This window comes from Miniopterus schreibersii (assembly GCF_964146895.1).
Source record: "Miniopterus schreibersii genome assembly, chromosome: 9".
In the NCBI taxonomy this organism is placed as follows: domain Eukaryota; kingdom Metazoa; phylum Chordata; class Mammalia; order Chiroptera; family Miniopteridae; genus Miniopterus; species Miniopterus schreibersii.
The window spans coordinates 77,208,843-77,333,244 of NC_138118.1; the positions used below are offsets into that span (position 1 = coordinate 77,208,843).

At 53.9% G+C, this 124,402-nt stretch overlaps 2 protein-coding genes across 4 annotated transcripts; both read left to right on the forward strand.

Annotated features, from left to right (window-relative positions):
* Nucleotides 1–11,269: 11,269 nt before the first annotated feature.
* On the forward strand, nt 11,270–92,539 carry MINDY4 (MINDY lysine 48 deubiquitinase 4). Of its 3 annotated transcripts, XM_081147926.1 has the most exons (19): nt 11,270–11,394; nt 15,719–15,838; nt 18,743–18,978; nt 21,933–22,179; nt 24,096–24,526; nt 46,375–46,433; nt 50,661–50,767; nt 53,149–53,265; nt 53,796–53,884; nt 60,045–60,146; nt 61,649–61,712; nt 62,598–62,663; nt 66,154–66,221; nt 78,262–78,325; nt 80,268–80,429; nt 84,681–84,861; nt 85,443–85,515; nt 92,099–92,159; nt 92,301–92,537. In XM_081147926.1, exons 1-18 carry the CDS (start codon nt 11,332–11,334, stop codon nt 92,145–92,147), a joined length of 2,298 nt encoding a protein of 765 aa, XP_081004052.1. In that variant the 5' UTR covers nt 11,270–11,331; the 3' UTR covers nt 92,148–92,159; nt 92,301–92,537. The 3 variants fall into 3 exon arrangements, with proteins under 3 accessions (XP_081004052.1, XP_081004054.1, XP_081004053.1); XM_081147928.1 differs by having other exon boundaries at nt 11,289–11,394; nt 92,099–92,539; XM_081147927.1 differs by having other exon boundaries at nt 11,289–11,394; nt 46,375–46,409; nt 92,099–92,539.
* An 18,201-nt stretch (nt 92,540–110,740) lies between these two features.
* Nucleotides 110,741–123,599, forward strand: AQP1 (aquaporin 1 (Colton blood group)). Its single transcript, XM_081148018.1, has 4 exons — nt 110,741–111,534; nt 120,208–120,372; nt 120,704–120,784; nt 121,567–123,599. The coding sequence occupies exons 1-4, from the start codon at nt 111,145–111,147 to the stop codon at nt 121,744–121,746; spliced, it is 816 nt and encodes a 271-aa protein (XP_081004144.1). The 5' UTR covers nt 110,741–111,144; the 3' UTR covers nt 121,747–123,599.
* The last annotated feature ends 803 nt before the right edge of the window (nt 123,600–124,402 follow it).

Consider the following 124,402-nt stretch of genomic DNA (forward strand, 5'->3'; position numbering starts at 1 on the left):
GGGAAGTTCAGTGCGGATCCTGATTAAATAATCGCGCTGTATCAGTGTCCAACTCCCCATTTGGATAACTGCACTGTGGGTAAGTAAGAGAGCGTTGTTAGGAAACACGCACAGGGCTAAATGTGTACTGAGGGACACCAGGTTTCCAGCCTATTTTAAGTGGTTCAGAAATACAGACACGCAGGTGTGTCCACACATACATAGGGAGAGGACAACAGAGCAGACCGGTCAGCGTGTAAATAATCGGTGACTCACGGCTACGGCTGTGTGGGTATACTTTCATTCTTCCAGCTTCCCTGTAAATTTGAAATAAAATGCTAAAGAACATTTAAAAACTCCGAAACAACAAGGACAGCAAATGAAGCCATGCTGGGACCCACCTGGATGCAGATCCCGAGGGCACGGGCTGGGCCGGGGCAGGCATGGGTGAGTTTCAGGAGATGGCCCAGGGAGCCCAATGTCAGGCAGGGCTGAGCAGTGTTGGTCTCTGGTGGGGACAGGTCCAGCCTGGGGCTGGGTTGGGGCTCAGGAGGTAAGGCCTGTTCCCTGAGCCGCTGCAGCAGCCTCGGGACTGGTTCCAACAGGTGGGGCTGGTGCAGGGAGTTTAAAGGCTTAGTAGTCGTTAGGATCCGAGGGGAAAGCATCTGAGGAATGTAATTAGTGGGGCTCCAAGCTTTCCCAGGAGGGCGCACAGAAGGTGGGCACAGGCCCTGGAGAACTCAGCCTGAGTTCAAGAAACTGGGATACTGGGGGCGGGGGTGGGGGGCTCTGATGCACAGCTCGCTCCCTTCACCTTCCCCCCAATCCCCTTACTGCAAAATGAAATAATAACACCTCCTGTGGAGAACACAGTGAGCGTCAAGTGAGAACAGGTGTAGACGCCACTTCCCAGAAACATTGTGTTGTGTCTTCCTACTCAAAGTCAACAAGCACTGGGACCCACTATGTGCAAGACCCCGCACAAGGCACGACCATGGGTGTCTAGAACAGAGCAGGTTCTTAACAGAAGTTTGTCGAGTGACTGGGCAAATGGTGAAGACTTCAGGAGTCTCGGGGCAAGAGGCTTGGGGTGGTCGGGAACGGAGGGGTTTGAGAAGCCCCGGCACACAGGGCAGAAGCTGGGTGCTTCCACCTGCGTCTGTTCCCCTGAGCTCCCTCAGGGGCACTGTGCACGGTGGAATCCACTTCCTTTCTGTCGTCTCCTCTCCTCCACGGCCTGGGCTGTTTCTGGGACGAGATGACGCCCAGGATAGTACAAATGAGGGGGACGCTGAGGTTATGACAGCTCAAAACTAGCCTGTCCCCATTCCCTCCCCTCCCACCAACAGTGCTGAAGGCTAGAGAAGAGCCAGGGGCTAGGAGGCGTTGGCCTGTTCCAGGCTCCAAGGGGCCTGAAGCGGGACGTGGGCCTTCAGGCCAGCTTGCCGGGCCCACAGGGAGGAGAAAAGTCCCCTCCCAGGGTGTGAGGGCTGTTTTCTCCTCGGCTTCCCCATCCACCTCTCTGTCCCTGTGATGACAGCTGTCCTCTGAGATTTAACTCAAGTTGGTGTAAGCATGCGATCCTGCGTCCCAGGGGAGGTGCAGTGACCTCCGGGGCAAGGAGGTAGGGGGCCTTGCGTCGTGTAGGGAGCTCCTGTTCTCCCGGTCACCTCTAGCCAGAGGCCCGCCTTCCGCTCGCCTCTTCAACCTGCTCTTGTGTCATCTTTTGGGCTTGCACAGACCCACCCATGGGTCCCCCGGCCCCCCACCATGGAGCAGGGTGCAGCCACTCTGGCTCCATGGAAGCTCTGTGGCCAGACCCTCCCCCACCAGCCGAGCCCCTGCTGCTCCTGGGTGTGCCGCCTCTAACCCCACGCAGGGGTTCCCGGTGGCAGTCTTGAGGCCAGACTCCTTCTCTGGGAAAACCTCAGTCTGTGTTCTTAAGGCCTTCAACTGATTGGAGGAGGCCCACCTACACTACAGAGGATTATCGGCTCTACTCTAAATCTACTGATTTAAATGTTAATCACATCTTTAAAAAATACCTTCAAGGTAGCATCCCCATAAGTGTTTGACCAAACAATTGGGCACCATAGCCCAGCCAAATAGACATGTAACATTAGCCTATTTATCTCGTGGACCTGGCCCGTGTGTCTGACCCCAAGGTGAGCTTGACTTGAATCTTTCTGGGAATCTCCTAGACCACATGCAAACACCCAGTGGTACTAGTTGGGGGGGGGGGCGCGGGGCACCCAACCCTTTTACTAAGTATCGCTGAAGCTCACATGTCTAACATGTTTATTAGGAGAGGACAGAAGCACGTGGTTAGACACAGAAAACTGGGTCATGGGAGTGTCAGTGATTTACTTTTTCCTTTGTGCTTTTCAGTAGTTTCCAAAAATTTTAAGACCATGTGTATATACAGGGTGTCCCCAAAAAATCCATGCACACTTTAACACCTGATAGCTCAATTTTGAAAATGAAAAGTATTTAATAAACAAACACTGCCTTTATAATTATTCAATGTTTTGTATACATTTTCGGGGAGACACCCTATATAATCCTCACGAACCCTTACTGCTGTCTGTGTTTGAGGAATGAAGAGACTGAAGCATAGAGAGATTAGGTTATGGGCCCAAGATCACAGCGTCAATAACTGGTGGACCCAGGCAGTCTGAGTCTTAACCACCATGCTGGGGTGTCTTGCTGCAGGAAGGGCCACTGGAGGTCTGCAGGTCCTTAGAAACACCCCTCTTCTTTTCCCAGGGTTTGCCGTGAAATGAGAATGTTAGCTCTCCCCCCATCCAGCCCTCCCACAGAATTTCGGAGCCCACCTGGGCATCCACCATCCACCCCTTTGGCCAGTCTTGCGGGGCGGCTGTTTGTGAAGGGAGAGTTGGAATTTCACACAAAAGCTTCCTTTCCCTTGAGAAAGGTGGGGCTATCAAACCGTGCACCAGGGCCATTGATTCCGTGATAATAGGAGGTATTTGTGCGGAGAAATGCTTCGCTTCGCACAATCTGCCAATGCTCCCTTTGGCAGGTGTGTAGAGGATTGACAAAGGAAATTCAAACGGCCCTGTGTTTATTTCTCCTGGCTGCTCGGGAAAAGGGAGATTGGGTTTTGAACAGAGCATAAGTACCATCACAGGTGCCCTCAAATATTTGTTCTGTGCGTCGTCCTCTATCCTATGCACATAGTGGGGGCGCAGATTGAAGCCGGACTGCCTGGTTAGCATTGTGTCTGCTGCATTCTAGCTGCCTGGCCCTGGGCGAGTGACTTCAGCTCTCTGGATGACAATTCCCTCTGTAAAGTGTTTTTTTATGAGGCTGTTTATACAAATATCATACCATACAGATGCTCTTTCTCTCTCTCTTTTTTTTGTTGTTAATCTTCACCGAGGCTATTTTTTTCCATTGCTTTTCAGAGAGAGTAGAAAGGAGGGAGGGAGGAGACAGAGAGAGAAAGAAAGATTGATGTGAGAGAGACACATCGACTGGTTGCCTCCTGAATGCGCCCCTGACCAGGGGCAGGGAGTGAACCCGAAACCAAGGTATGTGCCCTTGGCCGGGAATTGAACCCACCACCCTTCGGTGCTCAGGCCGAGGCTCTAACCACTGAGCAACACTGGCCAGGGCCAAATGCTCTTTCTCTTAACAATATGTCTTAGATACCTTTCCGTGTTTGCATTTTCGTGCTATGTATGCTGTCTATGTGTGTCATCCGTGCTGAGGCATGAAATACCACATATGGTGACGGCGGCCCATGTGCAGAGCAGGACGTGCTGCTCTGGCTAATGGAGAGGAGGTAGGTCTCCAGGGCTCACAGTCACTGACAATGCCTCTTAATGCAACATGTGCAGCTATTTCCCTGGTACACACTCAGAAGTGGGGTTGCTGAACTGGGGGGGAACAGACATGTTGTATTTTCATAGATGCTGCTAAACTGCCCTCTAGATCGCTCACCTCCCGGCACCTGAGACCCCCAGTATGTCCTTCCTCTGTCGCCAGCAGTTAGGATCCATCTTCATTTGGACAATCTGATCAACAGGAAGGTGAGTCGCACCCTGGCTTTCGTTTGCAGTCCCCCGATTACTCACGAGGCCGAGCACATTTCCACAGACCCTGCTGAAGAAGGGCAGTGCCGCGGCTCAGGGAACATGGTTCCTGGGCTGCTCCAGGAGTGATGCTCACGGGCCCTGCCCGGGAGGGCTGCAGGATGGGGAAGGCACCTCTGACACCGAGAACAACAGCATCACACAGCCAACCAGAGACAAGGCTGGGGCCTGAACCCAAGGCCGCCTCAGCGCATGGGGTCTTGCCCTGACTGGGTGTCCCTCACGATCGGAACGGTCACTATCTGAACTCAGGAACTGGGGTGGCAAGGAGTGAAGTCTTTCAGCTGCAATTTGTTTCAGTTGTCTAGTATTGCGTAACAAACTACCCCAAGTGTAATGGTTAAGACGACAATCATTTATTGGCTCATGTTTCTGTGGTTTGGGGAAGGCTCAATGGCCAGATCCATGAGTTGTCTGCTGGGGCTGGAGCCTTCAAGAAGACTTCATTCACAGACCTGGAGCCTGGGCTGGGGTGGCTGAACCAGCTGGGGCCTGGGGGGGGTGGGTGGATATCTCGCTGGGGCCCCTCCAAGTGGCTTAGCTCAGGCTTCCAAACAGCATGGCTCAGCCCTGCCCAGGGCCCATGTGGGCATGAGGCTGTCCACCTAGACAGAGATGGGATCTGGGAGCAACTAGGGGTTTCCCCTAGCCAAAGTAGGAGTCTCACCTACTGGGAAAAGTGGTGGATTTGGGGAGAAGGAAGAGATATCGCCCTAACCTCACAGCCCAGCTCACTGACCTGCTTTGCCTTTCAAAGCCCTGCTCACATTTTGGCTCCTTGGAGAAGTCCAATGAGACAGCCAGAGGGTAAGGAAGCATTGCACACATATTGTTATGGACTGAATATTTGTGTCCCCCCAAATTCACATGTCAAAGCCCTAACCCCTGATGTGATGGTATTAGGAGATGGGGCCTTTGGGAGCTGCTTAGATTTAGGTGAGGTCACCAGGAGGAAGCCCTCATCATGGGACTTCTGTCCTATGTATCTACCCATATCTACTCCCAGCACTGTGATGCTTCAATGAGATACACACATAGACACCGAAGAATCCCCAGGGAGCCCTTGGTGAAGGTTGCTCTGTTTATTTTCCAGTTGGCAATCTTTAGTGATTTGTGGAAATTTTCCTTGGAAAGGCTTTCCTGGTGCAGTTTGTTGACATGGAGCCCACACCACAGCTACTCAGCAAAAGTCAGCTGGGAAAGGCCATGTGCTTTCCAGAAAGCTCCTCTTTTCCAGGCTCAATGTCCAGGAGAAGGGCCTGACCAGGCAAGCCACAGGCAGCCACCTCGGCCACAGTCAACTGGGTGCTCCTCTGCCCTCACCAAGGCCCAGGATTGGCAGCAGCTCCCAGCTGCCTGGAGACTAAGTACAAACTCCTCCTCTGTTCATGCCCGGGGGTCAGGCTGGCTGGGGAAAGTCCCTCTTGGCAGAGGGCACGGCATGTGCAAAAGCATGGCAGTGTGAGCTGGGGTGGCCGACTGTGGTTACGAAGTGAAGATGGGGGCACAGACCTTCCCAAGTAATTCAGAACTTTCTGTATCTCCTGCCCTGACCACTAAATGCAGCGAGCACTCCCTGGGCATTCCAGTGATGAAAATACCCCCTTGGAGTGGGCAGTGCTCGTCCAGGTTGAGGACCACTGATGGGGAATGTAACTGGCAGCCCAAGGAAATGAATACCTGGAGGTCCCATTGTAGTAATGACGATGGAGGGGGAGGATTATATTCCAACGTGGGCAAGTTGCTCGACACTGTGAGTTTCAGCAAATTTCTTGATTTCACCAACTTTTAGTTGCCTTGTCTATAAAATCAAATAATGGCACCCAGCTTAAATGGAACGAATAGGACAGAAATTTAGTGCCTTTCACATAGTAGGTGCTTCATAATTAATGGCTGTTACTATTACAGCCCTCTATTGCCTGCCAACAGGAACTTGAAAGCAACGTTTGCCCAGATAATCCTCCCTGGGCAGGTAGCGGGGAGCAGCTCCATCTGATCAAATTCCAGCTCCCTGGCGGGGCACAGAGTTCTAGAGGGTTCTGCCCCTTCAAGCAGGTGAGAAGGTGATAAACCTGCCTCTATGGCCCAGCTCAGAGCACTTAGACCAGCTCCCTTCCCAGGCAGGCCTCAGGGCTCCTGTGCCCCACCTGTGAGTCCATTGTCTAGGAAGAGTTGATAACTGGGTACCAGTAATTGGTTTTGGCTGCTGGATAGGGGAGGTCACAGCCTGTGGAAAGAGTGCTCTGTGTGTAGGTCACTCGTGGCAAGCTGGCCGGAGCCCTGGGCCTTTGCCAGGACAATACGGGGTGCCCTAGTTCTCAGCATGGTGAGGCCGCCGCCCAGAGAGCCTGCAAATGGGTGGGACCTGTCCTCATGACAGTGAGGACATGGCCTTCTAGGTCCCAGGAGTCCCCCGGCTTCTTTCATGTACAAGATGTCCTGGCCTGGGGCAGCCAGCAATTGGGCCAGAGCCATTGCCACTGGCTAGCCTTGGGCAGAGGCCACTGTGGAGGCCTGGACCCCACAGCCTCCCACAGGCCCTCCTGGAGTGAGGACTCCTGTTCGTACTCGCCGAGGCTGCGGCTCCCAAGGGGCCACAAATTCGGGACTTCAGATGATGGCTTAGCTCCGCAGAGGCAGGGCTCAGGCTGGTATCTGTTTATATTTCAAGACTGTATAATATAATTCCACCTTGAATTTGCATGGCCTTGTTATTTCTTTGTGAAGTCCTGTCACATCAACCCATTCAATGCCAGCACCTCTTTCTGCCGCGTGGATCAGCCGGAGCCTTTTCATTCTCAGACGTAAACGGGGGCTTCTGGAGGCCACCCCAAACCCACCAGTGAGCAGTTCACACAGCCCCCCCCCAACAGAAAGATGAATGGGAGCCTCTTTAACCTCATGGTCCCCCAATCACCTCATCTGTGTGGATAAAGCAGAGGAGACGCCCCAGCAGGGATGTGCCAGGAGCGCCTTATTAGCATAACCACGGTCCATAGGCATCTTGAAGGGAGCTGGCGGCATCCGCCAGCCTGAGAGCTGGAGTCATGCAAATTGCTGAATTTGGTTTTAATTTATTTGCAGATGAACATCCCTTCCCAGAGGCAGGAGGAGGGGGAGTGCACAATCTCTTTTTAATTATTTGTGGCATTATTTACAGAGTGCTCTGAACTGTGCCCGGGCATAGGGTGACTCTGATCGCCACTGAGTCCCTCTTCCTTCCTGACTGACTGCTCTTTCACAGTTACAGGCACAAGACATCGTCCAGGGCCCGGGCTGAGCCCACCGCCTCCTGTCCCCTCTACTGCAGGCCCCTCCCCCGTCTTTGCACCCCTCTGCCTCCTGCCTCCTGAACAGGCCTTTGGTGAGCACCACTGAGCCCAGACCCACCCATGAGTGGGGGTGGCAGCAGGGCAGCAGCCACATGCCCATGCAGAGGTGTGAGGTCCCCCCAGGAGCCCCTTCCACACTTACCTCCCTCACTGGACTTGAGGTAAGTCTGACGATGTCACCCCTCCTCTCAAGTGCCTGCAATGACTCCCACCTCAGGGGAAGAGCTGGGCCTCACAGCGGCCCACAGGTTCTCCATGCACATGGCCTGCGTGTACACATGCACACACAGTCCTACACGAACAACACACTTGCCACTCACACGCATACCTACAGGCACACATGTCCCCCCGTGCACACACACACAAACCCTCGCACAAACAGCACACATGCAGACATGCGCAGGCACTCACATCCTGCGTGCACACGTACACATACCTTCATGAACAGCTCACGCACACACAGTCCCTGGAATTTGCCAGGCACGTTCCCATCTCAGGACCCTCTTCCTAGAAGGCACTTGCGCAGATACCTGCTTGGCTCACTCTCTCAACTCTCGCCTGAAAGGTCACTTCATAGAGGCCCTCGCTAGCCACACTGCAGTGGACACTGGTGTGCCCCCACCCTCAGTACCTGGCCTTCCTGCCATCTTTGCACTTACCCACCTGTCCGGTCCAGAGCAGAGACTTGCTGCATGTGAGAGAAATGCTGAGATAAAGAGGAGAAGGCATTGGACCCCCTCCTTTTACTACCTGCATGTTGAGGAGGGTGTGGCCCACCCAAGGTCACACAGCTGATCGGAGGTCCAGCTGGGCCAGGAATCCAGGGCTCCCAACTGCTGGCTGAAACTCTGCTGTACATGGTTACCACTGAGTTTCTAGCCCTCGAACAGCTCCCCCTCTTGGAGTCTGTTTTCCCATCCATGAACTGGGCGGTTGACTCCATGGTCTTCAAGGGTCCTGCCTGCACGGGGATCCCCTGCCAGCTTTTGGGAAGGGTGGACAGTGGGTGGGTTCCGGCTATGGCACCTGTCTCCCAACAGCTTTGGGATTCCATCACATCTTTCCACTCCCCACTACCACGGCAATGCGGCGTGAGGGGGTGTATTTGGCCATCTGAGAGCCAAATGCAGGGCTCTCTTAATGGGTTTCCAGGAGCTGCCTGCCTTTGCTGCCACTGTAGAAAAGACCTCCTTCCTCTGTGGTATTGAAGGAAAAACAAGCAGGTATGCCTTTTGAGGTCTACAATGAGCACCAAAACTCCAGGGGAGAGGTGGAGCGGGTGTTTTGCTGTCGAGTGGAATTGATAGCCAACATCTTTCTCAGATCCAGAAGTTATGATTACAAAGAAAAATGCGTTGCTTTCTTTTCAGGTATTGGGTAGTCTAACAATGGCGGGAAATGGATTTCTCACTTAATTACAGACATGTGTGTGCTCTGTCTGCAGCCACATGGGCCCAGGGTGGGTCTCAGCTGGGTTGACCTCTCTGGCAGAAACATCTGACTGAATAGTGAGTATTTCCAGGCCATGTTCCAAACACGCCCCTCCCTCCTCCACAGAGAAGCAGCTCAGCCTCCTTTCCTTCCCTCCTGGTCTTCCCCTTCCCAAAGAAGAGGCATCCGGCCCTGGTACGTGATACCCTGTTTATTGGGACCCATCCTGCTTCTCAAGCAGGGGTCTGGCTTCACAGAAGCCTTACCTGTCCAAGGGTTTCCAGGCTCCTCTGGATGTGTCATCTCACAGCTTCTCTGCTGGGTGAGGCTTGGTGCTCTATGGGCCAAAAAGTGGCCTGAGCCCGGAGATTTCTTTCCTAAGGAGGCCTCAGACACAGGCTCGCTTTGCACCTCTCGAGGCAGCTTTCTCCCTTGCACTGCCCTCTGATGGCCACGAGGAGACATTGCCATCTCACACAGCCCCGTCTCTGCAGTGGGGACCCGGATACCCAGCTGACGGTGGTGCTTCCTCCTGCTGACTGTGTGCTCCGCCTGCTGGCCACGGAGTGTGCCTGCTGTGGCCTGGATGCCGACCACGCAGTGCTGTGCAATCCTGCCTCACTGCTCAAGCCAAGCGGCCACTTGACCACAGTCATGCTTCGGCTCTTGTCCTGCATCGGCTCTTGTCCTGCATGGTGGGGAAGCGTGAGTTCTCCTGCATGGCCCTGGAGAGGAAAGAGGTGGAGCAGGCTGTCCTGGACGCTGGCTTTGACATCAAGCAGCTCCTGCTGACCTCTATCACCAGTGCTGCCAACACAGGGGTCTGCTTCATTGTTGTCCACAAGAGGCCTGGGCCCTAGCCAGCAGGGCCATCCAGAGGTCTGGCTAGGCTTGGAGGCCTCAGCCCATCTGTCTGCTAGAGAGGAGTTAGGAACGGGTAGTGTCTAACAGCCCCTGCTTTCAACACTTACATTCCATCTTCTGAAATTCTGAGATTTAAACATCCCTGTTTTAGAATTCTAAGTTTCCAACATACCTAGCTCTAGGGCCATAGGAGTGGACTATTCCATTTTCTACTCCACTAAGCCTGACTCCTGTCCGCAGATGCGGACTCCCATGTGACTGTTGAATACTCAGGGACATGGTTTCAGTCTTTACTCAGTATGTTTAAGACAAGGAAACCTTTAGACAGTGGAGTACTGGTAAATGTTTCACAACCAGCGCTAAAAAGAAAAAAGCAAAAAGGTAAAATAAGTAGATGGATAGATGATTTATGACGATTGCCTTTCCATGGTGTAAATACTCCCACCATAGTTGATTACAAGCTCCCAGGGGTTTAACAACTGGCCCACAGAATTCCTAAAAATTTAACAATTGGCTGAGTGCAGCACTGCCTCCGAACAAGGGTTGGCAGATTTAGTAAATAAAGATACAGAATTCCCAGTTAATTGAACTTCAGATAAAATAAATTTTTTTCAGCATGTGTCCCCAATGTTGCATGGGACATACTTATCCAAAACAAGTATTATTTATCTGAAATTCAACTTTAACTGGGTGTCCTTATTGTTACACATCCGTTAGAGAGTATTTGTAGCTGGAACACCAGGTGCTCTGGTCAGAGGATCACATGGCCTCCTGCAGCTCTGCCTTCCTCTCTCTACACTCATGTGCTCTCACCCAGCACTTAGTGCCCCAAGGAGGCTTCTCAAAGAACCATTGCACGGTAGAGGGGGAAGATGCCTAGAAACTGCTCTGTGTCTTGTTTTGAAGAAGGGAGCAGCTACCTCGCCTGGAAGTTGTAGGATCAAAGGTGTGATAATATATGTAAAATGCTTGGTGCTCCTTCACTAACAGTCTCCTTATGGGAGAGCAGGCACCAAGTGGAGGAGGGACTTGTCCTTTCATTTCAGTGCTGAGTAGGCAGAGCCCTGGCTGGGCTCCTCGCAGTCCAGGCCTCAGGTGACCCCAGCTGCGGTGCAGCCAGGGGACCTCAAGGGGGCCCTGGGCTGTGGCTTTACTCCCCCAGGATCAAGGAGGCAGGCATCCTCCCCATTTCTCGTCTTGGAAAATGGAGACTCAGACTGGAGCCGTGACTTGTTCCAGGCCCCCCGGATGGACAGGGCCGGGCCCGGGGCCCCAGCTGGGAGCCCGCGGCTGGCCCTTGGGCTTCTGCGGGTGGGCAACGCTTCGCGCTCGCGGCGGCGGGTTTGGAGGACGCCCCGCCCCTCCCCGCCGCCCCGCCCCTCCCCGCCGCCCCGCCCCTCCCCGCCGCCCCGCCCCTCCCCGCCGCCCCGCCCCTCCCCGCCGCCCCGCCCCTCCCCGTCGCCCCGCCCCTTCCCGTCGCCCCGCCCCCGCCGGCTCCGGAAAAGGGGCGGGGCTTCCCGGCGCCGCCGACACGTCGCCACGGCAACGCGGCCATAGTGGCCAACCGACCGCCTGGGGCTGCGCGCGGCCTCGCGGGCAGAGCGGGCATGGACAGCCTCTTCGTGGAGGAGGTGGCCGCCTCCCTGGTCCGGGAGTTTCTCAGCAGAAAGGTACGTGGCGCCGCCTCCGCAGCCCTGACTTGGGGGCGCACGGGGGGCTCCCCGGTGACCTCTGCCCCTACGGGGAGGGAGACTTCCCCCGCGCGCTGCCTGCCCCGGAGATGCCCGCCCGAAGCGCCCCGTCCCGGCCGGGCGGGGACTACACTTCCCAGGAGCCCGTCGGCCCCGCGCAGGGCCCGCGGGGGGCAGGACCGCGGCCGCCCGCAGGCTGGTCCCGCCCGCGGGCGACGGCCCAGGGCCGGTCTCCAGGACGCACCGGGTCCCAGGACTCGGTCCCGCCGGGGACATCTGCCCCCAGACGGGAGCCCAAAGGGCCCCAAAGCTCTGCGAGTCGCGCCGTCCGGCCACGTCCAGCGGCAGTTCAGTCGCCGCAGTCGGTGCGGTTTTGAAGCTCAGTTGCCCGGTCCCCAGGAGAGTTTTTGGAGAGCTGGGAGGTCGGGAGGCCTCAGCTCCCCTCTGCCCGGTCAGGACTTGCTGGAAGGTGCTGCTGATGCCTCGAGTGCTGCTCTCCCAGGGGTCTGAGGAAGGTCTAGGAAATGAGGCTCCCGGAGCCCCAGATGGGTGCTGCCTCTGCCCTCAGCCTGGGGGCGGGAGGGGCGCACAGCTGCTCCCCTCACGTCCGTCTTTGGCATTTGGTATTTAAATAGCTGTATGTACGTTTCATGTCCTGACAGTTTACATATAACAGTTTACATATAACACAGCTGCACAGACAACATGTTCTAAGGGCATGGTTTCTAAGTGGAAAATAGCAAATGTTTATATTCAATAAAATCAAACGCCTCCTGGGGCAGTACCCAGTGGAGGTGAGGGCACCCTGGAAAGGGGGGGCAGGGGGTCATGGCCAATGAGAGCATAGGGACAGCACCCATTACAGCTTCTGCACAAAGCCACCGAAGGCTGGCCACCTGCCCTGTGTCTGGGGCCTTCCTGGTGTCCTGTTAGGCGGGCGATGGGTGCTTGATTGGGACTCACACACACACACACACACACACAGACAAAATAGACAGTGTTTTGGGTGGTGGAAAGTGGCGGGTCTTTGGAGTCAGAGCAGTTCAGATGTCCGCTACTAGGTAGCCGTGTGAGCTGGGGTGCGTTGCTCACTGCCTGGATTTCCTTACCTGGAAAACAGGAATAAGAAGACTTACCCTTGGCAGATTTATAATGAGGATTGATAATAATATATGGGCAGCCCCCAAGCATTGTAGGGGGCACCTAGTAAGTATTCAACATTGCCTCCTTTCTATCTCTGATGTGCACCTGGTTTGAATGTCTTTGTGTGCTTTTTAAACGTGTATTTTTATTTAGAAAAGCTTTAAAGGCAGGTAGCTTCATTGTATCTGCTCAGTTTTTATGGCTAATTGACTTTTCATTACCGAGTCCTGGCCAGACATTGGATATCGGTGACACACCCAGGAGGCTGGCCACTGCCATCATTTTTAAAAAGTCTGGCCACCAAGCAAAGCTCTCAGAGTTTTTCTCATGCCTTTCCTTTCTTGAGTACAAATTCCAAAGTCCTCACCTGATGTCCAGCGCTCCCCTTGACCTCAGCTTACCATCCCAGTCTTATTTCTAGCTTCTTCCACATGCTCTTCCCTATTCCACCCAAGTCCCATTTCCCTCAAGAGGTCTTCTCAGGTAACTCCAATTGGAAGGACTGGCGCGTCTTGTCTGGTTCGCTCATTGATGCTCGTGTTATAGTTTATGCATCTGCCTTTCTCACCTGCCAGGTAGGTCCACAGAGCGAGCGCCGGAACTGGGTGGAGCCTTGACAGTCGTCTGGCTCAGCTGGCCCCTTCACCCTCCTATTTTTTATCTGGGCACCGAAGGCCCTGAGAGAAGAAAAGAGTTGCTCACAGTCACTCAGAAAGTCATTGAGAGCTGGGACTGCAGCCCAGGTTGACTGCTTTTCTCCTCGTCTTCTGCCCTGGGGCAGAGACTGCGTACTCCCCACAGGGCTTGGCACAAGGCAGACGCCAGCAGTTATAACCAAGAGAGTTCCCATCACAGTTTGAGGTATCTTCTAGGTGCCTGTTTGTTTTCTCAAATCCTCATGACAGTCCTGAAAGGCAGGTATAATTACTCCCTTTCCTGTAAGACTATCGTGAGAGCAGGAGATGAAGAAGCTTGCCTAGGGTGAGCAGGTCAGAGTATGTTTCTCCTCTGCTCAAAACCCTCCATGAGCTTCTTGTTACAATTAGAATGAAATCCAAGCGAAGGTCTCACCAGGGCCTTCAGGGCTGTCTGTGACCTGGCTCTCTGCTCCCCCTCTGACCTCATTCCCGGACCCTGCATTGTACCTGGCTACACTGGCCTCCTTGAACTCACCAAGTGTGACCTCCTCTCAGGGAGAGTCATGATAGCCTCCTGGTGATGTCATGATCCACCGAGGTGACTCTCCTGGTGGCCCCAGCAGGTCCGTGGTCCCTCTCCTGCAGCGACGAGCTCCATCCCACCTCTGCCACCCTTTCCATGGCCCTGGCCTAGGTTTGTCATTACGAGTACTGCACCCTTTCCATAATTTCAGTTCCAAGTACCCCACCATCCTCATTTCCAGCTCCCCTTCCTGCCCCCACCCCCCAGTAGTCCTACATAAACTGTTCTTCAACCTCACTCACGTCTCCATCCCTATTCCTGCTGCCTTGTCTCAGTCCCTCAGCCCTACTGAATGTGAGCCCCAGGACTCTGATCTGTTTACTCTGCCTTCAGCAGCTGAACTAGTGGACTAGTGGTCCGTTCCCTTCATTGCATAGATGGGACACCGGAAGATAGGCGTGAGCACATCTCAGCTGACTACCTAAAATTGTGTCCTTCATCTTTGCCTCCGCGCTCTCTGTTTTGTCTCCATAGTAACACACATATTAGCAGCTTCCACACTGTAAATTTATCCCTTGTTTGTGGCCTGCTTCCTCATCAGAATGTCAGCTGCATGGGAGGCGGGGGGGGGGGGGGAACTTTGTCTTTTTCCTTCTGTATTTCCTGCATTTACAACAGCCTGGCACATAGTAGGTGCATGACAAATGTTTGTTGAGTGAATGAAGATTAAGAGGGCTGGATGGGACTGAGGACTGGCTGGTTGCCGAGGGTGTTCTTGTCCACCACTCCAGTGGTTTTTAAACACCAGTGGCCAGAGTGCCTCACAGTCCTGGAGAAGTCGGTAAATGCGCTGAGACTTGCTGACCTGAACTGTTGACCAGCTGTTATCTGGCAGAGCAGGGCCCTCATTGTAGAGGTTTCCTTCTCACTTTGATGGGTGGCAAAGCCCAGAGGAATGCTGGGGCTTCTCTCAAGGCTCACCTCTTCTTCCAGTTGACTCTCCCTGATGCTCTCAGGCATGTCCCTACGTTTTCCCAGCACATGCACCCTTTTCTCTGTTCCCCCCTCCCTAACGCTCTCTGTTTGTTCTCTTTAGTTCAAGGCTGTGCTCTTACCTCTTGTTTCACAAATTCTTCTTGCCTCAGTTCATGGCTGACAGCACGTTTGTCTGGTTTTCCCAGCAGTGAGCGCCTCTGCAGAATTCTGAACACAAAGGCTAAGGGAGGAGTTGAGGCCTGTCTAGCACTGAGGTCTGGCTCCTTCTAGAGCAAAGGGCTCCCTTTACGCCAGGATGAGCTATTCGGGAGGCATTTTTGCCTGGTCCTCGCCATTTGAGGATCACCATGGCCGGGCGAGGTGGACAGCCAAAGTTGCTGTGGTGGTTTTTACATGCAGAAGCCGGGCTCTAGGGGGAGCAGGCCTTCCCATTGCCAGAGTGCATCTTAGCTGGGCCTCCTGGGAATGCAGGTCTGGATGGTGGAAAGTGGCTTCCTATGGTCCTGGGTCCCAGCATTGGGGACTCTCAGGCTAGGTGGCTCCACTGTGTTGCCTGGGAGTATCAACCCTGGCTCCCCATCTGAGAAAAGAGGGGAATGAATACTGGCCTTTTGTTTGTTTTTCCTTCTGTTTGCTTTTAAAGCTTCATATTCTGTGGCCCCAAAACTAGGGCCAAACCCAGGGCTCCTGAGCCAGCCGCAGTGAGTCAGTTACCAGAATTTCCCTTCCCTTTTCTATAGAATGGCCCGACAACGCCAGCCTTCCTTTGCGCAGCCCACGATGTCCTTGCAAGATTCAGAGGAGTAGCTGCGAAGGGGCTGTGACGCGTGAAGGTTGTATAAAAACAAATTCTTAGGCCAGGTTTTGGTCTTTGCAGCATCCTTGTGAGGAAGGCAGGATAGGAAGGCACATAATAAAGACCAGCAGCTGCCGTTTGCTCCGTGTCAGGGACTGGAGGGGAGGGCTAACAGGCGGTGCCCAGGATCCCGCTTTCTTCCCGCAGGGCCTGAGGAAGACGTGCGTGACCATGGACCAGGAACGCCCGCGCTCTGATCTCAGCATCAACAGCCGGAACAGCCTCCGCAAGGTTTTGCACCTGGAATTTCTCTACAGGGAGAACAAGGCACGTGCTGTCCCGCGAGGTGGATGCTGGGGAACCGATGTGGGGCCTCAGAGCATGGGGCTGCGGGAGGTGGGTCACACCTGTGGCCAGGGGACACAGCCCCACCCGGCCGGCCAGGGCGCACTGTGCAGGCCCAGCCGGAGGCTCCTCATTCCCGGGGCTCCCTCCTCCCGCGGGCGGCTATTTTTAGGCAGACTTTACTCAAGACTGTAGTGTTCAGTTTTACTAAAATTTTCCATTCCCCGCCTGCCTAAGATTTTCCTTCTTCAGTTTTGAGTAATACCCTACTCCTTAATTCAGGGGGAAGCCAGGCTTGGGTTCAGCTCCCCCAGGTGCACTGGAGTTGCCAATGGGTGGGTGTGGGTGTGTCTTGTCAAGGTTATAATAGAATATGTGTGTGGGTGTTTAATTAGTATATGCCTCCCCTACGGCTTTGAATGCAGCAGGAGGCCAGAGGTGGTGTCTATTTTGTTCATTGTTGTAGCCCACACTTGCCCTGTTGCCTGATGACAGAGTAAATAGTATGTATTTCCCGATCATGTGACTGACTGACTGAATGAATGTGTGGATGAATGAAGCTACCATTCTGACTTAATTGCTCTTTCTGTTATGAAGACAGAATTTTCTAATGGGACTTGAGAATGGCCTCTCCAGCCGATGTTGCCTTGTGGTGGGGCACAGTATCGGAGTTGGAAAGAATCTAATGATCATGCAGTTTAGCATTTATCACAGTTTTTTTTAAAGTCAATAAAATGAACCCTGCTGGGCATGGCTCAGCTGTTGAGTGTAGACCTAGGATCCGGGTTAGATTACCTGTCAGGGCTCATGCTCTGGTTGCGGGCTCGATCCCCAGTCAGGGGCATGCAGGAGGCAGCCGATCAATGACTCTCTCATCATTGATGTTTCTATCTCTCTCTCTCCCTCCCCTTTCCTCTCTCTGAAATCAATAAAGATATATTTAAAAGAAATAATAATAATAAAAAATAAAGTCAATAAAATGAGCCTGGCAGGTGTTCTCAGTGGTTGAGCACCAACCCAGGAACCAAGAAGTCACCGGTTCAATTCCTGGTTGGTGCACATGCCCAGGTTTCAGGCTTGATCCCCAGTAGGGGGCGTACAGGAGTCAGCTGATCCATGAAGTTTCTCTCTCATTGATATTTCTCTCTATCCCTCTCTCTTCCTTTCTCTCTAATAATCAATAAAAACATATTTAAAAAAACAAAAAAACCCAAAAGGCAATAAAATGATATCTTCTGCAGAAGTTCAATATGAAAAACAAAGAACAGAAGCAGTCCTGTTTGAAGTGGAGATGAAGAGACCCTGCCTTCTTGGCCTCCTGGGGCTGCCCTTCAGGGCTGAGCTAAGCAGCTTTTAACCCACTGATAGAGAGGGCACCCTACCCAGGAAGCAAGGAGCCAGACAAAAGCAGCTCGTCAAGGTCTCACAGTCAGTGACTGGTAGGAGCAAGGCTAGAACCAGATCTTCTGATTCCCAGTCCTATCCTAGTAATGGCCGCCAAGCTCCCTTTAACTCTAACCCTTTTCTCTATTGAGATCTTAGCAGATTGAGTTGGTGTGGTGCTGGGACACCCCTCAGCCCTCCGAGGCTGTTTCTGAGACACCTGGAGGAACCTCCAAACAGCTTGAAAATCACCCTTGTGCACATACGTCACAGCCCAGGGAGGATCTTAGGCCAGGCTTCCCTCCATAAAGTGAAGGAATTTCAAGCAAACCTATAAACTGCAGCCAACTGGTATCAACCCACAGGAACGTTCAGGTGGCTGGAAGGTCCTGTGCTCCACTCGGAGGAGAAATGGCCACGGCAGCCAGGGGAGTCCTGTCAGAGGCTCAGTAAAGATATCACTAGATGCCTGTCATCCTCTGGGTCCCAGGGTGACACTCAGGCCCCTCCAACTCCTGTATGCAGCCAGCTGAAGTCCTGCAGAGAGAAGACTCTTGACCTAGGCAGCAGATATCCAGAGACCCTCCATTTGCTGCATTTTGGGGCAGGAGAGTGGACTGTACATTTTAGAAAGATTTTTCCACCAAGAGTGAGACAGTTAACCAGAAAATTCAATTAACCATTTCGGTGCAGTGAGATTTTTTGCATGTAAATGCCTCTTTACCCAATTTTCTAGAAGAATCTTTGCCATTCAAGTTATTTTTATTTCTCCACTATAATATAGTCTCCCTAAGGTAACTATTATTTTAAGATACTTAAGATATTTTCATTAGATCTTGATAAGTACCCTGATTATTTGATTTATACAGTAGTTATTAGCTCTTATACAATGAATTGGAGCTTATATTTTACAGAAAAAATACTTATTATACTTATTAATCTGTCCATTGCATAATGACTTTGACATTCATACAAAGCTAATGTGATTCTAAGGAGGCCCTGCAATTTCATGTTAATTCCAGTAACTTGTCTTTAAGATTGGGGTGTAAACCAAGTCAATCCTGACTGCCTCTCTGTGTTCTTTGCAGTATAACCTGCTGCTGCATTTCCCAGTGTCCAGTGTCAGATGCAGAGTATATGAACTAAGAGAATATTTAGGTCCTAAATGTTGACAAACTTTGGAGTGAGCAATCCCTAAAGGCTTATTTTTTAAAATGAGGATATATATTTTATGAAGTTATTCATAGGAGAAACAAATGAGGAAATTTGAATTGAAATTGAATTGCTTGACTTATGCAATGGATGCTAGTTCTTTTAGGGTAGAGATTTTTGTCTTCATCTCTGTCATAACCCAGTCATTTACATGCAATAACAGGCAGTCGTGAAAGAATGTATGACTGAGAAGTTGATAAACTTATGTGAAAGAATTAGAATAGCCATCTTTTTCACCATTTTTCTGAAGCTGTACATGCAATTAATGATATATTCTTTTTTCACTGATAGGCAAAGGAAAATCCTCTAAAAACAAACCTTGAACTCATTACCAGATACTTTCTGGATCACTTTGAAAATACTGCTAACAATTTCACTCAAGAAACGCCAATGCCTGCACTTTCACTTCCAAAGAAAAGTAACAAATTACCGTTGAGATGCTCAGAGACCACGCTGGTAAATATATATGACCTTGCAGATGAAGATGGGGCATGGAGAACATCACTGTCAGAAACGAGCAAAGCCAGGTATCTCTCCTATTTACTCTGTGGATTAGTTTCCTCTTGCTGCTGGAACAAGTTACTATAAACTCAGTAGCTGTAACAGAGTTCTCTAGAGAAACCAGTCGGAAGAGCCAAGAGGGTGTGTGTGTGTGTGTGTGTGTGTGTGTGTGTGTGTGTAAAGAGATTTATTTTTAGCTCATATGATTGTGGGGGCTGGCAAGTCTGAAATCTGTAGGGCAGACTGGCATGCTGGCAACTTAGGCAGGATTTCTGTGTTATAGTCTTGTGGCATAATTACTTCTTCTCTGAGGAACCTCGGTTTTTGCTTTTAAGGTCTTCAACTGATTGAGTGAGGCCCACCCATATTATCTAGGTCAGTCTCCTTTACACCAACTGATTGTGGATGTTAATTATGTCTTAAAAATACCTTCATGGCAATACATAGGCTAGTATGTGACCAAACAACTGGGCACCATAGCCTAGCCAAGTTGACATATGAAATTTGACCATGGTGGTCTCTTAAATCAACATGAATTTGTTAATCTTGTAGTTCTGGAGGTCAGAAGTCCAGAATCAGTCTCACTGAGTTAATGGCAAGGTGTTAGTAGGGCTTGTTCCTTCTAGAGATTTTGAGGGGAGACTCTGTTTGCTCTCCCTTTTTCAGCTTCTAGTGGCCACTTCCTCTGACTTTTGGGCATATTGCCCCAGCCTCTGCTTCTGTCATCACACCACTCACTGCTGACTCTGATCCTCCTGTCTCCCTCTAATGAGGACTCTTGTGATTCCATTGGGCCCGCCCAGATAATCTAGACAATCTCCCCGCCTTAAGATCTTTAACTTAATCACACCTTCGAAGTCCCTTTTTCATGTAAGGAATGTAATCATAGATTCCGGGGTCAGGATCCATTTTTGTGGGGCCATCGCCCAGCCTCCACACTCTGTGCTTTCAAAATCCCTGTGGTGGAGAACTGGTGCTTTCCTCCAGAGGCCTTGGGAATGGACCACTTTTTGATGGAGGATGCTTATGATTTAAAAGTTTAATTCAAATTCAGGATTCATAAGGGTCAGGGGCTTGTTTAGTTAACAATTTCTTAAATGGCAACAAAATACTGGAGAGATGGAGAAATCTGAAAAATAAGGCCTTTAGGAACTCTTAGGAAGAAAATGGATTGGCATTCTTTTAAAATTTATTTTATAATCCTCACCCGAGGATATGCTTTTATTGATTTGAGAGAGAGAGGAAGGGAGGGAGGGAAGGGGAGAGAGAGGGAGATAAACATCGAATGGTTGCCTTCTGTACATGCTCTGACCAGGGATCCAACCCGCAATCTGTTTGTGCCCTGATGGGGAACTGAACCTGCAGCCTTTGTGGTGCACAGGACGATGCTGCAACCAGCTGAGCCACCCGCCAGGGTGACCTGGCATTCTTGATCCAACCTCTGTTATGTGGAAAACTGTCCTGTTACATTGCAGCCTTAACACTCTGCATGTAGTCTCCGAGAGTGAGTCTCACTCCCTGGGAATGGGTGTTTTCTTCCAGGGCTGTGGAAAAACATTTCCTTTCTAGAGGGGAGCCAAAGCCGAGGGTGTGGGTGTCAAAAGATCAGGAACATTAAAAAAATTAACTCAGGGCTTAAACGTGAAAGTTAATGAGGGCGGCACGGAGAAGGTGGTTCCTCCTCCACAGACGCTCGCTGTCTGGCTGGGAAATGAAATATTTCTGAAATGATAAAATTCTGCAGCGCAGTAGCTGAAGCTCCAGAGGTCCACCCAGTTGCCCAAGCGCAGAAGGGGGTGCTCTGCTCGACTCCTCCTTTCCTATTAGCTTTGCATCTTTGGGTCCTTAATGAGGGTACACTCTCTCCTGCTTTCCCTGGATGACGGGGCTCTTCCCTGGTCCCAGGACTCCAGTGATCTCCTTGAATCCACCCCTGGCCTACGACAGTGTGGGCTTTTCCACGAAGCAAGTCTGCCTGCTGCTCTGCTGCTGAAAGGCCTCCAGACATTCCTGTAGCTTTCAGGATAAAATCCAAGCTCCTTAGGACAACTTGTAAAACCCTTTCTCCGGTCAGTCCCCACGGCTCACCTGGGCAGGTGCTGCTTTTACAGGTCTCTGGCTGGTACCTGGGGCCCTCTCCTGTTACCTCCCGCCTACCGTTCTTTCAGACTCAGCTGCTGCCTTCTCTGGAAGCCCTTCTGGATTTCCCCAGGCTGGTTCCAAATCCTTGTTCTGCCTGACATACCCCCATCATAGCACACGTGGCTGCCTCCCTCATGCGTGACCCAGTGCCTGGGAGGCGGCTTGGCATAGTAGGTGTCAGTGCCCCTTTGTGCCAGAGTCAAGTGGTAGCAAATAGCCTAGCCTGTGTCAGGAGTGCTGGCTCTGAGGTCATAGGCCAGATTCCTCCTCACCTGGGCCTCTGTCTCCTTGTCACTCCTGTTCCTTGTTACTCCTTGCTGCCCTCACTGTCTCTCAAGAACCCTCTTGTTCTCTCTTGTTCTCTTTTTCTCTCTCTTTCAATGCCAGGCAACCCAGGAAAGGAAGCCGTTGGCATGCCTAACCTTACTGAGCCATAGCTGCCCTGCTGGGGGAGGCCAGGTTTGCTGCAGTCTCTTCACCACTCTCCGTGGCTCCACATGTCCCATGACCGTACTGAAGGGCTGCAGTTTTCCTTAATCACTTGGGTCTAGAATAAGGATGCTCTTTAGAGGATTTAAAATAGTTGAGGACTCCTGTTGTGGATCATCAACTCTGATTTTGCTGCTTGTTTCCTGGTCTCATTTTGTAGGTCAGACTTGCCCTGATACGAGAGTAGTTTCTGTCCCTTACCTTTAAGGGTAAAGCACTGGCGGGCTAGAGATCACTGCGGATTTGTGAGTGGGTTTGCTGCGAGTGCCTGTTGAATGTGGAACTTATTATTGTGGTTAGTGATTCCTTTTGGAGAATATGTTTTAATGGAAATATTCCTCTTTTGCAGGCACGACCACCTTGATGGGGATATACTTGGTAATTTTGTATCATCCAAAAGGCCCCCCCACAGAAGTAAGCCGGCGCAGACTGTCCCGGCCGAAAGCCCGCCTGTGGCCCCTGCGTGGGAGAAGACGGACAAGGTCCAGTCGTCAGAGCCGCACTTGGACACGAAGAGGGTGGGAGAGAAGATCAGGTGCAAGTCTGGCCTGATTGTCCGGGGCATGATGGCCGGGCCCACCGCCAGCTCCCCACAGGTTGTTGCTCCTTCCTGTTTTATGAGAGTGGAAAGTGGGAACCTGCCAGGGTGTGGGGGCTGACTGCCTGGGTTTATTGGGTGGGGATGGAAGAGCACCTCCATGTGTTCTCTCGGGCTCTGCTGTCCACTCTGTGGGAGCATGGGCAGTCTGCACCTCCTTCCCTGCCCTGTTTCCCATCGCGCAGTGAGGTGGATGCCGTGGCTTTGTATTGCTTTGCCGAGTGAGAACACATCTACCCAGCTTTATCTCGCAGTTCAGGAGTCAGGGGACTCATCCAAGTCTAGGGAACTTAGAATTGGTGGACCCTGGCGTTCTAATCCTCCAGTGTGTGCAGTTGAGACACCTTCCTATCAGGGGTGAAGGTGACAACTTTGATCTCCTTTACCACCAATGGATTGCCCCGAACTTCTTCTTACAGTGGTCATTTTGTGTGCTTTCCCTCTGGGGTATCTGAGTCCTGTGAAGGACATTGAAAGGTGGGTTGTTGCAGAATTTCCCCAGGTTTTCTGGAAGGCGTTTTGTGGGCCTTTGAGTCCCTTTGCCATACTTATCAGTTGCCCAAGAGAAAAGAGCAAGATTTGCTATTTATTTCATCAGTTTTCACAGTTACTAGGTCACTCTGCACTTACGAAGGATGAGTGAGAGGCTGGGTTCCCCGCCCCTGGCCAGAGTGCGGGTCTCCTTGGGAATGGTGACTGATGTTTTCCTTACTCTGTGGCAGGGGGTGCCCTGGGTGGCGTTTGGAGGAGGTTTACAGTGCCTAGTGATTTCCACTAGGTGAGAACACTGCAGAATTAGCTGCTCCTATTCCAGCGCAGGCTTTGTCATTTGGCTCAGGATTATTTCTGGAAATGCTGAGAGGTCTAGGAAAAGCCTGGAAGGTATATTTTTGTCCCCTAGATGGGTAACAACATGACTTAACCATTTCATCAGTTAATCGTGGATAGTGAGAAAGGACACGTCAGTTGACTTCTTTGGAATTCCTTCATTTCAAAAACTAAGCAAATCTTGGTGCCTACTAGGTGTAAGTCACTGAGTGGGAGCTGTGGACACGAGAGCTGAACGAAGAGTGACCTCTGCCACTCCTGGTCTACAGGCAGGAGGGAGATGGCCATAAGTAAGGCTGCAGACAGTAGCTAACATTGGTGAACCACAGTGATGGTTTGGCTCTGTGCTGGTGCCTTCGGCGGGCTCTCCTTCAGTCCTCACCATGATACTGTGGGAGGCAGGCACTCCAGGTCCCCAGTCCCTCCTCCACAACCTTGGTGCCTGGTGTGTTTTGGAATTTAGAATTGTTTTCCAGAAAAGAGATACAGTGCGTAAACCTTACACCATGTGACTCCTGTAGTTATGTGGTATGTGGTGTCTGCAGAGCAAAAACATTAACATGTCTGTAACTAAACATGAACAGTCACACTTAAAAAAGACTGAGCAACCTCAGGGCACTCAAAAAACATTTGTTACAGGATTCCAAAAGAAATTTTTGTTTTGGGATTTAGAAGTGACAGATAGTGGATTGTGGACAGGTTATATTACAGGGGAGGGAAGTGAGGCACTTGCCCCAGGGGACACAGCTGGTGGGTGGTGACACAGGAATGAGAACCCAGGCCTGACCCTGGAGCCATGTGTTTACCCTCCCCCCCCCCCCCCCCGAACCTGCTCCCTGTAAGGGGGGTGGGAGCAGGGCTGTGGCCTTCTCTGGGGTTTGTGCAGGTGGGGTGCAGTGAATGCATTAAGGAAGCAGTGACCTTTGGGTATCTTATGAAGTAGCAGGTGGGACTTCAAGGGGAGGACTTGGGGATGGGGAGTGGCTTTATGGGGGAGGGAATGTCATGGGCAAATGCTCGAAGTGGGATAAAGTATTTTCCCCCTTCCTGGGAGGGACCTCACTGCCTTGTCCCTGTCCGTTTCAGGAGTCCCTCCGCAAGCGCTCCCTGAGGCGGCCCCTGGCCCTGAGCAGTGTGACCCAGCCCCACCAGGAGGAGGAGGGCCGGAAAGCCCCCGAGCTGCCCACCTGCCCCCTGGCCTGTCCCGCCCCGCCGGAGGGCCTGGCTTCCAGCGCTGGCTCCATCTCTAGGGGCCCCCTGGGCCAGCTCAGCGAGCCCCCCGCAGAAAAGCACAGGCCCACGGCCAGCAGCCCTCCCCGCTTGCCCAGCCCAGGGCTGCTGCAGAGGGGGGGCGGCAGGTGGAGAGGCCTTTCGGAGGACAGCCCAGCCGTGGACGGTGGCCCAGAGGCCGACAGGACACCTCTGAAATTCTCCTTGCCAGGGGGGAACGCCAGGACGACCCAGGAGAGGCTGGAGAGAGCGTTCAAAAGGCAGGGAAACCAGCCTCTGCCCGTAAGGTGAGCTTACTACGCCCAGGTGATGCCACTGTCTCGGAGAAAACAGCCCAGAGAGCACACACGAGGGAACCTGCGGGGAGGTTTGTTGGGCCCTTCTTACTTCTCCAAATGAAGAAGCCTTCAGCAGAGGGCCCCCCACACCCGCAGCAACGCGGTCAGGCTGACGTGGCATGAGACGCTTCTTGTGGGAGGCCGAGGTAGGGTAGTGAATCAGCTCCTGTGGGCCATTTCAAAACCCTGTTCTTATTCTCACACAGACCTGGGTGGTTCCTACAGTGGTTCATTTCAACCGTTAAACCATCCTACATTCCTGGAACCAACCCACTCAGTTGTGATATATGATCTTTATATGTATCATTGGGCTTAATTCATTAATATTTTGTGCAGGGTTTTGTGAAGGAGAATTTGGTGAATTTCCTTTATGGCAATTCATTCTGGTGCCTAGAATAAGCTAGAAGCGATCCCTCTTTTCCCGTTCTCTTGAAGAGTTAGTGTAAGGTAGACGTTGTTTCTTCCTTAAATATTTAGGAGAATTTACCAGTGAAGCCTTCTGAGCATTGAGTTTAAATTATGCATGCAATTGAAAAAAATTTTAAGTTCAGATATTCTATCTTTTCATGCATCAGTTTTGCAAGCTGTATTTTTCCAAGGAATTTTCTTGGACTTTAAATTTATTGGTATAAAACTATGTAAGTATGATATCCTCTTATCATTTAAAGCCTGTGCGATCTGCAGGGCTATTCCTGTTTTCACCCCCGATACTGGTAATTTGGGGTTTCCCTATTTTTGACTTGTCTTACTTGGGGTTTATCGATTGTCTAGTATTTCAGAGAGCTAACTTTTGGTTTTGTATGTTTGTTTTCTATTTCATTGATTTCCACTCTTATTGTTATTCTCTCTTTCATTCTACTTTAGTGGAGTTTAACTTGCTATTTTCTGTTTTATCAAATGGGTCTTAAATAATTCTTTTGTAATATCTTTTAAGGGTACAATTTCCCTCTAAGTGATGCTTTGTTTATATCCCATGTGCTAATAGGTTATATATTCATATAATTTAGTTAAAATATTTTCTAATTTCCATTGTGATTTCTTCTTTTGATCCATGGGTTATTTTGACATGTATTGATGAATTCAAAACATTGGGGTATTTTTCTGGTTATCTCTTTGGTTGATTGCTAACTTTTCCACTTTGGTCATATCTACTCAGTGTGATTTCAATCCTTTTGATGTTTGTTGAGATTTTTTAATAGTTTAGTACATATGTAAAGCTTATCTCTTATAAGCAACATATATTTGGAGTTTTAATCCAGTGTGATACTTTTTTATTTTAATTGGAATAAATATTACATTTACATTTCCCTTTTGCTTGAAAAATGCCCTTTAGTATTTCTTTAGCAGGAGTGTTACAATAACTATTTTTCAGTTTTTATTTGGAAATATCTTTATTTTGCCTTTATTTTTGAAGGCTGTTTTCAATGGGTATAGAAGTCTAGATTGGTACTTTATTTTTTTTAGCACTTTTAAATGTGTCATTTCATTGCCTTAGGCTGTCATCATCTCTTTTGATAAGTCAGTTGACATTTTTATTGTTATTCCTTTGGAAGTAATATGTCTTTTTTAAAAAACCTCTGGCTGCTTTTTTCCTCCTGGCTTTTTTTAAGATTCTCTCCTTTGATTTTCAACAGTGTTACTATGATGTGCCTAGCTGTGGTTTTCTTTGACGATTCTGCTTGATATAACGAGCTTCCAGAAGTTGTGGATTAGCACCTTACATTAGTTTTAAAATGATTTGTCTGTTATTGTTTCAAAGTTGCTTTTTGTCCCATTCTCTCTTTTCTTTCCTGGCGCTGTCATGTAGGAATAATTAGACATATTGGGTAAACAACAATAAAGGCCAGTAGAAAGACTAAAGATCTGTATATAGCTATGTCAACCCTAAAAGAAATACTATTATTATCCCCACTTTACAGATAAGGACACTCGCTCAGAGGAGTTGCTTTACTCACCCAAGTTTATTTATCTAGTAAGAGGCAGAGCAGGGGTTTGAACCCAGGAAGCTAGCCCCAGAGCCTAGTAAATACATGAATGAATGGTGTTACTTCTATCCCTGAGTAGAAATGCTTTCCACAGCCTTAAATGCTGCCTGGCTTCAGCTTGAACACCTCAGTGGTGGGGAACTCCCTGCTTCCCACAGCACTTCTGCCTGATTCTATTAGAAAAGTCTTCTCTGCAGTAAGTTGAAACCTGCTTCCCTATAGTCTGACTCAGAGGGCCTTGTTTTGCTCTCCCATGCCCTGGAAAAGGAAATAGTGTTTCAAACCTATTGGTTGGGAGCATTCTCAGGCTGCAGTGATCTGCAAGAGAAGGTGGGTTGAGCAGAAAGAGGAGTGGATGGAGTGTCTGGAGCCTGGGTTCTAGTCCTCACTTTGTCCTGGTTGACCTGGATTGGTCATTGTGTCTCTGGTCTTTAGTGTCCCTGACTGTAAGGTGTGGCCACCGGGTAGGTGATTTCCAAGTGTCCTTCCAGCTCATGCATTTTGCTGGCCTATGATTCTTACTCCCAGAGTTACTCTTGAGTAGCTACTGTTTATAGGGCACTTAGGACATATGGCACATGAGCTCTGGAGCCTAACAACCTGGACTGGCGAACCACCTCTGTCCTTTATAACCGCTGTGGCCCTGGACCAGTTATTACACCCTTGAAAGATGGTATGGACTTTGCCTTAGAGGAAGTGGGTAGCAGGTGGAAATGCTCCCACAGCTCCTCCCCGCAATACCAGGTGAAGTATAACCAGGGGTGTTTAACATATGCTTAATAGTGTTGACCTTTATAGTGGTCAGTCAACAAACATTTTGGGGGCCTTGGTTTTTACCTAACGCATTCCCTTTTCGCTGTGCACCATGCTAAGCACTTGTGTATATTATCTTATTTGTTCTTTATAATAATCTGTGAGGTGGGTATTATTGTTGGGTATTTTTTTTGAGTTTTCATTAAATAGTATTCTCTTCCTACTCCTGAGTTGTAAACACACTGACAAAGAAAACAAAGGGTATCAGATGGGAGTAAAATGAATATCATTTCTGTGAGATCCTTAGAATTCAATCCCTCCAGTTGGCAGTTGGGGAACAGGGGAAGTGACTCATCTGAGCCCTTGCAGGTGTCATAAAGTCCTTTCCTAAGCTCTGTTTTCACTGTCCAGCTAATGTTTAGAACTTTTGCTTTAAATACATGTGGTCCTTTCTGTATTCAACGTCAGCCTCCAGCACAGTTGTCACCAATCAACATATGAGGTCCTTTTCTTTAGCAGTAACTCCCTTGGTTTTGGAGAAACTTGATTTCAGACCCAAGTTCCTAGAGTTACGTCCTCAAAAAGACCCTGTCAATTCACAGAAATAACCATTTATTCAATTAATTTATTCGACAACTCTTTAGTGCGTGTTGTAGTGTGTTAGAGTGGCTTGTACTGGCTCAGAAAGCTGATTGTTAGCATCTCTTCCTGACTCTGTGTTCAGTGACATCTAGGTAGTAGCTTGAGATTAGTCATGGTAGGAATGTTTACACCATGGAAATTGGCAAATGCTGCCAGTGTCCCCCTCCCTGGAGAGCCAGTTCATGTCTATCAGCATCCCATCTGTGATGGCCTCCTGTGTGCCAGCCACAACCCTAGCCACTGGGGATTCATGTGAACAGAGCAGACTGAGACCCTGCCCTCTGGAAGCTTGCACTTCTAATGGGGAGAGGCAGCCCAGAACAATAGCCACAGTGGGGTAGTGTCCTGTTGTATCAGTTAGATAGGAGGTATCTCTTGACACCCTTCTCAGAGCCCAGATCTGGCACTGGGTATGGACAGGACAGCTCCCTGACTCTGAGGCCCAGGGCCCACATGAGGCTCTTTGTAATTGGGTGCTAAATTTTGGCCCTCACAGAGGATGGAAGATTGGGGAGCAGTTAAGGGGGTGCTATTGAGGGCCAAGCAGGAGGGCCCTGGGCTTGCAGAGGCCGTGTTTAGCGCAAAGACTTCGTGGTCGACCAGTGACAGCTGGTGAGGAATGGCTGTGATAATCTGCATTGTTCTGCGTGGCTCTCTGCAGCCTGGACATACTAGGGCCCCAATGCTTTGTGTCCCTGCCTCTGTTGGAGCCAGTGGTCAGTTCCAGGGATTTAGCGACTCTGTTGTTGTCAGAGTTTTGCAGGAAATGGACAGCAGGTGGCAGCAGATCGTCACCAATCTGCAGGACCCCAGATTGGCCTTGCTGCCTGATTTCACTCCACAGGCACTCACCAGGCCCCTACCAAGGAGGACGCTTGCTCTGATGGGAGAGAGACCAGTGAATCCCATCCCTCCTGGGTCCCCAGCCCCTTCTGGGCTCCAAATCCGGAGCAGAGACCAGCAGGCTGGCACATGCCTGGCTGTGTCCTGAGGGACAGTGAACAATGCTGCCTGGGGCTTGCCCGGGGCCTAGCAGAGGATGTGGCCTTTGCATTTATTGACTGTTTCCCCATACCCAAGCACCCCCAGGCTGACAACAGATGCACTGTGTGGGATGAGTAATGGGGAGAATTTCCATTTTAATTGGACACTGCACATTATTTGGACTTTATGTCAGACTGTAGAGGTTCGAAATTAGCTGACTTTTGAAACAAACACAGCACACTGTTGCTTTCCTGTGTGCCAGAGGCCCTGAGTAGACAGGTGGCCTGCCTGGGGCTCCCGGGCTGGTGCAGCCTCGCTTCCGTAACTGATTCCTGGGACTTCTCTTCTCTGGTGGGCATCTTGCCCCCCACTCCATCTGCCATCGGTGCTCTGTGTTCAGCTGGTCTCCTTCCCACCTCTTACCCACATCTCTCCTGTGAGTGCCCATCCACAGAGGAATACCAGTTCTCTCCCCGTCCGAAGGCTGGCCTCTCCCTAGCACACACAGGAGATTGAGCACAAGAAATGGCCCCAGTGTGTATTATAGGCCGCCCAGCGCCCTCCAGGAATGGGCTCTTTGCCCCTGCCATGTGCTGTACTTACCGCTGCCAGGTACCTTCAGTTCCAGGGCTTCCGAGGCTTTGATCCAGTGTTTCTCCAGGGGAAAGAGACTTCCCATGACTCAGATTTCCTTTGAGATCAAGAAAGTGTGTCCACACCTCTCCTTGGAAGGGTGAGTGATCTCATTTTGTCCATCTTGGGACATCAGAGTGGGGGAAGCTTGAGATCCTCTTCTGCTCTAGGCACAAGTCCGTGGCTCGCAAGCCACAAAAATGATCCAGGGGCAGCCGCTGCTGCTAGATGGAAGCAGGCCATTAAAACTGAGATGAGTGTCAGAGAGCAGGGGAGGTGTGTGGAGATTCTTCTTTCCTGGGAGCTTTTTTTTCCTCCAAGATGCTCATCTGCAGGTCTTCCAGGAGCTTCCAGCAGACCTTGGGTACCAGAACCCCAGACAGGACCATGTAGATGTCAGCAATAGTGCCAGGATGAGATGAAGCAAGTGAGGCATCCGGGGTGCAAAGTTTAAGGAGGCACCCACTCTCAAGGTGGTTCAGCTGTAGTGTAGGCGCCTGCATGAGCCAGAGAGTGAGTGCCTCCTTAAATTTTGTACCCTGGGCACCAAGTATGTCTCACCCTAATCCTGGTCTGGTCCACAGGGTCTGGCAGCTTCTCTTCTGCTTCTCACGGTATCATAGATAACCCTCAATACAGCATAATGATTTGATAACTCATCTTTACTTCCATGAACTCCTTGAGGACTGGAGTGGGCCTTCCCCCTGCCCCCCAGAAGCTATATCCTTGGACCTGCCAATAAATATTGATCAAATGACAGAATGAACATAGTAAGAAGACTGGAAGGAAAATTTATGTTCATCTGTTTGGGGCAGTGTCATGAAAATTAAACTGATCATCTTTATTAGAATTGGAACAATCCAAACTTTATCTTCAAGTTCACTTGTTGGCATTCATTCATTTACTTGTTCATTTTTTTATTTGTACATTCATTTACCCAATTAATCATCCAACCAACCACCTGTTCAACCAACCAAACCAACCCATCACAGCTGCAGTGTCCCGTGGTTAAGTCATCTTGAATGTTCCTTCTTTAGGAAGCCTTTCCCAGTCTCTTCTCTGCTCCTGTACCTGGGCACAGTCCCCTTCTCATACCTCTCAGAGCCCATGTCACACTGTGGGGAGAGATGACAGACTGCCTTGCTTCTCCTGCTGGACTGTCAGCTGAGTGTGGGGTGAGTTGTCTGTAACCCTGCCTCCCTCAGTTCAGAATTGTTCCAAAGTTGCTAGATGGAGCTGAATTATTAGCTTTGCCTTGAGGGAGGGGGAAGTGAAGTGTGAGGTCTTCTCTTGACTCAAGGGGCACATAAGAGCCTGGCCGGCGTGGCTCAGCGGTTGAGCATCGACCTAGGATTCTGGAGATCGCGGTTTGATTCCTGGTCAGGGCCAATGCCCCAGTTGTGGGCTTGATCCCCAGTGGGGGGCGTGCAGGAGGCAGCCGATCAATGACTCTCTCATCATTGATGTTTCTCTCTCTCTTTCTCCCCCCCCCTCTGAAATCAATAAAGGTATATTTAAAAAAAAGGGGGGGCACATAAGAGAGTGGGTTAGTGATTCAGCAAATAGGAAGCCACCTAAAAATAGCATCTGTGCCAGAGCCAGATGGATGATGCCCGTTGAGGTGCCATAGGACCTTAGAGGAGGGGGCTGTTGCTGGGCTGGGCCTGGAAGAATGGGCAGAGTTGGAGTAGCCCAGATGGGGGCAGCCAAGGGCGTCATGGCTGTGCCTGGACATGCTCATCACTCTCTCCACCTTCCTTTAAGCCTGAGATTGTTTGGGAACAAATGCGCTGGTATCCCTGGGGTCTCGTCCCTAAAGACTAACGCAGCTCTCTTACTGTCCCTCAGCCCTTTTTTCTGGGCCTGCCTTGGGTTCTGCTGCATTTGCAGACACTTTTGGACAATGTGCACTTACGGTTGGTGGCTTGAGGAGAAAGAGCCTAAGCCCAGAGCTTCCCTAAGGATTGGAGAGGGCTTTGCTTGAGGGAAAAGAGGGCCATCCTTGCTCCCACCCTGAGTGTGACTGAAAGGCTGGCTACCTTTGGGCTGGGCAGGGAGAGTAGAAGTCCTTCCACTGCCAACTCCCAACCGTGCTGCTGGAGTGGGCCTTCCCTCGTGATGCATGATTCCTGCCTGGTTTTCCCCGTGGAGGCCATGGGCAGGGTGCTGCCGTGACTCAGGCAGGCTGGTGCCGCCACCTTGGAAAGACGTCCTTTGATGCTGAGTTCTGTCGGGCACTCTGGGCAGCGTTCTTCAAATCACAAAGATGACCTGCCAGGGCGGTTTCCTGTATAGCTGGATTCCATGTGTGCGCCTCATTCCAGAAAATTCGACTTTGTTTTCTCTGCTCATTCCGCGAGCCGTACTAAAGCCATGGGATTCCTTCCATATCCTGTTGGGGCCAGGTTCATGGCCACGGGTAGCTCAGAAGTGGGGCCTTTTCCTGATGGAGTAAACAGTTTTTGATCTCACTCTAAATACATGTTATTCAGTTTTATTCAACTCAACAAAGTGTTTATGGAATGCCTCCTGTTTCTTGGATAGTGTTGGGGAGAGGGATGGGAAGGTGAGGTTCCTACCCCAAAGAGACTGAGGCAGCCATACAAGTAACTGTTCTATAGGATCAAAAGAAGTGATCAGGGGATAAGGGCGGAGCTGGGGTCGGGGTCATTTCAGGGACAATTAAGCTGTGGATATTTATTGCGTGCTCACTATTTGGCAGGTCCTGTTGCAGGAGCATTAGACGTATTATTTCATCCTGACAGCAACACTGGGCGGGTTACTGGCCTCTATTTTATAGATGGGGAAACTGAGGCACAGAACACCCGGCCAGTCTGAATTCTGAATTCACACAGGCAGTCTGGTCTAGAGGCACAGAGGACGTGGAGGTTTTTTAAGGAAATGTGAGGTGAAGGGAAGCCTAGGGACAGGACAGGATGGCAGCTCAGGAGGGTAGAGGGTTAGGGATCAGGGTCATTTTTTTCCAGGATTGGAGAGATGCGAGCGCGTTTGAAAGCCAAGGGCTAGGCGCCAGCAGATGGAGGAAGAGCTGCCCATTCAGACTCCCGAGGAGGCAGGAAGCGTGCGCCTGGGTGGGCCCGGAGGCAGCGCTGGCAGGGCCGGACTCGCTGCCGCGCTCCGCAGTGGCACCTGATGCCCGGACTGAGGGGCCCAGGGCATCGAAGGTTTCCAGAGTACCTTTTAGATCGCCAGTGAAAGCCAGCTCTGCTCCCCAGCGTTTCTGAGTTGTTTGAAATTTATTCCCCTTAAGCAAAGCTTTGCTAAGTTATCGAGGGCCGCTGTTTGGGAAACACTGCCTCTTACCGTGTTCTGAGACTTCCAAAGGTGGCTCTCAGCCTGGCGAGGTTGAAAAGTCCTGAGATTTAGCCCTGGACAGATCTGCCCCTTACTAACAGGGTGACCTTGGGCACAATCTTTTTTATGTTTTTTAACCCCTTTGTGACTTAGTTTCTTTCATCTAAAAGATTGCATGACATACCCAGCTTTACAGGATTGTTATGAAGAATAAGTGAAATAATGTGTATAAGATATTTGACCTACAAAAGTTGCTTTAATTAATACTAGCTTTCTAGCTCTCTCTCCTGCTATTTAGTTAGCTAAAACACCTCCTTTTTTTTTCTTTCATCCTCACTGGAGGATATTTTTTTCATTGCTTTTCAGAGGAAGTGGAAGGGAGAGAGAGAGAGACAGAGAGAAACATTGGTGTGAAAGAGATACATCGACTGGTTGCCTCCCACACTTGGGATTGAACCTGCAACCCAGGAACGTGCCCTTGATCGGGAATTGAACCCAAGACCCTTCAGTGCGCAGGACAATGCTCTAGCCACAGAGCCACACGGGCTAGGGCCCCTCTCAGCTTCTTAACTAATCTTAAGTCACTACTTTGCCTAGGTGTGGACATTCAGGTCTTCCTAAAATTCAGTACACTGCTAGGAGTACATTAAAAGAAGGAAAGAGATGTTGAGAGGATTCATTTTAGATAAAAACCAAAAGCGATCCTGGCCCATTTAACATTTCATAAAGACATTACGACTCATGGATTTCTTCTCTTTAAAGAAAATAACTTCATAAGGGTACACTTAGCCACATGCAGTGACCTGGGAAAGCTTGAACAAGGATCCTGGTTTAAAAAGGGTTGTCACACAAATAAACCCCACATGGACTTGGCAGGAGATGGCCTTGTTCTTAGGAGATTCAGGCTCAGATGGTTCGGGAAAAACTGTGTGTGTGTGTGTGTGTGTGTGTGTGTGTGTAGAGAGAGAGAGGGAAAGCACTATGGCAAAGTGTTAGCAATTTGTCAGGGTGAATGAAGGGTAGACTGGTTTTCATTGTGTCTGTCTTTTAATTTTCCCGTAGGTTTAACATTTTTCAAAATAAAGAAGGGAAAATAAAACCCGCATGGAACAGAGAGGAAAAAGGAGTGAATGGTCAGTAGGCTCCGTCCTTGTTTCTCAATGAGCATCGTAAATATGCGTCACGAGGTCGTAGTATGTCTATAAATGTTGGAATCTGGGTGAGGTAAAACACAGGCCAGCCCAAAAAACACCCAGGACGCCTGGTGAGTGGGGCGTGGCAGCCCCTTCCTGCTATATATGGATGTAAGAGGGAAGCCCTTGACCTCCAAGGAACCAGTGGCTGTTCCCGAAACAATAGCTTACACGTATTTTCCAGATGCGCAGAAAGCAGCCTCCTTCAGTGTCATCCTGATGGGCATTACAAGGCTGATTCCTACCCTTCCTCGCAGACCCATCCTCCCCCCACCCCCTGCGTTGCTGGGCCTGGAATCTGCACACCCACAGCCCCGCAGTACTAGCTGGCCGTGGCTTCCCTCCGCTGACCCTCTGCATGTTTTCTCGAAACCCCCAATCCTTTCATTACACGCGCATCGTCAGGCTCAATGTGACATTTGCAACAGGCGGCCACCCGACGTGCGTCCAGCTGCTTCACATGGTTTTTATATTTGTTCTGGAAAAAGCTCCAGATACCTTTGGTCAGAGCTCTTCCTGTTGGCACGTTGCTGGGGCCATTTCCCGCCCACACGATCCCGAAGGGGCTGCAGTCTGTAGGCCCCAGCACGTCTGCCCCAGGGAGGACTGGAGACGGTGGGGCAGCGTGAGGGTGCAGCCTGGAAAGCCAGGCTCTGGGGGTGCTGGGGGCGTGTGCCTCCCGCCTCTGCCTGTGTTATTTGGATTCGGATCCCTAGAAACCAGGGAAGTCAGAGCCTGGCCAAAGGGCCTCATTCCGCTTCTGCTGAAGTTCCACTATTAAGGAGAAGAGGTTGAGCTGCTTTGATTTTTCTCTCTCTCTCTTATAAACATAAAATATTGTTACCTCTTAAAGAGTGAACACTGGCCCTGTGCTAATTCTGAGTCCCCACTTCCTGAGTTCTATGTGAGGCGGGCCCTGTGCTCCTCTGCTTTGGGGATCACGGGAGGTTCCAGCACAGATGCTCTATCTTTGTGGGGCTGTTCTCAGCCACACGCCAGCTCCCCACTGAACACCCCCACCTGCCGGGCCCCCCACCCGTGAGTGTTGAATAGCTGGGAACCCTCATCAGAAGCCTGGATGGTAATCCCAGAGGGGTACAGAGGGAGGAGCCCCATAGTCTGGTTGGTACCCAAGGACTCTCACACCCCATTGCAAGTGAAAACAGCTGCCAGGAGAGGCACCGGGTGGCCGCCTAGTTGGCTCGGGGACACGGCTAATTTTAGCGCAGGGTGTGCTCGTCCCGAGCTGGGGCTGGCTCTCCCGTGGACATTCCACAGCCCTCTGGTTTTGTGTGTATGACTGGCGCAGCGCTCAACGTCTGCAAAGCTCACTTGGGTTTCAAGCTGAGTGTTTCTCCTTTTTCTAAGAAACGCCCAGAAAACAATCAGTCCTCTGTGCTTTCAGAGTAGGTCAGAATTTCCTGGAGATCCTTTCTTCATGGTGGGTCATGTGGGGTGGAAAAAAGAGAAGCTCTTGGCTGTGTCTTTCCTGATACAGACGAGGGGAAGGCAGCTATATGGCCTTAGGGCCAGAGGGGACTCTGAGTCATCGATCTGGTGCAGCGGGTCACTGGGTGCTCATGGGTCGGCAAAACAACCACAGAGACCGGAACCAGACACCTGGAGGACCAGCTTCAGGTGGGCCTGAAACTAACACAGTTTGGGTGGCTTAGGACAAAGAATATCAAAGTATTTAATTTTTCCCAATTTTACAAAAACAGAAGACTGTAGGCACACATTGCTAGGGCCTCTTGGAAGGGACCTGTGCAAGGAGGGTCCCTGGAACTTTACCCCATGAACTCCATGGTAAATCAGGTTGTTGTTATTATTTATCTCTCTGGCTAAGTATAACTATGAAAACAATTTTATAAAATTTAAATATAGATATAATTTTGAACTAAAAGTCTAATCTCTAAAAGGATGAACAAAGTAATTAAGCCTTGTGAAAGGGTCACCGAATTGTCGCTGATTTTCCTCATATCATCATCAGCCACTGTGTCACTGACTTGTGTTCCAATTTTCTGACCCTCAGTGTCCTCATTCATGAAAACAGGGCTAAAAAGTCTCTGTGCCTCCACCCACAAAAGCTGTGCTTCTCAAGTGCTTGGTAAAGTAGAAACAACCCCCGGATAAACAACTATTATTTGTAAGGACAAAACTATAGGAGCTTTAAACCCTTAGAATGTCACAGAAAGGAAAATGAGAGCCCTTGGCCACTTGGGGAAAGACATGAGCTCCAAAAAGAAGTGTCATTTAAGTATAAGCCTCCTTACCTTTTCTAAAGGCAAACAAACCCACATGTCTTTATTTTCAAGTGGTAGGAAGTGAACCTGGGACCCAGACAGTGTCATTTCAAAGCCACTGCTCACAGCTCTTTCATTAATACTTGTGCAGGGGAACGTTTTATGAGTTCAAGCGGAACATATTTCATCCCAGAAGTTGTTTTAAGCCACCTTTTGGCATATTTAACCAAACAGAACCCAAGTGGATTTGATGTTTAATGGGACTCGGAGAAAGTCGGCCTCTTCCTGTTGGGGCAGCTCCTTTCCTGGATATACTGGCCTTTATTAGGACAGTGAAGGTGCCAGAAAGCAGCTTCTCCTAGCAGCCAAGTCAACATCTCCACACAGCTTTCCAGGCCACTATGGAAACCGGCAGCAACTCTTGTGTAATGTCTTTTAGGCTGTGCATTAGACCCTTCCTTTTTGTAACACCAAGTGGGACTTCAGACGCCCTGGGACAGGGCCAAGGTGTAGAGGCAGTCCTTCCATCCCAGCTTCTCATACCAGCCTCGGGGAGGGCAGGGCAGGGCTGGGCAGGGGGAACCTTCGTCTCTGGTAGAGCACCTCGTTGGGTCCTTGATCTACTGTCAGGAGCCCTAACCAAGGCAGCCTCAGTGGCCCTGCCCACTGGGTGTGCAGTCTAGCGCTCACAGGGGTGGGGGTGGGGGCTATGACCTGGGCTAGGCACCATATCACATCTCTAGCTTTGGCCCTGGTCACTTGGCTCATCCAGCATCTCACGATGGGTGGGCTTGGCCGAACCAGGCAGCCAGGTGTTGGTGGACAGAGAGGAGGGTCACGACCAAGAACAGAGCTCACCGGCTGGCCACCTTCTGCTTGGTGAGCTGCATATCTCAGGAGAGATTGGTTACTCCGTGCATCTGGCCATGTTCCCAAGATGTACTCCCCAGAAACCACTCTTCCCTCCAGGGGATGTTTCTCTTTCCCTGGAGCAACGTCATCTCTACCCTCCTTTTTCCTGCCTGCTGAGCAGCACCGGCCTCTCAGTCTCCTCGTGGAACTGATCTTAGCTACACCCAGGAACCTGCAGCCTGAGTGCAGGGCAGGGAGATGGGAACTGTGAGAGCCACGAAGCCCTGCTGGCTTATGTCCCTTAAGGGAAGAGCCCCCAACCTGTCCTAATGCATGTTGCGTCTTAAGAAAATGGAGTCAGTGCCGCTAACATCTAGCAGGGGATAGATGAAAATCAACCACGGTGAACCCGGAGCCTAAAATTCTGTTTCTGGCTTTGCCCACTACCCAGGGGGCCTTGGCAAAAGCTCTGACCCTCACCCCTACCCCTGCCAGGGCCACAGGATTAAACTGGGAGGTCGGGTTGGTCTTCTAGCCCTTTCAGATGGATGGCCGTATCCAGGGAACTGAGTACTTGGCTTCCAGAGGGAGCATCCATTAAACACCAGTTGTATGCCAAGGCCTTGTGCCAAATTGGGAGAATGGGAGAATATGAGAATATGAGGGGAGGTCACATCTGGCTGTTTTGTTTGCCAGTGGTGTGCCCTTGAGGGAACCCGCCCAGCCTGATGCCTTGGTGACCGCACTAGATTTCTTTTCTGTTCCTGTAATGTGCCCAAGTCCGGCCTGACTCAAGGCAAGAGCCATGTTGGGCTTGGTCTCGGGTCTCTGGCTCTTCGACTTCTCGTCCAGGGCGTGTGCCGGAGCCCGCGGGAGGGGCCATACGGAAAGATAATTAGGCTGAGGAATCTTCACCCCCAAAGAACAATGGGCCAGGCGGCAGGACAATGTGTCTTCTCTCCCGCTCGACCGGCTGAGCCGATGGCTTTTCCAGGAGGACACAGGGCCATCAGTGTCCCCCACCCCAATCTGTCCTCACCCGACAGTCCCTATTTTTGTCCAACCTTCGTCATCATGGACCCGGATGAGAGAGACTTGGGTATGCAGCCCAATTCCCAATGAAAGTCGTTCACCAGCTTCAGGAAGATCATTTATTTGGGTTGAATTGTTAAGGCAGATTGCTTTCACAGTATTCCAAACAGAGCTTTCTCACAGGAAATGGCAGCGCAGGCTACTCCAGTCAGGTTTTCCACATCCTTCAGAGCAAAGAACAGAGAGAGGAAAAAAAAAGATTCTTTTTTTTATGTTGAAGGTCAACAGAACTGGCAAGTGCTGGGTATGAGAGAGATCTGTTAAAGTCACTACACATTGTGATGGTCAGTGCACTCGATGACTTCTCGATAACCCAACCCTTAATGAGGGTTCTTTAGGGCTTAACTTGAAAACCGCCTGCTGAGTCAGAGGCCCAGGGTGTGGAGCCCTTCCCGACCCCCTCAGGCTGACTCCTGGGACTGAAGACACGGGAGGTGCCCTTTCCTCTCTGCAGAGCTCAGCGTCCTCATCTGAAAACCAAGGCTCTGCCAGGTGGTCCCCACACCACCTCCCAAGTCTAACTCACCACGACTCCGTACCTCGTCCTTTCTGGGGCAGCTTGGCTGAGCTTCTGTAGGAAGCCGAAGGGAAATGGAGAGAAGGAAAGTGAAAAAAAAACCTGCTCTTCTGTGAACTTCAATTAAACAAAAAGTCCTTTTTAAATCAGCTTGCCCTCAGGGACGTGCCTCTCTTAGCCTTACTCCTCCCGAAGTTCAGTGTTTGATGAGAGCCTTTAAGCAGCAGAAGGGCTGGGCAAAGTCATTGTTGGGACAGCAGAAAACAGCAAACAGCCCCTCCTCAGTGCTTGCTGTGGGCACACGTGGCCAAGAAGGGGCTGTGGTTGGGGATGGAGTGGGTCTGGAGGGATGAAGCCCGAATCTAGATGTTGTGGTCTTTGCAGCCTCCCCAGGAAGAGTGTGGTCAAACGGAGGTCGAGACTCAAGGCAATTAGTTTATTGCTAGGTGATGCCAATCTTCTCTGGCACGAGCTGGTCCTATGGCAGGTCTGTCCAATTCCTATGTGCCCACGGAGAATTGAACAACTTGCTGCTTCGTTACCATCTTACCCTCTGGGTTCATTCCAAAAGGATGTTCTGTTTGAAGCCCATGGTAGCAAGAGTGCTGAACCGGTGTCAGGAAACCTGGACTCCAGCGCTGTGCCAGATTCACTTGTCTTGCCTCTAGTGTATCTCTAATGTGATTTTAAATCTTGTGGGATGTGCACTTCTCATCTGGCCACAGCCCACAGTGGGGAGGCCTCTGGTGCTTCAGTGTTAGAAAGTTCTTTAGGGCCCAGATACATGAGCAAAACCCTTTTCTTCCCATGAGCTTGCTAAGTTCTTATTTTTAAAATATATATGAGTATTTATTTTTTAAAAATACTTTTTCTGCTTCTGTTGGGCTTTTACATTTTCCCCTCTAACCTGTTGATATGAAGTGCATTACTCAATTTTTTAATGTTATGATTGTTACAATATTCTTGCACCCCCACTTGTTCACACTTTTCTTCAAACTCATGGCTGATGTAATTGTCTGTTATTTTATTTCATATTTTGCACTTATAAGTTAGGTTTTAGAATCAAGGTTGTAGGTAGCCTCATTAACCAATACCACCATCATCATCATCTCAGCTACTTACGTAGCAATTATTGTGTGTGGGTACTATTCTTAGTACTTGCTACATTAACTTGTTTAATACCAGCATCTTTGGAGGCAGGACTCTATTATTAACCTCATTTTATGGAGGTTCGTGATGGCTAAAATTTCCTGTTGAATTGTTCTCTGTTATTCTGTAACAAACAGGTTTTCTCGAATAATGCTTTTTATCCCAAAGCCTATTTTTATCTGATAGTACTTAGCTACTTTCACTTCTAAATGGTTGGCATACCAGTGATGCCTTTTTCCCAGTGCTTTCCTCTTCACCTCTGTGTCCCATATCTTGTGAAACAGAGTATTGCTGATTTAAAACATCAATCTTACTGACAAAGTTAATTTGTTTGCTATCTTATAATTACTGATATACATGAAATAATTTGTCCTGTTATATTTTATACTTTAATTTTTCACACTTTTTCTTTATTTCTTTTTTCTTCCTTTTTCCTTTTTTCTTTTTAACCATTTTAAAGCGAACAATTCAGTGGCATTTGGTACATTCACAATGTTGTGGGTTCCATTTCCTTCTTCCTGGAGCAAATCCTGCAGTAGTTCATTTGGTGAAGGTCTATGGTCGTAAACTGTTTTAGTCAGTGTCTGAAAATGTCTTCATTTTGTTCTTACCTTTAATTTTTTGAATATTAAAGATACCTCTTGTTTAAGTAATGCTGACAATGGATAATCTTTCTTTTCTCCAAGATTTGTCTCATTGTCGTTGGTATTTCGGTAGCTTCAATAGGACACATCTGGGTGTAGTAGGTGCTCATTTATTGTCACAAGTACCATTTGAGGCTTATTTTGCTTTTGTGAGGATTTCTGTCTGGTCAGTTCTTAGCAGTTATCTTTTCAATAATTTCCTTTCTTACATTCTCTTTATTCTTTTCTTCTGGAACTCCTTTTAGGTGTATATGGACTTTGAGTAATGTCATCTGATAGCTCCTAGTCATTTATTGCTTCTTCACTGTATCTGTTCTCCTTGTTTAAGCTTACCAGGAGTTTATTCCCAACTTTTAAAAAGTTCTAACCTGTAGAAAAGTTGAAAGAATAGTACAACGAACACTTATATAACCTTCACCTACATTCAGCAATTCTAAGATTTTGTCTCATTTGTCTTTTTCTCTCTTCTTTCCTCTCTAGAAATTATGTGTATTTATAACACACACACCTATTTGAAAGTAAAATTCAGATATCAGGGCATTGTACCCCTAAATATTTCAGCAAGGACAAGAACATTCTCCTTCACAACTACAGTTCCATGATCAGGAATTTCACATTGATTCAATAACACCAGCTAACATGAAGCCTATAATCAAATTTCTCCCCAGTGGCTCCAAAATATCCTTCAAGGCTTTAGTTTAGTTTAGTTGTGTCTTTCTAGTCTCTTTTAATCTCAAACATTTTCCCCTCATTTTTTAGTTTCTCATGATGAGTGTAGTCTCGTTGTCTTATAGAATGACCACATTCTAGATATGTCTTTTTTATTATCAGATTTGTGTTAAACACTGTTGGCAAGGACAGTACATTTATGATGCTGTGCATTTCCCATTACATCACATTGCAAGGTCAGTTTGTTTTATTTTTGGTGATGCTAAGTTGGATTGCTCCATTAAGGTGGTTTCTCCATCATTATAATTATAAAGGTAACTTTGCCTTTTGCAATTAATAAGGAATCTGTGATTTTTAGACCATGTGACTATCCTGTTCCTCAAAAACCTTTCAACCAGTGGTTTTAGCATCCGTCAGTGACCTTTTCCTGTATCAGGAGTTTACAAAATTGTGATTTGCTAATTTTTATCACTCTTTTTAATTCATTAGTTGATGGTTTTCTATAGAGAAGAACTTTCCGTGACCTGTCCCTCCCTCCCTTCCTCCTCAAAGCAGACTCATAGATTTAAAAAATATATTAGATATGTTATTATCTATCACCATTATTATTATGCCCGTAAGTTCTTTTTATAACTCTATTTACTTTTCACAGCTGCCCATTTTTTCTCTCATAGTCTTTTTCTTATAATTTTCATTTCTTTTTTAAAAAAACTTTCTCTAATATGTCAAATTACAAGTCCTTTAGATTGTTGTTGTGCTCTCTTGGGTTCTTGGGAGTCCTGGTTGGTTTAACCGGTTTTCACTTTTGGTGCATCATTTTCTGATGCACCCTCTGTGGACCCTCTGTGGAAGTGCCCCCAGGTAATTTCACATTGCTTTGGTTACGTGTGAGGGGATGTCACTGGCCTGGGAAGTCTTATGTTAATTTCTTATATTCTGGATTCTTGTGTTCCATGAGTGGGGTCAATTTGGACTCCATTCATACTGGGTTCTGTTTTCATCAAGTAGGACATACAATAAGTGATCAGCATCTTTATTCTCACGGGACACCTTTTTGGAATCCATAAGTAATTTAGTCAAGTATCCAGTACCAAACATAAAGGGCAGAGCATTTCCTCATGAGCTCTGTTTTTGTGTCAAGAGCTGGTGAAATTTTCTGACTGTTGGGATACATACATAGTAGGGCATCTTCAAGAATAGTATGGGCACAACCTCTCGTAGCCCCTGAACCTGATCATGTCCCACAGTGAGTGGGCATGCTCAGTCTTCCCCCAAGGCACAGGTGAGGCAACTGGATGCCCACAGAGGGTAAGTGACTTGCCCATGGTCATGGAGTGAGGGGGAGCAGGGACAATAACTCAGGCCTCCGAGTGGCTCTTTCCACCCGCCAAGATTCAGTTACCCGGGGATTGATTCCTGGCCCCAGGTAGCTCCAAACACCCGCAGTGACCTGACCCTTGCCTCTCCCTCAGGGGCACAGAGAGGAATTCGAATGGGAAGTAGAGGCCCAGACACAGCAGGCGAGCTGGCTGCCTGTGGCCTGCCTCCCGTGGATTTATTAGATGCACATTTTGACACATACCTCTGGGTTATCTGCGCAATCAAATTTTGAAAAAGTGTTTTGAATCCTTGATTTATCTTTTTGTCATTGTTTTTTTCATAATAGTTTTCATTTAAAGGGAAGAACATGCTTTTGAACTGACCTTTTAAACTTTGTAATGCTCATGCCACAAAGGGAGACATAAAAGGAACAAAAGGCACATTCCCTGGGTGTGAGCATACTTGAAGTCTCCTCTGGTGATGAGATCTATGGGAAATGGGCACAAAGCATCTGAGCTGGGCTCCTGCGGCTGATGGATGGCGCTCTGGGTGGAAGTCCCATGACCGGGAGAGGCCCAGCTGTACCCTGCTCAGCAGGAATATCACCCCCACCCTCTCACCACAACTCAGGGCCACCCTCATGCCTCGTGGCTTTGCCCTCAGGAGCCAGGGGGGCCACTTGAGAGGTTTGGACTTTGTCCCACGGTCCACAGGGATCCACGGAGGATTCTGGGCTGGGAAGGAAGTGTAAAACAGAAGAAAGAGCCAAACAGAGCATTTAGAGCCAGCTGCCTGGGTTTGAGTCCTGGCTCTGGCACATCTAAGTTGTGTTACCTTATGTGAGTCGCCAGCTCCTAGGAGGGTCACTTGATCCTTGGCGTCCATTTGGGAGCACTGCCTAGGTGCTGGGCACAAGGGATACAGAGGTGGCCAGGAGAATCCTCCGTCCTTTGTTCCTCCTTGGTTATTTCTCTTACCACATGTATTGGTTTCCCATGGCTGCTGTAGTGAATCACGACAGACTTTGTGGCTTAAAACATGTTGACTTTATTATCTCACTGTTCTGGAGGACTGAAGTCTGAGACCAGTTCCACTGGGCTACAGTCAAGATGTTGGCAGGGCTAGTTCTTTCTGGAGGTTCTAGGGAGACTCTTTTCCTTGCCCTTTGTAGCTTCTATGGCCACCGCATTCCTTGGCTTGTGGCCCATTCCTCCGACTTCATAGTGTATCACTCCAGCCTCTGCTTTCGTCGTCACATCAGCTCTCCTCTGTCAAATCTTCTGCTTCCCTCTTACAAGGTCTCACCTGGGTAATCCAGGATATCCTCCTGCATCTCAAGATACTTAACTTAATCTTATTTACAAAGTCCTTATACCATATAAGGTACCATTCCCAGGTTCTAGGGTGTGGATTTCACTGGGGGCCGTTGTTCAGCCTACCACACCACCTCATATTGCAGTTATGTGTGTCCATTCTACAAGGCTGGGTCTCCCTTGGCAGGGAGACAGGCCTGCCAGATAACTGCCGCATGTTTGCTGGGCGAGTGAGTGAAGACATGAATGAGTGCATGCTTTGGAGTTGAGAAGGAGGCAACAACCCAGTTGGGCTGTAGAAGATGAGTGTGGGTTGCCAACGGATATTCTAGGCAAAGCGAACAGCTTATAAAAAGGTTTAGAGTCTTGGGCTGAGAAGTTGGGCATGAAGGGAATGCAGGGTCTCGGAGTGTGAGGGTGCAGAGGGGGATGAGCTGGGGTGGTGGGTGGCCTGGTCATAGACAGCCCACAAGGCACCCAAGTGGGCCTGGATTTTACTTTATAAGGAAGCAGTATATGTGGGGGTCTTTGGAGCCATTGCCTGCGCTCAAATTCCTGTGCTGCCACTTCCTTGCTGTGTAACTCCGGGAAAGTTACCGGACCTCTCTGAGACTCAGTGCAGTAACTACTGTTTTGAGACGCAGAGGACTTTTGATACTTGCAAAACATTCAGCGTGGTGCCTGCAACAGTCAGAGGAGTCAGATAGCAGTATTTGCTGTTGCATTGCTGTCATTTTAATGAATATTATTATTGATAATGATGATGATGATGGGGAACCTTTGAAGAAGCCCAGCCAGGCAGCAGTATGGTCCGATGTTCTCTTTAAGAAAGATGCCTTTGCTCAGCCGGGCGTGGCTCAGCGGTTGAGCATCGACCTAGGATCCAGGCGATCAGGGTTCGATTTCCGGTCAGGGCACATGCCAGGGTTGCGGGCTGCAGCCGATCAATGACTCTCTCATCACTGATGTTTCTATCTCTACCTCTCCGTCTCCTTTCCTCTCTCTGAAATCAATAAAGATATATTTTAAAAAAAAAAAAAAGAGATGCCTTTGACACCCATGTGAAGATGTAGGGGGCCGGCACAGGGTGGGGTGTTCCACTCGGGGGTCCAGAAACCAGCTAGGAGGCTGTAGCAACGATCTGGGTAAGAGATGAAGAGGCAGAGAGCAGAGATGGGTCCCTGAGAGACATTACCACCCTCGGGATGCTCCAGAGGTGTCTCACACCTGTCTCAGTTACTGCTTTTCAGAGGGGGGTGCTGATGTGCAGCAAGGGAAGGACACCTTGTCTTAATCTCTGGATGGAACAGTGATAGACGGTTTAGACAGAAGTGGGACTCAGGTCCTCAGCCCTCAGTGGAGGAGCTGGTCGGGGTGGGAGGGCAGGTGGAGGCTTCTGATGTGAGTGCCGGGGGCTGTCACATCCTGTGCTGCCCACCCATGCCTTTGCACCTCTTTGCAGCACCTTCTGGGCCATTCCCCAGGAGGATGGTCACAGAATCCTGGCAGCTGGGGCACAGAGCGGGGCGGTTTTGAATGGAGCAAAATGGCTGGATGAGTGGGGGGGCCAGGGGAGGAGTGTGGCCGCCTGGGGGGAGGGGGAAGCGCTCCGTGTTCCAGCACCAGCGTAGGAAACCCGAGCGCTCGGATTTGGCACTGCATGTCCTCGGCGGTCTTCCACTCACGCCCCTTCATACATCTTCGGGAGGAAGCCAATTCAATAGAACCTCCCGTGGCAAGATTACAATTGTTACTTCAATCATATCTTACCCCGCAGGGATGTTGGAGGAAAATATATCTCAATGCCACCATCAAAAGAGCTGTCATTTTGAACATAGTGAATGGGTTTTCAGAGAGTTATGTCACATTGTTATTTTTAATACATTCTTTTTAGAAAATGATTTTACTTTAGTTCAGATGGATGCCTGCTGCGGTGGGGGATCCTAAAGAGAGTTAAATACAGGTAGATTGTTTTAGGAAAGTTCCTCATGCAAACACCTAGTTTACAAATCAGAAGTGCAGCAGTTTCTGAGGTAAGAGAGAAGGGTACAGGACAGGCTCTGGGGCGTTGAGGTGGCTGCTGATAGCTTTACAGGAAAGCTGGGAGAAAGGAGGCAAACTAGAGATGAGGTGGAAGTAATCTGCCTAATGATACAAGAACTTGTGTGTGTTTCCCAGCAGTATCATGGTGACATCAGCAAATTAACTTGCATTAGGTTCTTGGCAGGTGTCAAACTATATTGTGGGGGTGTGTGTCTGTCTGTAAGAACATTCACAGCATTGAGAGGCACCTTGGCGAGGATTTGGTCCAATCCAATATGGAACCCGTGGCTCAGAGAGGGAGAGCGACCAGTGCGGGGCGCACACAGCGCGATAGGGCCAGGGCTGGAGAGAACCTGTCTCTTGAACCCCGTCCAGTGGCCTCCCATTCTCCCCTGCTGTTTGCATCTCTGCCATTCTCCTCGGATACATTGACATTTTTTTTCTTTCTAGGAAAACTCAGTTGCCAGTGTCCAGCACAGCTGACGGTGAGCTGGGTGCCCTGCAGCTTGGTAGGTGTGACTGAGGCCTCTGTGCTGTGCCTGCCGGGGCTCAGGAGTCGCCCTGTCCTCCTTCTGGGAGGTGACGGGGGGTGGGCTCTGTACTGGCCAGTGGGGGCTCCTTTCCTCCCCCTGACCTCAGGAAGGAGGGGCTGGCAGCACGCAGAGCACGCTTCTCTCTCCTTGCACCACTGTCTTTCCCTCCTGGAGAAATCTCATGAGGATTCTGTGCTTCTCCGCATCCACACTGGGGGCCAGAGGAGCCTTTTCTGCATTTGGGGGTTCTCTTAGGGCCATTCAGAATCTGCAGAGGTCTCCAGAAAGCTGTTCTCAGTCAAAATATTAGTTCAGCTGTGCCTGGGGATGCCCCTTCTTCTAAAAAATGTATCAACGCGTGATTGAGGAGTAAAATAGGACCAGTGAGGTGGTGAGGGCGCAAGCCCTCAGTGCTCAGCTCGGTGCATGCTCGCGTATGTAGACAGGCCTCGCTCCTCGTGCACGCCTTAGTTTTGAAGCAGCCTTTCCCCCTCTTTCCGTAATTCCCTAATCCCCAAAGACGGGTGTGTCTGCGGGCTTGGCAAAGGCGGCAGTGGATGGAGGGTGATGAGCACCCACCAGACAGGACCAGATGGGCCGAGGGCCTTTTATATTCCCTGTTCTTCTGGGAGCCAGTGATTTGCCTGTTGATGAGAGCTGTGCACACACTTTCCCTCTCCTTTTAAGCCTCACTCCGTTTTAAACTGAAGGCGGGAAGCAGCGGCCCCTCAGAAGGGCCTGGGAGACGTGCTGTGCCGGCTGATGGTTCCCGTTGATGGAGCTGAAAGGTGGGGCAGCCTGGGTGGTGAGGCAGAGCCTTGTCCGTCCTGCTTAGCTCACTTCAGAGGCAGCAGGTCCTCAGGGTTTGACTCATCGGAGATGGCTGCTGGGGGTCGCCTGGCCCCCGGGAAGGGGCCGCTCTCTGCCCCCGGCCGTGCAGAGTGAGTACGGAGCCAGGAAGAGCTGGTGTGGGCCGTGCTGGGGGAGCCTCACTTGAGGATTTCCCACCGAAAGCACTCTCGTTTGGCCATGAAGTAAAGCTGTCCCCGGCCTTCAGAGCCCAGCGGGCTTCTAGTGGAAGGAAGGCTTTTAGCAGACCCCTCGGAACCTGGCTCTTTGAAGCACGCGTGTGTTTTCTAGAAGACGCAGCCCCTCTTTGCCAGCGGGTCAGCTCGGGATTTCATAGAGGAGGAGACAAAAGGCCCATGGAACCCAGTCGCCAGAGGAAGGGAGCGAGGTTTTGGGGCGGGGGCGGGAGCAAGGGGTAGGATTTGGTCAGAGGAGCAGCACTCTCTCCCCACCCCAATTCCTTTCTCCTTGGCTCAGTTCAGCAGACTTGCTGGCAGTTCTGCGCCAGGGCGCATGCAGGACCGCCGCGAGGAGACGGAGGCAAATCAACTGCTTTCCCCCTCAGAGCGCAGGGCTGGGTGGCAGCGCAGGCTTCTGGAAGTTTCCATGGTGAGGTGGGATTTAGACGGGGCTTCAAAGGATGGGCAAAGTCTTGCCAAGTGGAGGTATGAAGCAAGCCTCATAGGCCAAGGCCCAGTGTGAGAGAGAGAGGTCGGCTTGCGGTGACCTGCCTGGAGGGGGAGCTGTGGGGTGCAGGCAGATGAGGCCAGGAAGGAGGGCTGGGGCAGGCAAGGATGGTCTTGAGCGCTGTGCTAAAGAAAGGGACTGTGAACCATTAGCCAGCAGGCAGGCGTCTGTGCTGGCTAGTAACACGTCCCTGGCTGTGTGTTTGGGGCCATCTCTGGATGTGTGTGGGGGATGGGTGTTAGGAGGAAGAGCCTGGACCTTGGGAGACTGGTGAGGGGGCTCTTGGAATAGTCCCAAGAAGAGTGGTTGGCCCCCTGTTCTCTATGGGGAAGAGCTATGGGTATTTCAAGACCCTGCTCAAATATTTACCTTTTATGGGATGTTTCCCTGACCTTTTAAGGAAGACTGACTTGCCTCTTCCCCTCTGCTCTTAAACCCTTTGCACACTCCTCTGTTTCAGCACTTACCTCATGTTATCAGTTTGGGGCTCTGTCTCCCCCTCTAGTCGGGGATCTGTCTCCCTGAAGGCAGGGTGATGTTTCAGTCATCACCTCTTCTCTCCCACACAACCCCTGGCACATTACGAGTAAAATGCTTGGTGGGCAAATGGAAAAATAATGACATGTTCCTGTAGCAGTGAGAGAAAGGGCAGGGCAAGGTAGGAGACATTCTGGAGGCAGAATGACTTGGAGGCTGGTGCAGCGTGGAGTGTGGAAGAGGGTCCCTGGTGGAGGGCTGGGGAGATGGAGTCTGCTTTCAAAGCCAAGGCCTGAGGGGTGCTGTGCTGAGACTCTCAGGGGTGCTGGGTACTTCAGGAAAAAGATACCTTGCAATCAGTAAGAAATACCCACAGGCACCTGGGAAAAGACATATCAGGGGCCTCTATTCTGTGTTAGAATCTACATATGTTTTCCTCCAAGGGGTAAATGAAATGGGGTGGGAAACAAAATCTCTGCTTCTTTTCAACCAGATATTTATGCCAGGGCCTTAAAAATAGCATTCTCCAACCACCGGCATTTGCAGCCGGTTTTGTCTGCTTGGCTAACGTGTCATTCAGCAGTGCTTTGTTTTTCCCTCCCATGGCGGTCCCGCCACATCTGGGCCCCGAGGCCTGCCATGTGGTGCTGAACCAACTGCCTGAACAGGGGCCAGCATCCTCCTGGTGGAAGCCAAGGCAGGCTGTCTCCTGCGCCTCCACCCGCTCTGCTTTCCCTGGGCCTTCAACCTGCATCCCTAGACTCACTCGATGGGGCCCAAGCAGAGCACGGTTCAGCCCGGCTCCCTCCTGGACAACCTCAGGTTAAACAGCAGCCTCCAAATAGGCTTAGATGTTGCCCCTTCTGTTTCTCCAGGAAAGAGTCTGGCCTGAGGCATTGCAAGGAGCCCTCAGGGCCTTGGGGAACCACTCAGGTTACTCTCTCCCTCTGTTGTGGGCCTCTGGTTCTGTGGTTGAATTATTTCTATTCCAGCAGCCAAAATTCTTGTATTGATCTTTGCAAAGCCTTCCCTCCTCCTTTGTGGTGGACTGAGCCCCCAGGCGTAGGCCTCTTGCTGTGCCTGGTCCTCCCCCAGGGCAGAAAAGGAGGCCCTAGAGTAAGATATAAGGTTAAGACATGTGTCCCAGCATTATTGGCCTTTGGGTACCATCTCCAGAAGATGTGGGGCAGGAAGAGTGACAAGTCTGTAGTCCAGATGCACAGAATTATGGGAAAGAATGTTGATACCTATCCAGTGTAGTGCGCTTTTTATAATTACCATTTAATCTTGGGAAAATGGGAAGAAAACGGGAGGCTCCAGAGGCCCTCTGGAGACCGGCCTGCTCAGCTCTGCCAGCTTAATTGCCTTGGGTGGTTCTCACTTGGGTCCTTCCTCTGAGTGTTCTGGGAAACGCTGCCGTGGTGGGTGGATGGTGAGAGGGAGCCTCGGCTGCCAGGAAGGCACAGGCTGGTGCTGCCAGACTCACGTGGGACCCTGTCTGGGCCTCAGTCGCCCCAGCTGTAAGGAGACTGTAATCCGGAATGTGACCAAGTGTCTCTTCTGGCTGGAGGTCCAGGGACGTAGGGCTGGCCAGAAGGCAGACCAGTGAGGAGAAGGCCTGCGTTTTTGCCTCGTGTCTGCCACTTCCCATCTCCGTGACTTTGGGTCAGTTATTTACCTTCTCTAAGCCTCAGTTTTCTCATCTGTAAAGGGGAGGTATGATAATTACTCCCTTAGGGGCTTAGGTGATAAAACACGAGTGGTTAATAAGTGAAAAAGGTAATAGTGCTAATCTGTTATTTTATCAGGAATGGCGATATTTCCTGTGCTAATTCTGCCCTCTTCATGTTTGTCCTCAGGGGACAGACTTGTGCATCCTGCCCATCTTTCATAAGAAATGTGTCTGGGCGAGGCTTTCTTGGCCCCACTTGAGGGCTCAGGCCCCTGGCACTTGTTCCTCTGCGTGCCCTTGAGCAGAACTTGCAGGGGACCAGTAGCCCAGTGTCACCCGCCAGCAGCCTTGTGGCCTGGGCCAGCGTGGCGTTTGGACAAGGGCAAGGGTTGGTGTTGGTGGAGGAGCCCGCCTGTCATTCAGAGCCTCTCAGAACTCATCCTGCCGTTGGGGTTAAGCGGCGTGGCGGTCCAGCTCCGCGGGTCAGAAGGAGGAGCTCATGCTGCGCTCTCTTTCAGAGGATGTGGAAGATGAATCGATGCGTGAGGAAGCCATTCTCTCTCCGGTCCCATCAGCACTCAAGCTGCAAACAGTGTCAATGCCAATCGACCTCTCAGTGGCAAAGGTAGGTGTCAACCTAGAAGCGCGAGTTGATACATCTCGATCTGAATGGGTGTGAACTGGGGCGGTGTGAATTGGAGGCAGTTTGATCTGAATTGGTGTGAATGAGGGGGTTTTGATCCTTCTGGCCCCATCCATGCAGTATAACTGCGCCTCAGTTGTCGTCCAAATGGAAATGTGGGTGGGATGTAGAAGGAAACCTGACCTGAGAGTCAGGAAAATGGCCTAGTCCTGGCGGCTCCCAGCCCTCCCCAAGGTGAAAGGTCTCAGCCTCCTCCCATTCAGACTTTGCAGGCTCCTGTTCTTTCTTCCCGAGGCAGCTCCAGAGCTGGGACGGCCGTGGGATAATTGTCCTCACTAGACTGGCTCTGCTCCTGCTCTCCTCTCTGGGCTCAGGCTGGGTTGCAGTGAGGAAGGACAGGGAGGTGTTAACAGTTCTTCAGCACCCTCTGGGCTCACACCTATGGTCTCCCAGGAGGATGTCTGGGACCTAGGGAGCAGATTCCTGGCCTTAGCAGCCTCGTCTGCAGGGGTGTCCAGGATTCTGCACCCCATCTCAGCTACCAGATGGCCGCACCCCTACCCTTTGCCAGTGGAATGAATTCTGCTCCTGTTGTCCATCACTGGCTCTTCAGCCAGGACCCAGGAGGAAAAAATAAAACTCCTGGGGACACAGCTGACCCCTTCTCTTCCTACTTACCAGGTATGTACTCAGTACATAGATCAAAAGTCAAAGATTTTTCTAGCGTTTTTCACTCCCTCCCCTCCCTTTTCCTTCCTTCTTTGAAACCACAAAGGGTCAGGTATGTGTTAGTGGCCCTGAACCTTGGAGGAAGTACTCTGGTGACCTGTTGCCACAGGGCTGTGGTTCTCTGCAGTGGCGACCCACATCTTGGGAAGGGTCCTTAGAGGCCTGTAGAGACCAATCAGCAGTAGCATCTCCTAAAGCAGCTGGAAAACCTGAGGCCCATACAGAAAAGGAGGGCCCAGGGCTCCTGGCTCTAGCCCTGTGACCTGGCAACCATGCTGGGCCTAGCTGGGAGCTGTCATTCTGTGATTAAGAGAACAGATGGGTTTCAGCCAGGACATTCAGGTCCCGCTAGGTTCTGGGCTCTCGGGAAACTCAGTTCAAGTACATGGATGATGGTAGTTGGTGCAAGGAGCCAAGCCCTGCAGATGAGCTCACCCACCCCCCTTTCCTGTGCCACCAGCCCACCTTTGATGGCATGTGGACAAATGCTTTGTCACAGAGATTTCCCTTGTACTCCATGAAAAGAAAAAAGCAATTTTAGAGGGAAATATGAGCTTGTGAGAAATATCTCAGCCAGGGTAGGGCTCTGCAGAGGTGGCATCAGAATCCACATGCTGGCATCTTCAGAGATCCCTGGATGTAAAATTATGGCGGAGAGAGAGGAGGTAGTCAGTACGGGGAGTGGGCATCCGGAGAGAGGCTCTGCCTTCCTGTCCAAGGGCAGTCAGTGGGTAGGGGTTGGCTCTTTCTGGGGCTCTGGAGCATGGGGCTTGGGTTGATGGGAGATTAACCGTGAGCTCAATGTGAGCCAGAAGTTTAGAGAAGACAGAGCCTTGGAAGATGGTGGGAACTCCTTCACTGGATGGTAGCTGTGTTCCAGCCAAGGTCTTGGGGGACCACTCTTAGGTGATGTTGAAGAGGAGATTCTTACATGTAGTAAGGGGTTATACTAGAACAGGGGTTGGCAGACTTTTTCTCTAAAGGGCCAGATAGTATATTTTTGGCTCTCTGTTGCAACCACTAAACTCTGCCATTGCAATGTAAAAGCAAACATAGATAATATATGAACAAATGGACATTGATTACTGTGTTTCAACAAGACTTTATAAAACAAGTAGGGGGCCAGATGTGGCCTGTAGGTTTGCTAAGCCTAGCCTAGAGCACCAGTTCTCAAACTTGGCTGCACACTGGAATCACCTGGGAGCTTTTAAAAATATAGGCACCGGAGTCTGAAGCCCAGGGTTTCTGATTTCGTGGGCCTGGCATGTGGCCTGGGCATCAGGATTGTTAAGAGCTTAGTAGGTGATTACAATGTGCAGTCAATAACTTCCAAGTTCCCTTGTAAAACTAAAATTTTGTGTTTCACGTTTCCTCTAAGGAACCTGAAAAGGTTTTGGCCTGGGTCAGCACAGGCTGGTTTGGTTTACAGATGTTCTGGAGGTAAGACCCTCAGGGTTGATTTTATTACTCCCAATATGAGAAGAATGGGTTTTCAAATAAAAGGAAAATAGGTATTCTTCTGGAGAATGGACGGCCCTGCAGGATTCAACACCAGCTCCTGTGGGAACACACCTACCGAGTAGTGTGCTGTTTACTCTTAAAACAGCCAGTGAAATGCTCTCTTCCTTTGACAGGACATAAAGACCCTTCTGTTCGGTTCCAGTTTTTGCTGTTTCAATGAAGAATGGAAACTTCAGAGTTTTTCGTTTAATGACACAGCCTCGTTGAAATATGGCATTGTGCAGAACAAGGCAGGTAGCTCTTATGTTTCCCCAGGACCTTTCCATGGGCCTCTCATGGACAGGGGTGGCGTGTACCCCAGTGGGATAAGCCCTAAACCCTACAAACATTACTTGGGCTACCCATGCTGGCCAGCCCCCCATTTGCTGGTTGTCACCAGTGTAGGAACTTCGCCTGAGGCCTTCAGGATAGGCCTTCAAGGCTGGGGAGACAGGTGACACCCTCAGCCTGTGGACACAGAAGCATTTCCCTGGGTGACTGGAAACCGATGGTGATGTCCTGACTTTACATCTGGCTGGTTGTGAAGTCACTTTCCTTCCATCAGACATTGCAGACTCACTCCTTCTAGTCATGGCTGCATGGGCTTTGGTCATCTCCTTTCCATGACTGGGGGTCAGCATGTCAGAGACCCCTGTCTCCGAGGCCGTGGATTAGAGGGGCCCTGTGTTCTGTCACCTGTGGGCAGAGCTGATTCTGCAGGAACAGACGGCTCTGCCCTGGGTCACTTCACACTGGCACTAACACGTGTCCTTCTCTGCAGGGTGGTCCCTGTGGGGTTCTGGCGGTTGTCCAAGCCTGTGTCCTACAGAAGCTCCTGTTTGAAGGAGACAGCGGAGCTGACTGCGCTCTGTAAGTCGGCACTCATTCCTGCAGTCACCTTCTTTTCCCGAGGCTTCCCCTAAGTGGTCAGGAAAATAAGGAAGCGCATGACACTTCTGTCTCCTGGAAAGGGGAACGGTGGCTGCCTAACGGGGCCTGCCCTGCCCCGTGAAATGGGTTGCATGCACGTGTCTAAAGGCAGGGAGGGTTGCTCCGTGCTGTCCATGTGGTCATTGGCTGCCAGGATGGCATCGGAACTGAGACCACCCCCCTCCAAAGTCAAGTGCAGCAGCCGTCCACACCCACGCCTGCTGACCCTTCCCCTGAGCCTGGGTCTCACCTCCCTCCCCATTACCTCACCTCTGCCAGCAGCCGCTGCCGCATTCCAGCCAGCCCCACGGGACCAGCAGCCACGCCCTCCTGCCATCTGTTTCCCAGCTCTCACATCGAGTGTTTGCTCATGGGCACCTCAGTCTCACTCTCTCTCACTCAGCAGACATTTCTGGAACATTCCTGTGCTGGCATAAGATATGGAGCCTCTATTCTCCAGAAATGCTCTGTCCAGCTGGTGGGTGGATAGAGATCCGTACTCCTGCACCACGGGTAGTGCAGACAGGAGCTGGATGGCGCGCTGGCTGGGGCCAGGCCCGCAGGGCCTCAGTGGGCAGGCTGCCTTCTTCCCTTTTCCTCGCTGCAGGCCAGTTGCTAGCTTGTTGTTTTAGTTGAAATAGAGCACACATACAGAAAAGTGCACAATCCAAAACTACACAACTCACAGTGTTCTGCTTAATGAATTATGCCAAAGCACACCCGTAATTACATCATCCAGTGCCCAGAAGAATCCTGTCCAGGAGATACGTCCATTCTCCTCCCCAAAGCTGTCATTAACAGACCCTAAAGTCACACTTTAGTTTAGCCAGTTCCTGACCTAGAATTGAAAGCCATTGTTTTTTGAACTAAGCATTTCATTCCCTTTTTTTTTTTCCTTTTTTAAAAATATGTCTGTATTGATTTCAGAGAGAGGAAGGGAGAGGGAGAGAGAGAGGTAGAAACACCAATGATGAGAGCGTCATTGACTGGCTGCCTCCTGCACACCCCCAACTGGGGATTGAGCCCGCAGCCCGGGCATGTGCCCTGACTGGGAATCGAACCGCGATCTCCTGGATCATAATTTGATGCTCAACCACTGAGCCATGCTGGCTGGGCTCATCACCTTTTTTTTAAGCTCAGGTGTTATAAAGCAACAATGCCCATTCCCCATTCACTTGGGTTCAGATTCCCCAGATGATCAGACAAGCTTGGTGCAAATGAAACACGCTACCAGCTTCGATGACCTTGTCTTAGACAGGGTCCAAGTGAAGGTGGCTTGTCATGCTTGGCATTTTATCATTTGTCTAATAGTTGCTTTACAAAGTAATAAGGTGTTTTTCTCAAGTCAAGAGATGCTAACTGTAAGCACAGCATCACCCTAATCAGAAGCACAGTGACAACTCACTTGTCCTTGTTTTCTAGACCCCCTCCCCGTCCCACCCTGCTCCTCCCATCCCCCAGGTCCATCCCTTGCTGTTTCCATCTGTCAGGACCACTCCCATGGTCTGCTCTGGACGCCCAGGCCCAGCCGAGTGCAGGCAGCTTGTTGACCCTCCTGAGAGACCAGCACGATGCGGGATGTTCAGGAACGCTCCTGACTGGGTGGTGGGCTCTGCTCAGTGAGGGGCCCTGGCTGCCCTCGAGAGTGCAGGGGCCCCTCTGAGCACACCGTGCCCACCTGCCTCTTCCCTCCCCGCACTGGAAGGAAGCGTGCAGGGAGGGCTTAGCAGGTGCTTAGAGGGAAGACGGGGCTCAGTGTGACAGCTGTGGCCTTGCCCTCATGACACCTCCAGTTGACCTCGAGAGCCAGACAAGTAGGGGGTTACAGGGGACATGCAGGATGCTAAGGATTGGCCTGGATGTGAGGGTCGGCAGGCTGCGGGAGGAGTGACGGGAGTGACAGTTCATCTTGCCGCAGGCTGGAGGATGAGCACGACTGCTGATTCCTCTGCACACACAGCCTCTCATGCGCTTATTCCTCCCTCAGTGTCCCCTTCCCCGCAGACCCCTCCCACTCCTTCCCTGCTCTTTAGGCCTCGTGTGCTGGCTTCTCACTGCACAGGGTCCCTGACTTCAGGGAGGCCTTCCCGGACCTCCCCACTTGAGACAAACCCGGGCCTGCCTCCAAGCCCTCCCCCCTAATTAGTGCCCTGTTCATCCACATCGCTGCCTGTCATTGTCTGTCCACAGGCCCCACCCAGACACAAGCCCTAGGAGAACAGGGGCCTTCCTGGGCTGCCTGGTTCACAGCCCGTCTCTGGCCTCCCGCCCAGGCCTAGTCCTCAGAAGAGGCCCTCAGAATTGTTGCTGAATGAATGCATGGACAAATGCATGAGTAATCCAGACTGAAGGGAGGGGCGGGGAATGGTGTTCCAGTCAGGAGAGCGACATCCGGAGGGGCCCGAGGGGAGGGGCAGCAGGGCTGGGAGAAGAGCTGAGGGTGGCCTGGGGTGGCCAGGGCAGAGTTTGGAGGGGCAGGGGGAGACCAGGGCAGGATGAGACCAGGGCAGGACAAGACCGGGACAATGGATGGGTCAGGGCCAGGCTGCCAGAGGGGCCTTGGTGCCTGGCCACCTGCTCGGGTCAAGCGTTGGCTCTGGTCCTCATGGGAGATGTCTTACAACTCATTGCAGCCCCATGCCCCTTCGGAGCTGCTTTTGAACTTGGACTCTGGACTTCTGAGGAAGTTGTGGATTGTGTTTCGATAGTCGAGGCAAGGATTTTAAGTTGGTTCCAGGAATGGCTGTGTCTGCCCAGGGCTTTGGGCAGGCTTGGTTCCTTATTGCCCACCCTGCATGCCCACTAATGGGACATGAGATCCCCTGGGTCCCCAGGCACATCGTTGGGACTGAGCCCTGCTCTGCACACCAGAGACAAGAGCCAGGGCTCGGGAGACAGAAAACCATCCAGGTTGGGGACCCAAGGTGGGTTGTGGGAGGAAAGAAAACTGTGCCAGCTGTGGGAAGTAAGGTTCTACCTCTCACTGCCTGCCAGTCAGCCACTGGCCAAGCACAGACTCAGGCCCAGTATATATGGACAGATGTCTGTCTGTTAAAGCAGCGATTAGATGGAGAATTCTGCCAAGGCTCTGCTGGGGAGGAGGGAATGCAGCCTTGTATCCCCCACCCCACCCCTGGGATCCCCGTCTGCTCTGTGTTTTATGAAGGGCTTCTCAGCAGAACCTCCCCCTTTCCCCTAATTTGGAAAAAATCAATACAGAAGTGTACAAAAACCAAGACAGCAAATACCTGGGAACCTGCTGCCTCACATGAAAAAAGGGTGACACCTGGCATCTCTATGGGGGCCTCTCTTAGTCCCCAGCCCCTCTGGTTCATGATTTATTTCTTTAATTTTGATATTGACTGACTGGACCATTGATGATCTGGCACTGGCCATGTGTGCTGGATTGAGCTTGAGGCTTTAGTGCTGCCTTCTGACTCTGAAATTCCAGGATCTCAGAAATGATCCAGTTTAAAAAAAAGCAGGCACACGCCTGTCTCTTCAGGAACACCTGGCACAGCCCACCTGGGCAGCGCCTGCAGCTGGCGAGCTCTAGGGAGGGGGCTCCAGGACCTGTGGCCCCAGAGGGGCTCCACACTTGCCTTCCTGGCCGGGTCTGCAGAGAGGGGGTGGAGACCCTCCTTGCTCTCCCCTCTGGACCATTGGAGAAATGGTTCTGTGAAAGCCAGGAGGATGTGACTGCGCCCTCCAGGGAAGTCATGCTGAAATAAAGGTTTCTTGGCAGGGGTGGTGTTTTTTCTACGGGACCGTCTGGCTTCATTAAGACTCACTCCATCAGGCCGGCAGCTGGCCTCTTTTCCATGCGGGAGGACAGCGCCGGGCGGCAGTGCTCAGTGTTTTTCCACTCGAGGAGGGGGTGTGCCAGCCGCTTAGCTGGTGGGAAAAGACGATGAGCCCTCATTGCCCCGCAGGCCTGGACAGAGCTGCGGAGTGAACAGGGTCCTCTCACCTTCACTTTCCTTCTGAAATTGGGGAGTTTGAGGCCTAGAAGGGGGGCACTTGCCCGAGACCCCTCCAGACACTGGGAGCAAAGCCAGGCTTGGGACCCAGGTCCAGGGGCCCCCAGGGCAGCCTTCTTCCCAGCCCTCCAGCAGCTTTGGACCATGTGAGAGGGAGCAGATGGACTAACTGACCCCCACTCTTTGGCCAGCTTTCCTCTGATTTTCCTATGAGCTCAGACTGGTGGGCCTGTAGGAGTGGGCAGTTCAGGCTGTTTTAAGATATTAGGGTCGAAACATCTCCGAAACTTGGGTAATTTAGGCAAACGCAGAATGGACCCTTTCCCCACTCCCACCCCATCCCCAGACAAGTGTGTTCATCCTGCACTCTTCCTGTGCGAAGTAGAGTCTTAAACTTCTTGGTTTAAGAGCCCGGCCAGGTGCGAGATGCTTGGTAGGACTTTGATAGATGTGTGTCTGACTGATCAAGGCAACTCAGAACCGTCCTGGTCACCAAGATGTGGCCAGTGAAGCAGACACCACTTATCTGGTGGCAGTGGAGCCTGGGTGATTGAGCGCATCACCCCTTCCTGATTTTCACACCAGCACGCACACCCAGTCTTCCCTGGGGCTGGTTAAATGGCAGGGTGGCAAGACTGGAATGATACCCAGTGCTCCATTTATAGGTGGGGAGGCAAAAGTCAGCAAGGGTAAGGGGCTTCCCAAGGCCTGGGAGCCAGGAGTGGAACCCAGGCCCGACTGCTGCACTTGCCCGACTCCACGGTGCTCTCCGGAACGCTGTGTCTCATGAGCAGGCCGGGGAGGCTCAGGGAAGGACAGAGACACTGAGAAGTGACTAAGTGGAAGCCCGGAAAAGAGCGAGGCCTTTTGTGTAGAAACAGGTTCTGAGGGTCTGTAACCAGGAGCATGGGGCTGGAAAGGGGCTGGAAAGACAGCTCGAAGGCAGAGGGAGGCTGGTTCTCAAAGCCAAGTGCGCCAGACGGTCCGTTCCATTTCCCAAGTCCTTGAGACTTCCTCTCTGAATGCTGTTTTAAGGTGTCTAATTTTTACTGTGTGATTTAGGGTGAATTTTTTGGTCTCTGTGCCTCAGTTTTCCCATTTTGAAAAGGGGGTTATAGTACCTACCTCCTTCACAGGGTGGTTTTAATGGCTAATGAAAGTACAGCTGTCCAGAGCCCTGGAAAAGGGAAACCGAAGGAAGCGTCTGCGTTTGGCTGTTGGCCCTCCTCCCTGTCATTCACCTCACCCCCCAGGGGCCTCTAGTTACAGGGTTTCTTCATAAGAGATCTCTGCCATTTTGGGCACTGCTGACTGCCTTTTGTTCTTAGGGTTGTGGGAAGGCACCGCCTCCCAAGTCTGCCTCCTCTGCCTCCCCCATATGCTGGAGTTCCCCGGGGTTCCCTCCTTGGCCACCCCCTCTGCCCTTCTTCGTCTTCTGGGCAAGCTTAGCCACTCACAGTGCCAAAGAACCCTCAGGTGCTGGTGGCTCTGAGACCTGTACTGGGCCCTGGCCGCCCTCCTGGGCTTTAGGTGTGTTCTACAGATTCACCACGGGCACCTCCAGCTGCTCCCTCAGCCCCGATCCCGCCCTGTGATCTTCATCTCAAGTTCTTCCTCTCCCGCATCCCCATGCCCCCCAACTTCGAAGTCACCAGCAAGCCAGGCTGCTCTCTGCCCCCCCCCCCCCCGCCTGACCCAGTGACCTCATTTCCATACGGCTGGTGGGGGTGGAGACCACTGCTTGCCCCAGCCAAGGTCTCTGGGGGGGGGGGGGAGCAGTGTCAGGCTGGGCATGGCTGGCACAGGGCAGTGCCTTGCCTGTGCCCTGGATGGCTTTCCTTCCTCCAATGGCAGTAGGCCTGGGGCACGTCTGCTTGGCCTCCTGGGCTATCAGAACTCACCAATCTTTGTCCCCGCCCAGGCTCCAGCCCCCTTGCTGCTCCACCAGCCCCTCCCGGCCCCTCCCTCTAGACTCTTCCCTTGGTCCGCATCTGAGGAGGTGTCTCCCAGGCTCTGCAGGGAGCCCCTCTGGGTGGCATAGGAAAGGATGGGTCATCTGCTACAAGGCTGTACTGTCTCTGGTTTCTGTGACATAAACACATTCCTCTTTTCGTCCTCAGGCAGCTGCAACCCTCGAGCGCCCACAGGACCCACTGCCTGGGCCTGGCCATCGCGGACATTTTGTGGCGGGCTGGGGGCCACGAGAGAGCCGTGGTCGCACTGTAAGTGCTCCCCAGGGCTATGTTACTACCACTTAACCTCGGGCTGGCACAGCTGTGGGCAACTTGGCTGTGTGGCGTCCCAGACAAGGACAGAGTCTGTGTGACCTCCCAGCCTCCAGCCCTGTGCCCCATGCTGGGACCAGCCCAGGGAGTTGGCCTGAGGTACTGGGCAGCCCAGCCCGGGGAGGGGGCTCGTTCTCATCTCAGGGTGGTCAGATCTGCTCCCCTTCCCCCCCGGGGAGCTCTGGGAGGTGGAACCTCCCTGAGGAAACCTCTCACCCAGGTAGCCTCCCCTCTATAATTTCCTAATCTGGAAGCATCAGAAAATAGCCCCTCGATTCACCCAATCACCCCCCCATTTGTACCTTCTTCCCAATCCCCAAAGCACATTCTGTTTGCTTTGTCACTTGGGTCCCCATTCCTCTGAGGAGGGGACTCAGGTGTGTGGTTGGTGGTGGAGCCCACAGTGTTCTCCCTGCTACCTCCTTCCTACCCCAGATAGAGGTGCCACACGATGGATGGATGGCTTTCTGGCCTGATCCTTCAGAATGGCCAGGCTTTAGTAAAGGGGGTGCCTCTTTCCAACACTGTCGCTTATCGGCAGTGTGACCTTGGACAACCGACTCAACCTCTCTGTGCTTCATCTGTTTACTCATCTGGCAAATGGGGGTGATGATGATGACATAATTGGGTGATTATGAGGGAATTAAATGAGTCAATGAAAATAAAATGTATAATAACTGATATTTATCGGTTTAAATCATAAATTCATATAAATGATAAATAATAACAAATGTGGCGTGCTCGGGACAATGTCTGACACATACAAGTGCCACGTCAGTGTAGGTGTAATCACTGTTTTCTCATGTTCTTATAGAGTGCTCGTCCTTGGTACCCATGTTCCAGTGAACTCACTAACCCTGGTCCTTAGGACCTGCCTGGCAGCCCTGAGAGCAGATGGGGCAAAAATTCAATTTCTTATAGACTAGGAAAAAGAAGCCCAGAGAGGGGCAGTGGCTGGCCCAAGGCTACACAGCAGGCTAATGGCACAGGGGGCCCCAAACCCAAGCCCAGCTTCTAGTCCAGTCTCCCTGGGCAGCACACACAGGATGCTGTGGAAACATGCTGATGGGGTCGGTGGGAGCCTCAGAGGCTGGGATTCCTGCGGTCCCTGACCCCTGAAAACGAAGGGCAAGTCAGCACCCCTTAGTCTGCAAATGTGTGTGTCAGCTGTGGGTGACAGGCCGACCTCCTGCCAGGACTTGGGCTTGGTCATCCGAAGCTCTCCTTCTGTCTCCATTCCTTTTTCCCTTTCTTCTGTAAGTGGCGCTCTCGGGACCCAGCCTAGTGGGGAGAGCTGAGAGCACCTTGGCTCCCGTCTCCCCCGCCCCCCAGCCACCCTCTCCTCCTACCTCATTTCATGGCGCATGTGGTTTCGCCCTGGCTCAAGGTCATGTCTCCTTTCCACGCGTAGGACTCATGTGTCTCCATTTCCTTTTTAGGGCTTCGGGAACACAGCAGTTCATTCCAACAGGGAAATACAAAGCAGATGGAGTCTTAGAAACAGTACGGCTTTCTGGAAAATTATCACGCAACCCTTGGCTTTGTTTGGGCACGGTCTCCTTTCATATAAGTAAATCCTTCCGCAGCTGGGAGTGGCCAGCTTGCCCTGTGGCCCCGCCGGCAGAACCCTCCACCTGGGACCGGGGTGGGCAGAGGTGGGGGCTCTGGGGATGGGCTCTTACAGACCAGCTATGGCCAGAAAAGGCTGACGGGCGGCCCGTGATTTCGAGGTTGTGCCAAGCCCAAAGTCCCCCAGCTGTCCCACATAACCCAGCCTCTCCATGCCCCGCGTCACGTCTTCAGCGACCTCCCTGGGATTGCTTTGAGAGGAGTGTGTGTGTGTGTGTGTGTGTGTGTGTGTGTGTGCGCGCGCGTGTGCTCGGGGAGAGGAAGTTAGAAGGTGCAGAAGAGCGTTGGTAGGATGAAGCATCCGCCATAAATCCAGACCTAAGGAAGACAAAGGAAGGGACACAGCAAGAGACATGCGACGATGCAGAAACGACCTCCTCACTGAGGACTTACTAACAGCGAATAAATCAACTCTCCTCTTCACGGAGAACTTTTGCTTTACCTCGTGGGTTTCATGTGACCTGGGTCTGGGTGCCTGTGGTCTTGGGAGCCTAAGGAAGGATTTCACTTTATTGAATGTTTTCTCTAGAAGTGATTTTTCCTGACATGCCTGAGAAAGCAAAAGAAACTAGTATCTGCTGCTTTCCGCTTGACTCAGGACTCTGCCTGCTGGATTTAGAACTGGCCTGGGTGGTGATTTGGATAGGACACCTGTCCCATAGTCGTCTGCCCCCCCGGGCCCCCTCCTCCCTCCCCTCCATGTGCTCCTGAGATTCCCCGGGCTCCGGCAGTTCACCCTGTGTGTTTGTGTCTTCTCAGCTCATACTCCACAGTTTGACCTGCTATGAGGAGCTGGTGACTTTCCTTCAACAAAACATCCATCAGGTATGCACTGTGGTTTAGTTTGTGGGCGTGCAGCGTTAAGCCTTCCACTTGGTTTGTGGATGAGATGCTGGTGAACTGGAGTTGTCCTCCCTCACCCCTACCCTGGGAGGTGGGGGCAGAGGCTAGGAAGGAGCTGGTGCTGGCCCTGGGCGCTGTGACTGAGGGCAGTGGGGGATTTAGGTTGGAGAAGAGTGGGCCTGGGGATCAGGGATCTGTCCACTGTCATTACCTTCTTGGGGGCTCGTCATGGCTGCCACCGTGGGGGCTGTAGCGGGGGACGGAGTGGGGTGCAAATGAAGGGAAGAAGCTTCTAGACCATAGTTATGAGAGCTTTCTCCCTGTCTGAGGGGAAGCAGCCACCTCCAGAGCAAAGAACCCTTTGTCACTGCCCACTGATGGCCCCTGGGTGACCCCTCAGGACCAAGGTCCTTGGTATAAGATGGGGCCTGTACCCCCAGGTGTCCATGAAGCCCCAGCAAGACAGAGACTGTGAATGAGGTTCAGAGCGTGGGGCCTGTGCCAGGGGAGGGCGCGCCTTCCTTCTGTCGGCCTCTGGGCTCAGCAACCCCCCTCCTTGCCCCACTCTGGTCCCTGGGTACAAGCGGTCGATAGCTGGCCCTCTTTTCTCTGGAAGGCCATGTTTTCCCCTGCAGTTTAATTTGTGTTTTTGCTGGAAGCTATGGAGCTGCCTCAGCACAACCCTCACCAAATTCATTTTTCATGGCCTGGGCCTAAGAGGGCTTCCTCGTGCCAGGCCTGGAAATAAACACCGAGCCATCTCTGCCCAAAATAAATAGCCTCCTTGCTGTGTTTTCATTACCGCTCGCCCTCGGGGCGTGATGTCTGGCTGGCCTGTGAGCTGGTGATGCCTGCGCCCCTGCCTCCGATTGGGGTTACTGATGGGGTCTGGTCTCTGTAGGCCCCAGAAGCGCGGGGAATGGCCCTCCTTCCCCAGGGGACAGACATTTTCCTGCCCCTAACGATGGTTTCTGGCCTTTCAGCATAGGCGCCTAGCCCTGTGGTCTCCCATGTCTTGGCAGCTTGAATTTGATGAGATAATTTTAATAAATGTGGTTTTTTTTTATAAAAACAAAATGGGATATGGGTGCCATTCAGTCATATTCTGGCAAGGGCCAGAAGCCCAGGCGGGGGTCACTTCCTCACCGTCTGTAGTCTCGCCTAATCGGGGCTCGTACTCAGGTCCCCTCGGGGTGTTCCAGCAACTGTGGAAAAGGCTGGCCCCAGTAGCAATAACAGTTCTTTACGTTCATGGAGAGTGAGGGCTGACAGCGGGCTCTGTGCCCCCACTCCATCGCAGTCCTGTGAGTAGGCGGGCGTTGCAGGCCTGGCGAAGGGGAGGCAGATCCAGAAAGTGTCATGGCTTCCTCAAGACAGTGTGCAAGCCCAAGGCAGAAGTAGGCAGGCATTCCAGAAGGGGAGACTGAGGCTAGCAGAGCTTTGTCACTCCCTAAGGCGACATGCAAATCTGTTGTAGAGCTGTGACAAGGATGCAGGTGGCCCAAGCTCTCTAGGCCTCTGTCCCCTGCTGCAGGGACATCAGGACTACTCTTTGCAATTGTCACAACATGTCCACAGACATGGTCTTGTCCCGTGTGCACCGCAGCCCACAGAAACATGTGGAGTAGGTATTCACTATCCTCATTCTGCAAATGGGGACACTATGGACAACAGAAGGGAAGTGACTGCCTGATACTGCTGTTGATTCATTCATTTCGTTTCTACTTCCAAAAAAAGATGGAAAGTTACTTATTGAAAAATGGCGTCCTCAGGCTTCTCTGTGTTTTAACTAGAGTAAACCTGCCTTCTCTTGCCTCTGGGCCTTTGCACGAGCTTTCCCTTTTGAGTGGAACTGCTTTCCCTCTGATTCCTCCCTGTCCCTTGGGTTTCTGTTCAGACATCACTTCCTCCAGAAAGCCTTTCTTGATGCCCCCTCCTTCCCTAAACCCTGCGTCTGTACTGAGGGCCCTGCCTGTGCGTTTCCAGAGGACCTTGTATTTCCCTCAGAGCAGAGCCCCTTCCCCGCCCTTTCAGCTGCTGATTATCCTTTCTTCCCTGACTGACTTCTCACGAGAGCAGCTCTGTGTCCACCTGTACAACTTTAGCAGGGAGCATTCTCTTGGCACAGAGATATCATGTGGCACTTTTTTAAAATGACTAATTGAGTTATTGGATGAAAGTAAAGACATATTTTGAGAAAAAGAACAGTTAATTTTATCAGAAGCTTGAACTAAAATAGTTACCGCAGTTGAGCACCATATTTGGCTCTGAGCTTCCTGGCAGCCAAGGCAAAAATGAAAATATGATAAATTCTATAATTCTTATTGTTCCAGGAAAAAAAGCTTTTTTCTAGTTATAACTGATCACATGTAAAGAACTATTTTAACAGGCAGCATCTTAGATAACAGTTCATGGAAGTGGGATGAGTAAGATTTTCACACTGATTTGTAGCTGGGGGATAGCATTTCTCTAGGGAACCAAAGTGACATAGTCCAGCCCAGTAGACTGTGGCCTGTGGGGCTCACTGGACAGGTGGGCAGTGGGGAACCAGCATTCCACTAACAGCTAACACAGGTGCTAGGCCCTGTTCCAAGTGCTTTACAAAGGTGATCTCACTTTGACCGGTGACAGAGAAGTTAAGAAATGTCCCTGTGGTCACCTAGCTAGGAGTGGCAGAGCCGAGATTTAAACCAGGCAGCCCGGCTCTAAGCTGTGAGCTCCAAACCAGGGCCAGGACTAGGGGAAGACAAGTAAGGTGCTTACCTTGGGTGCCAAATTTAAGGGGGTACCCCAAACCTCAGTAATCAGCATAAATAACATTGTAATGCAATATCTAAAAAATAACAAAGTTAATCCAAATAATCCATGAGGAAGGAAATACAAAAATTTTTAAAAGGCCAGATCTGCCCTTGCTCTTGCCCATCTCATCTCACTGCCCCTCCTGACCCAACTCTGCTCCAGACCTGCTCTCTGCTACTCTCTCCATGGCACAGTTCTTTGGAGTAAGGAATTTGGAATCAGATGCAGCCCCCTGCAAGCCCACCGGTCTGCTTATCAGCTGCATGTTCTGGGCCACTTGCTCAGTTTCTGAGCCCCAATTTCCTTATCCTGCACAGGGCATAATAGCCCTTACGGAACAGCTCTGCCATAGTTCAAATGTGATGATGGGCATGACACGTGCATTGGTTACGGAGGCTGCTCCTGCCGCTGCTCCCTCTTGAGCCTCCAGGGCTTGGAGGTGGAGTGTGTGCTCCTTGGTGAGCACTGTGCCTGCTCCCATTGTCACTCAGGCTGGAGTGCTCCTCATCCCTTAGGGGGTCTGCCTTGGGGCCACCCAGCTACCTCTGGGGCCAGGCTGGAGGCAGCTGGCTCAGGGTCAGGCTTTTCCCTGGGCTGTGGCCCCCAAGGAAGTGAGAGGAGGAAGGTGCAGACCTGACGGGTGCTCATTCCTTTCTCCTCTCCTTTCTCCCAGTTTGAAGTAGGCCCCTTTGGATGCATCCTGCTCACCCTGTCTGCCATCCTGTCCCGGTCCACAGAGCTGTGAGTATCTTTGTCCCTCACCTCCTGGGCGTCTTGTCTTGTTCACTGTGCCTCCCCAGAGCCCAGGTGGTGCTTGGCACACAGTGGGTGCTTACCTAGTGAGCCTGGTTGGAAGGATGAATGAAGGCTGGGGAAGAGAGGGCAGTTACATTCTACATACCCATGTGTTCAGTGCCACCTTCTCTTTGGTCTCTCTGCATGTGCTCGGGAGTCTGGGGGAAGATCTGCGAGTTTGCTGGGCATACTTCAGCACTCATGCTGACTCCCCTGGGACATGTGTGAGGATAGGCAATTGAGTCTGAGACCTGGGAGGCAACCGAGGGCCCCTAAGAGTTCAGAGAAAGGGTGACTCACCCTAGGCCAAGGCAGTCTGCTAGCTGCAAGACTCTTGTCTATGGGCAGCCCTGAGAGATGACTGGGCAGGTGCTTGGGGGCTGTGGATGCAGAGGGAACAGAAGGCTGGTCCCCATCTCCAGGCATCCTTATCAAATGTGGCCTCAGAGCTGGAGTTCCTCCATTGCGCTCATTCCCTAGAAGCTCTCTAGACTTCTTATCCAGATCCATACCTGGGCCTACGTCACCAGGGAGAGTTCAGATTAATGGCACATTAATAATCTTGTGGAGTACAATCTATTGCCATATTCACTTCCAGTCAGAGAGCAAGCCCTGGGAGCGTGGAGACCTGGGGGAATGCATTTCCACTTTGGGGTGCTTGGTGTGGGGAAGATTTGGAATAACCCTAAGCAGGTGGGCCTTGGGAAGTGAGGAGGCAGAAAGTGTCACCATGGGGTGCCCAGGCTGGGGAGGCCCAGGAAGAAGGAGACACCTGCTCCTGTGTCTGTGCCTGGGCCGGCCAGTCATGCTCCCTGTGGCCTCCTGTGCCGGTGGGAGGACGGCAGGGTCTGAGGCCTGGTGCTGCCCGCCTGCCTGCTGGCTGCTGCTGCTGACCTTATTCAACACGTGTGCACAGGGCTTTCTAATGACATTTTCTTCTAATCCTGCCACAATGATATGATTCATTCCTGGCCTGGGCTCACGTGCATGGAGACCATAAGCTGCGCTGCCTTCTTCCCAGGCCTGGGTTTGCTAATCCCTGGGCTGACTGGGTGCTGGTGGTTGGGGGGGTGTCTCCAGCTGTGGGTGAGACCCCGACCTCAATGAAAGGAAGCTGAGCTTTCAGAAGAGACAGGCCTGGTGACGTCTGGCTGCGTGATTCACTCAGCCTCAGTTTCCCTACCTGTACAGCGGCCCCTTTTGCTCTGGGGGTCTAGGCCCTGGTTCCCCAGATTGGGAGCGGGCACCCTGTTTACATGTCTACTCCTGCAGGAAGCATCTCTGGCAGTCTGTCCAGCTGCAGGGACTTCAGGCCCCGCGTCCAGGCTGCTCTTCACGCTCTCCAGAGCTGGATGATGGGCTGCTTCTGTCCCCTTCCTGACCCATTTGCCTACGTCAGGCAGGGGTCAGTCCCTGCCCAGCCATGGCACCTGTGGGGCATGTGTGTGGGGAAGGCTGCCTTGTTGGACCTACCAAGCCTCATGCCAATGGGCCTGAAGTTACAATCCTACCAAACCCCTTCCCATTCACTACAGGCACACACACACATGCAGAGAGACACACATACAGGCAGACACACACACAGACACCCATGTACAATCCAGTTGTAGTCACCTCCTCCCCTCGTTCCCAGGGCAGGGGAGAGAGAGCATTATGACTGACAGTCCCCTTCCCTTCACGGCCTCTCAGGACCTTCCTGGGTCCTGGAGGCCTATGGTTTTGAGGCCTCCCCTGGCAGCTTTGCCCAGCCTGATGGAGACATGGCTACAGGTGATGGGTCCTCCTGCAGCTGTGCTCACCCTTGGCTGGTACATCCCGAGTGGCCCAAGGCTCCCTGGGCACCATGTGCTGTTCCTCAGATGGGGCAGGAGAAGACAGCGGAGGACCCTTCCCTGCCTGTGAGTGCGCTGCCCAGAGGTGTGCTGGAGGCGACACCAGCTCGCTCTTGTGTTTAAGTTGAAGATGACTTTCAGTTAGGCTACCTGAGGGCGTCATGTGGGGCATAGGGCAGGCCTTGAGCTGCCACCTCTGGGGTCTTCTCTAAGCTATGTTCCCTCCCTCCCAGGCAGTCCCAGGATGGCTGCCTGACCACTCCATGCCCCAGGGCTGCCAGAGACAATGGCATCCTTAGGGGGTGACAGCTGAGGAGGAAAGACAGGACTGGCAGGGAGGACAGGACTAGCCTGAGCAGGCGTGATGCTGCCCAGATCTGTGAGAGGATCATGCTGAAGTTACTTAAAATAGCACTGAGCATTCCTGGCATTTCTGAGGGGCCCTCTGAAGAAGCCGTTTGCACCTTGGCCTTCGGGGAAGGGAGCTCCTGGAGTTGGCCAAGCCCCTTGTGGGCCGGTCACATTGCAGGCCCCACAGGGCTTCCTCCGCTTCTGAGAGCCTCTGGTCTCCCACCTCGGGAGGGATGCCAGGCCTGGCTCAGGGTTTGTTGTGATCCGCTTGGCAGTGGTAATGGTCCCGGGACAATGGAAACCCATCTCATCCTGGCCTGCCTCGGGTTAGCTGCTTGCAAAGGCCTCTCTTCATAGACATTTGGGCTCTCAGGGGAAACGTCCCCCAGCACAGGCACCATTTGTCAGACAGAGCTGAGGGCTTGTCCAAGGCAGCCCGGTGGGTGACAAGTCACACAAGAGAAAGTATCCCCTTCATTGGCTATGATGTAGCTGCAGGACTTCTGGTCCCCATCTTCACCCTGCTGCTCACAAGCCGTGAGGCTGATACCACCTGCACCTCAGCTTTCACATCTCCAACAGGAGGGATTGGATTAGTGCCTCTTAACGTCTTTTTGTAGTGAAAAGAAATCAGATTTTTCTAAAGAAACCATATCCCAAAGCTCACTGAGGCAAAACTGCTTTGAGGGGAGCAGAGGGAGTGTGGAGGCAGAGACTCCTCTTATGGAGAAGCCCCCACTTTGAAAACCATTGGGCCAGACGTTAGCCAAGGGTCTTCCTGCTCTGGGTTCAGATTCAGCTGTGCCAAAGCCTTCGAGGCCGTTGCAGGGGGATCTGTTACCATCTGTGCAGTTGACGACATCTCCTGGTGGCCCAGAGAGAGAGCAGAGTGTCTCAGACCACAGGCTCTTCAGCCAGAGCGAAGTGGAGTGGGGGGCTGGGAAGCCCACCCAGTTCTTTACAAACACTGTGTGTATGTGTGTGTGGACACGCGTGTGCTTGTGGTGGTGTGTGCGTGGATGAGAGATAGGTGAGGCTTCAGGGCTGGGTGTGAGGCAATATGGTGTTGGTGGTGGTTGTGTTTGATTGTGGGAAGGGTGACTTGATTGTGTGTATGTGTGAGTGTATGTGTATGTAAATGTATATGTGTGTGTGAGTGTATGTGTATGTATGTGAGTATATGTGCGTGTGTGTGTGAGTGTATGGATGTGTGTCTGTGTATGAGCGAGAGTGTGTGTACGCCTGTGTGTGTGTATGAGACTGAAGGTATGGCTATCCCTCCCTCCTAGCAAGGCTCTCGGACTCATACCTGAGGCCCAGGAGCCGCCCTCACACCACAGTCAACATCTCCTGTCCCCCTGATGTCCCCACCGCTGGGTGGAGCCAGGGCAAGGGCGTGTGGCTTGGCCACTTCACCCTCAAGGCTAAAGAGCAGGAGCAAAACTGGCCTTTGAGTGTTGTTTACCCTGGGCCCACTGTGTAGCCGTATGAAGGTTTTGTTTTTTTCCACTTGATTTCAAGCCCTCTATTTTCTTTCCTCAGATCTCGAGTTGCTCACAGTAAATCTCATACAGGCTCTCGTGTTCCCCTAGCTCCCAGCTTTCCAAACCACACAGCCTAGAACTTTCCAGCACGCTCTCACAAGCCCAAGGATGCTCCGGGCCCTGGGGTGAGGGCCACTCCAAGCCAGGCCTGCGCAGGGCGGGGGCTCAGCGCCTCGGGGAGCCAGCGGTGACGTGGCCTGGCATCGGGGGGCTTGGGCGGTTCCCCTTCTGATGGCTCAGGCCTGGGGGTGGGGGAGACAGCTTGTAAAGAGAACCTTTTCATGAAGCAGACCCTTGGCATTCGTTATAGTGGCTACTCAGTTGCCCAAGGCCATCCTGAAAGTCCCGAATAGGAGGTGGTTTGTCATGTGCGGAAGTAGTTTTTGGACAGCCCAGCCAGGCAGTGGGGGTTAGGGGCGGTGTGTGCACCATGGTGCTCTGTTGCTCTCAGTTCTGTCCAAGCATGAAAACAACAACAGCAGCACAGTTTACGTCTTTGTGGAAACAGCCCCCAAATGAAAGCCAACCGTGAGTTTTGGTTGTGCAGAGGCAAGAGACAGAAACTCAGTTTTTAGCCAGTGTCAGCTCGAGACTACACTATTGATCGGCTCATATCAAAGGCTTAGGGCTTTAGGAGGGCCTGGACCTGGAGCCCAGACAGTGTCTCGGGGACCTGATGTTCTTTCTTTTGTCTCTTTAGTCTCCTTTCCTCTGTCTCAGCCGTGTTCTCAGGGGCTGCTGGGGGACTCCTTTCTCTAGCACCCCTGTGCCTGCTGGGAGCCATGCCCCCATTCCTGATGCCTCATGGGGCATGTGAACACAGGGGCTAGGAAACCACAGAGGCCTACCACACTGGCCAGGAAGAGATGGGATAGCAGGTCGGGAATGGGGAGTTTGGGCTGTATCAGGAGAGCAGATGTGAGTGTGGGGCTGGGTCAGATCTGGGCCGTAGTGGAGGCCCACACAGGCTCCAGGCCAGGGTTTGAGCAGGGGCTATTCTTGTTGAGAATCCCAGGTTCTTGGTGGTCCCACGTGTCTGTGCTGATGGGAGAGGACAGATAGGATATGTGTCTGCTTTCTCCACCCTCTGTCACCCCACCTGAACTCTTCCATCCCGGAATAGCGAGGCCTCTCTCACCTGGGTCTCCCACGTGTAACATGAAAGGCGGGACAGGATGGTGAGGAGCCCTTCCTACCCTACATGCCAAGGTCTTTTGACTACAGCGGGGAACGGAAGGGGAGGAACTTCCTCAATGAACTCCAAATCACCTTCGACTTTGATTCAGATTCGGGGGAGGCCATGATCACTTCAGCAAATGTGTCTCAAAGGCCCAAGGTGCTGGGTGGGAGATAGACCCAAACTGTGCCGTTGGAAATAGCAGATGCCACCCCCTGTCCCCACTTTCCTTGACTAGCCCTCCTTCCTCCCCTGGTCCCTTCCCTGGGAGCTGCCAGCTCCTATGCAGTGACCAGAGCGCTGTTCTGTGGATCTCTGGCTGGCTCCCTCTGGGCGTCCCAGTGAGGTTCCTCACCCTGTGGAGGGAAAAGGAAGGGGCCCTCACTGCCACCTAAAGCTTTTGGGGCTTGTGGGAACCCCAGGGGCAGGCCCACCGGCCTAGGGCCATTATCTCATTTTACAGCTGTGGGGACCAAGGCTCCCAGGATTTAAGGGCAGGTTGGCAAACAGCATCACTCCCAGTCTCAGACCTGTACTGCCCTTCCTGTGCTGGGGGAGGAGTGGCAGGTGCTGTTCTGCTGTGTCTGCCACTGAGAAGGAGAAATGGGAAACAGGACCCTCGTTCGGCCCCTACGGACCAGATGCTTGTCCCCGTACTTCACTCTCCATTTAATCTTTGCCCTTGTGGTCTGGGCAAAAGCAAGCCTGGTCCCGGGCTGCTGAGATGGCAGGTCATGGCCAGTGAGTGGCAGCTGGTGTGACTGACATAGTAGGTCTGCCCATGGACACTGAGACTAAAGGCTGAATGTTGGGCTCACCTCCCACGACAACAAAGGGTGACCAAGCCTGGGACACACTGGAGTTAGTGACAGTGCGGGGGGGTCCCCTGATCCTCAGTGCATCCAACACTCCTATCTACTCACCCAAGGGCTATATACCTCTTTGTTCCATGAAGGGTTTGGGTGGCCAGACAAAGAGGACAGGCCTTGGGAGGAGGGAGAGGTGAGGACCCTTCTGGAAGACTCTTCTGCTCAGACCAGCCTCTGCTGCATGGGTAGGAAGCCTCCTTCCACCTGCCTCTGTATACCTCTCAGGACCTAGCTCCCGGAGGCCATTTCACTGTGGCCTTCCCTGCAGCTGCTCCCAGGATGGGTGTGGCCAGGCTCACAGGAGTTAGAGCTGGTCTGTGCACCTGAAGGTTTAGGGCCCAGTTCTGGGCACCAGGGGCCAGATGGAGACATCGTGACCTGCCCTCACAGTCCCTGCTCCTGGAGCGTCAAGGCAGACGGGAAGAGCAGCTTCCTAGGTGGGTGCTTCTAGGAAGGGGACGTCCAAGGGGAGATGGGGCACATCTGTCCTGGGGCGAGGGAGGTGTCTCCTTATGGAGGAGTGACATTTTACAGGGCCCCGAGGGATGTGTGGGAAGGGTTTTGGCTGACAGTGGGAGTGGAGCAGGCAGAGACCAGTGGTGGTCTTGTACAAGGTCTGGTTGGGGAGGAAGGGGCCGGCATGTGGGAGGACGGGTGGGTGGTGAGGAGGAAGGCCGCTTGGGAGGGGCTTGGGCATCTCTACTTTCCCTTCTCTCCTTCCATACCCCTTGCCCTGCCTCTTGGACCCTACCTAGCCCCTCCTCCCCAGCCCCTGTGGAGCAGTCTGCAGCTTGCCAGGCCTTTCTATGGCCTCAGACTTATTGCAACAACACTCTGAGGCCGTTACATAGGGTGTCCCCCCAAAATGTATGCACACTTTGAATGATTATAAAATCAGTGTTTATTAACATACAGTTCATTTTCAAAATTTAAAAGAATCTACAGAAGTAAATACTTTTTTTGGCCAATGCCTGTTTTCAAATTGATGACTGTTCTGGTCCAGGCACTGCTGATGACGCGAAGCAATGGAATTGCAAACATCAAGAATCACTTCTTTCAGGATTTGTGTGCCCTCAATTTGTCAGCTGTGCTAGTTTTGAGCAGTAAACTTTATCTTTTATGTATCCCGTAAAAAAGTCTAGTGGATAAGTTTTCTTGTTCAAGCATAGTCTGGCTTCACCCATTATTTCAAATCAGTTAAATCTGAAAAGGAATGAAAATTAAATGAGTTATCAGTTGTTAAAGTCTGTATACATTTTTTTGGTACACCGTGTGAATAATTATAAAGGCAGTGTTTGTACTTCAACTGCATTTTCAAACTTCCAGTAGCATTTTAGGATGAATTTCCTTTGTTCAGAGCTTAGTCTGGCTGAGAAGAAAGAAACATCAAGCGAGCTCTCAGCTGTTAAAGTGTGTATACATGTTTTTGGGACACCCTGTATATTATTGTCCCCGTCAGGGGTGATATACCCAAGGCTCAGGGATGGAAAGCATTTCGCCAAAGGCCACACAGTGCAGGTGGCAGAGGGGGCCTGACACCCAGGTGTTCTGACTCTGCCCACTTCCTCTCAGCCTTCCTGGGAAAACACAGTATCCGCCCAACCGAAATCCCTTCTCAGAGGCTCGTGGCTGCATTTTGACCGCTCGAAGTCCTCTGTTTATTCTGGGTTCTTGGCCGTGGTATGAAAGGCTGAGGTTGCAGGAATCATGACCTCTCATTGTTTTGGGTTTGTTGTTATCATTGCTGTTATTGTAGGAAAAAGGAAGCGATATTTACCAAATGCCAAGTGCTTTGTACAGTTTATCTCACTCAGTTCTCACAGCAACCTGTAATAGAAGGAGACGTCATCATACCCGTGTCGCAAGTAGGGAAACTGAGGCTCAGAGAGGGGAGCAGCTGGTAAGCAGCTGGATTTGAATCCAGGGCTCCCTGACTTCCAAGCCCAGGTTCTCTTAGTGGTTCCACAGCTGCCCTCTGCACTAGTGATGTTGTCCTCAAAAGTCAACAGAAGTCCCACTACACGAAGGGGGCTGTGTCTGGAGGTTGTTGCAGGGGCTGGGGAGTACAGTGGATAGTGCAGTCTCTGGGGGAGGATCTGTTGGGAGGACAGGCAGGAGCTGGCCCTGAGGGGTGTGGCAGTGCCCCTGGGGCCTGGTGCCCTAGAGCTCAGGTGGAGGGGAGGTAGCTGGTTGGGTCCTCCCAGGTTAATTACTGCCTATTTTAAGCAAGATATTTTAAATATCAGTCATGGGCCAGGCATACTCACTCACATCCCAGAAGGTCCCCGAAGACCCCTTGCTCCAGCCCTCTGGCTTTATAAATGAGGACACAGGTGACAGAGAGGCAGGGACTTGCCTGAGGCCACTCAGCCAGTCCAACGCCTTGTGGACTTGATTTTAGGTTGAATGGCAAGTCCACCATAGGCTGGAACCATGTCTCTAGGCCACTTGGACAGATTCATTGTTCAAAGGAATTGCTCAGGTTAATTCATTCACTTATTCATTCATTCATTCACTTGTTCAGACACATGTGAGTTGGCTTTAGGGTTAGGGGACAAACTGCACCCCATCAGGAGTGGAGTTTCAGGGCTCCCAGCTGCCTGACCATCACAGGTTTCAGGCCACAGCAGACACTGTGATGTTGATACTGAGGACACAGTGCTGGCCCACTGACTCTGTGTGACCACAAGTCCCTTCCGCTTTCTGGGCCTCAGTTTACCATCAGTAACACAGATGGTAGTTCTTGCCCTCCTGGCCCCACAGGCTTTAGAGGGGATAGTGTATGTGAAAGGGGGTGAGATTGTGCAGATTCAAGGCTTGGGTGTCCTGAGCTGCTCAGTGGCAGAGCCTCTGCCCCCAAAACATGTGATGGGGGTGGAGTTGAGAGAGGCAGGGGAGCACTGGGCCTGGCTCCCGGCGCTGGATCTGGGCTGGTCTCTGTCACGGGGCTGGTTTTGTTCTTTCCCTGGGCACCCTTGTCCGTCTGAATGCTGAGCCCTGGAGGGTTCCGCCACCCCTGACACCCTCTTAGTTCTGCTCCTTGGTCAGCGGTGTCTGTGGGGCCCTCCTGTGGGAGAGGCAGTCCCTGCTGGCATCCTGGGCACAGCTCTCTGTTCCCCTCCTTTGTCAAGGAGTGAGCTGGACACCCTGTGGCTGTGCCGTCAACCAGACCATGGGGCCTGGTGCTGGCACTTTGTTCCCAGAATGCTGCGGAAAGTTACAGCAGGTGGCCAGGGCCAAGCTCCTCCTCGTCAGTGTCCGTACCCTGGGCAAGTCCATGCAGGCTCCCCTCACTCTGCTTCCTGGAATCCCAGACCCGGCCAGCTCCTGGTCGTGGCCCCTCCTGGCTCCTCCTGGCTCCTGTCACCAGCCTGGTGTTGGGGTCTTGGGCTGTGCAGAATTCTCCTGGGGCCCAGCGTTGTCCAGCCCCCAGATGGACAGCCTTCTCATAGAGTGGAATAGTCATCAGTCCCAGGGAAGGGCTTGTCACAGCTTGTTGCTCAGAAGCCCAGAAAGTGTAGGAACCTCTGAGCTCAGGCAATCCCTCTAGGACCTGCTCCTGCTCCCAGGACCTTAGAGACTAGGGTTTCAGCAGAGGGGCGGCAGGGGCTGCTAGCAAGGAGGAAGGGGGGAGTAGTCTGCACAGCCTCGGCCAGAGCAGCTCTGCCTCGAGTTTTCTACTTGGGGCTTCTGCATGTAGATGTCCATTGAAGAAAGGCTCTGAGTCTAAAGAGATGTTGGAGGCCCTCGTATTAGCTCCACAGGCGGCCATAACAAAGTCCCACAGACTGGGCGGCCTGAACCAGTGAAGTTTATTCTCACAGCTCTGGATGCTGGAAATCCAAGATCAAGGTGTGGGCAGAGTTGGTTTCCTCTGAGGACAGCCGCCTTCTCTCTGATCTCACATGGTCTTTCCTCTGTGCACACAGCCCTGGTGTCCCTCTGTGTGTCCAAATGCCCTCTTCCTAAAAGGACACCGGTCAGATTGGGTTAGAGCCTATCCTAACGAGCCTACTTAACTTAATTACCCCTTAAAGCTTCAGACTCCAAATACAGTCACATTCTGAGGTCCTGGGGGCTAGGGTTTCAACCTATGAATTCTGGGGGGCATGATCCAGCCCATAACACCACTTGTCTTGTGTGAGCCCCTCAAAAGGGGAGCCTGAGCCCTAGAGAGGGGAGGTTTTTGGCCACACAGCTAACTGGGGCTAGAGCTCAGGCCCCGTGCAGCCCTGCCATGTGAACCACCTCCTCTCTCTGCTGGCCGACCGGAGGCCATTGTTCCTTCGCTCAAGGATTCCTCTACACTCAGTCCTCCAGGGAATTCCCCTGGAGGGAGGTCTGGGCATCTAGATTTGCCAAAGTTGTAAATCTCTTAAGCCATAAGCTGCTCCTTGGCGTCCTCCGAACGCCCTAACGTGAAATACAGATGTTCCTCCCTTTTAAGATCCAAGCCCACTTCTGAATTTCCCATCGTGTTTGCACCTAAGGATGCAATTACCATTTCCTCCCATTGTCCTTTCTGCCTGTCCCTCTGCTCTCAGCTGACGCAGGCTCTCAGTCCCGCTGGGTGAACACGAGGCTGGGAGATTACAGAGATCAGACTGCTTCTGCGAGCTCCTGGTGGCTCAGGGCCAGCGATGCTTATCAGCCTACCCTGCGCCGCTCTGAGGTTATTTTCTTCTCTCCAGAAGATGCCCGTATACACCACGGAGAACGTTTCCATCAGTTCTCCAGCCTGAGCTCGTGCCAGCCGAGCGCAACCCTCGGCCATTTGTCCCCCCCAGTGGGCTCCTTCCCAGGCCTTCTGGGCCCTTCCTGAGGCCCCAGGCCTCTGTGGTTCTCAGCTGGGACTCATAGTTCCAACCCCAGCCTGTCTTCTCATATGGACTACGACCGGCCCTGTTTGGCCATGGTTATTAGAAACCACAGGACAGCGTTTCTCCTGCAGAGGTCACGGAGCTCGAGTTTCTAACCTCAGTCGGGAAGGACGCAGGGTCCAGGGTGTGTGTGTTAGGGTTTTGGACTGATCTTAGATTTAAAGCATAAAATTGAGACCAGGTTTCTCTTCTCTTCCACTAAAAGGAAAAACAAACATGATTGCTGAGCCCTCCTGCCTCTAGGCCTCCTCTCCACCCTCTCTGTCAGCTGGGGGTGAAGGAGGCATGCTGGCCGGGGCACCGGGCTGGGTGGGCGGCATGTGCCAGGGCCGTGTGCATCCAGGTCCCAGCCTCACATTGCCTCCCTGGTGTTACGTCTCCGAGTTTTTTCCCATGTCTATAAAGTATAGTAATGTTTATTTCCCTGGGGGGCTGGAGGGCTGGCACTATTGTCCTCTGAGTGTGGTCAAGAGATGGTGGCTCCTCTCTAGCCAGTTTGGCTTAGTGGTTAGAGTGTTGACCTTCGGACTAAAGGGTCCTGGGTTTGATTCTGGCCAACGACACATATCTCGGTTGTAGGCTCAATGCCTGTCCCTGGTCAGGGCATGTGCAGGAGGCAACCAATCTATGTATCTCTCTCTCTCCCTCCCTCCCCTACTCTCTCTGAAAATCAGTGGAAAAAGTATCCTCCAGTGAGGATTAAAAAAAAAGAGAGACGATGGCTCCTTTTCTGTTTATCTGTCCCCGGCTGTATTCAACAATTGTGCTCCATCTCCCCAGGGAGTGATTTCAGGTAGATAAAAGGAGTAAGTCCCAGAAGCCCGTTCCTTTTGGCTTGAGGGATTTCTTTTGGCAAAGGGACTTCTCACTTTGTTCCAGAAGTCAGCCCTTCTCTGAGCCTTGGTTCTCTCTCAGGGTTTAGGAGCAATGTGTGTACAGGGCCCAGGTGGTGGCCGCTACTACTTTAGACCATTCCTCCCATTTAACAGACTCACAGACTAGGCCCCGAGATGGCAGACGATGTTCCAGTCCCCACCATTAGTGACAGTTGGGAAGTGAATGCAGGGTGTTGCATTCCAAACCCAGGGGCCTTTCTGCTGCGTCCTCAGAGGGCCCGGTGAGGCCAGAGTGGAGGCTGTTGCTTAGAGAGACTATGGGTGGCTCAGGAAGACTCAGCCTCCAGCCCCAAGGGAGGACACAGAGCAGAGAGCCCCAGCCGGCATTCTGGACCTCAGCCTGGAGCCCAAGGGAGCCCCTGGCCACCCAGCGAGGTTTGCCCAACGGCCTGAGTCAGGCAGAGACATGCTAACACTACTTTTCCCATATTTTCCAGCATCCGCCAGGACTTCGACGTCCCTACCAGCCACCTGATTGGAGCGCACAGCTACTGTACACAGGTCAGGGGTGCAGGAGAGGCTGGGGTGCCAGGTTCTGAGCTGCATTGGCTGTTTCTCTTGTGGAATGAGCTGGGGTGATTATCTTTGCCTCCCTGAGACTCAGTCTCCTCATTGGTGGAGTGAGATGCTTGGTCCAGACCAGAGCTCATTGAACTTGAATGTGCATATGAACCCCCAAGGTCTTGTTGACAAGCAGGCTCAGCTTCAGGGTCTGGGCTGGGGCCAGGGATTCTGATTTCTAGCAGGCTACGCAGGGAGGGTGATGCCATTGGTCCTCGGACCACCCTTTGAGTAACGAGGGGCTGCTGACCACTGAGCTTTGCCACTGTGCGATTGTGAGTCTAGGGCGGGGAGCAGCCTGTGGCTCCTTCACCCCCATTTCAAGAAGGCTTTCTGCTCTGGGGAAGGTTTGAGACACCCCAGATGGGGGGCAGGAGCCTTTTTTTCAAGGGATTGGAAAGGTCGAACCTGTCTGGAAAGGCCGTCTTTCTAGTAGCCGCTGCCCTTGAAGTGCAGTATCTCAGAGCTGCCATTTCCTCCAAATTCCTTCTCGTTTCCTCTGCAAGGACACGGCAAAGCCCCGAGACCTCCCTCTGTGGCCATCAGAGGTCTTTTTTACTGTCAGTGGAGCAGGGGTCTCAGTGCTGACAGAGGGATTTGTTAGGGGGCACCGCTCTCACGATTCGGAGGAAAGCACTCTGTGAACTCTGCCCTCCAGAGGAAGGGCTGCAATGGCCATTCCCACGCGCCCTGCGCCAGCCCTGGCAAGAGGTGGGCTAGCCCGAGGGTCCTGCCCGCCCAGCACTGAGTCCAGGCTCTCGTGACTCTTTGCTCAGTGGTCAGCAAGCACTTAGCAGTTTCCTTCAGCTCGAATCTTTGGTTTGCCAGGTGGTACCTTGAGGGTGGCAAGTAAGTGGAGAGGGAAGGGACCACCAGACAGGGAGCCAGGACACATGGGTGAAAGTCCAGCTCTGTTGTTAACCAGCCGTGTGGCTTGGGCAAATCCTTTCCCATCTGTGAGCCTCAGTTTCCCCATTCCTAACAGGAGGTTGGATCCCCAGATGCTCTGCATAAGGAAGGGCCCTTCCCGTCACAGTGATGCGCCATCTCCTGGTTCTGGGGTCAGCAGACTTGTGGACCTGTTGGGTGTGGGGCATAAGTCATGCGGCTACTGAATCCGGATCCCATGCAGCCGATGAAGCTACAGACAGAGCTAGGACCCACATCCCTGCTACTGCTGCCCTCTGCTCTCCCTTCCCTCTTGCAGACCCCGCCGTCCCTGGTGAGACCCGAGTGAGGCCTGGGATCGAGTTACTGGTCCGGCACCATTGTCAGTTTCCTGGCCTTGCTCATGTGCTCTGGTTATGTAAATGTGCTCGGTTATGTAAGATGTTATCACTGAGGGAAGTTGGGTGAAGGGTACACAGGAATTCTCTGTACTATTCTTACAAATGCTTTTGAGTCTAAAATTATTTCAAAATAAAAAGGGATATTTAAAAAATTACCCTTCTTCAAGACCCACCCAAATGTCACTTCTCCCCAAGTTGCTCTGACTAGTCATGTGGTCCTGTGTCAGCCTGGGCCCCCAAACGCTCTGAGTACAGTTTCCTAGCCCCAGTCACATTCTGTAACATGCAGGCACACACCTGGAACCCCACTGTGGACCCCAGGCCCAAGGTCAGGAGCATTCTCCCCTCCCGCAGGACACCCCCCAAGGGCCTTGTGCACCGTTGGTACTTGATAAATGCTCTCGGAATAGACTGACAAGTGCCCTGAGTGACTTCCATGAGAGAGCCGGCAGCTCCCCCTGAGGGCCCGTGGGACACGAGTCCAAGCCCCTCTGGTTTCGGCCTCCCTCCTCGCTTGCTTTCCTTCCTTCTCCACCCTCTTGCCTTGTTCCTGGTGTCCCCTTGATCAGCCTTTCCCTTTCTCTCATCAACAGGAACTTGTCAATCTGCTCCTGACTGGGAGAGCCGTGTCCAATGTTTTCAACGACGTGCTGGAGCTGGACTCAGGGAACGGGAACATCACGCTCCTCAAAGGCATTGCCGCTCGCAGCGACATTGGCTTCCTGTCTCTCTTTGAGCACTACAACGTGTGCCAGGTACCAGCAGGACAGGTCTCGGAGACTCGGAGCCTGGCTCCCTGTGACCAGCGAGGAGGCTGGGGAAGGGGAGCTGTGGAAACTCGGGTTCAGTTTCCCTCACGGGGGTTTTGGGAGGAAGTGCGGCTTCACTGCCTTTGGGTACTGGGCACTAAATTCACACCCAGAGCCAGACGACACCAAGTTCCGGGAGAGGTTGTTGGAAAGGGTCTTCTAGGGGTTTATTGTGTGATTGTGGGTCAGAGTGGCCGCTACTGTCGCGTGTGTGTATGGTGGGGGTGTCTTCTCCAGGGACTGGGACCTGAGGTTATAGGCCCTGTATTAGTGTCCTTGGGCTGCTGCAACCAAGCACTATGAACTGGCAGCTTAAAACAATAGAAACGCATTGTCTCACTGTCCTGGATCACAGGCTCTCTCCTAGCTGAAGCCCGGAGTCCAGGTGTTGCCAAGGCCATGCTTCCTCTGGAACCTACAGGGAGAATCCTTCCTGTCTGTCCTAGGTTTTGGTGTTTTCCAGCCATCCTTGGTGTTCTCAGCTTATTGCTGCCCTCCCTGCCCCGCCAGTCTCTGCCTCTGCCATTACCTTGCCATCTCCTTCCTGTGCGTCTTTTCCTTTCCTTGTAAGGATGTCACTCGCGTTGGATTAAGGGCCCACCCTAGTCCACTAACCTCACTTAACTGTTACATCTGCAACAACTCTATTTTCCAAATAGGTCACATTCTGGCATACTGTGGGCTAGGACTTCAACATATCTTTCTGGGAGACATAATTCTACCCTCATCAGGCCTCACTCAGTCTGTTTGCTAGTGTATCAGTCTCTACCTCCTCTCTCACTGCAGCCAGGGTCTCGGAAAGGGCCAGATCCCCAAGGGAAGCTGGATGGGGTAGTGTGACCATATCTCGGGCAGCATGGGCAGGGGAGGCCTGGGCCCTGTGTTCTTGGCCCAGCCTGCTGTGGGCCCTCCCCTGAGCCTCGGTTTTCATGTTTTCAGAGAAGACATTGCTCTCTGGTTGGTTACGTGGTAAGAGTTGTCCTGAGGAGGGCAGCAGGAGCTCTTTCTGTGGTGGTTGCTCTGCACAGGTTCTTGGAGGGTCAAGACGAGGCCTCGTTCACTGTGCACCCCCAGAACCAGGGACACAGTCACCCAAGGGGACACTCAGACAGTGCTAGGAAATTGGATTTGCAGAGTGGATGGAGACCAGCGTTCTACGGTAGGGCTTGGTTTCATCACACCCCTCCTGCATGATCGCATGTGCAGGTGCACTGTCCCAGTGCTCATGGGCCACGTGGTGTGGCCCCGTCCCCAGGTCTCTCTGGATGACCCCCACCCCATCCATGGACAGGAAGCGGACTTGTGGGTTCCAAAGACTTGTGTAGAAAAGTGATAATGGTTATTTCCTGGATGTGCTGGTGTTTGGAAGGAGCCCAGGAATGTGGCCACATGGCCTGTGAGAAACACCAGAACATCACACCCTGGGTGGGCTCTGAAAGCATGCAGGTCGAAATTCCACGGCCGAGAGGGTAACCTTGGCCGCACTCATGGAATCCCCAGGCTTACCGTGCGCCCTGGTTTCATTCTTGCGTTGAGGGCGTTGGTCAAAAAGTAAACTATGTTCCTTTGGTCTGCTGAGGGTAATTGATGAGAACATCAGTTGGGGGTCATCCTTCCCTTGGAATAAAATGCTGATAGAAGAAATTCAGGCCCTTGGAACTGCCTTATTACCCAGCGATGCCACTTCTGGAAGTGTATCTGAAGAAACCTGAAACACTGATTTGAAAGAATATAGGCACCCCTATGTTCATTGCAGAGTTATTTACAGTAGCCAAGATCTGGAAGCAGCCCCAGTGCCCATCAGTAGATGAGTGGATGAAGAAGCTGTGGGACATTTACACCATGGGCTGCTATGCGGCTGTAAAAAAAAAGGAAATCTTATATTTTGCAGCAGCATGAATGGACCTGGAGAGCATTATGCTGAGTGAAATAAGCCAGTCAGAGAAAGACAAGGACCATATGATTGCACTCATGTAGAACCTAGTGAACAAAATAAGCCAACACAATAGAAACAGACACAGATAGAATGTGGACTGACAGCTATCAGAGGGGAGAGGGCCGTGGGGCTGGGTAAAAACGGTGAAGGGATTAAGCAAAAAGAAAACACAAAAAAAACCTTGTAGACACAGACAGCAATATGGTGGTTGCCAGAGAAACAGTGGGGTGGGGGCGGTGGAAGAGGGTACAGGAGGGATAAGCGGTGATGGCAGGGGACTTGACTTGGGGTGGTGAACACACAATACAGTATGTAGATAGATGATGTGTTATAAATTGTATACCTGAAACCTATATGATTTTATTAACCAATTTCAGTCCAATAAATTCAATAAAAAGGGGGGAAAAAGAATAGAAACTCAGGCCCTTCAAAGATCTGAATCCTTGAACCCACATAGACCCGTCTGCTGTTGTGTGCTTGGCTGAAGACTGGGATTCTACCCCCTACAGCAAGGTGATGCGTGCTCCTCTGCCTTGGGGCTGGGGGCCTTCCTCAGCTCTCTGTGACCCCACTGGTCTGGTCTTGCTCATCTGACTCGCATCATCCTAGAGCTTGGCCGTGAGGGTGGGGCTACAGTGTGGGCTGCCGTTGGACAGCCAGCTCCTCATGGATGTCACCCTCGGAGATGACAGACTGTAACCCTCCAGCAAGCAAACATTGATCCTTTTACATCAGGGCTTCTAAGCCGCAGTCCACAGATGGGCTTGGCACGTTCATACCCTCCACCCCCCCTTCAAAGATGGAAGAACCCTCATTGAAAAGGAGTCCTTGGTTGTGCTGCACAGTCCCCCGCCAGGAGAAAGCCTCAGCCCGTGCTGGAGGAAACGCGCCCCCACCATCCCCTCCTTGCCCCAGGCCTTTGGTCAGCTGCCCCAGAATCCCAAGGAAGTGAATTTCATCTTTGGAAAATGTCACCCACTTGGAAGAGGCTCCTGAATGAGAAAACTCATTTATAAACTCTCTGGGCAGCTTTTTTTGTCCTTAATCCTCTGACCACTGTATAAATGGCAAGCTGCCCTTTTGTCCCTCAGCTGGAAAATTCAGGGTGGCTGATCATGCAGATGAGGCTCCCTGGAGGCTGTGTAGCTCCTGTTCCTGCCCTGAGTGAGCCCTGGGTCCCCCGGCCTACAGGCTCCCGGTTCGAGGTGACGCCCTCACCAGAAAAGCTTCTTGAGCCTGGAACGGAAGCCAAGTTTGCAATGGGGTTTGGGCACGTCCAGCCACGTCCTTTAAGACATCTAATTCCCCTGCATCCCACCGAGGAGCGGGCTCTGTGGTCACGTAATGTCGCACGGGACTGGAGTGAGGGGCCCCCGGCCAGGTGGGGGCAGGGCCTTGGACGGAGAGCAAATGAACACATTGTAAAGGTCGCCCTCCCACCCTCTGGAGGAGATGGCTGTTCACGAGTGAGTTCTTCACCAGGGACCTGGTTGAGGGCCTTCTGAGCACAGCCCTGTTCGAGGCACGCCAGCCCAGAGTCCATCCCGGGTGGGCTCCAAGCGGCCCGAGGGAGACTGCCGGCCACTATTCTGTGACGGGTCCGTAGAAAGTATGCCCTTCTCCCCACTGGAAAAATAATTCCCATTCTTTCCTTAATCCACAGGCTGCTCTGTAAATACCTGAGCAAGCAAACATCTCCCGGGGCTGGTGGGGATTTAGGCCATAATCAGCCCTCCCAGCTCATAGCACGTACAGAGCTGAATAAATCAGGGCCCGTGTAGGGAGAGGGGCACCCATGGGAGTCACAGGTGACGGAGAGAAAGCAGAGAGGGTAGCCCGGCTGAGGGGTAAAGCCAACCAGGCATCTGACTCCCCCTGGCAGGCAGGACAGCAGCAGGGCTGAGGGACCAGTGCATGTGCCATGGATCTGCTCCCCGAACACCCACCCCTCTACCATGGCCTCCTCTGCTGGGACTCTCCAAGGGAGCCCCTCACCAGGACGGAGTCCCAGCTCCCAGCCTCCCCTCCCCCTGCTCACCCAGAGGCCCCCTTTCCCTTCTCCCCACCTGTCTTCAAGGGAAAGTCCTACCTAGTTCCTGATTCACCTCTCTCATGAGGGCCTTTGCTCATCAAACATTTCCTTATATTGACTGTACTCCCTGCTCTTGGTGCTAAGGGCACAGCCCAGTGTGCAAGCAGCTGGCAGGCGTGTTACCATGAGGAGTGATGCATGTGCATCCCTGCCCTCTTCCCCTCGCCAGGTCGGCTGCTTCCTGAAGACCCCGCGGGTCCCCATCTGGGTGGTGTGCAGCGAGAGCCACTTCAGCGTGCTTTTCAGCCTGCAGCCCGAGCTCCTGCGCGACTGGAGGACCGAGAGGCTCTTCGACCTCTACTACTACGACGGCCTGGCCAACCAGCAGGAGCCCATTCGGCTGACCGTCGGTGCGCCGCCTCCCACCCTGTCCCCGCGCATCCTTGGGGATCTAGGCCAGGCTGGAAACGGGCCTTAGCATAGCTGTGCAGGGTGGTCAGAGAACGGTGCAGACTCTCTTGAGTGTCAGGACTGGGGGATCAGAGGGCAAGTGTCAGGGGTCCTGCAGGAGGGAGCCAGAGTTGGGCCTGAGAAACTGATGGCATTAAGGGTATAAGACGAGGCCGAGAGCATGTACTGAAGAGCCGGGGATACCATGCCAACAAGTTTGGGTTTTATTCTCTGGACAATAGGGAGCCCTGGGAGGTTTTGGAGCAGGGAAGTGGTGGAATCAGATGTGTTTTTAAAGAGAATTATTCTGGTAGCTGAAGTGGGGGCAGGAGTTTGGGGTGGAGACTGGAGGTGGGGGCCAGTGAGGAGAGGGCTGTGGTGTCCAGGTGAAAAATGAGGGGCAGGAACTACGTTCGTCCAGTAGGGAGGGAGGAGGGGCAGCTGCCAGGGAAGTTGGGACTCGGGAGTTCAGTTGTTAGTGCCGAGCTCAGGGTGAGCTTGGGCCCTGGGCTGAGCGTGTGCTTCCCTCTCGCCTCCCCAGACACCACCCAAACTGTTCCTGAGCATGGAGATGGAGACCTCGTCCCGCCCCTCGAGCTCTGCATCAGGACCAAGTGAGTTGGGTCACCTCTGGCTGTAGAGCCTCACCCGAGTGGCAGGAGTGTGGTAGTTGGGCCTGCAGGAAGGAAGACCCACCGACAGACCTGATCATGGCAGTGCCTGGCTCACAGGGTTCCCAGGGTGCCCAGGATGTTACCAAGAGCTCTGTAAGCAGCTCTCGTTACTGTTGTCTCAGCCACTTGTGAGTTGGTGTGACCGCAGGTGGAACTGCCATTTCCCTGTTTGTGAGGTGATCAGGGTTGGGGCGGAGAGACAAGGTGATGATTGAGTCCCTGTGGCTCTGAGATCCAGAGGGTTTGCCGGGAGCCCAGGGGCGCTGTCCCCTCGCAGGCAAACAGGCCCTTGAATGGAGCCACATAGAGAAAGAAAACACCACATATACAGGGCGAGGGCGTGGGAGATGCTGAGACATCCCCATTACGCCTCATCCATCTGTCTGTCTGCTCACCTGCCCACCTGCCCGCCCACTGGGCCAAGGCCAAAGCATTCCTGTGGGGTCATGTGCTGGCGTTTCTGTCATTGGGAGGATTAAAGGCACGTGGAGGTCGCTTTCCTTTCATGTACAAAGGGCCACTCATTAGAGTGATGAGAGAAGGGCGAGCAGCGGGGAAAGGAGGTGACGCTGGCGTTGGCGCCTCTGCAGGGCAGGGTGGGAGGCCACAGGCCATCCTTCCTGCAGGCAGGCTTGCCAAGCCGGGCTCTGGACCATACCCTGGGCACGGACTCCGCCCACCTCTGGACCCGGGGGTCCTAGCTGAGAGTGCATTTGACCCTGCACCCCTCACAGGGGCAGCCCACCACCCTGAGCTTCTCCCCTGCCCCACCTGGAGGTCCTCCTCCTTCCCAAGAGAGCTTCTGCTGCTGGACTCTCCGAGCACCTCCCACGGACCTGGGGTTGGACTTCCTGGGCTCAGCCCTAATTGGCAAGTGCTTGAAAATGACCTGGGGCTCTGCTCTGTCAGGGGTCTCAGTCCAGAGACATCTGAATGTGAACATGGGCCTGGAGCACCTCCTCCTCTTCTGGCAGCTGTCCCCTTCTCCCAGGACCTCCCCCTGTCCACTCATGGCCATGTGCCATGAAGTGAAACAGTGAAATGATGGCATGTGGAATGATGTGGGAGGCGGCATGCCTTAAGGAGCATGTCCTCGGCCTGGGGCAGGTGGTCCACTGTGCCCTCACCTGTCCCTGCTCACTGTTGCGGGATGGGCTTGGGCAAGGCTGAGCCCTGGCATCTCCTCCTGTCCTTGTCACAGATAGGAAATCATGTTTGTGCAGCACCCAGGGTTAGGGACAACTGGCCTGCGGACTCTGGCTGGTGCAGACCCCACTCAGCTCCCGGTGGCTGAGGGATTGATGCCCCAGTACTCCTGTATTGGCTTTGGCTCACCCATTGGGAAGATGTGCTCTAGCATGTCATCTTAGGCTTTAGCAGGATCTCCTGGAGGAGGCTTGGTAAACAGAGACCACTGGTTCTCATTCACCCCAGGGCTTCTTTTGAGAGGTCTACTGTGGGGCCCAAGAATGTGCATTTCTGAGTAGTTCCCAGGTGCTTCTGGTGCTGCTATCCCTGGCCCACACCCCAAGGACCACACTTCCGGTGCCTGAAAAGATAGTGCCCCCCTTCCTGGCTGCCTTGTGAGACTGGATGTCTCACTGGAAGTGCCGACCCTCCTGCATCTGGCACATCTGGCTCATTGCACCGCACAGGGCCTGGAGGACTGTCTTTTTGGCCCCACTGGTTGCCCATCCCCCTGCCCTCCAGGTGTGCTCCCTGCTTTGCTAAGACTTTCCTGGAACCCCGTCTGCCAGCCGCACTTCCCCATCACTTGCCCTGCCTTGGGGGTCTACCTTGGCAGTTAACATGGGGAGACTTTTCCCAGCGTTATTCCGGGAAAACTGGAGTGGGTGGAGTGGGACCACTGGGTTTCCCCCCTCTGTCCCCATCAGATAACGTTCCTTTGTAATGGGAAACAGCTGGCCCAGCCTCCCGGAATCCTGCTCTGAGGGGTTGGATTACAAAGGTTTTGCATTTTGCTTTCATCCCAGATTCTCAAACAGCTCAAAGGGAGAAACTTGGGGAAGTGGCCTTTACGGTCAGTGAGGACCCGCTGGACATGGGCCTGCCTTTTGAGGGATAAGTCCCACTCCAGTAAAGTCCCTGCCTTGATGGGGAGGGAGTCTGTGGTGCCCTGGCCCAAGCTCAGGTCATTTCTAAGGCCAGTCAGATCCCAAGCACCTGCTGAAGTGAGTCTGGGTGCTGTGCTCACTGTAGGATGAACCTGTGGGCAGGTGGGTTCCCCTCCTATCACTTCAGCCCCATAGAACCCTGGGCTGGACTCCATGGAAGAAGCAGCTGGATACGACTTGGTTCTTGCTCTCAGAGTTCACAGTCAAATAGAAGTCAAGTTCAGAATCCACTCTATTCCAGTCCAGGGAGAGATGCACTGTCTACCCTCAAGCCCAGCTCTGTTGCCCAGAAGGACATCCGACACTCGCCCTGACCAGCACAGAGCACATCACACACCTGGCCAGCTGGCACCTTGGATCCACAAATCGACCCTTGCTCACCACCAGGCATGGCCCGCCCTTTCACAGTCAGGGCTCTCAGAGTACAGGTCTGTGCCCTGGGCCACACCTCTAGTCACACGCAGCACTGGGCCTGAAGCTCAGGCTCGAGCTGTCCCAGCCCAGGGGAAGGTCACTGAGTGGGCAGTGTGACTTCCCATCACCTGGCTTTGTTGCCATGGAGACATTGCACAAGACCAGACTTGGGGTTTTGCCTTTGGAGAAGATCATCTTAAGTTGAACAGTCCTCAGGTCCTATGCCATCTCTACTGTCTGGTGTGACGCACATCTCGGCCTCAGAGAGTCTCCTGTTACCTTCACTCGCTTGTATCAGGAAATTAGGGCCTGTCTCCCACCCCCTTCCTCCCGCTGCTCTCTAACCATCTCAGCAAAACAGGCTCATTTATGGTCATTTCCCAACAAGACACACAGTGACCGCTCAACCTCCCAGCCTAGCTAGAGGGGAGAGAATGAAACAGTTGTCTCCAGTCCAGAAAAAAAAGGAAAGGACTCATAACTGGGGCCTGGGGCTGGGCCACAGATGTTTCTGTTTGGAGGCTCCAACAAGAAACTGAAAATGTAATTTCAGCTGGGAATGTTGCCTTCCCAGGGCTGGAGCCCCGTGCCCTGCTCCCCTGCTGTCCGCCACCCACATGAGGGTCACCTGTGGTAGGAGGGTTCACTGGGTGCTCCCACTGCTCCAGCTGCTGTCTTCTGAGTCCCTGCCCTGCAGCCCTTAGGCTCACCTGCCCCAGGTATCCTTGTACCTGGTTGGGCCCACAGAACACTGAGCTCCAGGATGCCGGGAAAGAACACAGAACGGGGTCTGGCCTCAGCCGAGTCCTGCTCTATGAGGTCACATCGCGTGACCTCCAGAAGGTTTGGTTCTGCTCTGCACCGAATTTTCCCACCTGTTGAGTGGGGAGAACAGAGGCTAGGAGGGATGGGGAGGGATGGGGAGGGCCTTGAGGGACAGGCTGAGGATGGATCTTACAGGAATACAGAAAGTCTGGTCCGTTTATGACTCTTACCCTCATTCTTGCCATGATTGGGGGTGAGAACCCACCATGGTGTGGGCAGTCAGTTCCCCTTTGCAAACCTGGCTGTGGACAGAACGTCTGTCTCCTTCCTGCCTCCCTTCTGCTGCCTTTCTGTGTCCCTAGAGTCCAAAAGCTCGGTAAGTAGCTAACAGAGGCTGATGCTTACCCACAAATCTTCATAGAACAGTAAAAGCTTTTTAATGTCATGCTTCAAAACTGCAAAGATGATGAAAGGAGAAAGAAAACTGAACATCTCAAGTTGCATGGTAGAATCAATTAAGCCCTGGGTTGTGTGGCTACAGATTTCTGAAGCACTATTTTATGCAGCGGACACAGGGATCAGCCTCGTCCCTGGGAACCTGTGCTCAGCACCGTGCCTTCCCAGCCTGTCTCACCTCCAGACATGCTCAGCCTGCAAGCCAGCACAGCATCTGCCTTCCCTATTGACTGCACCTCTGTTAGCTACCTGGGGACATCATCAGGCTCTGGCACAAACAGTGCAGGCGGTGGGCACTAGCACCCAGGAGCAGTCCACCCTCTCCCAGCCAGGTTGGGTTGTCTCCAGGTACAGTCCCACGTGAGGGTGCTGATGGATCCCATTGAAGTGGCTCAACCCCTAGACACCTAATAGCTCCCTCTGGATCGACCTTAGTGCTGACACACAGCAGCTTAGGACAAAGTCTGAAGCACCCAGACTCCACAGAATCACTTCATTCTCCCACATCCAATGGGACAAGTGATGCTGACCCTCTGATTCACGTGACGGGACTGATGAAGGGGAGGCAGGGCCTGTGGATGAGCATGTGCAGGTGATGCATCTCTGTCCACGGGTTAGGTGTGGAATGTGTCTTACTAAGGTAGTTCTTCCAGCAGTCACTCTTGAGAGAAGGCCTCTTCCAGAGAGGTATGCAAACATGTTTGCGCACCCAGCCCTGCTTCTGAAGGATCCCAGGAGCAAGTGGTGCAGGCGGTGCAATGGTACCACTCAGCCGGTCGTGCAGGAAGGAAAGGCTAGGTGGCCAAAAAGCCACATAACCTCATTTGGGGTGAGATTTGTTAGTATCACAGGCGTTACCGATGCCCCGGAAGAGAACACAGAGCTAGTTTGGGAGGACCTGCTTCCTAAAGCAGCGTGACGTTCGTGCCGAGCAGCTTGTCCACCATCCCCCATCTCAGCCTGTCACCCCGAGTGTTTTTACAAGGAGCGATTCAGCGTTCGCATGTGGACAGGTGGAGATTTCCTGGGTGCTTATCGCCCTGCGCGGCCCGGGGCCGGGCCGTCTCGCTCAGACCACGCTGAGCGTTACGCCCGCACATTCCCGCGGCTATGGACGGCCTGCCCCCAGCGCCCTGGGTGGAGCCGCGGGAATGCACTGATTGTTCCAGAGCGGGCTCTGCAGACATCTCCTGCACTAAGCCTTCCTGTGGCAGCACGAAGCACGGAAATACCGCTAAGATTTTTTCCTCCGAAGGACAAGAAGCCTTTTTGCCCATTTGAAAGGGGAACGGAATGGTGTAAAGTAGGCAAAGTATTCAGCAGGGGAACACAAAGTCTGGAATGAGAACGGTAAGTTGGAAGAGCAGAATGTACCTAGAAGGCCGTCCCTCTCCGCCTAAGTTGGGCAGGGATGCGGTGCCCGCAGCCAGGCACAGCCAGGAAGGAAGAAAAGAGCAGAAGCTGAGGAAGGAAAGAGCTTCGGTGGGCGTCAAGGTTATTCATGGCGATGAAGAGCGCTGGGTGTGTGATGAAACCCTCAGTGCTCCCAGCTTTCTGTTGGGAAAGGCATCCGTTGTATTTTGGGCGAGGCCGTCCCTCCCTTTCCCTTGCCCTGCAGTCTCTGGCTGCTGGACTTTCTGATGCAGGTGTGCAGTTAAAGTGAGAAAAGCTTCTCTTTCTTCCTCCTCTGTGAAAGTTACCATTTTGAACTTTGTCCTGGAGAAAAACTTCAGGTTTTGAAAACATCTGCTCCCTCCCTCCCCCCAGACCCTGTGCTGTGAAATGCTTTTCTAGACCCCAGCCTCAGACTCTGCACTGTAGCAGCGCTGTGGGGGGCGTAACACCTGCTTCCCCGTCCATACCATCTCAGGATATACGTGTATGTGTAAGACACCCAATGCCAAGGCCTGCAGGAATGTGCCGTCTGCCACAGATGTGATTTCTCTGAGTCATTTTTGAAAAATAGTGCCACGTATGAGTCACACATTGGGGAATGTCGTGGTCTCACATATAGTAACTGATTTGGGACTTGAACTGCCATTAAATGGTATCTAAGCCTGGGCTACAGTTTAATTATGCTCAGTGCTTCTTAGGGTGTCAGATGGTATTTGTTTTAAATGCATATCTGTGTTTTATTTGACGGCCCACAGACCTTCACTAGCCTCCTGTGGCTCTTTGGGCAAAGACCAGAATCCTCACAAGGCCTCCGGGTCCTGCCCGTTCCCTACCCTCTGCTGCACTTCTCTCTGCACCTTTTGGACCCCAGCAGCCGACCTCCCTCTGCATTTGGAATGCGCCAAGAGCTAGATTTCCCGTATCTAGCTCTTCCCATGTGCCTTTAAAATGCCATCACCAGGTACCCCTGGAAAGTGGCTGGATTCATATGTGTGTGGATCTCACATCAGCCGAGGTCCACGCAAGGCCAGACACCCAGGAGATTTGATGAATTCATGGCAGGAAGGAATGAATGAGTGACCTGACCCTCTATTGCTCTCCAGGCTCTTGGGTGCATTTGTGTTTTGTAAGGGCTGGGAGTGTAGGTTTGTGTGCCAGTGTGGAGGGGTGAGGGTGGAGGGTGGAAACTGACTCCTCCAAGACCTCAAGACAAGAATTTCAGATGTGCGAGCACATGAGATGGCCCCTCTGTGGGTGAGTGAGGGCATGAGATGGCCCCTCTGTGGGTGAGTGAGGGCATGAGATGGCCCCTCTGTAGGCCTACAGCTCTGACTCTTTTTCTGTCCCTCTGCTCTTAGGTGGAAGGGGGCATCCGTTAACTGGAATGGCTCAGACCCAATCCTGTGAGCCTTCATGTGGGTGAGTCCTATGTCTCCACTCATCACACGGGTGACAGCTGAGCCCTAGGCCTCAGGGACCAGTCTCTCAGAAGGGTGTCACCCCCACCTGCGCCAGCACTGCTGCAGAAACATCCAGAACCTCCCTGTCCTTTCCATGAAGGGCCTGCCCTGGACTGTGATGAGGGCCCGTGGTGCTGCTGCTGTGTGGCTCCCTCCCAGTGGAGCTGTGATGCCAAGGACAGGAAGAAGGCCAGCTGCTGGCCCTCGGCTACCTTTCGCCTGCATCCCTCACTCCCTGCTGGACCACCCCTTGCCAAGCCTGTGATATGGTCAGCCCGGGACCCTGGGTGCTCGTTCTGTCTGGTAGTTTGCTTTCTATAAAACAGGAGTGAAACCCACTGCAAGAGCCAAGACACATTTGTTCTATTGCCGCAAAGGAAGTGCCAGATCTGCGTGGCTCATGGCTGGGGTGGGAAGAGTCCCAATGGAAGGGCCCCAGAGCCCTGGTGACCTGTGGGCTGAGATGTCACCTAACCAGGGTCTCTGCAGGCAAGTGATGTTTTTTGGTCTTGTGGTGTTCCTGGCTGGACTTGTGGTTTAGCCTGACTTCTACTGATCAGACCCACCTTTCAGGCACCAGCTTCCATAAGCTGTGCTGACCAGGAGCAGCTCGGGTCCCCCAGGAGCCCATCTCAGGATGGGCCTGGATTCCTGCAGGGCCCTGAGGGGATAGTCATGTGGACCTGGAGGTTCAGCTGGACCTGGCCAAGTGGATATGAGGGAAAGGACCCTCTAGGAGGGGCCTCTTGGCCACCGAGGGCAGTAAGATGGGGATGAGCAGAGGGACCAGGTGTGGTCCCCCTGTGTCTGTAGTGGGGCATGTGCAGAAACTTGCTGAAAATGTGGGTGGGCAGCCTGTGGAGACCCTCGCCTTCTGGAGTCAGGATGGGGTAGGTGGGCATGGGAAAAACAACCACTCCTGAAGGGGAATTTGTGCAGTTGAAGCCGCCTTCATTCTGTTAATTTACATCCTATGGATTGCAGGAGGAATATGAGGAAGTGTAGAAATGCAACGGGAAGCTGGTGAGAAGGACCAGAGAGAGAGTGGTGCCAAAAACTGAAGTTGGGAACCCTTTGCAGTGGCTCCCAACACCATGATTGGGGGAGGGACCCAGAGGCCGAGCCCCGCCTCCAGTGGCCTGTCCCACGGCTGTCTGCATGAGAAGCAATGGGCCACGTAACAGCAGAGCCCTCGGGGCTGCAGTCCCATGCCGTCCCTGCCGGGCCCGGCGAGTGCTTGGGCTGGGACTCTGAGCAGTGCCCGCAGAGGTGGGTGTTTACACAAGGGAACCAGGACACTCCATCCTCTAGCCCAGGGAGAGACCGCAGAAGACCGTAGATACTGGATGGTGGCCAGTCCCCACCCTCCGTGTGACCCCTGGGGCTCAGGATACAAGCAGCTCAGAGGCTGTGTCACTAGTGCTGGCTGAAAGGAGACCTCTTCTCTGTAAGTGCGAGGTGTGCAGGGCAAAGCTGGCCTCTGGTGCTGCCAGCTAGCAAGCCTGTCTGGTGCTCTTTTGGGCTGTGCATGAGTTGTGGCCACCGTCAGTCTTTGGGGACCGTCAGGGAGGAGCCCGGAGGGAAGTGAGGGCAGGGAGTGCTTTGTCCGGACTGTGCAGAGGCCCCGGCGGGGTTTGCTATGTAAACTCCAGTGGCCACTCTCAGCAGGCGTCCAGCAGAACTGCTTCCTATATGTCCCAGAAATGTTTATGCATTTGTTTTCCTTGGCCAGGGACAGGCTGCTCTGGCTGAGCGGCCAGCGGAGGAAGGTGGTTTCCTTGCAGCAGCCTGTTTATCAGCCTGGAAGGAAAGCTGTCTTTTCAATGAAACTCACTTAACCTCCTGACCAGGGTCGCATTGGCAGAGCCGGAGAAGTCAAAATATTCCCAGCATTGCTTGAGAAGACCAGTTCCAAAAAGTTATAAAGGCACTGATCTGGGATCCAAGACAGGTACACTTGCAGCTCGACGCCCTTTGCCTGGAGCTTTCTGGAACCAAAGATGGGCAAAGCCTGGCACCGGCTCTCCCAGGCCCAGAGCTAGAACGAACTCAGGGTGCTGGGCCAGGTCTGCATCCTGGCTCACGGCCGTTCTCCATCTGGGGTGCATAGTTTTCTGGGAGTCTGTAGGTGAGCTTTAGAGGGCCACAGCCTCCCTCCCCCAATTACATTAAAATCTCTGTGTAACATGCACATACGTGTAATTTTCTGGGGAGAGGATCCTTGCCTTCCTCATGGCCTTGCACTTGGGATAATGTCCCCCTTTCCCCTCAAAAGGTTAAGAGCCAACCACGTCCTAGAGTGGAGCCGCCTCCGTCTCGGTCTGGTCCTCAGGGCGTGCGCAGGAAGCAGCCTGTCTTTCTCACTGTAACTTCCCATTGGACTCTCCTTTTTGCTACTGTTTGTTTCTTGGTCTCTGGGTGAAAGAGCAGGTCGATTCTGCTGCTTTGAGGGCAGTGTGAGCAGTAAGACCAGTTTGATGGTAACATTTAACATGTTCTCACTGATGGGAAGCTTCTGAGGGGGACTTCCTCTTATGGGGGGGCCTCCCATCACTGGGAACTCTCCGGAGTCAGGTGGTTCATGCTCCGGCTGCTGCTTCTGGTGGGCCCACCTTCCTGCTTCCCTATCAAGAAGACCTGAGTCTGCCTTCTGCAGGATCCATGTTGGAGCCATGCAAAGCAACGGTACATCTTCACCTCCCCAATTCTGGAGGTCAGACCTTTCCCACTTCAGCCTGTCCGTCTGCTCAGCCACCCGTTGGGAGCAGTGGCATCTCTGTGTCCCTAGGCAGGAGTTGTGAGCCATCCCACACTGCGGGGCACACAGGGCAAGCTCTCAAGCAGTTTTCTCGGAGCTTCCTTCACTTGGCTGTAGGAGAGGAGACCACCCCTTTTTACTCCACAGCTGGGGGAAGGAGACCCCCACACCCTGACGCCTCTCTCCAAGTCCTCACTAGCTGCTGGCCTCCTCCACTGCCAGCCCAGTGATCTCTTCCCCTTGTCCCATGGCTGGAGGATGTGATGGACCAGTGGTGGCAGGACCATTTGCACCACTCTCTGTAAGTTCCACAGGGCCACAGCTTAGGTAAGAACAATTTCCAGAGCTGCAAGACTTCCCAGGGAGTCAGAGCTGGGCCAGGGCTTGGAGGGCTGTAGGGGATTTGCTAAAACAAGGGTGTGTCCAGAGCCCACCTGACTGCCCCCCAGGGTCTCTGTGTCTGAGCCAGAGGGAAGTCAGGGGGCAGAAGAGGGACCACAGAGGAGGACCTATGTCTGTGAGGCTCCCAATGGCCCTGGGCTCTGTTAAGCAAGCAGTGGCCACCCGAGGCTTCTGCCCTGGTTCAGACCCGAGCCTCGTGACTCAGCGTGGGGTCCGCAGACCAGCAGCATCCATAGTGCCTGAGCACCTAGACAGGCGGAACCTCGGGCTCCAGCCCAGCCAGACCTCACGTCAGATTCAAGTTTAAGAAGCTCTGCTCCAGAGCTTGTGATGTTTTGGGGGTAACTGTGGAAACTCGGACATCGTCCCCACCGGGAAGAAATACTGAAGGGACAAGCAGGAGAGGTCACATCAGAGAAGCTGCCGCGGGACCAGAGGGCCGGGGTTTGATGCTGACCCACTGCTTCCTCCTGGGCCTTAGTTTCCTCATCTGTAAAATGAGGAACATTCCACCTCTCAGGGCTGGAATGGGGATCCAGTGCATCAGTAAGTTGTGAAGAGTGTAGAGCAGGGCCTGGCCCTTCACAGGGACTCAAGGAATGTTTGCTTTTAATAATCCCAGGGGGCTTGGGGAGTCTCCCCAGAGGTGGCAGCATCTCACCTGGGCCTGGCCGGGTGGGCCAGGTTTTGACAAGTGGAGAGCTGGATGGAAGATCTTTGCAGTTGAAAGGAACAGTGAGCTGAAAGACTGAATGTCCATGTCTGTAGGGGTCATGGGGGGTAACCCAAGAGTGGGAGCCCGGAGGGTTGGGAGAAGAGGCAGACAGTAGGTGATGACCTTAGCCGGTGGGCGGGGGCTGGGACATTTTCCCAGGACATGGGACTCGAGACTGCTCAGAACTCTGCTTCAGACCTTTCCCCCAGCAGGGGAGTGGGGGTGGGGCAGAGCAGGGGGCACATTGAGGGGCTCCCTCAGTGCTCCCAGTGAAGGCAGTGAGAGTGTGGGGCAAGGGGGGCATGGGGTTGACAGATGCTGATAGCCTTGGCTCCCAGAGGCCCTGTGGACAATCCTCACGGGCCCCCAAGCCCTCTGGGACCCTGAAACTTGCAGGAGGCTATCTGGCTGCCAAGTCCATTTGCAGGTATCTCTCTCCACCCACCAGAATCCTCCTACTCCCTAATCATGTCCTAATCCTCTGGGGCTGTGGGAGCTGTAGTTACAAGGCAAAAATGCCCGGCATTTGTGATAAGGAGATTGCTTAATGCAGGACGAGGGGCAGGCGGGGAAGTGGGCAGGCCAGCTGCCCGGGGTTTCGGGGCGGCACTGCCAGAGCCTGCAGGGAGCTCTGGCCGACCGACTCTGCACGAGAGGGACAAAGCCCCACTGGCCGGGTGCTTGGTGACTGCAGAAACCCGAGGTTGGCACCCCCCCTTTCATGCCATCTATGATCATGGTCTCATTCCACTATCCTGCCCAGGTTTCCACAACATGCCCATCCTATGTCCTCGGGAAGTCACTGAAGGCCTTCTCTTTACTGGTGGGGAAACTGAGGCCCAGACGGCAATCCTCAGTTAAGAGCCCTCCTGGGAAATTTCTCTTTCCCAGAGGACAGGGACCAGACCACCAGATGGTTTGGGGGCTAAAGGGAATATACCTGGTATCTGATGGGGGGAGGGCGTGGTGCCAACCTGCCGTTCATTCCCCCATCTCTCCTCCAGCCCCACCCACCCCACGCCACAGTGGCTGCTTCCCCCAAGAGTCCTTCGCTGCCCAAAGCCTCTGCTGGTGCTCTGTTGTCCCTGGTTCCTGCCCTTGGACTCGCTCTGCCATCCGTCAGATTCTACCCGTCCCTCAAGGCCCGGCTTCAAGGCCCCCCTGGGAGGCGCTCCTGCATCCCCGGCTGGAAATGCAGCCCTTACCCCCTGAGTGTCCCCCGTCAGCTCCTCTCTCGAGCCCAGATCCCAGTTTGTGGGGGTTGGTGACCCAGCTACAGGTTTCCCTGTTACTGCCGGCACACACATACACCCCCCCACACACACACCCGCACACACGTGTGCACATGTGCGCACACACAGCTCTCTCTCCACCAGGCTGTTTCCTTATTCTGGGCCTGGGGCTCCTGGTCTTCTCTGGACCGTCCTGTCCTTGAGGGTGAGGCCCAAGGTTCATGGCCCCTCTTTGAAGAAGCCCGGCCCTGCCCCACCTCCAGGCATAAAGCCCCAGTCACTGAGTTTTGGGGTGGGGAGGCAGGGCTGCCTGGGCTCTAAACTGTTGATTCCGGGTGTGGTTTTAAGATTAAACCTGGCGCCTTTCCTGTGGCCCCAAATAAGGGCAACCGGGGTTCTTATCTGGCATTTTCTCTTTCAAAGCCTGTGAACATCTGAGAGGTTGGCAAAGTCCCGCCTGTCCTAGGAGTGGAGCCCTGGGTGATAAGCACCCACCTTCCCATGCCCTGCTGGCCGCCCAGCTTAGACTCACGGGGCATCATCTCTGGGCCCTGCCCCCTCGGCCTCAGCCCTCCTTTGTCCCAGCACAGGCCTGAGGGGGTGCTATTAATAATCATATCAGGACAATTGTGTAAACAGACCGTGCTGTGTATGGGAACTTAATCTAAAGAAGGATTGTTCTGTTACTGATGGATCTCCTGACATCATTCTCCAAACTCCTGGGCTCAGATCCTTCTTAGAATTTATTGGGGGCATAGGGCTCGGAGGGGGGAAACTTATATAGGCTGGAGCAGTCAGGGAAGCTTCTTGGAGGAGGAGGGTTGAGGTTGGATCCTGAAGGAGGGTTGGGGAGGAGGAGGGGCAGAGGCACACCAGGCAGGGTGGGCAGGACCAGAGCTGCCAGGGGAAGGGGTTTGGGGGTTTGGGGTGGTGGGAAAGTTGAGAGCTGAATCCTGAAGGCTTTGAATGTCAGGTGAAGGAGCTTGAGCTGCCTCCTATGAGCACTGGGGAGCCATGGGGGGTTTCAGGAGCAAGGTGGTGGTGAGTCCAACTGTTTTAAAAGACTGGTATTGCAACAGTGTGGAGAGTATATCTGAGGGAAGATGCCAGCTTCTGAGCGTGGGCCATGGAGAGGGTAGCAGGTGGGAGATACCTTGCAAAGCAGTGATTCAGCCTGGGCGGCAAGGTGGGGGACCCACAAACTAGAGTCAAGGCCCCCCTTGACTTTCTGGCAGGCAGATCTCAGCCTCGAGTGGTCATTCCCTCTTTTGGCTCCTCTGTTGGCACTGGCAGCCGCAGCTCTCCCGGGAACAGTCTGCAAAACATCCCTACCTCCCGATGAAGGCTTCCTTTGCCCCTGGCTTGGCAGACCATGAAGGAGGGTCCTCAATGCGAGGAAGTGCCCAGGCCTTTGTTCTGGTTCCGGCTGCGGCTGGACCCACTGCCCATTGTTTATGAAGCTGTTGGTGACCTTGGGCCAGCTGGATGGGACCATTGGGTTCCCTTGCGCCTGGCCACCTCCAAGTGCACATGGAAGGCAGACAGGCTGGCAGGATGGATCTCAGTTCCTCAGTGGCCCTGGGGAGGACCTCTGGGCCCCATCTGTGTTCTTGGAGTCTGGGACCCCCAGCTCTGGCCACTTGGGGTATCAGCAGGCATTATGGAAACTGCTCATCTCCTGAGGACCAGGAATCTCCCAGACAGGATAACAGACAGGGGCCTCCCCGGCTCTCCTGGACCTGTAGGTAGAAGGTCCAAGGCTGTCCACCTGCTGTCCTCTCTGGTTTTGGGGATCCTCACTGCATGGAGTGTGCACTCTGAGGGGTCCTGGGCAGCCTGGTGGAGTGGTTATGGGCTCATCCCTGGAGTTCTCTACCTCGGTTTAGATCTTAGCTCCAATTTCTCAGTTGTGTAACCTAAATTAGGTTACAAAACAGACCAAATAGAAACCTCTGAGAGTCAGTGTCCCTGCCTGTAAAATGGGAATATTCGTATCCTGTACCTCTAAGAGTTGGTGTGAGGAGGGAGGGTGCAGTGCTTGGAACAGGAGCTAGCTTCCAGTCTGCACCCAGGAGACAGATGTTGGCTGTTTTGCTGGGAGCTGGATGGGAGGAAGTAGGATTGGGGCGGACCTAACTCCCTGAGCATCAGGAAGTGTAGGGAGATGGGGGGGGGGAGGAGAGAAATTGAGGGACATCTGTAATACTCTAAACAATAAAATAAATTTTTAAAAAAAGAAAAAAGAAGTGTGACCACATGCAATGTTGTGACAGAGTGAGGCCAGTGGGACCTTAGCCGTGCCACCTGACCCCTGTGATCAGTCCCTACTTTTCCAAGCCCACCCCCAGTGGCAGTGCATCTTCTCCTTCCCTCAGCTCTTGCCGGGCCCCAGAGCTGCTCTTGAGCTAGCTGGAGAGATGCCTTCCTCTCTGGTGGTTCTTCTCAGCCCCCCAAACCCTACTTGGGGCTCTGGTCCCCTGCTTGTAAAATGAAGTGATTGGATGAGATGCCTTATGTGTTCTCATCACTGATCACCCCCAGGACAGAGACCCACAGCATGGTGGCCGGCCCTGTGTGCAGCTCCTGACGGGCCAATCACCCAACCTCCTGCTTCCAAATGGGGAAACTGAGTCTCAGACAGGCGCTCGCTCAGGGCGCAGAGGCTAAGAAAAGGCAGGTGCCAAGTTCTTCCTACTGGCTCCCCTGCATCCTGGAAGCCCCCGAGCAGGGCGGACAAGAGGGTGGGGCTTCCTGGAACCCCTCCTCTCCTATCTCCCCTTATTTCCTCCCCTGTCACCAGCCCAGGCCTGAGACTTCGGGGCTCTGGGAATATCTGTGAGCGTCCTGGTTTCTACCCCGGGAGCTATTGTGTGGGAGCCCAGCCTTTCCTTCAATTCAGACTTCTCCCAGCGAGCAGCGGAGAGAAGATGGGTCGGAGCTCCCGTGGCCCTGCCCAGGAGGGAGCCTGGTCGGCCACGGTGGGAGCAGCCGTCCAACCCCAGTGGCTCCAGCAAACCCCGCTCCCCACTGCCCCCCAGCCCCCGGTGGCTTTGGCAGTCACAGAAAACGCCTGCCGCCTTTTTCCTTCTTCCCTCCAAATGCGGACACACCTCGGCTGTATTTGTCTAAGATTTTCCATTTCCTTTTCTCGAAAGTCATCAGGGCCCTGCATGTCCCTTTCATCGCAGAGGAGGCTGGGAAGACAAGGGGTGTTCCAGGTCACCTGGGGGAGGAGCAAGGAGGGCTGAGAACCCAGCACCTGTGCCCCCCTGTGATGTGCCCCCCTGGCCCCCCTTCAGGCTGAGATGACCACCGGGTCGGCCTGTCAGAGGAACGCACCTATTTACGGGTGAGACGCTGCTGCGGCGGCAGTGAGTTCCCGAGGTCTCGGGCACGAGGCTGACCAAGTTTGCCCACTCTGTGTCCTGTCCGTGCTTGTGCCCACAGTCACAGTAAGAGGCCTGATTGACCAAACTCTCCCTTCAGCCCCAGCTCCCACCGACCAGCCCAGGTAGGGACCTCCCTGAGGACAGAGCCTCTGCACCCCTAGCCTGGGTGCACCCCGAGGTGGGCAGGGCCCTGAGGGGAAGCAGAGATTCAGGCTGAGAAGACGGGGTCACACAGGGCACACTGGGCGTGGGGATGACAAGTAGGCAGTGTGCCATCCCATCTCCACCAGCCCCTCTCTGAGGGCCTGAGCCAGCTGTGCAGAGAGGGGCCGTGAGGGAGCCTCCCCACTCCCACTGTGGCTGGAAGCCCACCCATCTGATCTCTCCTTCTGCTTGGACTTTCCCCAACTGCCTCCCTTCCTTTACATAAACAAATCTGTCTGCCACGTCCCCTCCTCCAGGAAGCCTTTCCTGATTACTGGAACGAGGTGGGGCTTTTCCGCTGCCCACAGATCCACCTCACCCCTTCCTGAGGCTCAGGGCCTGGGCCTCAGCTACCCTCCCCTGAACATCCAGGGCTGCGCGGCCCATCAGAGATCCAGACTTCCCTCTGTCATCAGGGGCACTTGAGCCAGCTAATGTCTGGGCCAGTAAGTGGTGGAAGAATGGTCTCTGATGGGCATTGACCATGGCCTGGCCCAACTGGACACCATTAGGGTTACGCCCCACTAAGGCACCCAGGCTCATGGAAAGGCCTGCAGTGCCCCTAAAACACAGCCTGCTTCTCACATCTGCCGATGATATCTGCTTGATCAGCTCCCTGGCAGAATCAAGAGGCTTTCCCCTGATAGCAGGCAGCTGTCAGGAGGAGTTGGTGAATCCTTCCTTCCTTCTTACCGTGGCTTCCAGGAAGCTCAGATGGAAAGTGAGGCTCAATTGCGATCTCTTTCTGGTATCGTGAGAAGGTTCCTCCCTCTGTGTTTTCATTTTAATTACATTGTGAGTGGATGGTGTTGTCCTTGGTTGTTGTTTGTTTGTTTGTTTTTTGTAATTCAGCCTCTGCTGCTCGAAGCCCTGAGACCGGGGGTCCTGAGACCCGCAGCAGCAGCAGCACCTGGGAGTCTGTTAGCAATGTGGGATCGCAGGCCCGGCCCCAGACCTAGGAATCAGGCTGCATTTTAACAAGATCTCCAGGGGATTCACGTTCACATCAAAGTCTGAGAAGCACTGATGGAGTCCTCCAGGTAAGATAGGTCCCTAAAACAAGACCTGTAATGAGTCTCCCCCGCCCACCCCGATTTCTCTGCCTAAGGAATTCACCTCTGCTGCCGCCCTGCCCAGGCCTGACTCCACCACTTCCAACCAGCCCAGGCTTTGATTCGGGCCCTCAGATCTGCTTTCCGGCAGGGTCTGGTTACGGTGGGGATGAGGCAGGTGGTGGGCCTGTGCTCCTGGACAGGGGGCCCTCCATGAGCCGGCTGTGTGCTCCCTCGTTGACCAAGGTCATCCTTCTGTGGTGTTGGGCTCGTGGCAATGGCTGCTGCTGGCCACTCTGGAAGTAATGGGATTGTTCTGGTGTGATGGGGCCGGGCCTGGGCCCCCCACTGCCACCAGGATGACAAAGGAACACAGAGGGCCTGGGAGACCTGGGGATGGCCCACCTGAGAGGTGGCGGTCCCCAGAAAATGGGTCCTTGTGTCCATGCTTCTGCTCTAAAGAGCTGTCACTTGGGATTGGAGAGGGGATACACTTAGTCTGTGACCCCAAAGGGCAGCACTGGGAAAGGTGTCAGCAGTGCTGGGAAGTGACAGGTAAGGAGCAGCTCTCTGCCCGTCTGAGCTGTCCCACCATGAGAAGATAGGTCCCCAGTGGGGGAGGGACTCACATAGGGGATCATAGCCCTCTGGAAGGAACGGCGTCAAGGAGGTTCCTGGGTCTGATGAGGTGCAATTTTAGGCAGCCTTTGTGATCCCTTCAGATCCTGAGATTCTATGATTCAAAGTCCTGCCTCCTCCAGGAAGGCCTCTATGACTTCTCCCCCCCTTACCGATCATGCCCTTCTCCTGAGTTTATAACCTTGCCCAGGCATTTCTCTGAATGCCTTGTGTATGTCTGGGATCCCCAACCAACCTAGCAACCCAGGGCCTGGGTCTCCTCCTTTTCCAACTTGTCCTCAGACTGGTGGGTGGGTTGAGCCAGAGATGCAGGCAGTTAGCTCACCCAGGGCCTGGTGGGTCCCTCTTTCCCTGGTGGCTCTAAAAATGGCCATTTCTAGGCCTTCTGGCTCTCAAACATGAGGGCTTGGGAAAGGCCTCTCACCCGCCTCTAGGCTGCTGGAACACTACATTCATTCTCTTACAGGCCTTGGCAGAGGCATGTTCAATATGATTTCCCGACACTGCAGCCCCAGCCCTCCAGCCCTGGCTCTTCAGAGGTCCCAGTGATGTCGGCCCGGGGGCAGGGGCGGGGCGGGGTGCGCGGGGAGGAAGGGGGTTCCTGCCTTGCTCAGGCAACAAGTCCTTCCTGTCCGCAGCATGCCCTGCTGGGGGTAGTTGAGACTGGTTCACTGTGTACGATGTTGAGGAGCCACTTAAGCTCCTGGGCTCAGTTTACCTTTGTGCTATAGGGTCTTAATGATAGGAAAGCCCTCCTGTCCCTATGCTCCAACCCTGGTAACAGGAGACCCCTCCTGGAGGAGGTGGCCCAGGGCCTGTGGGCTGGCTTCCCAGGACTGGTAGGCCTACCTGTAGGCACTCGCACAAAGCAGGAGATGTGTGTGCTGGCTGAGGACACGCGCTGGGGGCTGGGGAGCAGGGGCCTAGCTGGGAGCAGGGGCCCGGGACAGGGGGCCATGTCATCATTTTCTCATTAGGCAAGACAGCGATCTCCCTGTGCGAGATGATCTCGCTGCCCCGTGGGCTCCAGGAATGTTGGCTTTACATGAATAGAATCCCCAGACCAAACCACAGGGGGAGGGGTCTCCAGTGGATAGGACAAGGCGGGTCCTGTCCACCCTTCCTCTCACCCTCCTAGACTCAGCCCCACCAGCCCTGGTGCACAACATCTTGACATCCTAGGAAGCCAAAGAGTGAAAGAGGGTGGTCCCATAGGCGGCCCTGCTTGTCCCTGCTCCATGGGTGCCTAGCATACCCCTTCAGACGCTGGCTGGCGGCTGGCAGCTGGCTCATTCTGCTCACCTTTGAAAACTGAGCTGCCTGGCACACAGTCTGCTCCCACCTGGCTGTGACCAGAGAGCTGGGCCAGTCCCAGTCCCCATCCCCACCCAAGGTGGGGGCTCCCATCTGGAGATGAAGTGACTAGGACACATATACCAATAGACAGAGATGCCCACCACTGCATAACTCTTGTGCACAGCTCCTGCCATCCCCATTTAAATTCAGCTCCGTGATGAGATGAGATGAGATGAGATGAGATGAGATGAGATGAGATGAGATGAGATGAGATGGGATGAGATGGGATGAGATGAGAGAGGCCCTGGATTATATGCCACAGAGACCATGCAGAGGACCCAGGCTCAGGATACTGGCAGCAGAGGCTACAGTGTACGTGACAGAGGGTTTAGGAGGTGCCAGGGTTCACGGCCATGATGCATGTGTTTACTGTGTGCTTGCATGCATGTGTACATGTGAGGATGTGTGTGCACTTGCATGTGTACAGGCATGTACATGTGTTTGCACGTGGCCTACATGTGCACACATGCAATGATGTGCTGTACAGGCAACCAGTGTATATGCATTGCATGTATATAATGGTACTATCCATGCCCATGTGTATGTGTGTGCAAGCATGTGCTATGTGTGTATGTGTGTATGTGTGCTTGCATGCCTGCAAGCCCATGCAGTGTCGGGGAGGAGGAAGGGACAACCAGGCCTATATTGTGGTGCCCTGGCCAAGTGTGACTTGGTGGGGGCAGGTCAGAGGGATGGAGGACTCGTCGTCAGGGAGAGAGGGCTGGGGATACAACTCAGCCCAGGAGTGCACTTTCCATGCCGGAGGGTCAGTGAGCACGGCTGGAGTGTGCCCATCTCTAGCCGTCCCGTGCACTGCCATCAGGCCACCACAGTGGCGGTGGTGGCTGTGGTGGTCACAACCACATTACAACTTTCATTTTGCTGTTGTGGCTTCTTCCTCCACAAAACAATACTAAGAACTGAATTTCACACCTGGGTTGGTATTAGCACGAGTATTTTAATCCTGGAGGTGAGCTGTGGAAACAGCCACTAACCATCAAGGAGGGACTTCCCCAAAGCCCTGGTACTCGCGGCATCACCCGGCAGTCCTGCTGTAGAGCCCGGGCGGGAGCGGGAGGCTGCACCAGGTGGGCACCTGTTCCCATGGGAAAAGCCCTGGGAAGCACCTAGCTGGTCCCAACAGCAAGGCCCGGAGGAGGCAAGGCCAACCCAGCACGGGTGATGGGACCGAGGTGTGGCCGGAACAGGGGCCAGCAGCCACAGGCCTTCTTCAGAGGAGCCAGAGCTGAGAAAGATGCAGTAAGAACGGCAGAGGCCGTGAGGCCCACAGAGGGCGGCGAGGCCTGGTGGCCAGATGGCACAGGGCATTCAGGAGAGGGGCTGGAGCAGGAGGAGAGGGAGCCTAGAGTCCCCACCTGCAGGACTTGCTGTGAACACCTGACACTCCCTCTGGGAATATGGGCCATTCTGAGGAGTGGGCTGGGACAGGGGCACGGAACCTCAGAAGATGAGGAGAACTCTAGGAGCCACAGAGTGGATGCGAGGGGACTGCAGTGTTGCTGGGGATTGAGGTGCCTCTGCACAGGTCAGGTTTGGGGGACCTAGGGGAGTAGAAGGCAGGCTCCCTCATGGGTGCTTTGTGGCTGTCTGAGGCCTCTTGCTTCTGGGTCAAGGAGGGCCCTTTGCTGAGTCCTTGCTGGAGTCTAAGAAGGAGGTGGCCTGTTGTCATCAGAGAACAGAGCCAGGAGAGACTGAGTGTGGCCAGCAGACTCAGCCTCGGGGGGGACCAGGAGACCTGGATCCCAGCCCTGCCTCTGCCTTGACCCACTAAAGGACCCCAGGCGTGTCACCTCACTTTTGGAACCTCAGTTTCCCTATGAGCAAAATGAGGACATCAGATTCAATGCTATCTGCCCCTTTCTCCAAGTGTGGTGTTTTATGATCTAACAAGGCAAAGACAGGAGAGGTTTGAGAGCCTAGGGCAGGAGGGGCCGGGGGCTTGGAGAGTTAGAGCGAGCAGCTATGTGGCAGCCAGGTGGGGGCAGGGGAAGTGCCGTGTGTGTGTGTGTGTGTGTGTGTGTGTGTGTGTGTGTGTGTGTGTGAAAATGATCCAAAATCACACACATGACGACTTCCCTTCCAGGGATCTGCAAAACAGAGATTGTCCCCACCCAGCCCACCCTGGCCCCCAAGGGTGTGGCTGGCAGCCCTATGCAGATGCCACCACCAGGCCTTTCTGGAACTGAGGAATGCCGCCTTCCTGGCCCAGCATCCTCCTCGCCGCGGGGCAGGGCTGGGAAACCGTGACCTCACCCCCCCTTGGAGGACCTCTGTCCAAGCAGAGGGGGGGTGGGATGGGGCAGCCCTGTGCTCACAGTGCCCTCATTCAGGGCTGGGAGCCCAGCCTGGCTGTCGCCTCTCTGTGTTCTCGTAGATGCGAGCTGGGCTGGGGGCACCTTTTCCTGTCCGGTCTCCCCCACTCTCTTCTGTGGCATCAAGTGGGGGGCAATTTCTGGAGAGTTGGCAAAACATCAGAATAGAAAATCCTGTTTTCCAGAAGTAGGTTGGATATTGTCCCTCCCCTGTGTCCCCCCGATAAGCCTCGACATTGCTCAGGGCAGCAGGGCTGGGGGTGAGGGCGCAGGAGAAGTGAATGGGAGGCAGTAGCTTAGAAAATCCCTAAATTGTTCCTTGCCTGGTGAATCCCTGGTGGCCCACTAAATCCGGTTTTGATTTAAGGGGGATCGTGTGACGCCTGCATGGCCAGGAGTTATCTGTCAGACAGGGAGGAATTCACATGCTTTAAGAGGTGGGTGCCATGCCCTTGGGGGGGTCAGATAGAGAGCAGATGCTTCCCGGATTCACTCCTCCCCACGCCCAGCGCTGTGATCCGCGCTGCTGGGGGCACAGCCTTACCCTGTGGGGCCATGAGGGGGCAGCCCAGGCTGGGTGAGCTCATGCTCGTAACTGTGGGTGCTGCCGTGGAGGAGGGGACCAGGGGGCCTGGAGCAGGTAGGAAGGAGGAGGGATGTGCACACCAACACCCAGGTGCAGTAAGCCTGGTGGCACGGGAACTGGGCCCTTGTCTGGAGTCGGAAAGAGGTAGCAGTGAGTGCCATCCAGGGTGGCGAGTGGACAGCTGGAGGGCTGGGCTGAGGAGTGTGAGGGGACACCCTGTGTCCTTCTTGGTCTCTGTGCTCTGGGCCTGGGTCCCTCCGCTGCTCCCCTGGGAGGGGATGGCCATGCCTCATGGGAAGGCTGGGTCCACACTGGTGCTAAAGGCCCATTTGGACCCATGCCTCCTATAGAGTCTGGGAGGGAGACAGGCCCCTTCTGAGTGGCTCAGAAACAGGGCCCACAGGTCCAAGATTAAAGTCGGGGAGAGATGGCCATGAGCTCCCTGTGGAGGGGCAGAGCTGGGAGGTGGCAGAGGGCTTGTCTGGAAGGGGTGTCTTCTGGTTCTCACAGCCTTTCCAGGACCCCCAGGGGCTTTGTCCTGTTTGCTTACCCTCTATCTCCACCTCCATTCAGGAAAGCCTGCGTGATTCTGGAAAACTCATCCAATCTGCTGGTGAGCTGATAGTGCCTGAATGATCCTACCAGTCAGCTGAGTTCCCTCTTGCCCCAAACACCATCTTCCTGGTGGGCCTCCTGGAGGTGGTGACGTCACTGTTTCCTGTAGCCCAGCCTGTGATGGGCAATCCCTGCCTGGCCCCCGAAGGGAGGCTCCATGCCCCTTTGCCCCTCTGCCTTTCGAGCCACAGAAGCTTCTGGCTAAGAGAGTGACAACCTCACCACACCCATGGGCGTCTCCTCCCCACAGAGCCTGAGGTCCAGATCCTTAGCCAGCAGGCATCTGAGGCTCATGCACCACCTCTGGACAAAGCCTGAGGTTCTCCCACTGGGTCCCGGTGGGGACAGGACAGAGGCCAGGCTGTCGTGGGAACAGCCAGCTGTGACAAGAATCTGGGTCCTGCCGGGCACATCAGGAATAAGGCACATCTGGAAAAGCGTTTGTTGAGAGCATTGCTCTGGCACGGCCAGACGGTGCCCTCAAGCTCCACCCAGGGCTCAGAAGCTGGGGTGGGGGGCAGTCCCCCCCTTATTTAGCCTGACTAAGGCCCACAGGCTCTCGAGGCTGGGCCTGTGCCATTGTCCATGGGAGGGGCACAGAGCCTGCCGGGGCGGAGCTGGGGTGGAGGCCCGGCCCTGCCTGGAGCCCCAGCTCCCAGGCCAGTGGGTCTGCAGGGGTGACTCTGGCCTCTCCCAGCTTCTCTGTGTGCCCTTCTTAACCCCGTGCTCCTTCTCCATCCACCCCCACGACTGCACCCTAATTATTCAGGAAAGTTGAAGAGGTTTCCTCACTGTCACTCCTCACCCATCTTGGCACCTCTGGGGCCTGGATTCCCCAGCCCGTGTACCTGTTCCTGGGGATTCACCTGGTAACCATGCCCATCAGGGCCCTACCTGACAGGCAGGCAGAGAACCAGACTTGGGCTTTGGGAATCAGGGGTCCTGAGTTCTAGTGCCAGCACTGCCATTCATTGGCAAATCACTTGACATCTGAGCTTCCCAGGATTGTGGTGAAGATGGGCCATCAGCTAGAAGCTGCTTCCTTCCTGGTTGGCCCAGATTTGTGGCAGACCAGAGAGAAGGCAGTGGAGGGACTTGGGGCCTTCCTGGGTCTGAGGCCCCAGTAGGGGACCTTCCTCCTTTCCCATTGAAATAGTCAGGTCCTGGCAACAGAGGCCCCTTTACATTATGGGAGATGGTGGGTGAATGAGGTGGGCTCTATGCTGGAAATGCCTGTAAGCTGATGGCACTTTCTGGAGATGTGAATGCCTTCGTCCAAAGGCATGGAGTGTAATGGTGGCACTTAAGTGGAAACCCTGCTGGCATGGGGAAGAGGGTGGGAGATGCAGGGCGTGGCCAGGGGGATGCCCTGAGGACCTTATTTATCACCTTGAGACTGGTGGGTGCCTAATTGGCCTGTGCAAAAGTGCTTTGCCTACCATGGGACCCCTGGTCTCCCATCTCCTGCCCTGCTCCAGAACACCCTGGCTGAGGGGCCCCCAGCCCTGTCCCTGGAGCCTGGTCTGGGGGGGAAATAGGGCCATCCTCCAAAGCCTGGGTATGGGGGGATCTCAGGCCTGAGGAAGGAGCCCTGAGATGAGGGGCCAAGGGAGAGAGAGCCACTGGGGCTGGGGAAAGCTGAGTCCATGCTGCCCAGAGCAACGGATGTGGGGGAGGTTCTGGAATTGGCCCAGTGGGCTGGCTCCGCCCCCCCCTCCCCCCCAGTCTTGGATGGTTAATCAGGCACAGAGTACCTTGGGCCTTGGCTGCTGGGTCTCTGAGCAGGCAGGACCCGCCAGCCACTATGCTGACTCTAGCCTTGTGTCCACTCCATCCTGTACTTACAGGCACTTAGGTGTACGTGGGTAGACCACGCTCCCCCCACCTCCACCCCTAGCGGGCCTCCTCCCAGCAAACACCAGGCTGACCCCTGGTGGCTTATCGCTGGGGCCAGGATGGCCCTGGTTTGTGCTGTGGCTGGGCAGGAGGGTGGCCAGGGAAGGTGCCTGGTGTCATCTCTGCAGATGGCCCCTGGACAGGAAGCACAAGACTCCAGGCTCATCTGTGCCCTGCCCCGCCCCTGCCACATGTAGAACTAGGAAAGTCCTTCCCCTCACTGGGCCTCAGTTTCCCACCCATAAAATGGGGAGAAGCCAACACTCCCACGTAGGGTTGTGGTGGGGCAAGCAGGAGGCAGGAGGCAGGAGGGGAAGGCCAAGGAGGGCCCCTCTCTCCTGGGCCTGCCTCACTGCTCGGGCTCTGCCAGGCTCCTTCTGCACACTCATGGGCCGCAGGCAGGTAGACTGGGCCGTGAGTTTCCCCCCAGCCTCGGGGCCCAGGAATCCACATGTTTGCGCAGTTCTTCAGCTGCCGCTGGGCCTCTGCTTGGGGACGCACAGATCACAGGCTGGACTGTGAGGCCTGCATCCCTTCTTCCCCCCCTCTGCTGGGGGTAGGGAGGGGGAGCTTGTCTGGTTCCTCCCCCCACCTCCCACTCCTTACCCATCTTCCTCTTTTTGCTTCTGGTCTCTAGGTCCAGCTGGGTCTCCCCTCTTTCAGCAGGTCTCAACCTCTGTGCACACTCTTCGTCTCTTTCTCAGCCCTGGCCTGTGTCACTGGCCCTGCCTGGGGGCCTGTCTCGTTCACTTACATTCTTGTGGTGACTCTACTTCCCTCTTAGTCTGTCTTCCTCTCTGCTGGTCTGTGTCCTCTCTCCCTTTCCCTTCCCGGTCTGTCTGTCCTTCCTCTCTCACTCTCCCGTCTCTCTCCTTTCCCTCTCGGCCAGCCAGTCTCCAGGCTGGGCTGCCATGCCTCTGCCTCCCCGGTGGTTCTGCCCCCAAATCACTGATTCCAATGCTCTGAAAGCTTGAAGCGTCTTAGCGTTGGGGCTGCCACACCCTCACCTCAGCCTGCCCTTGGCCACAGAGTGCAGGGTGGTCCACAGACCAGCTCTCTGAGACTCTGATGCCTCAGTGCCCCCATCAGCTGAGACCGGCCAGTGTGCAGGGAGGCTCTGGGACATCCCTGAGGTGGCATCCAGTGGCCAGGCTGGGACTGGAGTGCAGGAGGCCCCGACTGCCCCTCCGGATCCCTGGACCTGTGGACTCCAGACTAATGCCAGTCTGGGGTGGGATGGAGATGCCAGGCCAGCAGTCATGGTGCCCGCCCCCAGGGAGGGCAATGTCCACCCACAGAGGCCAGCCTGCCCACCCCACCCCATCTGAAGTGCCCCATTCTGGCCTCGGGCACCCCCTAAGCTATGTACACAGGGCGGGGACACCTGGCTTTCTCTGGCCCCCTGAGTGGGGCCAACTTGGAGGAATTTCCCAAAGCCTATTAGAGCAGTGGCAGCCTTCTGCCTGCCTCCTCAGGCTGGGCAGGGCGAGGGTGGAGGGAGGGAGGGAGGGAGGGGTGAGAGGAGGAAGGGAAAAAAGTTGGCAGGCCAACAGCAGAGCTGTGTCTGCATCCATTGCGGAGAGGAGGCCCGTGCGGTGTGGGGCGGGCCAGGAGCAAGGAGAGGCCTTCCTCCCTTTGTGCTCCCCCTCCTCGCCTCCCCCCCCCCCCCCCGGGGGGCCCTATAAATAGGCCCAGCCCGGGCTGTGGCTCAGCTCTCAGAGGGAGTCGAGCACCAGGCAGCGGTCTCCAGCCAAGCCCCCTGCCAGCATGGCCAGTGAGTTCAAGAAGAAGCTCTTCTGGAGGGCGGTGGTGGCCGAGTTCCTGGCCATGATCCTCTTCATTGTCATCAGCATCGGCTCTGCCCTGGGCTTCAATTTCCCCGTGAAGAACAACCAAACGTCAGGTGCAACTCAGGACAATGTGAAGGTGTCGCTGGCCTTTGGTCTGAGCATCGCCACGATGGCCCAGAGCGTGGGCCACATCAGCGGTGCCCACCTCAACCCGGCCGTCACCCTGGGGCTGCTGCTCAGCTGCCAGATCAGCGTCCTTCGGGCTGTCCTGTACATCATCGCCCAGTGTGTGGGGGCCATCGTCGCCACCGCCATCCTCTCGGGCATCACCTCTTCCCTGCCCAACAACTCACTGGGCAGCAATGGGGTGAGTAGGGTGCTGGCATGGCACCAGTCTCGTCCTCCACCCATTGTGCAGATGGGGACACTAAGGGACAGAGAGGACGAGGGGTTGCTGGAGGTCATGCAGAGTGGGGGCTGGAACTCAGCTCCACATGCAGCCCAGAGCCTGTTTCCTGCCAGGCACTGTGGGAAGCTGAGGCCTAGAGAAAAACAGTCTTGCCAACGTCCCCTGAGGGCATCTATTGTGGGGACTAAGCCCTGGAGGCAGCTAATGCTTGGGCCAGCAGTTCCTCACCTCTCGCCTGTCGTTTCTGGCCCCCCTCAGCCCTGCCTGTGCAGCCAGCTCCCTCCTCCTGCAGCCTGGACCCCGGGGAAACTCTGCCCCTGCCCCCAGCCTCCCCGAACCAGATGCCTGGCAGCCAGGTCTGCAGGTGTGTGGGCAGGACTTATGTGGGGGCCCCACTGACCTCCAGGGAGCCCCACATTCACACGGGTCTGCAAACAAACTGCCTTCAGGGAAATCCCCTTCCGCTCCTCCGGCGCCAGTAATCGGACAGAGTGGGGGTAGAAAATCCTTCCTGGGCTGTTTGCAGGTGGTTTTCCTGGACTGCAGGGCGGCCAGGGCTGGGACATCTTGCCTCCTGTCTGTGCTCCGCTCTGTCGCTGGGCACTGAGAGGTGTGGCTGTGTGCCTGTGTGTAAACGGGTGATACACGTGGGTGCCGGCGTGGGTCTCGAGTTCGCGTAAACTGTGAGCGCCCGTGGGTGTCTGTTTCTACAAGCATGTCTTTGAGAGTGTTAGTGCTGCCGCGTGAGCCTGGGTGGGGGCGAGGGTGTCCCTGTGGTGCCTACCGCTCCTGGCTTGAGTGGGGCCTAGGCTGGGGCACTAATGATAAGCAGATGTTGGCAACTGGGTGGCAGCCGCTGAAAAGAATTCCTCGTGGGCCGCTTAGCACAGCTAATTGGCCTTTGGCTGCCGCTGCCTGCTGTCGCAGACCTGGGCTTTTCCAGACCCGGAGCCAAGTGCATACTCAGACCGGGCTTGGGCCACAGCAGGGGAGATTTGGCCTGAGAGGCTGACTAAGGCTTGAAGGATGTCCTGGAGCACCTGGGTTGGGGTGCTCTCCCAGGGAGGCCGAGAGGCCAGGGAGGAGCGAGGAGGGATCGGATCTGGAGAAAGGAAGCTGGCGGGGCCCTGGGCAGGGCAGGCGGGCGTGGGAAGAGTAAGGGAGATGGCAGGGGGTGATTATAGTGACTGTCCTCTGGCTTCCCAGCCAAAGTTCAGATCCCGGCTTGGTAAGGTCCCTGGAAAGGGCAGCTAGCATGGCCCTGCCACCGAGGCATTAGCGCTTCTCGTGTCACTGTGACACCTCAGCCAGCCCGCTGCGGAGCCAAACGCTGTGCAGCCCAAAGTTAAAGATTAGCCCTGTGGGCTGGAGTTTAGACTCTAGTCAGCGAAGACGTGGCCACGCTGGTGTAAGGGCCAAGGCCCTCCGGGCCCCTTCTCTCCAGTGCCAGTGTGACCGGGGCAGACCCAGGTGACCTCAGGGTGTGCCCTCTGGGCAGGGGCAGGTGCACAGTGGAGCTCAGCGGGCAGGATGGACTGGGGAAACAGTCCTCAGAGGGGACGAGCTATGTCTCCCCAGGCTTTCCGGTCCCCCCTTAACCCTTTTTTTCCAGGGACAGGCAGGACAAGCCTCTGTTGGTGGGCTTGGTCCCCTCCGACACGGGCGTCCCAGGCAGATGCCGGGAGGGCGGCAGCTCTGTGCCATCCTGATCAGGCCATGCCCTGCTCCGGTGTCTCTTTCCCTCTCTGGCCTCCACTTTCCAGAGTCACCCCAATAACTGGGCTGGGCAGGTTGCAGTCAGGGAGGAGAAAGCGGCAGCCTAGCTCAGGGCCAGCCCTGTGCTGGGGGGCAGGTCCTATCTGCTGCTAACTTGCTGTGTCTTCTTGGAGCCCAGGACTCTGAGGCTCCACGAGGGAACCTAGGTGTCTTGATAGCTCTTGGCCACACCCATACTCCCTGCAAGCTCGCTTTGTGGGCTGGAGTTTATCACCCTTCCCAGAGGTTCGGCTAAGAGGCCTGAGAGGGGTCGTGCTGGACACAAATGTACGAGCATGGTGGTGGGGGCCCAGGCACCGCCCCATCCGTCCACATGATAGAAACAGAGAAAGTGTCTCCCACCCAACAAAGGATGCTTTCACACACTGGACCCAGGCCCTGATGGGACCTGGGGGATGGCCTCAATGCCTCAAGAGGGTCAGAGACCAATTTACCCAGCAGGGGGCTTACTCTTTCCTGCAGACCCTCCGGGAGGCTCCCCTTGGGCCCCGGGCCCCACCCTGACCCAAGGCCGGGTGGAGCCAGTCGTTGACATGGAGATTTACAAGGAAAACAGGGAAAGAAGTGGCAGGAAGTGGTTGGAGTGAGTCAGGGGTGTCCCCCGGGGACATGGTGGGGAGAACGTTCTCTCCACTGAGTCAGGGCTCAGGATACGCCCTGGAGATGCCACGGGCCTCTGTCCAACCTGCAGGATTCCCGGCTGGTTCTAAGAATCAAACCCCAGCTTCAGCCAAGGTGAGAGGCTCAGGGCAGGGGTTGGTGCCCGGGCTTGCTCCTGCCAGAGCTCAGCCACTGTTACCCTGTGTGACTTTAAGCATGCGACCTGGCCCTTAAGGTCCTGGTTCCTGTCTGTGAATTAGGGACGTAGCAAGGCGTGGCTGGGCTCTGGGATGTGGAAGATGCTTGTTCGTGCACCCAGAAGTCCTGACCATTCTGGCTCCGCTCTTCCACTCTCCAGCTCTCTCACCTGAGCTCTCTGTACACAGGGCCAGGACTGCTGCAGGCTCAGTGCTGGCTGAGTCAGTTGGTTCCCTGCCCCAGGGAAGCCCACGGTCTGGGCGAGATAAGCCCCGTGCACAGCTGCCCATGATATGAGGCAGGAGGCAGGTGTGATAAGAGGTGGCAGGGCAGCCAGGGAACTTCTGACCTTACGGGGAGGGTCAGGTCAGGAAGGCTTCAGGGCGGAGGTGCCACATGAGCCTGAATGAGGAGACCCTGCTAGGGAAGGGCTTTCGGGCACAGGCTAGGGGTCAGCGGGAGGTGATGGCCAGCCTGGGGTCACGGTGGGAGGCTAGGGCTCTCAAGGATGGCTAGTGGTCAGGATTCAGGCCAGTGTCTCACTGTTCTAGAGGGGCTAGATTCCTGGCCATCCCACAGCCTGTGATGTCAACTCCTTAGGGGGCTCAGACAGAGCACAAACCTCCCCTCTTTGGGGGGGTCTCTCTTAGCGCTGCCAATTCTGGGCCTGACTTCAGCCCTAAACTTGCCCCTTCCCTGGTTTCCTGGGCCTTAGTTTCCCCAACCACAGAGTGAGAGGCCCCGGTGCCACCACTTTTTCCAGGGTTGGGGAACATACCTGCCTCCTCCAGAGTTTGGGGTGGGCCAGGGAAAGGGAAACAAAACTTTTCTAAACCCTGTCCAGCCAGGCCTGCTCAGGGAGGGGGCTGGGGCTGGCTGGTGGTGCCACAGATGGGACCTATAATTACTGTTTCCAGCCAGGACCAGATGAGGGGGAGGGCACAAAGAGAGGCAGGCCCTTTGTGGTGGAGACTTCCCTCCCCACGGAAACTTCAGAGGCTGTTTACCCCCCTGAGAGCCCTCAGAGCAGCCCCGCTGGCCCCTCATTGCCTGCCTCAATTCTGGCCCTAACCAGGGCTCGCCTTGGGGAACCCGCACTGGAAGGGGTGACGCTCTGAGGGAGTGCCTCCACCTAAGGGACTCGAATCGCCTCCCTCCCCAGGCCACAGTGCCCCTCTGCCACCTCAGGCCTCCCCAACCTGAGCTCGGGCCCAGATCCTGCTCCCTGCTTTCTCTAGGGCCCCACCCAGTGGGGCTCTCCCCAGGCAGCCCAAATGTGCCCCCTGACTGTGCCTTGGGGATTGGCTTGGGAAACTTTTCATGCGGGCACAGGAATCCCCCATCCTTATAGGCAGAGCCTCCCTGGGGGTGCTGGTCCCTGTCCTGTGGAAGAGCCAATGGGGGGGCTGAGCCTACACACCTGTGGGTATAGGCAGAAAAATGTCCCGGCCAGGGTCCCCTCAGCCAGGGCCTCTCCCCAGGGACCAGAGGGCCTCCTTACCCACAGGGCTGCCCAGTGGGGTGAGCACACCCCGAGACTGAGACCCCCAACTCAAAAGATGGTAGAAGAGCCTGAAAAAAGAGCGGTTCCCTTGAGTGCCTGACATCCACCGTCTGCTCAGAGTAAGGAAGGCATTTTAACTGGGAAGAGGCTGCCTCTGAGCTAGCAAGCTCCCTTCATTGGGGGTGTGCACGTAGAATCTGCCTGACAGTTGGCCGCTCCGGGGCGCCTGGCCGTGCGGCTCAGCAGGTCAGCGGGAGGTCCTGTAGCAGGCCTTCTGCTGTGCTGGGCTGTTTCTGGGTCCTGGCCAGGAGGATGACCGAGGGTCTTGGAGGCAGGGGTCCACGTCAGAAAGGGAGGGATCCTGGAAGCTCTCTGGGCTAGAATCAGAGCCAAGGCTCCCATTGTCCCAAGTGGACAAGCTTAAGCTGCACCAACACACACACACACACACACACACACACGCACGCACACACACACACCCCCACACCGGTACTTAGCACAGAGGCACACACATGCAGGTGTGGGGCAATTCTCAAGTCTGGGGGCTCCACTCAGGCCTCGGGACCCAGGAGGGTGGGGCAGGGACTCCTCACAGGAGCCTCTTCCTCTCCCTGGCGGCAGGGCAGGGGCTGCCCGAGTAAGGAAAGGAGGGAGGGAGGCAGGAGGAAGCCATTGCTTTGTGTATTGTTTCTTGTCAGGAAGAAGAAATGGCTTCTGCGAGCAAATAAAGGGCCTTTTGAGACCTGCTCTCTCTCTCACTTGAGGGGCCTCCTTCCCGTCTCCTCCCCACTCCCCGGCCAGCAGTGGCACCTTTGTGTGGGTGTGCGACACACGGACACAATCAGAAATGCCGTCAGACACACAGCATGGTCGTTGTTCAGGGCCACATGCTACACAGAGACACCCCCACACCCCCGCACACCCAGCCCACCTCAGTGAGAGCCGGGACCCTGTGGGGTTGGGGGTTCCCAGAATCAACTGACACATGGGCCAGTGCACAGCCAGCTTGTCTGAATGCCCCGTGTGGGCTGAAAAAGTGTATATTCTCAAATTTGCATGTGCAGGGTTTTAGGTGTTTTCCTTAAATCAAGCACATGCACACATGAATGCCCATGGAGGGGCCACACAAGGGCCCTCTGAGGCCCCCCACTGTGAGTCCTGAGTCTTGGAGGCAGTGGGTATGCGGGGCAGCCTTGTTGTCTCCCATCCCCTATTCTTTTTTGAAAAATATGTTTTTATTGATTTTTAGAGAGACAGGAAGGGAGAGGGAGAGAGAGAAACATCAATGAGAGAAACATTGATGGGCTGCCTCCTGCATGCCCCCCACTGGGGATCGAGTCCACAGTCGGGGCATGTGCCCTGACTGGGAATCGAACTGGCGACCTCTTGGTGCATGGGTTGACCATGGCAGCAGAGAGGGTTTGAGGCTTGTTGCCTGGAGAGGTCAGCCCTGTGCCACTCTGGAGCCAGGACACACTGGCAGCTGAAGAGCCATCTTCTGCCGGCTCCCCAGCTCATGCTGGAAACAGCCAGGTCCCTTGGCTGGGCCTGTGGGTAGCCAGCACCTTGGCCTGTGAGTGTGGAAGGCACAGACCCCAGGACAAGGATCCTGGCTTTGCTGTCTCCTCCCTGAGCCTCAGTTTCCCCACCCACCACCTCACAGAGCCCTTGCACCGGCTGCCCTGCAAGGACCACAAAGACTAAGACTGGCCTGTGGTCCCCCAGCTAGAAAACAAACTATCCTTGGGGTCAGAGAGCTTCCCTGGATCCAGGCTGCCTTCAGAGAGGGGGCAGCTCTAGATAATTAGCATCCTCCATCACTTATGTGACCACACAGCAAATGTCCCCTCCAAGGTCCGGGCAGGGAGATGGAAAGATCTCCCTGCCCTGTCCTCACTGAGCTCTCGCCAGGGAGGTGGAGCACCCCACAGGAGGCAGGAGGTCAGTTCAGTGAGGGCACAGGGTAACCGCAGAAGCCAAGTCCAGCCGGGGACCTGGGAAGACTTCTTGGAGCTGGGAGAGGACTGAATGCACCTTGAGAGGTGGCTTCGGTGGGCTTGGCATGCAAGCTCGCATCTTTCAGGGGCTCCGCGTGGAATGTGTGGATTATTCTGTTGTTTATATTTGCATTCACAAAACTGATGGTGACTTTTTTTGGCGGCCTTAATCAGTGAACTCTCAGACCTAGGCTGGGCAAAACGACCTGGGGGTATGCAAACATATATATATATTTAATAACAAGTGACCACAACTGGGGTTGGCCCTACTTTGAATTGTTTTCAACTTAATGTGTTATAAAGAGTAACATATGTTTTGAATTTTTATATGCTCTTTCCTGGATATCAAGTTTCAACAGACCTTTAACTACCCCTTCCAATTCTGAATTATCAAGTTTTTCCAGATGTAAGTAACACAACTGCATTGGCAGTCGAAGGAGAAGTGGTCAGTAGACAGTGAAGCAATCAGGAGGCTTCCTGGTGGTGGTGGTGGTAATGGGTTTTGGGAGAGGAAGGTTACCGACGCATGTGGTTCTGGGCAGTCAGGTTCTAAAGGGCCTGGGCAGTCGGGAAGGGACATCCTGAAGATCCCAGGGCAGGTGGCCCATTCCTGTGGACCCAGAGCGCTGGCCATGGCACCAGTCCCTGCTGGCTTTGCTTGAAAAGTGGTGCCTCTGGAGAGAGCAGGTGCTGGGATGCCCAGACCTAGTTAAGAACCAGGGGAGGAGATGAGCTCATCCCGGCCGCATCTGTGAGAGGGGCGGGTGGGGCTGGGAGTGTGAGGCAGGAGCCACTTAGAGCAACGGCTCCATTAATCAGTGTGGCAGGGCTGGTTTCAGGCCTCCGGCCAGCTTACAATTAGATGGGCCCTGGAGAGCGGAGGCAGGAGAAGGGGCCCAGAGCTTCCCGAGCGCTCAGACACGAGGGTAGCGGCAGGTGTGAGTGTGAGTGTGAGTGTGAGTGTGAGTGTGAGTGTGAGTGTGATGGGCATCGGTGCAAGCGGCCCTGCCTCGCCAGCCTGACATCCGTGGAGCCTGTTTCGGCGCCAGGCAGGCCTCACGCCCATCCCCACGCCCCTGTGCAGCAAGGCCCCTCCCCTCCTGCCTGTCCCCCGTCCCGGGGTAAGAGCAAAAGAACCAGAACCAGAACCAGGACAAATCCGCAACTCTCCTGATCCTCCTGCCCCTGCAGCCCTTTCCAAATGGCCCAAGACAGCCCCCTTGCCTTTGATCTGTTTTATACTTGGGGAAACTGAGGACCGGCGAAGGCAAGGGCCGTGGTCTCGGCATTGCCCCGCGGGCTGGCTGGGCTGAGGTCGCGGCTCTGGGGTTGGCCCGGAGCTGGGGCTGTGGCGCAGGGGCAGGGATGTGAGTCACTTTCCCCATGACCCAGGGCTGCAGACAAAGGCGGGAAGAGAATTGTTCTCATAAGGCCCTCAGTGTGGGGCTGAGAGAATTCGGGCGGGTGGAGGAGTGCCCCCGGCCTAGGATCTTTCAAAACGCCCCAGTGCCTTGGAGACATTCCCCTACCCTGCTTGAGACTTCAAGTTCAGGCTCATTTGGACACTCCAGCCCTGCCCGGGAGGAGGCAGCCTCTGTGGCCACGTCCAGGCATCTTTGTGAGTTGAGTGGGCCTCTGCTGATGTGGGTCAGCTCCCCTGTGTGGGCACACCTGGCTCCTGAGACCCCCGCATGGGGGAGGGGGAGGGACTCCTGGGGAAGGGTCTCCCTGGTGCAGCTGCAGGGGGAGGGCTCCGATGACCTCACGGCAGCTCCCGTTCCCTTCCTTTTCCATGAGTCATGTTACTAAAAGTGGCCCAGGAGCAAGTGACAACTAAACGGTGGTGGCGGGACCTATGTGGCCAGAGGGAGGGAGGGGGCTGGGCCAGGAGGGAGAGGGAGGGGGCAGTTAGGGAGGGCAGAGCCAAGAAGAAATGGGACAGAGACCCTGGACCAGGGTAGGGACAGACAGAGGTGGGGAAGGAGATGGAGGTGGGGCAACAGGGGAGACAGACATGAAAGAGAGAGGGACCGAGGGAGCTGGGCCAGCTAACAGAGGAGACCTTCCCCAGCTGTGGGGGTTCTGGATGTAGCCAGGGATGGGATAGAGTGTTTTGGACTTTTGGGATAAAAAGCAATGTCTACAGCTGGGCCCTCCCACCCATTTGCTTCTCTTATCCTATGACTGTCCCTGAGTGTCCCTGACCATCTCCTCCATGCCTGGGCCTCCCATGCCTGGGCCCTTGGCCTATGGCCTTGATCCCCGCAAGCTATGGCCTGGGTGTGGCTGGATGTAGACTCCCCACCTCACCCCAGGCCTCCCTGGTCACTAGGCAGAGCATCCCAAGGTCTAGGCAGGTACCAGGGGCCCAGCTGGTGCTTCCTCAATAGGCGTGAGAAGGGACAAGGCCGGATGGCCACTGCCAGCTGTGTGTATGTGGGCAGGGCCCAGCCCCCTCTGTGCCAAGCCAGGGGCTGACGTGATGGGCCCTGAAGGCCCTGAGACACAGTCCCCACCTGCCCTGCTCACCGAGCCTCGCTCTCCTGTCCCCTGCAGCTGGCCTCTGGCGTGAATGCAGGCCAGGGCCTGGGCATTGAGATCATCGCCACCCTGCAGCTGGTGCTGTGCGTGCTGGCCACCACCGACCGGAGGCGTCGCGACCTCGGGGGCTCGGCCCCCCTTGCCATAGGCCTCTCTGTGGCCTTGGGACACCTGCTGGCGGTGAGTGGGGACCTTCCCAGGTGGGGGTGGGGGTGGAGAGAGCAGGGTCAGGCAGGGGCTGGTGGGGTGCCCTGTCATGGACAGTGGAAGGGACCCCTGACTGGGTTTATTCCACGGGGAGGGCATCAGCTCTTCGGGCCTTGTGGGGGGCAGGTTCTGCCCATGAGAGGGAAGCACAGGGACCTCCTACCCATCTTTCTCGGTCCCTATGCCTCTCTTTCGGGTTCTGATTGCCGTCTGTCTTTTTCGTCTGTGTCCCTTTCTTTCTTCCTCTCCCTCTGTCTGTTTCTCTGTCTCCCTCCCTCTGCCCACCCGTCCCTTCTCCTTCCAGATCGACTACACCGGCTGCAGCATCAACCCTGCCCGCTCCTTTGGCTCATCGGTGATCAGTAACAACTTCAGGGACCACTGGGTAAGGGTTGAAGGGCTGCCCCGGAGGTGGGCTGGAGGCTTTGGTGCCCGACCCCGCTCAGCGACATCTCCCATCACAGAGGCTCTGGGAGGCAGCCAGGGCCCAGGGAATCAGGACACCAGGACCTGAGACGAAAGGGCCGGTGGGGCCGTGCCTTGGCCAGGGTGGGCTGGGCGCCCCCTCCTAGCTCAGACCTACCCCAAGTCACCCAGAAGCATGGCTGAGAGCAAGGCCCAAATCCTGGCTCGGCCACTTTCCAGCGGAGCATGACCTTGGGCAGGCTACTGGCCCTCCCCATGCCTATTTCCCGAGCGGTGACGTGGGGGGTGCGGTGGCACCTCCCTCCCACCCAGGCTGCCGGGAGGCCAAAGGGCCTCGCCGCCTGGAAGCTGAGCTCAGCATGGAGCGTGCACTCCATGGGCCTGGCTGTTGCCACTGTTGGTGTTTCTGCTTCAGGCCACCCTTCGACCAAACGAGCCTCTGGGCCTTCCACAGCTGGGCGGGGTGGGGCCCCCTCAAGAAGGGGCTGGTCTGACCATGCCCGGCGCACTGAGCTGGGCCTCAGAGGCAGGGAGATGCCACTACCACAGGCCTGGCTTGAGCTGGTTGTGGGGAGCACTGGAATCAGGATGTTGGGGTGCAGCACTGCCTGTCTCTGTCCCAGACACAGGTGGGAAAGAAGCTATCCAGCGGGGTGGCGGGGAAGGGGACTCGGGGGTGCTTTGGGTGGCACCTCGATGGCTGGGCCGGATGCCCTCTGAGCGTGTTTGCTCTGCTCTTAGGTTTTCTGGGTGGGGCCGTTCATCGGGGCCGCCCTGGCTGTGCTCATCTATGACTTCATCCTGGCCCCACGCAGCGGCGACCTCTCCGACCGCATGAAAGTGTGCACCAGCGGCCAGGTGGAGGAGTACGACCTGGATGGAGACGACATCAACTCCAGGGTGGAGATGAAGCCCAAATAGAGGGGCCTGGTGCACATCCCCGGGGCTGGGGGCAGGGGCGGGTGGAGGGGGGCGGGGTGAAATCCATATTGTAGACACTCTGACACGCTGGCCAAAGTCACTCGTCAAAGATTCACAGGACTTTCATGGCCAAGCCTGATTTGGGGCTGTTTCTGTCACTTTCTTTCTCTTTCTCTGTTTCCTGGCCTCGGGGCTTCCTGGAGACCAAGACTTCCCACTCACCCGCTCCCTTGAAGTCAGAGAGGAGGTGAAAGAGAGGGACCCACTCTCAGAGTGTGACAGGAGGTGTGCCAGAAAGCCCCCCTCATCCCAAAGCAGCTCACCTGACGCAGGTGCCTGGGGCTCCATGACCATCGTTTCGTGCTTCTGGGTGGGCATGGCCCTTTCCTGGGAACATGCAGTTTGCCCCCAAGGGTGCTTTGAGGGAAAGAGACCCCAGGAAGGGCCGTGTTAGAAGCAAGGGGTGACAAGCTTGGTCCCTGCCATTTGGCTTGCTTCCAGGGCCCTCCCTCGGATGTGCTGCCAGAGCTTGAGATCGTCCCTCTCTGGGGGCCTCGGTGACCCCATCTGTAAAGTGGCAGGGCCAGGGAGAGAGCTCTGTGGGCCTGCGGTCCCTCTCTGGGATCCTGTAAGTGTAGACACACCGTGGGTTCTGGAAGGTGTAGTCGGGACCAGTGCTGTGTCTCCCAGCTGCGCTGGGTGCTCCCCCGAGCACCGAGCTGCACCTGTGCCTATGTGAACATGTGTTCACGTGTGGGCCGGTTTCAGAGCAGCGAGCAGCAGACACCCAGGCGTTGGAGCTTCCCTCTGCAGCGGCTTCACCGGACAGGGCCTGCTGCTGCCAAGTCAAGGTCATTTAGAGGTCAAAGGAGGAGCACCCACGTTTCCTCACTGAGTTTTTCTTGCTCTTTTCCACCTGTCACTGCATCATCTGGACCACTATTCGGTTCTCCACTTCCTCCTGCCAGAGTAGAACCGGTCACTGTTACACAGGGGTGAGCTTATTAAAGGATAGTTTGTTATCCGAAGCCCCAAGCCTGGGGACAGATGACCGTGATGTGGCTCAGCCCACGGGAGCAGATACCCTTGCTGGGCCCTCGGGGGGTTACCACGCCCCCAGCCGATTCTGAGCGGGGAGGAGAGGCAGATTCCCCTCTTACTGCTGAGTTCCTGGTTGGAGGCATTTCGGGCACCTCGGTGACCTGCACAGGCTCCCGGTGTTACCCAGGCCACAGCCTTCCCCCCTCACTTACCTGGAAGCAGAGTCGGCCTTGAGCTGATGGAGGAGCTACGGCTGTAGCCCAAGTACAGTTCAAGCCCAGTCTGTTTCAGGGGCAGCTACCTACACAGTCCATTCAATTCCACCAGGGCCAGAGCAGGTGCACCCACGGGCCCATAGCCACAATGGTGACAAAAACGGAGACACCATACCCAGACATCTAAGAGCAGGAGGCCTCAACCGTCACCGACCCATCATGACACCTGCACACTCTTCTCCATTCCCTGGCAGGGACCTATAGCCCACTAAACAGATGAGGAAACGGAGGCCCAAGGTCCCACAGCTAGATCGTGATTTGGCCAGGCCTAGCAGCCGAGGCCATGTCTCTGGCTGGTATCTGGACCATGAGATCACTCCTCTCATCTCCAGCTTCTTGGTTTCTGCCTAGGCAATGGCCAGGGCCAAGGAGGGCTGAGGGTTGTGCTGGAGGGGAATAGGGCGCAGATCTGCACCCCTTGGGGTCCCTGCTGCTGAATACCTGGACCCTGCTTCTGCCTGCTCTGCATATACATCTCTTTGGAATTGGAATTTCATTATATGTTAAGAAAATAAAGGCAAATGACGTCTACGGTCACCCAGGCTTCCTGGAGTTTTCTTTCGTCACCGTATTTCTGCAAAGGATCTCTGGGTCTGGGAGGAAACTGGGGCCCACTCTCGGGATGCAGTCTGAGGGGAGCCACTGCCTGCCCTCCTGCCCCGGGACCCTGGTCTCAGGGGGTGAATGCAACCCCAGCCCAGTACTCCGTCTGAGGGGTGCAGGGTCCTGCCCCTGAGAGGATCCATTTTTGATTCTAGCATGTGAAGGGATGAGGATCAGCAGGATTGAAGGGTGACAGCCCCATTAGCCCCTCTGCGCTCATGGCAGGATTCAGGGGGCACCCCGGACTGCCCAGGTGTCCCTCCTTCTGTTTCTTCACCCATGCCTATGCTGGGCACTGGGGCCCAGGGCTCAGTCCCATGGGCGAGCGGGACTCCCCCATCTGAGCTGAGTGAGGTGAGCACCCACACAGTGATGCTCAGCCATGGTGGGGGTGACCTGCAGAAGCTGAGGGAGGGAGAGCAGCTTCGGCCCTGAGGTCTTGTGAGCACCTCTGCTCCTGAATCAAGAGCCACATTCAGTGGGAATGTGCATTTTCCCTGGAGGGTCTGTGGCTTTCATCAGAAAAGGGAGGCCAGAGTGGGCTGGCCTCTGCCTAGAGGGTGACAGGAGCCAGGAAAGGACCCCTTTATCTGTTCTTGTCCTTCTACACGTCCCTGTGCAGCCCAAACCCAGTGTGGGCTGAAAAAAGCCCTGTCCCCCACCCCCAGGCCTCTTGAACTCACAAAATCACTCCCCACTCATGGCTCCCCTTGCAGGGTGGGGGGGCTTGGAGAGTG

Excerpts from the sequence above, each read along its gene's own strand:
- MINDY4 (XM_081147926.1), top strand. The coding sequence starts at position 11,332 with ATGGACAGCCTCTTCGTGGAGGAGGTGGCCGCCTCCCTGGTCCGGGAG. Across the intron at positions 53,885-60,044 it reads AGCGGAGCTGACTGCGCTCT|GCAGCTGCAACCCTCGAGCG; the intron begins GTAAGTCGGCAC and ends TTTCGTCCTCAG. Across the intron at positions 78,326-80,267 it reads CGCACAGCTACTGTACACAG|GAACTTGTCAATCTGCTCCT; the intron begins GTCAGGGGTGCA and ends TCTCATCAACAG.
- AQP1 (XM_081148018.1), top strand. The coding sequence starts at position 111,145 with ATGGCCAGTGAGTTCAAGAAGAAGCTCTTCTGGAGGGCGGTGGTGGCC. Across the intron at positions 120,373-120,703 it reads CCTTGGGACACCTGCTGGCG|ATCGACTACACCGGCTGCAG; the intron begins GTGAGTGGGGAC and ends TTCTCCTTCCAG. Across the intron at positions 120,785-121,566 it reads ACAACTTCAGGGACCACTGG|GTTTTCTGGGTGGGGCCGTT; the intron begins GTAAGGGTTGAA and ends CTCTGCTCTTAG.